The sequence below is a fragment of the Sceloporus undulatus genome, chromosome 1 (genome assembly GCF_019175285.1).
Source record: "Sceloporus undulatus isolate JIND9_A2432 ecotype Alabama chromosome 1, SceUnd_v1.1, whole genome shotgun sequence".
NCBI lineage: Eukaryota > Metazoa > Chordata > Lepidosauria > Squamata > Phrynosomatidae > Sceloporus > Sceloporus undulatus.
In genome coordinates this window covers 283,879,584-284,020,065 of record NC_056522.1, presented here as the reverse complement: position 1 = coordinate 284,020,065, position 140,482 = coordinate 283,879,584, and the positions used below count along the sequence as shown (strand labels likewise).

Genomic DNA, 140,482 nt, shown 5'->3' with positions numbered 1-140,482 from the left:
TTCACAGTATTGTTTATATGTGTAAAGGTTTCTTTAGTATAAATTATAACTAATGTAACTTAAGTTAAGATGAGGCATGGGAGGTAAGCCAGTAGGATTTCTTAAGGAGTGTCACAAGAAAAGGATAGGATGTGATAAGAGAAAAAGATCGTATAGATAGTTCCGGTTATTTAGGGATAGGAAGTTTGTTAAAACTAACAAAACTGAATGTAAATATTAATCTGAAAGAAATAGAAGGAACTATGGGGTATTGGAAAATATGTTGATGTAACAGTATCAAAAGACGTATGATGTACCAGGTAATGAAAATAAAATTTAGAAGAAAAAAGAAAGTGCCAATCTCCTCCACACATTTCCAGCATATATTTCTGGTATTTTTAGACATCTTGGCCAACTTATAAGGTGTGAGATATGACTGAAATTGCGTTTTATAAAAGTTTTCTTTCAGATTTTAATTTAAAGTATATTTTAGTCGCTTTGACATGTTTTCCCCCATTGTTCTAATTCTATGTTTTGGCCACCATCTGAGGCAGAGAAAGTGTGACTTGCCCAAGGTCACCCAGTGCAGGGTGACCACAGGTCCACCTTTTTGAGGATATGTCCTACATTTCAACCTTCTGTCCAGGAGGAGTTCCAAAATAACCTCCATTTTGAGCTTCACTAAGAAGCATGAATTTATATTAGCATTCTTAGCTTTTATGTGATAAATGACATACCGTACTTTTCCCCCCTTCAATTCCTCCATTTTATGTTGCCTTGTTCTCCTTTGTGGTTAGGACGCATTTGGTTTTTATGCTGGAGCTTGTCCTATTATTGTTGTGCGTCTCCAAATCATTTTTTACTTATGGTGACCCTATCACAGGGTTTTCTTGGCAAGGTTTCTTCAGAGGGGGTTTGCCATTGGCATCCTCTGAGGCTGAGAGAGTGTGACTTGCACAAGTCCACCCAGTGGGATTTTCATGGTGAAGAGAGGGAATCAAACCCTGTTATCCAGAGTGTTAGTCCAACGTTCAAACCACTATGCCAACCTGACTCTTTTTCCTTGTACAGTTTTCAAAGAAGCAGCCCTGTTAGTCTCTTGTCTTGCAGCATAAAGACAAGGAAGGAAGAAGGATGAGAGACTAGAAATGTGGCAGCACTTCTGAGACTAATGGGTTTCATTTTTGTATTAGCTTTCGTGGATATGAACCCACTTCTTTGGATGCAGTATCGATTGGTAATAAATGCATATGGAGCCAGCATGGTGCAGTGGTTTGAGTTTTCAAACTGTAGTAGAAACCTTTGAATTGTTCCCCTCAAAGCATTATTTATCAAATAATATGAAACAAATAAAGAGACCCAGAGGTTTTTTTTCCAGGATATAGAAGACCTGAGCATGGCATAGTGATCTGAGTCTTGGACTATGACTCTGGAGATCAGGGGTCAGTTCCCTACTTGGCCATGAAACCTGCAGGGTGACTGTGGGCAAGTCACATCCTCTCAACTCAGGGGATGGCAATGGCAAATCTCCTCTGAACAAACCTTGACAAGAAAACCCCATGATAGGTTTACCTTAGGGTTGCCGTAAGTCAGAAATGACTTGAAGTCACACAACAACAAACAATAAAGCATATTTACATAGTTGTGGGAGTCGGATGGAATGGACTAGGATTCAGAAGAATGCAAATCATGTCCCTTACCTTATAGTTTCAAAGGTGACACAGGTCTTTCAGATCCTTACAATGGTCAGTTAGTGTTGATACGTGAAAGCGATAAACCTGCTTACCAAAAGTCAGTTTCCCAATGTTCAAATCCTCTGAGAAGATTCCTTTGTTAGATGTGCAACAGCAAAAAAATTTGTGTTAATAAGGAGTGTGGTATAAAGGCAATGTCTTTATTCATACCTCTATTAATGGGCTGAATCCACTGAGGTATCAATAAAGACAATGGCTTCCTGGCACATCATATATTAATTAATACAAGAGTCCTTGCTACTGCATATATAACAAAAGGAATTTGGTCAGACTTTTGAATTCTAGGAAACTGACTTTTGGTAAGTAGTTCATCTAAAGGTGCTGATAAATTTAGCTGTCTCCCCCCCCTTCCTTTTTTCCTTTAACTTTATGTGGTTTGGTTGTTAACCGTTATGTAAGCAATATGATTGATTCAATGCTCGGAGCCATCCTGTTTGCCTCCCTCTCCCACCTAGTCTGGGAGGTTTTCTGCTAGTATTATGGTATCATCTGCACATCTTAGATTGTTGATATTCCTTCCTCCTATTTTCACTCCTCCTTCATCTGTGTCCAGGCCTGCTTTTCTTATAATACATTTTGCATACAAATTGAACAGATAGGGTGAATGGATGCAGTCTTGTCTGACCCAATTTGCCAACTGGGAACCATTCTGTTTCTCCATGTTCTGTTCTGACAGTAGCCTCTTGTCTTGAGTACAGATTCCAGCAGTGTAAGCAGGACTCAGAAAAGGAAGGGGAATTAGGGACCACATTGCAAACATGTGATGGGTAATGAAGCACACCAAAGAATTAAAAAAAAGAAAAAAGAATCAGCATGTGTTTTATAGACTTTAGCAAAGCATTCGATTGTATAGATCACCAAAAGCTATGGAATGCACTCAAAGACACGGGGGTGCCACTACATCTGATAGTCCTGATGAGGAATCTGTACCAAGGACAAGTGGCCACCGTTAGAACAGAATTTGGGAAAATAAGAGTGGTTCCCAATAGGCAAAGGGGTCAAGCAAGGCTGCATCCTATCACCTTAGTTGTTTAACTTATATGCTGAAAACATCATAAGAAAAGCAGAATTAGAATCAGGAAAAGGAGGAGTGAAGATAGGAGGAAGCAACATTAACAACCTAAGATATGCGGACAACACCATAATATTAGCAAGAAATATTCAGGAACTGGAACAGTTAATAAGGAAGGTCAAAGATGAAAGTGCAAAGGCAGGTCTGATAATGACCACAGAAGGAATACACAAATTCAATCTAGACAATGAAGAAATTGAAATAGTTAAAGAAATCTCATATCTAGGATCAAACATTAACCAGAATGGAGACTGCAGTCAAGAAATAATAATAAGAAGAAGACTAGGAATGGGAAGGGCAGCTATGAAAGAACTGGAAAAGATACTGAAGAGCAAAGACATACAACTGAGCACTAAAGTCAGAATCATTTAGGCCACTGAATTCCCAATTACCATGTTTGGAAATGAGAGCTGGACAGTGAAGGAAGCAGACAAAAAGAAAATCAACTTATTTGAAAAGTGGTACTGAAGAAAAGTACTTAGGATACCATGGATAGCCAAGAAACAAACAAATGGGTTCTTGAACAGGTCAGACCAGGGCTCTCCTTGGAAGCAAAGATGATCAAGTTGAGACTATTGTACTTTGGCCACATAACGGGAAGGCACGTATCACTAGAAAAAACAATAATGCTAGGAAAGGTAGAGGAAGACCACAAACCAGATGGATAGACTCAGTCAGGGAGGTTGTGGGCATGGCTTTGCAGAATCTGGGCAGGGTAGTGGAGGATAGGGAGTCTTGGAGATGTTTCATCCATGGAGTTGCCATGAGTCGGAACTGACTCAAGGGCAGTTAACAACAACAATCATATCAGCTCTTAACCTACTCTTCTCCAGGTTAAATATACCCAGCTCCCTAAATCACTCCTCATAAGGCATGGTTTCCAGACCCTTCACCATTCTGGTTGCCCTCTTCTGGACATTTACTGTATACAGTATTCCTTTCAGTAATGAGATTCAAGGTGTCTAACAACATCTTAAAAATAACACAGATTTGTTGAGAAAACCACTTTATTCAAGAAAATGAACCAGCAAAGAGAATGTGAAGAACTACAGAAGTATCTCTTTAAACTAGATGAACAGACAACTGTATATACAGAAGATGATTCATGTAAGGGCAAAAAAATTAGTAACATCACAGTACAGTATACTGACAAAGTCTGAGCTAATGTGCGCACTCAGGAAAGAGCTGTTGAGTTTGTATTAGAAAATTCAGTATCGACTTGGTATATAGCAGCACTGAAACAATCAAAGTTTGTGCTAGGGATTCTGAAATGGATAAACAATGGTGTCCTGAAGACAACTTATGATGGGACTACATTTAGAACACTGTATGCAAGTTCTGGTTATTTGGGTAAGTAAGTTTATACAGCTGGAAAAGCTATAGAAAAGGACAATCAAAATAATTGACAGAATGGAGTACTTCTATGTGGAACAAGTACAATGTTTAGGAATCTTTAATGAAGGGAGAAATAAGTGGGGGCTTGGAGGTCTGTATGTTGTGTGTAGCATACATATGTGTCAACTGAGACTAGCACTTCATGCGATGAAGAAGACTGTACATTAATGTGTTAATCTTTATGATACTACAGGGCTCAACACTTTTTTATGTTCCCATGTCATGCCAAAGAGGGAAAAATAGAGCCTCTCATTAGTGGTGGGTTTTGTTGTGGTTAAGATTTCTCCTTGTTTCTTTATGATTGCGTAAATACCTCCCCATCCCACTACCATTTTTTTTCTTATGGCTTTTGCTCCTGGCTGCACATTCTGGTACTGATGAAATAGTATACAGTCAGCTCTCTGTATCCATGGAGCCAATCATCCATGATTTGAAAATACAGTCATCCCTCCATATTTGCGGCTTTGATATTTGCTGATTTGAATATTCACGGATTTCTTTAATATGTTCTCTCTAGGACTGTCTAGGTCCTCCAGTGCAACTCTGTGGTCAACTTTAATTAAAAGTTGCACTGAAAGACCATTTGTAGCTACACATTCTGTGGTCAGTGTATGTTGGACATTGACCACAGAGTTGCACTGGAGGACCTAGAGATTCCTAGAGAGGTGTCCTCTCAGGTAAAAACAGTGTTTTTGTTATCTGCGGTTTTTCCATATTCACAGGGGTCTTGTTCCCCTAACCCTAGTGAATATGGAGGGACAAATGTATTAAAAAATAATAGAAATTCCGAAAGCAAACCTTGTATTGACCATTTAATATAAGGGACACCATTTACTAGGCCATTGTATATAACTGAGACTTCAGCATCCACAGATTTTATTATCCACAGGAGGACGTGGAATCAAATCCCAGCGGATGCCAAGGGTTCACTGTATTTAAAAAAAGCCAATGTGAGGTTTTATGCAATACTGCTTATACAGAAGGCATGTCTCAGTGTTAGCTTATGAAATGTCCCAGCCAGTGATAGTGGCACACTTGAAAATGGAAGCTCATAGTGATGGCTTTTCTTTCTTTCTTTCTTTCTTTCTTTCTTTCTTTCTTTCTTTTTTTACTATTGGGATCAGCTTTGGGCCCTATAAGTTAATGACAAATAAAATATTCTTCTTTGGCGGATTACAAACCACCATTTTGTACGTATTCACTACGTATTAGGGTTAGGAAGGGGCGGTGCTTCCGCACCCCCTAACCCTAGTACGTAGTGAATACGTACAATATGGCGACGGCCGTTCCACACGGCTGCCGCCATATTGATGTAGCGGACGCTGTGCATCCGCACGTCGCGCGGTGCTTATGATGTCGCGAGTGTGCCATTGGCGCCTCGCGGCGTCATAACTGCGCCACAGGAAGAAGCTCCAGTTTGGAGCTTCTTTTTTGCTCCACGCGGGAGTTGCGCGGTTTGGCTGCTGCGGCTCCCTCGCGGAACAAACAGCAGCGCCGGCAGACCGCCGCAAAGCGGTGGTCTGTAACACACCCACGATAACTTTGATAACAACCCTGTCATGAGTCCTTCCAGTTTGAAAACATGTATCCACTGTGCTCTCTCCTCCCTTGCTAGGGTTATGGCAGAGAAATACAGACTGCATACCACAAGATGTATTCTCACTGTAAACTGGAGTTCTGCCAAATAACATTTCAGAGGTACTAGAAAAAGTTTTCTGTGTAAGAAATTGGGAACTGTTTTGGAATTTTTTAGGACAGAAAAGCAATATATTAGTCTGTAATGCATTTTATAAATACTTGTTTATGTTGTATAAACATAAACATTTGATTTTAGTTGACAAAAGTCTAATTCTCAAATTCTTCTGTCAACCTTATATAAGGTTTGTGTCTATGCCATCTTTCCATTGAAAAATCTTGCACTGAGAGATTTCTGGGAGTTTTCTGACTCTGTGGGAATTGAAGAAACAAAACCTCAGTTGCACAACTGTGTAGCTATGTTTAGTGTTTCTGGTCATGGATCACCCAAGCCTTAATATTTCAGGGCAAAAACATGAAATCTAGGGTCTACTCCTTGTGATGCCACAGAGGGCGGTTAACATCACAACTGTTGTACAGAGCACAACATTCAAACAATAATAATCAAATTTAACAAATGGGGCACTTTTGAAGGCAATGCTCTTGCCCTGAGATTCCTCCCTTTCACTGTGAGCATTAGACGTGGGGATCCAGACCCTGAGATGTGACAACTAGATATGTGGCATTAAAAGACATAGATAGAGAGTTTAGATAGAGAGGCCCTAAGGGATCCAGCAGGGCTGTAGGTGAGGCACAACATAAATTCATATTGCTTTTTTAAAAAAATTATTAATGTTTTTGGGTTATAGTTGGTCATGCCTGAATATCCTACATTTTGTCCTACATTTTCCCCAGTTTTGTGCAAGAGACTTATGGCAACTATATGCTTACTGGTGTACTAAGCAGTTTACAAAATGTCAGCTGGGTATTCATTATAGCAACCTTGGAAGGATGCTAGACTGAGCAGAACTGGAGCCCCTGGCTAGTATTGAACTCACAACCTAATAGTTCATGAGTGGCTGCAATACAGGCATTTAACCACTGTGCCACCAAGGCTCCTGATAACATGGGCAGTGTAGTCCACAGACATCTGCCAAGTAAAACTTGTTAATCTAGGTGCTACATGCCTCTTTGTTGTTTTTCTGACATGCTGGTAGTAAAAAAGTCAAATTTCAATATAAAGTCACAAAGTCTGGAGATCCTCTAAACAAGACTCCAAATAAAATGGATCCTTGATTCCATTTATCAAAAGCTTATCCTTTCATAGACTTTTAATTACAGTTGCTCCACTAGATGGCAGCCTGGCCCAAATCCAGGAAATGTCCTTCATAATTAAGGAGGAGGATTGTGTCAAGGGATTAATAATAAGCAACCTTATTGGTCCTGTTAAGTTTTGGCTCTTAGTTTTTTCGTAGTATGATAAGATGCACTCTTATCTAAGCGAATGAGAAAATTTATCTGCAATAGTTTTCTGTTTGTATTGTTGTACAACTGAGGAAACTCCCTGCAGTTCTGAGAAAAATATATCTGGGCTGGCACTAGGCTCTGATAATCTCTTATGCTCAATGGTGCTAGGTGCAGTCTAGGATGCTAGATTATTCCCTCCACACACACACACACTCGAAAAAGTACTATGACCCTGCTGCACAGGTACGTGATTGAGATAGCCATGGCTTGGCGGAAGAAAACTTTGTGTACATCAAGCAAGCGAGCAAGTATATTTCTATACCAATTATCAGTGCACTTAAGCACTCCCTAAGAGTTTTACAATGTGTACACAATGCTTGATGGTATGGCTGTCCTTCAAATGACATGAACAATTGGCCCATCTCACACAAACAGTATTGTACATTTGGAAATGGAAAAACCAAAATGTTCAGGGATAAGGAGAATATCTTCCTTATGAAAAAAGACCACAGTGTGTGGAGCCTTTTTAGTCAGATGAATAACTAGAGGACAACAGAGTACAAACTGCTAAAATTCTGCACATTAAGCAACTTTTTCCTCCCACTTTTGTTGTTAACTGGCATCAAGTCAACTTTGATGTATGAATCAAACCCTATGAATGAGAGACTTCCAAGTCCCCCTGTCATCTGCAGCCCTGCTCTGGTCTTGCAGACTCAAGACTGTCTCTTCCTTGATTGAGTCTATCCAACTGGAATGCAGTCTTCCCTTTTTCCTACAGCCAGCTTTCTTTATTTACCAAGCTTTGTTGTCTTTTCCAGTGAATCATGCCTTCTCATGATATGGCCAAATTATGACAGTCTCAGTTTAGTCATCTTGATTTCTAGAGAGAATTCAGACTAGATTTGCTCTAGGATCCATTTATTTGTCTTTTTAGCAGTCCATCATAGTTATCTGTCCACATATTTTAAAGCCTACATGTTTAAAATACATAGAACCATAGAGTTGGAAGAGACCTCAAGGGCCAACCAGTCCAACCCCCTACAATGCTGGAAGACACAAGCACGTCCCACAAATGGCCATCTAGCTTCTGTTTAAAAAAGTTCAGAGGAGGAGACTCCACCACATTCTGTGGAACTCTTCTGCAGCACCACATTTCAAGTGAGTTGATTTTCTTCCTTTCAACTTTATTCACTGTTAAGCTTTCACTGTCATACACAGAAATTGGAAATATGATGGCATAGACAATCCTAACTTTAATATTCAATTATATATCTTTACACTTCAGGATCTTGTCTAGTTCCTTCATAGCTGCCCTTCTAAGTCCTAGCCACCTTCTGATTTCTTGAATGCAGTCTGCATTCTGATTAATGTCTGAATTAAGGTATGGAAAATCTTGAACTATTTTAATGTCTTCATCATCTAACTTCAAGTAAATAATCTGTGGCTATTATTTTTGTTTTCTTAATGTTCAGCTGTAAATCTGCCTTTGCACTTTCATCCTTGACTTTCTTACATAAGTCAACAGTGTGATGTGGCAGCCAAAAGGGCCAATGTGATTCTAGGCTGCATCAATAGAAGCATAGTGTCTAGATCGAGGGAAATAATAGTGCTACACTATTCTGATTTGGTCAGGCTTCACCTGGAATACTGTACCTAGTTCTGGGCACTACAGTTCAAAAAGGATCTTAACAAGCTATAATATGTCCGGAAGAGGATGACCAAAATGGTGAACCGTCTGGAAACCATGCTCTATGAGGAGAGACTTAGGGAGCTGGGTATGTTTAGAGTGGAGAACAGATGGTTAAGAGATGATATGATAGCCATGCTTAGGTATTTGTTATTTTGAGGATGGAGCAAGCTTGTTTTCTACTGCTCCAGAGAATTGGACACAGAACAATGAATACAAGCTACAGGAAAAGAGATTCCACCCAAACATCAGGAGGACCTTCCTGACAGTAAGAACTGTTCAACAGTGGAATATACTTCCTCAGAGAATGCTGGAGTCTCCTCCTTTGGAGGACTTTAAACAGAGGCTGGATGGCCATCTGTCAGGGGTGCTTTGAATGTGAATTCCTGCATGGCAGGGGATTGGACTGGATGACATACTTTTTCATCTGACTTTTTCATCTGGAATTTGCTGCCACAATATATGGTAATGGTGGCCCACATTTATATACAAAAAAGATTAGACAACTTTCATGGAACATAGGTCTCTGAGTGGTATGAACTTTCATGGATTAACAGTGACTGCTTCTTGCCACTGTTTGACCAATAAGACTGCTACCTATTTGGGGTAGCTACCCTGCATATCCTGGCAGTATCCTTGATGCAGTTTAGATTGTGGTATTTTGTGTCATGAGTATAGACTAGAATGGAATACAATTCTGTACAACTATACAAACTGGTGCCAACGTAATTCAGACGGTAGCAGTGGGTTTAGGCATGCCATGCATGCCCAAAACCTTTCTATTCCCTACTACCACCCAGTTTACACAAGTTACTCTGGTGATGGGCCTCTGTTGATGCTCTTGAACATGGCATCTGTTCAAGTACTGACTCACGTTCAAAGTTGTTGCTGATATACTGGGCTTTGCGACCAGGATATCTAGCAGAATGACTTCCCTAAATATGCAGGGCCCAGTTGGTGACTGAGCTTCTTCCAAGAGGCCTCACTGGTTCTTGCACAACCCATGGTCAATGCCATCTGGCAGCATGATAAAAGACTGACTTGTCAGTGACAGCACCCACCCTTGGGAACTGTCTTCATTTTTAGCACCTGCTAAACATATATGTGTTTCGTTTTTTGTGGGTTTTCCAGGCTATGTGGCCATGTTCTGGAAGATTTTATTCCTACATTTTCCAGCATCTGTGGCTGGCATCTTCAGAGAATGTTGGCATGGAAGTGAGTGGGGTATGTGTACATATATATATGTGTGTGTACTCTGTAGCCCTGGGTTTGGAAGAATGATTTCCATGCTAATCTGTGTGGGTCTGTTGAATGGCAAGGCCTCAGGGTGTCTATTTAATTAGTGATCCATTGTCTGCTGACCCTGTAATGTAAATCACTTCTGAAGATGCCAGCCACAGATGCTGGTGAAATGTCAGGAATAAACTTTTCCAGAACACAGCCCACATAGCCTGAAAAGCCTACAAAAAACTATGGATGCCGTCTGTGAAAACCTTCAACTTCACATGTATGTGTTTGTGCAGGCATTTCCTTGCTGGTAATAATTCTCACCAATCTTTTTGTTATACTGATTGTTGGAGTGTTTTATGCTCTTTTAATTATGTTCTTTCCAGATATTTTTGGACACTGTGTACTTTGGAGATGGCTCAAAGGGGGAAAAAGTTAATTCTTGGCAAAGTGGACAGGAGTAGTGTAGTTCAGAGGCCCCATATGTGACGAGAGATGGGGGTTACACTTCATATGCTAATGCTAAGGTATGATACAGATTTGTGTGGTCTGTGTAGTATCTTCACATGTGTTCTTTTGCTTCTTTCCACATATATGAATGGTGATGATTCTTAAGGTTGGGGGATGAGGAATAAAGCACTGTATTTGAGAACAACTTTGCAATGAGAAAGCAAAGCTTGCCCTAATGCTTGTGGCATTCACTGACAGTGACACTGAGAAGAGGCTGGCAATGTGAATGTGACACACAGCATCAGGAATGAGGAGTCTCTCTAATAAATATGAAGCTATTGTTGTTTACCTTGGAATATATCAGCATGTTAAGTCAGTAAATCATAAAGTGAGACAATAATGGGAATACAGCAGTTATTAAAATGAAAACAGCAAAATATTCCTATACAGATCTACCTCCATTTAAGCAATACATACAAACCTTCACAACTATCATTCTTAGATAGCCCTGACAGAGGAGGTCCCAGGAAAATTCTTTCCCATTATGGAAGTAGCTTTTTGCTTGTTCTATCCCAGCTGTCAGAGCTGCTCTTGGCTGTGCTGTCATAACATTTTCAAAGGAAGTACTATTTAATCTTAGTTATTTTCTATCTCCTTCACTAACTAGCAGTCGCCAGAGAGCCACCAGATTCCAGTCTGGCCTTGGACACTTGCAAAGTAAGTTTGAGCACATGTCAGTCCTATTAAAACTGAAACATCTATACATAATGCAATCATCAAGATGGATTAAATGTCTTTTCCCTCAAGGCCTGCCACTAATTTATAAAGGTGCCTGCTTACATTTGCTTCAAAAGCAAGTGGCTATTTACATTTAAGTCTTTCTAACTGAATTTCTTTCATTCTCTTTTTATATTTAGGACATTTGCAGAAAGACTGCATACCACAATGTCAGTCTTGCAAAGAAGGGTGTGTCTAAATTTCTGTAAAAGGCTTGCATGGTATGCTTGTGAAAATATTAAAGCCTGTTTCTAAATCTACAGCTTTAATTATATTTTTAAAAATCTGTTAAAAGCTAAGTCTTAAAATATTACAGCTTGGCTGGCTGTTCAGAATAGACAACCTTGGTTTCTTAGATGCCTCAAGCAATTCCTGAGGTTTCTTCTCATTCCTTTTTAATACATACGTGGTTTCAGGAACAACTTTAAAATAATAATATAAACTGAGATAATGTCATGTGGAAGTGAATGCTTGAATTATCTAGCCAGTTCTAGAAAGAATTTTCTGAGTAATAGGACTTTGCTTCACCCATATAACACTACTCCAAGTTGACGACGACAACGACGATTCTATTTATCTATATCCTGCCTTTCTCCCAACATAGGGACTCAAGGCATCTTGGAGAATAGTAGCATAGTTGAATTGGAATGCTGTTCTTTACCCTCTGCTGCTGTTTCAAATCTCATTGTGGGGATATTTCTTCCAGACACAGCAGCCCCAAATTGGTGCCACCAGGAATTGGATTATATCCACCTCTTTTTCACGCGGTCCTTTGGACCAGAGCGCAGAATGAGAGTGTCTTCCGACTGGTTGGAGGTGTGCATCATTTGAATGCCACGCCCCCAAAGTGGCCAGAAGTTGCTTTATTTGTGTTTTGCACTAAAGTCAGTAAAATTGCTGAAATTGATGAACTGACAATTTTGATCAGGGAAAAATCCTTGATCAATTTTAAGCAAGACTCTGAAGTGTTTAATGTATTTCCTTTTAACAATCACACTGGGGATATACATCAATTTTAGGTTTTGTAAAGTGAATTAAGATAATTTATATAGTAGAAGCAAAAGGTATATAAATTGTTTAGAGGCAGTACAGAACAGGGGGTTATGACCACCATTTGGGGAAGGGGGGAGCCATTAGGGTACATGTTTAGTTGTTAGATTTTTGTTATGTTTTGTAATATTATGGTTTGTTTTGTTTGTAGTAAATATGCAGTTTTAGATTTATATATAAAACTTGTTTATATGTTGTTTTTAAAATACATATACTGTATGGAACAAAATGTGGAGGTTATTCTTCTGTCAAATTGTTCTGCAAAAAAATAAAGAGTTTGCCCCTGCCTTTTGGGTGAAAGAGAGAGGTGAGAAGTATGAGCGGTGGACTTCAAGAGGCAAGTTAAGGTTGCCTTGCCAGGGTGTGAGAGGTGAAGGATGGAATAGGCGAGATGGCAGAGTGAATGGTGCAAGCAGCAGTGTGCAACAAATGAGGGTTGTGAGGGCACAAGTTGAGGCAAGAGAGGAGTAGAGAAGATGGAAGAGTGACATTGCCAAGGTGACCAGAGGTCCTGCTTTTCTCAGACATGTTCTACATTTCAGCCTTATCTCTGGGGATCTGGGAGGAATTGCAAAACTGTAAAATCTGCCCTTATGTCATGCCAGCAGACAAGCAAGAAGTAGCTCAACAGATTTATTACTGTTCCAAATGCTGCAAAGGGCTTGTTAGATGCAGGCTACAGAGAAGGTTGTAACTGAGCATGAGGTGGTTTTATTTTTGTTTTTTTAATTTCCCCCTGACAATGTTAAGAAGGCATGGTGATGTAACGATTAATACAACTGGATCTCAGCATCCCATAAAAACATATAGTGATACTTCTGAAATTTCCCATACTGAGGTGAGTCCATAGAAGAAACTTGGGTAAATTTCCCATAAAGCTTAGTGACAACATGCTATCCATTACTTGATTCCTGAGATATAATATAGGCTGTAACTGGACTCTCTGAGTGACTACATGGTACTTATAGAAATTATAACATTGTTCTCTTTTTATTTTTAGACAAATGAATGGATTTGTGTGCTGCTAGAGGAAGATGTAACTTTCTATTTACGCATAAGTGAGATGCCTTTGGTCCTCCATGTTTCTTTTCCGATGAATCATGGCAGCTCAATTCCATTTTCAAAGGCTGTTTTAAAAGATATCTTTAAGTATTGTATTCTATGTCTGGTTAATTTTATAGGTAAGAGTATTCTAGAAAGAGACCAATGAAATTATGGTTTATAGAGTCATGGTTTGGCAAGTAACTTAATGTGTAATGAAGACCAAGCTTCCAGCTATGATGTGGTCATAAGCAATCTGTCACCGTCCTAGGCCTGGAAGTGCTTTTAAAACTGCAGAGCGTGCTCATTTTCTTTACACTTGACACAAAATGACTGAGGCACTATTAAACATACATATCACACAATCACTGTGAAGTTGCTCCTCCCCACAACCAGCTCCTCTTTTTCATGAACTTGCATTGGCATGGTTTACTTGCCAGAAGAGATTGAAGATGATGAACTATTTTTTTACTGAAAGAGCTTCCCACATGGAATGTCATCTATACAGTTTCCTATACAGTAGAAACCATTTCACAAAGTAATTATAACTTAGGCCAAGCAGTTACTGCAGGCATTGAGAATCCCTATGCATTCAGCAACATATCCACACATCCACCACTCATGATTGTTGTGGCAAATATAAATGTGCATTTGCTATTGATTCTGTAGCCAACTGAACTGCACATTCCCATGTCTATGTTCTGTGGCACTCCCCCCCCCCCAATCAAAAGAAGTCTCAGAATGGGCTCTAGCCATTATCCAATTCAAAATCCTCTTTTCTTTCTGTATTGACTATACTGACTGTACTGGCTGGCTTGTTTTTGTCTTGTAGAAGGGCTGAATAAATAAGATATTTTAATGGTGACACCTGTGGCACAAAAAAAGCATATAGAATAGGGAATTTTAACATTCTTAAAAGAGAGCCTTACCGAACCATGTGATGCCAAATGTGCCTATTGTCTACGCTGCCTAGGAATGATGGAGGTTGTACTCCACCACATTTGAAGAAAAACAGTTGGGGAAGTCTTAACAATGCAGATTAAAGAGAGCATGAGAATAGAGTTTTAGGGCTGTACAAACTGGCACTTTGTGCTGGCCTGTATGCGCAGTAAGGGCTGAACGTCTGCATACTCCAAGCCCTTACACCCAAACAGTGCTGGATGGAAGGGTGTTATGACACCGTAGTGTGGCACTTATGATGCACCTTCCAGGAAGCTGTTTACAGCAGTTTCTTTTTGCTCCCTAGATGGAGCAGATCAGTACTGTTGCGTGCGGCTGCTGCGACACCAATCCAGGGGGGAAAGGGCCGGCATCCAGCTGCCCATCTGTACAGCCCCTTTGTTACAGGCAGTATTATGTGGCTTTTATGCTGATTCCAAGTTTGCAGATCTTCTACTTTACCATTTCCATACATGCATATGATATTCTACATTGCATTTGTTTATTAAATATAAAATAAACAGGAATGAAGAGTTGTAGTCTGTGTATTGTGAATATATTTATTTTGAAATTATAATATTGTTAAAGAGGGAGTTGTTCCACTGGAATAACATAACATTTTGGTGTAACCACTGAGACAGTCCAGCTCTTCCAACATGGCCCTATTGTTTCTTGATCTGGGGAGTGAGAATGAAAAGTATGTAGTAATGCTGGGAGCTCTCATGGAAGACTTTGGAATGAGGAAAACATCATAGGAAAACATAATATTCTGGATTTACAGAATAAAATTGGTTTGCTCAGGAATAAAATCTGAGGCTTCCAGAGACTCCCCCTCCCACATTTGGAGGTGCTTTATCTCACAAGCAGAGTATAGGTTCAGTCTCCCTTATCTGGAGTTCCAAAATCAAAAACTTTTTTCAGGAGTGGCTGAGATAGTGGCAACTTTGCTTTCTGGTACTTCTATGAACACAAACTTATTTTTTAAAATATTGTATAAAATTACTTTCAGGCTACGTATATAAAGTATATATGAAGGATAAATTAATTTTATGTTTAGACTTGGGTCCCATCTCCAAAGTATCTCATTATGTAGCTATATGCAAATACAGGTGTTCCAAAATAAAAAAAATTCAAAATCCAAACTGCCTTTGGACCCATGCATTTCAGATAAGGGAAACTTAACCAGTAATAAGTATTTGCAAGCTGAAGGTGAGCAATATCCAGTCCTGCACCACCACCACCCGCATACACAAGGCACAACAGGAAAATGAAACAGGCTTAGTCTTTGTGGAAAAATATAAATTAGTTTGACTTTCGGATACTGAAGGATTTATAACATCTTGTGGTGAGAGGCTCAGTAATGTGTGGCCTTCAGACATGGTGAGAGAGAAAGAATTGTAGACCAAAAATGGAGGATGAACAAACTCCGACTAACAGAGATGAACTGATGCAGGAAGTGAGAATGTATAGCATGTAAAACCAGCAAACAGGAAATTACATGAATGCATGCTATGCCAAAACTCTTTAGACAGATATATGAACTAGCAACTACTGAGTGCTAAGGTTGCTACCTGTAAGAAAAGCGGCCCCATTTTCATTGTAAACAGACACTGGAATACACATTATGATCTGAAGTTAAACAATACTTCCTAGAGGCTTCCAGTACAGTGTTTCTCTGTATATGTTTTTTTTCTTTAAGATAGGGTAGATGGACTTAGGGGGCTGCACAATTTAGTTGAGTGCCACAGGCAACATGTCGCCCACCCCTGTTGTAACAGGAAAAGTGGAGTGGTTTGGCAATGGCAACTCCAGGTGGAAAGTGTGGTGGCAAAATAGAGATTTAAGTTTAAGTGAAGTCCACTGGTCCTATTTTCTGATGCTGCTGATAAGAGAACACACATGCTATTTTTAAATGGTAATACTCAAAGCAGCTGAAAAAAATAAGACTAGAACATAATTAATATATACAATTTAAGTCTTCTGGTATGGAAAGCAAGGAATTTTTATGTGGAAGATTAAAATAAACAGGATTTGGGGTTGTGGGGATGGGGTTGAGGGTTTATTTGAAAGGAAAGTACTCTGCTGACACATCTTGTTGTTGTTTTGTGCCTTCAGGCCGTTTCTGATTTATGGGGTCTCTAAGACAAACCTATCATTAGGGTTTCCTGGCAAGAGTTGTTCACAGGGGGTTTGCCATTGTCTTCCTCTGAGGCTGAGTGTGGTTTACCTAAAATCATCCAGTGGATTTACATGGCAGGGCAGGCATTTGAACCTTGGTCTCCAACCACTTCACCATACTGGCTCTCCAAGCACAATCTTAATTGGACAAGTAATCTAAATGATCACTCCTGAAGGTGGCATGATAAGGAATCTTAACATGCCTAAAATTGATGCAAGTGTGTTTAATCTGAAACATATCTTCTAGACAATCAGAAACCAAGTGATGCTCACAATATAGCAGAATTTTGTTACATTGTATGTAAAATACACTCCCAGTTGGTTGGTGAAAACTGATACATGTATAACATGACCTTGAATTTGCATCTGAAATTGTTTTAAACAATTATTAATAATTGTATTTTGCAATTATTATTTTATCAAGTTATTTTGTATACTGGTCAATGACCAAATAAATCTTACTACTACTGCTATTACTTTCAGTCATAGGAAGAGTACAAATTCTGGCAAAGTGGAGCATAAATAAGAAAAAATATAGGAATATTTAATGTGAAAGAGAACATGGAAACTTTCTCATTACAATCTGTAGTTTGACAATGAATTACTTTTTTTAGCTTCTTTTTTAAACAAGTAGAGCTTGGACTGTGCAATAAATAAATAAATAAATAAATAAATAAAGTTTACTTCTTTTCTCTTTGCAAGGACCTTGTAACATCTTTGAGATTGTGGGCCTGTACATACCGCCACTAAGAGGCGGCTAGACACCGCCCCTTTCCTAGCCAGATCGTGGCCATAGCAACCTCACACTGCAGCCCCAATCCGGCCTTTCAAGAGCGCAAAAAGGAGTCACAAAATGTGTTGCTATGACTAAATGGCACTCTTTTGGCACTGCATCTTATGGATGCAGCCCTGGAGGGCGCCATGACACTGCGTGCAGTATGGAGCAATGCGCAGTATCAGAGCACCCGGGGGGGCAGAGTCGGCTGTGCAGCATGAGGATGCTATGCCCTGACTCTGTCCCCAAGCCAGCCTTAATGGCCACTGTGTACAGGACCTAACTGAGAAAAAGACATTTGTAGCATCAGCCTTTGAAGATTCAGTCTACTCTGTTATATGCAGTGTGATGATGATGTAGACTTGTCTAAAGCCAATGCTACAAGCTTTTTTCTCTCAATAGTCTCAAAGGTGCTACAAGATCCTTTTGCATACTGATCCAAACTAGTACAGCTATGTCTTTGAATATTATTTTCACTTTGTTCCTTTTTTCTAGACCCCACTTGGGTATCTCTAACTGAGGTTTTTGGATTACAGCTTGCATTATCATTATTATTAATCTTACCTGCCTCTCCCCATGGATCAAGGCAGGGAACAGCAACAGATTAACAAATGCACAACAATCTCCTAGTCACCATGGGGAAACACATGGAGAAATAGCCTTGGGAGCTACATTTGCCTTTAGGGCCACACTTGGCTCATCCCTGGTCTAAAGGATGATTGCGATTGTATGAGTGATTAAATATCATCTGCAAAGACAGCACACAACATCTTTTAATCATCTTTAGCTGGTACACCAGCTATCCCTTTTCATGGAATAAGGCGATCTAGACAGAGCTTGGAGAATATCTCTCTCCCCCTCAGATTAATCTTGATTGCTTTGTAAGAAATTGGAATGAGAGCAGTCTTCAGAAAGTCTCCCTCTTATTTGCCCAGCTATGAGGATGATTTTATGCTAAGTGAGTCCTGTAACAGAAAGACAGTTATGGTTGGGTAGAATGGTAGACAACTGTGTAGGTAGAATATGGTCATAGATTTCCTATCTATCAACTACTTGGTTGCTATTTTTAACATGCAGTTTACCTTGTTGTTGATGGATATATTCTGTCAGGGCTGGAATGGACCCCTGTTGAGCTGACCATAGCTGGTGCAGCTTTTTCCTCAGCAGGAAGATAGTAAAACAAATATAGAATGCTGTTGGTTTGTACATTTAGACTATGAAGCCTGTGCAGGGCTGCCACAACACATGAACAGATTTTAGTTTAAAGAAGCAAGGCCATCTGTGCAAATCTGCCAATTCTTCCTGTTCGCCTGGGAGACCTCAGATCTTAAGGCTAATCTTCTTCCCTGCCACTTTGAGCAATGACCACCTGGCTTGCACAGTTTTGTGTTTCTTGCATCTGCCTATCTAATGAAGAGCCTTAACTATAACTGACTTGTCTCTTTCTAGCTATGCCATTCAGGTCTAATGGCATTTTTTGTCTTCCAGCTGTATACAAGGGAAATATTAATTAAAACAGCAGTGGTTCTGTGGAAATGCAAATATCAGGTTTGGACAGACACCAGACAAACAGTATCAAGTGGAAAGGAAACTGGTTCTGCAAGCGGGAGGATGAAAGCTGTGTTCATTGTGGCTTGGTTAGCACCTGTCATCTGATGAATCCTCTTTCCTTCACTGTCTTTTTCATGAAATTTTGTAGGTAGAAAAGCAAGTAAGCATTGTATAAACAAGGTGAAAATTTATTTTAGTGCTACTTAAAAACAACCGCATTTTAAACAGTAGGTGTTCTGTCTGTATGATACAGGCAAAGAATAACAATGATGGTATGATTGCTCGGATCACTAAAGTGTCCCAGCATATTAACTCTTTCTCAATTTTGACAAGATGTCCTGATGATGTGTCTTCATTTCAGCTAATTTTCACAGTCTCCCCTAAGTCTTCTGAATAATTAGAGAATACTTGAAGGGGGACATACCTGCCTCCATCTATCTAGGGATCATCTGTGGTGAGTCAGAAACAGAGGTGTGACATGGAATAAGATAAAGAGAGCTGAGTTTGAATGCTGCTAACAGCTTTTTGTGTTACTGGTTGCCTCTCTTTGGATCTCTGGGGTGAGCATGTGGATTGAGTTATTGTCTGAACTGTTTCCACCTATGCTTCAAGGCTCCATATTTGTGAATAAATGTACTGGTACTTATAGCACTTGTAGTACTACAGTACACCAAACATCTCCAGGAAACATGTTTGGAAGGCAGCAAGATGATAAAAGATTTGGAAACCAAGCCTTTTAAGATTGGTTGAGGGAACTGGGCATGTTTCTCTTAGAGAAGAGACAGCTGAGTGGTGACTTGATAACCTTTTTAAAGTTTCTGAAAGACTGTCATGTAGAAGATAGTTGGTGTATCCATACTGGAAAATTAAAAGTAATTTGACACCCTTTTAACTACCATGACTTTATCCTACAGAATCCTGGGATTTGGGATTTGCATTTTGGTGAAATATTCAGCTTGGTCTGTCAGAGGGCTCTAATACCTCACCAAATTCCAAGATTATGTAGAATAGTCATGGCAGTTAAAGTGGTCTAAAACTGCTTTAATTGTCCAGTGCGGCCATATATGGAGCGAGCTTGTTTTCTGATGCTCCTGAAGATAGGACCTAGACCCGTGTATTCACATTACAAGAAAGAGAGCTTTTATTGGCTAAAATGTATATACTTTTGTGACATTTTGGTCAAAGACCATAAATAAAAATCTATCTATCTATCTACAAGAAAGATGTCAACTAAACATTAGGAGGAACAAATGCATCTGAGGAAGTAAACTGAATTCTACGAAAGTTCATGCTGCTAATTTCTTTCTTTACATTAGTCTCAAAGATGCTACAAGATCTCTCTACATTAGGAGGAGCAGTTCAACAATGGAAAAGACTACCATGGGAAACATTGGGATTTCATTTAATTTCATTTCATTTAAACAAAGGCTGGATGGTTCTATAATCTTCTTGCAAAGGAAACAAAACCTGTCTAAGTCCTACACCCCTGGAATATCAAACAGCCCAGATGACTTCTCACAGCACAAGTGAGTGTAAATTCTCTCAGCACAGGTTAATGTAATGGCACCTTTCCCCACTCTCCACCTCTTGTTCTGAATTAACGTGCCAGTGGAACACCAGTGAAAACAATTATTATAATAAACAAATCCATTTCTTATTTTATGTATCTGCCAAAGGCATTGCTTCATGCCTAGTTGTTCCCTAATGATAAAACTGGCCCACACTTTGGGTTTTCTTGACAGCTCTCTTCTGAACACAGGCTTGCAAAACTGAATTACCACCCTTGGATTCTTTCCAGGTCACACTTTGTACTCTCATAATTCATTCCTATAACACCTAGGTCTGCATTATTTGCATGAACTCAGAAGATACTTTACAAAAGATAAAACCATTGTTAGATGGGCATCAGCAAAGACTGTGGCATGCCAATGCAAATATCCTATCTGACACACCTAACATGGAAAGGAGACTTTCCACCTGGAACTTATGCCAGACAGACTGAGATAAAAATAGTTTAATGCCTATAAATGTGTATTTATACCAAAAAAAAAATTGCTACAGTTTTGTTCCACTTTATTTTTCAGAATTACTATTTCTGTTTTCATATCTCAAAGCCCACTTTATTCAATATCAGAAGGGACTGGGGCAAGACCAGCAATATCTGCATTGGATAAGGGCCACAGCACATGCATGCCTAAAGTGGCAAATCATGCCCTCCTGTGAGCAGCAAGAACCAGATTAACTGGAATACGTTATTTCTTCAGACAACAATTCCTAGAATCCTAAAGTCTAAGTGCAATAGGGTTATTAAAACCAAAGGTGTTTGAAGAACCAGCCTTGTATTCTTTATGTGTGTACACTTACCAGTAAGTAAGCATGGGAAGATATTGTTGAACTGAAATAAAGCAAACCAGAAGTGAGTTTCCCAACTTGCAAATCGTGGCTGGGGATGAAGGCATGTTTCAGTTGTCAAGGCTGTTTCTCTATGCTCATGCATCTGTTATAACCATTATTGGGGGGGAGGGTGTCCCTTAAAGAATCTTGAGGGTGTGGGCAATCAGGTTACATCCAGCTTGAGGACTGATGTCTCTGAATCATTTCCAGGTGGCAAAGGGTTCCACACAAGTGGATTCTCACAATTGCCTTTCCATGTAGTCACGTAGCAGACAGGCTGGTGAATGGGTTTCCACCAGTTTCCAGGATGGCTGAACAATTACTGGATCTGTTCGGTTGCAACCAATACAGCTGTGGTCTTGTCCATTCCAACAGAATGAAAGTGGAGTTCATTTTTGTGAAATGTGAAATCCCATACTTTCTGTTGGGACAATTGGTATAAAATGTAAGGCTTTAAGCCTAGGTCTGTTGTGCTACTTCATACCTATCCTGTCATTGAAATGAAATTGTGGCAGGAAATTGATGTGTATATGTGTGTATACGTGTGTGTAAAATCTTTCTATAAAATAATAATAAACTTTGTTCAGGGTTTTTTTTTGGCAAGATTTCTTCAGAGAAGGTTTGTCTTTGCTTTCCTTTGAAGCTGAGACAGTGTGATTTGCCCAAGGGGGGGAGTTCCATGAGTGTGCAGGAATTACCCTCCTCTTGTCATGGTCCAACACTCAAGCCACTACACCACACTGGCTCTCCCATAAAGAAGACCTGTGAAAAGCAGATTTAGATCCAAAACACACTGCAGAAACAATCCAGTTTGAAACTGATTTAACTGCCCTGGCTCAGTGCTATAGAATTCCAGGAATTGTAGTTTTGTGAGACATTTAGCCTTTTCTGACAAAGAGCTCAGGTGACACAATAAACTACAATTCCCAGGATTCCCTACCACTGAGCCAGGGCAGTTAAAGTGGTCTTAAACTAGATTGTTTCTGCAGTGTGTTTTGGACCTCAGATGGCTTATTTAGTACCTGCATGTGTTAAATGTAACTGAATTGAACTACAAAATTTAAATAACTAAGTGATAAAGTTGGGCTACAAAACTGTTTTCTAAAACAGATTACGAGGAAAGGAACAATGCAAATAAAAGTATTATGTTTGTGGGAAAGGATTTGGCCCATGCTTAGCGTCATCCTTGTTGTTTGTGGGGGTCTCACTTGTGGAGATCTGTGCCTTAAGTATTTATTCTAGGAATCTGTAACCTGCAGTTCCATCCACTCCCAATGAAACACAAAGTGATATACCTAAAAACTATGAAAACAACACTACAATTTCAATTTACAATACAGAACAATATTGCAGACTGAAATATTTAAAACTATAGAAAACTTTGAGCACAGAGTGCACTTTAAAAATATACACATTTTAAAGGTGGATTTGTAGCCATGTATCAAACATGAAGACTCTACAGTGCAAACTGAGGCCTGTGCTCTGGAATGGTAGATCAGATGGGCAGCAGAAATGAGCCAGAATGGATGCCTTGCACATCCCTAGCACAATGGACCCTTGGTATCCACTGGGGCTTTGTTCCAGGGCCCACCATGATACCAAAATCCATGGATGTTCATGTCCCATTACTAAAATGATGTCCTTGCTATAAAATGGCAAAATCAAGCTTTGCTTTTTGGAATTTATACTTTTTAGAATCTTTTCAAACTGGATGCTTGAATCCAGTGATAAAGAATCCATGGGCACAGAGGGCAGTCTGTATTTATTCAGAAGTTACTATCAACAGATTACTTGGCTATAGGAATAAAGTCTTACAGATCAAGGGTACCCATCTCTCCAATATTTTCAAACATAATGTTAAGTGAAGTGGGTTCTCCCCCGCAGTTGAAAGCAACCAAAGAAAGATAACTTAATTGTGTACATGTATGTATGAATGGAGCTTCCTAATAAATATTGCACCAAGTTAATAGTATAGTGTTTTTGATTGCACAAAGACTGATCAGTGGCTGGGATAAGGAAGCACTAGTAGACAACACCTGTTTGGATTCAGACTGAATTCAGGCCTTGTTTCAGTATACCAGTTGGGGCTGGCAGTTGCTCTAGGGATTAAATTATTTAAAGCCTTCAGCTGGTCAGTGTAGGCAAGCAGTATCTTATAAAACACTTAATCTATTTCTTTAATGCTCTTCGCAGGTTTGCTTTACTTAGACTGTAAAACTATATGCAACTGTCGCCTGCTACTGCTGATTTGCTTTGGCAGGTACTTTCTCCCTCCCCCCTTCCCCAGTATATGTTCTTTAAGCAATTACCATCCTCTTGTCTCTCCTCACTTTAAAACATAAGGGAAGAAAGAGCTTATTGGAACCATTTGTATTTGACAATGTCTCTAACGGGGAGGAAAAGATGCCCAGTAAATTTATACCTTCTAGTAAGATGGACTGTGGTTATGGGAGACTTACATTTATTTTAATATCTTGACTGCATTGCACCAGCAATGCAAACTTTCCTACACAAGCAATTGAAACATGTTTAATTAAAAAGTGACTTCCTGCAAGATATATTTGTGTCTGGAGAGCCAGCAGGTGGTAACTGGTAAGTAATAGATATGGAGGGGAGACAGGAGCAATCTGGATAACTGCTCACCACAGGATTAATTGGGTAAATCCTCTTAAGTTTGATTAGCTGTTACTTAGATCTAGTTTCTTCCTGATTTTTTTCTCATTGCTTGTTCCTATAAATGTCTTTTTCCTGTCACAATCTATTAGTCTGGTTTACATTCACTGATACAGCGCATGTGTACATCAAACAGAAATACAGCAGGTTATGGTTCACTTTGTGTGGTATGTTTTTCCTGATTGCAGAGCAACTCCTATAGGGAGGGAAGTGTGAAACTTATGTGTTATTCATTATCTGTGGTGATTGCACAGGGGCATATTTGACTAAATATATATCTGATGAAAAACTGTTCATGGCTTTTTGGGATATGTATACTGGACAGAAAATAAGGACCAGTGTATAAGGACTGGTATTTAAAATGATGTGATGCCCCAGGAACACCCGCCACCACTTCCTCCTCTTTCTTTCCACCCCTCCATACTTGCTGCGCTGCATCCTCCTTGTCCTCCTTTATCCTCTCTCCTTCCCTCCCCCGGCCATCACGTCCTATTTCCCTCCTCTTCCTCCCTCCTCCCCAGCCATGTATTCAGGTTAAAATTCAGGATTTCTGCCTAATAATGAGATTTCAGTAAATATCAACAGCAGAAAAGTAATAGATCAGCAAGCAAGTCACTGTTTATTTACACTAGTCAACATTTTAAATCCATGTATGAGATTTCAGCCTCTAGATGCAGACATGTAATATCTTCTACTGAAGGAAAACATTTTACTTAAAACCAAACATGATATCTTATGTCATATTAAACCAGATAGCTTGCTCAGAAAGATTGATAAAAACCATGTAATATAATTCTTATGTCAACCTCTATCATAATTTTGAGAGATCTTGTCTGAAAGTTCAAATTCATGGATAGTATCTTATGACATGCTTATTTTGTATCCTATTCTTCTACTTGTCCCTTTATTTAGAGCTGGCCTGCCCACAAAATTTCTCACAGAGAAGGAGATTCTTCCATGTAGGTTTTTCCTGCAACCTGGATAATGTGTGGTGCAACTAGGACCGGGGGGGGGGGGGGGGGGAGGACAAGGAGAGTGACAGAGGAAAAGTTTAAGGAGCTGAGGGTAATCTGGGTTCTTCAGTCTCCATTTCTATTGCTTTTGTTCCCATTTTGAAGAATCTGGATTAGAGTATGCTAAACTCCGGTTAACAATTCAACAGTGATATACTGTAACTGAGACTACAGGGGAGTAAACAAGAGAGACATGAAAAGAAAAAGGAAAAGACTGCTTAAATCTCCCACAACCTAAAAATATAATGTCAGGTGCAGTTACTGAATTTGAGGCAACAATTCTCAGACCATGAATCAATGGCAATACAAAAACACCTACCACCTATGCATAGAGCTGAAACCACTGCACTGCCAGCACTTATCCATCAGGGTGAGGCCATGGACAGCAATCTGGAATGTGTTGGGATATGGGAATCAGGGTCAAAGAATAATCAGCATCAAAGAACAGTCCATCCTGATGACCAACAAGTCAAGATGAAAGAGTAAAGTGAGAAACCCAAGCCATGCTAGAGCAAGCACAAGGGACAGAGTTCAGGAGGACCTATTGTTCAGACAAAGAAGAAAGCATTAAGACAAGAAATCTCAAACTCAGTTCCTCCTCCTGGAAGAAGGCAATGGCAAAGGTCAGAGCTGGAATGTGCTTACCACAGGAGGCAGAGGCTAGCTGGACACTCTTAGCCTTACTTAAATGTGCTGTATATTTTAAGAAAGCAAGTACTTGGATATTCCACCATTTATTTAATTTAATATATATGCAGTCACTTAAAAAGTATTGTCTCTCATCCTTCTATTGTCTCTTTCATCAAGTTCAAAGGTGTAGTTTTCCAACAAGGAAGTACAGTGATCCCACCATATTTGCTGGGGTTAGGGGACTAGAGCACAAATGGCGCTCAACTGGGCTCTTATCTGACAGAACTCGTCATAAGAAATTTCTTTATTCTTATAGAGAGGCAATAAAAGCAATGAGGAGATCCTTCTCGTCTGCTCGCATTGCATCTGCAAAGTCTCGTCTGGCAGAACTGTTTAGGGTGGTGAGGGAACTGACGGTGATGCCATCTACCCAGAACCCTCTACTTAACCCAACAACAGCCTGCTGTGACACATTTAATAACTACTTTGCAAGTAAAATCTTTCGGACTCACGGCGGCGCTGCCAGGACCGAGGGAGACCAGGAACACCTGAGGGGGAGCTGGGGAGGGGCGTGTCGGTGGCAGCGGCACGCCATAAAACCCAGCTTGCTGGGGAACCTCCCCGTCCTGCCCCCTCCAAGGCCCCGAGGGACTGTGTTTGTGCCGCTGTTTGCCGGAGCGGCCGACTGGGAGAGCATTCTACCTGCGCAGCTGCGCATCCACCCAGGACTTGCTGCCAACGGACTCACGGCCGCAGTTGCACAACTGCGCACGGCCGAGGGGACGGGTGGCAGGGATCCATTAGCTGCATCTGCTACAGAGGTTTGACTTGGGAAGTAGTCTTACTCTGTTGCAGCTTTCTTACATTGTCTGTATATGGGGTATATAGGCTCATGGATTGTGTTTTCTCCATGAGCACAAATGTCATCTTAGCCCCCTCGATGATGTATATTGTCATCCAGCTATAGTATGGTTTTTTAGACTTTTATTTTCTTGAACTATGTATTATTATGGATGTTTATTTTGGATTATTGTTGCATTGTTGTATAGTTTATTGCTGTATGGAGGGTGGGGTGGGTTTACACTGTTTTGTATTTTGTTGTAATTACTTTTATATAATATTGTACTTGTTGAAATTGTATTACTGTATACTGTATAACTTTGCATTATTGTTGTGATTGTATTGTTCTATATTGTTGTACACCGCCCTGATGTTCCGAAGGGCGGTATATAAATAAATCTTTTATTATTTATTATTAGATAAGAGCCCACCTGGTCGCCAATGTTGGGGCAAAATTAACTGATGAGTTGTCCAGTCAATCCGTTTATGAGACTAGACTGGATCAATTTGAGCTTGTGAGTACTGATGACGTGGACAAGATCCTTGGAAAGGTGAGGAAGATGACATGCCCTCTTGACCCCTGCCCATCATGGCTGGCCATCCAGGGGGGGGGGGGTGATGCCTTGATGGCATTTCTTAGACGTGTCATCAATGCATTCCTTAGGGAAGGTTATGTACCATCTGCCTTAAAGGAAATGGTTGTTAGACCGCTTCTGAAAAAACCTTCCCTGGACCCCCTGGACATGAAAAATTATAGGCTTGTTTCCCATCTGCCATTTTTTAGTAAGGTGGTCGAGAGGGCTGTCGCTCTTCAGCTCCAAGTGGTCTTGGATGAACCTGATTTTCTAGATCCATTTCAAACTGGCTTCAGGACAGGATATGGGGTTGAGACTGTCCTGGTTGCTTTAACTGATGACTTTCGTCTAAGCATCGACAGAGGAAGCGTGACCCTGCTGGTGTTATTAGACCTCTCAGCGGCATTTGACACAATAGACCATGACATCCTCTTGGAATGCCTGAGAGCGCTAGGAATTGGAGGCACTGCCTTGCAGTGGTTCCGTTCCTTCCTCTCAGGTAGATTCCAGAGGGTGATGCTTGGGGACAGTTGCTCTTCAAAAACAGAGCTGAATTGTGGCGTCCCTCAGGGTGTCATCCTGTCCCCGATGTTATTCAACATCTATATGAAGTCACTGGGAGAAATCATCCGTAGACATAGAGCGGGGTGTTATCAGTATGCTGATGACACCCAAATATATTTCTCCATGTCTCGGTCATCAGCAATGACGACAGATGGCATTTCTCCCCTCAATCAATGTCTTGCAGCAGTAATGGACTGGATGAGGGAAAACAAGCTCAAGCTGAATCCAGACAAAACGTAAGTACTTACGGTAGGGGGCTCCAAACCAGGTATCGGACCGCAACCTCCAGTCCTAGAGGGGTTCACACTCCCCTCAAAGGACTATGTTCACAGCTTAAGGGTGCTTCTCGACTCGTCGCTTCAGATGAGAAATCAGGTGAATGCAACGGTCAAGAGTGCCTGTTATCAGCTCTGGCTGATAACAGGGGGAGTGTGACCCTGTTGGTGCTCTTAGACCTCTCAGCGGCTTTTGATACTATAGATCACGGCATCCTCTTGGACCGCCTGAAGGGGTTAGGTATTGGGGGCACTGCTTTGCAGTGGTTCCGGTCCTTCCTCTCGGGCAGGTCTCAGAGGGTGCTACTCGGGGACTGTAGCTCCAGTAAGAGGTACCTCACTTGTGGGGTTCCTCAGGGGGCTATTTTGTCCCTGATGTTATTTAACATCTATATGAAGCCGCTGGGTGAGATAATACGGAGTTATGGTGCTGGGTGTTATCAGTACGCTGATGACACCCAAATCTATTTCTCCGTATCTCGTTCGTCGGCCTCGAATTCCGATGGCATCTCTTCTCTCAATGAATGTCTCCAGGCGGTAATGGGCTGGATGAGGAAAAACAGATTGAAACTGAATCCAGACAAGACGGAGGTGCTCATGGTAGCGGCCCCGAAACCAAGAATTGGGTTGCAACCTCCAGTCCTGGAAGGGGTCACACTCTCCTCCAGCGACTGTGTTCGCAGTCTGGGGGTGCTCCTTGACTCGTCGCTCCTGATGACAAATCAGGTAAATGCGACGGTCAGGAGTGCCTGTTATCAGCTTCGGCTGATACGCCAGCTGCGCCCTTTTCTGGAAGTAAGGGATCTCGAGACGGTTGTGCACGCACTGGTAACCTCACGCCTTGAATTTCTGTAATGCACTCTACATGGGGCTACCCCTGTACTTGACTCGGAAATTACAGCTGGTTCAAAACATGGCAGCCAGGCTTGTGTCAGGTACATCTAGGAGGGACCACATTACTCCGGTTTTGAGGTCCCTCCACTAGCTGCCTATCAGCTTCCGGGCCCAGTACAAGGTGTTGGTTATCACCTTTAAAGCCCTAAATGGCTTGGGTCCAAACTATCTTAGAGACCGCCTCCTCCCGTACAATCCTCCCCGTGCTCTCCGGTCCTCTGGGAGGAACTTACTGCAGCCTCTAAAATCTAGGCTTGCGGCAACCTCCCAGAGGGCGTTCTCTGCTGTCGCCCCCAAACTCTGGAACGACCTGCCGGATGAGATCCGTCAGATAACATCATTAGACAGCTTTAAAAAAGCGGTCAAGACGGATCTCTTCCGGCAGGCCTTTCCAGATTAACCATCCCGGCCCAGGTTCCCAGGTTCCCTGATTCCCTCATTCCTCCCGTGGCCCCATCTTAGAGATGGTTGAGGATCAACAGAGGGATATCAGGGTTTTTAGTTTTAATTGCTGTTTTTATCCTTGATATTGTAATTTTAATATGTTATACTATTTAATACTGTCTTAAGGGGGGGAGGGATAAAGTGTTTTTAATTGTCATATTTTATATTTTACTGTTGTTAACCGCCCGGATTGGTTTGCCAGAGGGCGGTATACAAATTATTATTATTATTATTATTATTATTATTATTATTATTATTATATGTCAGGTTCGCCCTTTCCTGGAGCCAGGTGACCTAGAAACTGTAGTACATGCACTGGTAACCTCAAGACTTGATTTTTGCAATGCGCTCTACATGGGGCTACCCTTGTGACTAGTCCGGAAACTTCAACTGGTAAAGAATATGGCAGCCAGATTGATTACAGGAACAACTAGGAGTGACCATATTACACTAATATTGAAATCACTCCACTGGCTGCCTATTCATTTCTGGGCACAGTACAAGGTGTTGGTCATTACCTATAAAGCCCTCCATGGCTCAGGCCCAACATACTTAAGGGATTGCCTCCTTCCGTACAATCCACCCCGTGCACTCAGATCCTCTGGGAGGAATTTGTTGCCGTCCACAAAGACCAGATTGACAGCAACCTCCCAGAGGACCTTTTCCATGACCGCTCTCACTTTATGGAATGGCCTGCCGGACGAGATCCATCAAATTGCCAACCTTGAGAGCTTCAAGAAAGCAGTCAAGACGGATCTCTTCTGGCAGGCCTTCCCAGAATAGAACCCGGTCATGTAATGCTCCCCGCACAGGCATATATAAGTGAAGGCTTGACCTACCATTATTTTATTATCGTACTGTTTTTAGATTTTATCATTTGTAATTTTAATGCATAGAATTGTTTAATCCTTTTTTAAGGGGGGGAAAAATTGTATATATTGTATTTTTTAAAAAAAGGTTGTACGCCGCTTTGATTGTGGTAACAAAAAGTGGGATATAAATTAAAGTTTTATTATAGTTTTATTATATTATAATGTGGAAAAACTACAAATAAAAAAACTCTTCTTTTTACCAAAGAGAACATCTCTTTAGGAGTCTTCAGGTCCTCCAGGGGAACTCTGGTCAACATTTGCTGATCATGCTAGAGCACCTACAAATGTCTAGAGAAATGTTTTCTCCAGGAACTTCTAGGTTCTCCAGCACAATTCTATGGTCAACCTCTGGCAGAGTTGTGCTGAGGGACCCAAAGATTCCTAGAGGGAACATATTAATCAAACCCGCAAATAATCAAAGCTGCAAAAGTCAAAGCAGCAAATGTAGAGAGCCAACTGTATGATCTGTGTTTACAAGAAATTCCATATTTAGTGTCTGAGTGATGGAAAATCCAGAACAAATGCACACCTCAAAATACTGTAGAAGATTTATGCATGCTTCATAGATACCGCTTCTGAACACAGATACATCTAATGGTTCAGATACTCTATGTACAATGTCCATGCCACTGTACATTTGTACTGTGACATCAAATGCAGTCTTTATTGCATTACATGCTGTGCATGATGCCATGTTTCCATCTATAGTCCAATGTAAATACTAAACCACTTCCCCAGGGCTGGCCGTGTGTCGTGAATGGCGCTAAATCATTCACTTTAACCCATCTACACATATTAAGAGAACATAGCACAGTTGTCCCTTGCTATCCACAGGGGATCCATTCCAAACCCCCCAAAGGATAGTAAAAAATACAGGACCTTAAGTTCTGTTCTTTTCAATGGGTGTATGCACCCATTTGCGCCACTGTGTGCACATGTGCCCACTGAAAAAGTTGGTGCTTGCCATCCATGGAAGCTCAAACCTGTGGTTGGTGTGGGCACACTGTAAATGTACACACTGCTATACATTTAGTGGTCATGAGAAAGGATCCTCTGCACGTACAGCTCTTCTGTAAGAGTATCGTAACTAATGCAAGATAATACCTCAAATAAATGAGCTTTGTTACACAAGTCTGCACTTTTTTCTAATTATTATTATTCTCATTTTCTTATTATTATTCTGCCTACTAACTGAAGCTCTCTGGGTAGAGTACAGTGTGTTTTAAAATATTGTGTGAAATACAATAGTCATAATTTAAAAAAAAAGATCCCTTCACATTAGGCTCCCTTCACATTGTTACTGATTATGTAGCCAGTGTGTACATCAGTGGTAAGGGGCAGGACTATGCAGTCCTTTGACATGTGACCAGGTTCAAATGAAACTTGCTTTTATCAAATACAGTAACATTTCTGGAGACCATGGTGTTTACATCTCTTGGAAGGTGCTGATCAATTAAATATCAGAGGAATTTAACATCTTAATTGATTCCCCAGTTAAGTTCTAGTCTTGTTTTCCCATTTGTCTTAGAAAATTGCTGTTAGGGGGTACTTTAATTTAAGAGGATGGAAGAGAAATACAGTATATGGCTCTGTTATGTTGACTTTTTCTAGGCAGTTAATTTTTGTTTCCTCTTTTAAACAATGTAGCTCAGTTGTGTAGTGAAAATAGTTTGGTCTGGAAGGGTTACATTCTTTCTGTAGTAGCTCATGTTGTTTCAGCGTGTTATGGAAAATTCTGCTGTGTAGGGAAAATTACAACCACTCTAGCATTTTAAGCATACAGTTTGGAATGCCGGAAGGTAATGAATCTGAAGGCTGTCACGCTGATGGGGCAAACCTCTGCTTTTCTGTTTCTCACATAATTCTTTATTGGATCAAGGCACCATCCCCACCCACACATCTTTGAAAAACTTCTAATTACCATTCTCTATCTGTGTCCTTCCTTCTGCCTCCATGTGCCAAAAGAGGTGGCAACAGCCGCAAGATTAATTTTAGATAAAGATCTCATTGGGAGCAAAGACAGTTTTTGTGTGTCTGGGATCATAATATCCTTGTCCATGATTAGAACTCCCTAGATGATAGAACGTTAAAGGCTACTACTATTATGACAGCTAATTATACTAACTTGCTGGTAGTTGGCACTTTTCTGCTATATCCCACTTCCGTCCAAACTGTTTTGCTTCGCACACCCTTCTTCTCTATCCCATCTCCCATTTACACAATGTTGCTGTTGAGCAAGTCTAAAACAAAGTGCAAACATTTCTTAATTTGCAATCAGAAGGAGGAGGGTTGGGAGGATGTGTGGTATTAACCACACTGTGTACACAGTTTTCAGTTTTTATATCAGCTCTGGAGTTGGACATTTATGTGCAGTGCAAGTCATTTGAGGGACTTGTATTGGAATTAAAAGTTTCAGTTGATGTGCTAGATGTGGCCATTCTTGGACTGAGTAATAAATGACATAACCAAAATGAATGGATGAAAGGTCAACATCTTCTGATCTTCACAACACACTCCAGTCTTCAAAGACTAGGTATACCATTGTAAAAAGATCTTGTAGCACCTTTGAGGCAAACTGAAAGAAAGAAGTTTTCATAGACTTCAGGCTACTTCCTCAGATGAAAAAGTATCTGAGGAAGTAGACTGAAGTCTACAAAAGCTCATGCTTCCAACTTCTTTCTTTCAGTTAGTCTCAAAGGTGCTACAAGATCTCTCTACATACTTATTCTACACACTAAGGGGCTAAACCAGTGCTTCTCAATTATTTTCTGTCATGCCCCCCCAGGAAGAAGAAAACATTTCCCGCCCCCCCCCGCGCGACTGTAAATAGTATCATTTGTCTATAAAATTGTTATAAGTACACCTCTGCATAACAGAGCCTTGCGCCCCCCTTTACGGAGCCTCGCGCCCCCCCTGAGGGGCCCGCCCCACTATTTGAGAAAGGCTGGGCTAAACAGACCAGTGATAAATGGCAGCATTGGGGTGGAGTGGGGGCGTGATGACTGCCTGCTGGATGCCCCCACTCCTCCCCGATGCCGGCTTCATGCCGCTCACCCACCCAGACAGTGGGAGGCATTATGCCATTTCTTCAGTGCAGTGTTTAGACACCCTGCACCAAAGAATCAGCGAAAAGCCACTGCCATTGCTGAAAGGGCACCTTTTTGCTGGTGTTAAAAGGAGCGGCATTTTGCCATTCTTTTTAGTTTTGGTAAAGCACCGGATTGGGGCACGCAGCATGCAATTGCTGCAGCCTCAATCCAGTGAGAAAAGGGGGAGTGGGATGCCACTCCAAAGGGGTGGTCTGTTTTGCCCCTAACACAGCTATATCTTTGAATTCTAGATATTCCATTGTTTACCTTCCACAAAGGCAAGATCAGCCTTGTCCTTCCTACTGATCAGAGGAGCTTGCTTTTCCAGGTCTTTGCCTGAAGATGCTATGCACAAAATCATTAGTTTTGTGACTATAGACTCTACAGGAAAAATTCTGGAGACTAGATAGGACTTTACATGTGCCTTTGCATCTAACTTGAAAATTTGTGTGCATTTTAAAAATTGCAAATTTGGTGGAGGGAGAGTGTTGGATTTTAAAAATCTGAAATTAGAGTTTGCAGGGAGATATGTAATCTTTTTCTCTCTCTTGAAATTTTCAGAAAAAGTCCTCCTCTGAAGCTACCATTTACTCTAGGAAGCAAACCATTAAATGGGTTAAATTGCCTCTCTTCCTTTGCTCTTCCTCTCCTATCTGCTATCTGCTCATAGCTTTGTTGGTACTTTGGAAATGTAATTTATTTGTATTTTGTTAAAGCTAAATTATAAATACTTTTCTAAATCACTTAGGAACTTTATGTTAAATATGGTAGCCCTCCCCCCATCAATTAAATCATGGAATGTATAGTAAAAAAAACACACATATGAATATGAATACCTATATATTAAAAACACCTATCAACCCAGAATCTAAAAAGGCACATGGGCACACATCTACACAAAATCTTGAGTTAGCTAGGGAAGATATGTAACCCTATCTCATCCCCTTTGTTTTACAGAAGATGGCACACAGATTATAAAGGATTTTATGTACCGTAATAGAAATCTTTTGCTATTGTTTTTGTGATATGATCCTTTCTGCTGAGCTCCTCATTACTAAGAGTGGGTTGATATAATTTATTTTGTCCATGCAGTTAATGAAACTACTGCTGAAAGTCATGTTTCCTTGGTGAAAAATTCAGGCATGATTGGAAAGAAATGCAATCCCATATTGTGACCTACATTATCTTATAATATTTACTTTCAAAATATTTCACACAGAGTAAACAACAAAAATAAATGGATGATGCACTTTGTTATAGATAGAATAGACTTTGAAGCATTGACTAAGTATTTAACTAAGTATATATAATTATATATATGATTAAAATCTCCGTCCTAAGTATACTTCCTGGAGAGTTGCCCTGAACACAGTGACACTTTTTTCACTGCCAGTATTCATACTCTGGACTGCACTGAGATCCAGAAACCCAGAAAGTAAAATACTGTACACTGAACCTGATGTATCATAGTTCAGCATTAGAGCATGTGGTTTATACTAGAATGAGGTGGGAACCTTTAGCTCAGAGGGCAAAAGTGGACTTCCCCTCAATGGCTGTTCAGTTTTCTGGACTCTCTGATTCAAATGTCTTTTGAACTGTTGGGTTTCAACCAAAGGTAGAGCTTTAAAAAGCCCGTGTTTTCAAAAATTCCAGAATCCTCCATCCAGTGGTCATGCTATTTGAGGGATTCTGGGAGTACTAACCCAAAAGACTAATGTGGCAGATGTTGCCAGGCAGCAATAACAGCCCCCCACCATGACTCCTGAGTCCCCAGTCATTGCCCTGATGTAAGATATAGCTGTGCTTGCGATGAAACTTGTCCCATTCTTCATAAACCACCTGGCTGCCCTCAGGTATGGTTGACGAAGTCATCTACTTGTCACCCCTGAACAAAGATCTATCTTCCAGTTCAGTTTATTTTAGAACATGGAAGGAGGCATATAGAGGACCTTATTGTTCTGTGCCTTGTCCAGGAAAAAATACTGGATTAGCTCCGCACAGATATTGCAAGTCACTTTGTTCCATTTTGGGAGAAAGGTGGGATATAAATCAAATAATTATAATAAAATAAAATATATTATCTATTTATTTTGAAGATTTATATCCTGCCTTTCTCTCACATTCAAGGCGGGTATATGAACTTGTCATGAAGCATTCAAAATTAACTTTTTTGTTTAAAAAAGGTTTTAGTAACTCATTGGATTTCCCATCACCCTTTTCAAAGATATAGGCTGCATTTTCAGAATGCCATTGACACCGCTTTAACTGCCATGGCTCAATGCTATGGAATCCTGGGATTTTTAGTTGTAGCACAAGAGTACTCTGACATAAAGTACTAAAATCTTAGAAAACTTCAAATCTCATAATTCCATGGGATAGAGCCATGGCAGTTAAAGCTATGTCAAACTATTATTTCTTCAGTGCAGGTGCAGCTATATCAGTTTTAGTCTGGATCACTATAAAAAGGGATATTGTAGCAATTTTAAGAGTGAGAGAAAAAAGGTTGTTAGCATAAGCTTTTGTAGACTAAGGCCCTGTACAGACTAGACGGAAAGGCCGGCCTGGAGGCAGAGTCAGGGTATCGCGTCCAGATTATGCATGCCCCGACTCCACTTCCAGGGCGCCATAATGCTGTGTGCCACTCCACATGGTACGCAGCATCATGGGCTCCTCTGGTGCTCCATCCGTACTACACATTGTTGAACAAGCACCATATAGCCACACCACTGTGACTATGGCGCCCTTGAAAGGCAAAATCGAGGCTGCAGCATGTGATTGCCGGTGCAAAAAGGGTATGTAGTGCCCCCAGGTCTACTTTATCAGATACATGGTGTCCCTTGGCATTTCACACAAAGCATCTGATGAAGTAGACTATGAAAGCTTTTGTTACCAATTTCTTTATTTCAATTTGTCTCAAAGGTGCTACAAGATCTCTTTGCATATAATTACCTTTTTGTTATTTTCATTCTTTTGTGGGGAAGAAAATATATCTTAAAATGAAAATGGTCTAAAATATTGAGGGGAATCCCTTCAAAATGCCTCCCAAAACATGTTTGTCCTGGAAGGTATCAAGAAAAATAAAAGTTACCAAGAGGAACTGGTGGCTTGCATTTCAAGGATACAGTGCATCTGCTCTGAGATTCATTCTACACATTGCAGGACCTGTCCCTGGTCCTGAATCTATTTGGGGGCTAAGATTCAGCACCATTAATACCACCCTTAAAACTGGAATAAAATCGAAAACAGATTAATCAAACACCTAACATAGGAACCTCTGGCTGCCATAGTTAAAAATTACATTGGAGGGTGGGGAATAAAACATATTTTCTAAAAAATGCCATTGTTGTATCCTCATCACTAAGAAAAGTACATTGCACCCTTGCTTACATGGGGGATACGATCCGGACCCATGGGAACTGCAGTCCAACAATATATGCAAGGCAGTACTTTGTCCACTCCTTATCTGTTAGTAAGCCCCATTAAATATGGTCAAATATGCTAAAATTTCCAAACAAACCATTCAAAAGATGGTGTTATAGCTCTGAACTAAACAGAAGTAACCCTAGAAGCAAGCAGCACCTTTCAGAATTTCCTCTTTCATTCAGCAAAGACCTTTCTGGTCTTCCATACTTGAAAAGTATGAGCAGGTGGGGCTTCAAAAAGCCAAAGAAAGACAGGGTGGCCAGGAGACAACAAATGTGGAATGCTCTTCACAAAGAGAATCCTCCACCTGTTCTTTTAGGATCCGGTTCCCATATCAAATTGCTAGATGCAAATGCTTAGATTCAGGGCTTTGACAGAAAAAAATAAAATAAAATGCAAAACAAAAAACAACAACCTGTTACACCAGGTGCCTTGTGGTCTTGTACAGAATGTTCTGCAAGAAGGGTCATGGAGAATGTGGGGGAGCTTATATCTTCATTTCCCCATATTAATTGCTGTTTCAACACGTTCCATCTTGGCTGTGATCCTTCCTACATGAGTGATTAGCACTTCAGAGGCATCTAAAAGTGGAAAATAATGGTCATTAGCCTACACTCTCATTTGACGTTGGCGGTTAATTTATTTACTTTTATAATTATGGCCTATTATGCCAGGCACAGGCATCTGACAATCTCGCACAAGAAACAACAATAACAACAACTTGCTTCACCTTTCTGTTCTTCAGTCTTCCTTGCCATGAGCAAACACACAGATGGTACTTTCTTTTTAGGCTCCTGTGCCATTCTTAAATGAGTGACACATCACTATTGGAGTTTTAAGAATTTCCTTTTTGCATTCTGCTGATGAACAAATTAGACTTTAAATGATTTAGCAGGCTTTTGATATCTGTTCCAGTGTTTACATGCAGGAATGGTCCCAGTTTAAGCTTTCATGTTAACTTGGCGTAAGTATATTTTGAAGTAATTCAATCCACTGTAAGAGCAAATAAAAAAGACAATCTGTATGTGCAAACATTCTAGGTGATCTAACTTTCCAAAATAGTATTTCAACTGTGCATCATTCCTTTCTGATGAAAGACCTAACTAGGATAATTCCTGAAGGTACACATCATCCAAAAACCTTAGAACAGATCATAGGTTGCCAGTGTGCCAGTGAAACTGCTAATTATTACTGCTATTATTTTTTGTTCCCATCCTGTTGAAGATAACAACTAATTATGACATTAATTGATAGAAAAACCTTGGCACAATGAAAATCCACTTCTCACTTTTTAAGAAGCTCTGACCACTTATGATATACTGTACAGCTTTTCCAGTCTAGTTTAATTATGTTCTAGTCTTTGAACAAGCCTGCAAATTTAATACATTAATCCTGATAGTAAGGAACCACCAAAACAGAAAAATAAATATTAAAAAATGACAGATACATTAGGTTAGATTCCATTTTAATCCTATAGAGAGCAGATCCAATGAAATGAATGGGACTTGTTAACCATCACTTACATAAATGTGATGGACCCCCTATCCTGAGCTCCTATGACTCACCTTGCAATTTACCCTTAAGATCTCACAAGTGAGCACTATGCAAGTGGATGTGCTGATCCACGAGTTCAATGTAGTAACAGCCTCCTTATCAATCCTATTTTGGGAGAAAGGCAAGAGATTAATTCAATAAATAAAAAATAAATACAGTTCACACTTATAAATGTAAGCCCCACTTGGGGCTTATATAAGCCTATTGTATACCACAATATTTTCAGGGGTAACATAGACAGATATTTTGTATTAAGTTCTGTATATGCAGGGTAGAGGGTGTCATCTTATCCTTTACCCCAGGCAGCAAAATGTCTTGTAAAGGCACCACAGGGGAAGAACATGCTTGCCTTATGTTCATGTTTCTTCTTTCATTGACTTCAAAAGGAACTGTTGTGCACACAGTGGATGTGGAAACTGTTCTGCCAGGAGAAATGGCAGTGAGAAATTGCTTTAGGCTCTGACATAATTTTACTCTGTAAGTCTGGCTTTGCTCTTAGTGGGCTTACAATGCAAGCCTTACAAAAACATATCCAGGGGTAGCCATGTTTGTGATATAACACAGTACAATAATATCTAAAAATCTGAAAAATGGTGATACCTTTATTGGACCAACCATTGATTGCAACATGTATTTTGTGCATTTTGGTTGGTCCAATAAAGGTATCACTGTTTTGTCGATTTGCATTGCTAACTTGGGATGACTAGTTCTTAATTTCAATACTGTTTTTGACATACTTCTCAAAATTAGGATGGCTGGCAATAGTACATGAAATCGTAAAGACTTTGAAGTCATGACCATTGCAACAGCTACCTAAGCACTGGGCAGGGAGTGGAGGAGATATCTCTCTATATTACTTGGGTTCTGTGCATACCTGAAAAGAAACTTGTTATACTAGTTTTTTAAAAAAGTTAATGTGGGCAGCTGGTATTTTCCTGCAGGGCAGGCTCTGCTAATGTTATAGTCTGAAGCTGTGCACTCTTTACATAATTCTTGTTTTGGAAACAAAGGCACACAAATGGCTTTTAGTGGGTAGTTATTTTCATTTCTAATGGCTGAAAATGCCCCAGGAACTATTTTCTAACATAGTGGACATTTACCAAGCTTCCTGTCAGCCTACAAATGTACGCACATGAACAAGGTTACTCATTAGCTTCTTTAGAAAGTAAGGTGTAATAATCATTTGGTAAACTAGTGATAATATGCTATGTTTTCACTGAATGAGAATAACAAAGGAGCTTTTAAAAGATTTTCTTAGAATTCTTAAGAGCTGCATTTCAGGAAGGTCTACTGCTGTATTATTATTTTTTTTAATGCTTAAATTGTTGACTGGATTGCAGACTTATATAAATCTCCTATTTGGCAACCTCTTGGCAGGATCAAGGCCCACTGAACTAAACTTGCGTATGTGCTTTGGAAAAAGGGGTGGTGGTGGTAGGAAGTGCTTTACGGGTAATAAAAGCAGGTTGATGCAATGTTCCAGTGGCTGGCTTTGTGCTGCACAAGGAGGGTGTACAATAACAGCTTTCAATACAACAGCTGGGATCCAGAGAACTGAAAGACTGCTTATGGTTGAGCAACAGGGCTTTTCATTTCCTGCTTTCAGCAGCGGTTTTGAGCTCCTAGACCCCTCAGAGATCTATGTTTTTTGGACTAGGATCTCACATGGTTTAAGGGTCTACTGCAATTACCCCTCTCCCATGTGCTTTTTCTTCACATTCTTCTTCTCTTTTTCATAAGCATACACTTATCTGAGTCTAAGATAGCTACTTGACTATTCATGTCAGAAAAGTATACTGTGACTAAGAAACAGACAGAAGGATCAATACGTTGTCTCTAGGTGCTGTCAAAATGGCTTTTCTCAATTCTTTTCACATACACGAGATTGTGCTCCTATACTTGATATGGCTAATGTGGATGAGAGTGCCTTTGTCACCAACAGTGAAAGAATGGTGGGCACAGAGGGGAAGATGACCATCAACTATTTTGTCAATTAACTACCTTTCAAGTCCTTTTCACAGTCCATATTTTTTTGCAGGAACTATTTATAGTCTTCCTGCAAACAGGTACATTATGTTTACATTTGGTTACACTTATATGAAGCATTGTCATTACAGTCAGCAGCTCAAGCATTATAAAGAGGCATTGACTGAGAAAAAAACCAGTTACCTATTTATATTATAATGGTGGTCAGAGGTGTCTGAATGTGCTATATATGATCTGGATTTATGTTATTTTGTTCAGTGTAAATAATCCTTGAATTGAAATTGAAAGAATATTTAAGGTAGGTCAGGAATAGAAAACATATTAGCTTTCCATATGTTGATGAACTGCATCCCTTACCATCCTTTGCCATTTGGTTGATGTTGAATACTGACACACATTATTGCTTTTTGGTGGTAAATGATGCAGCAGATGGTGTACAGTAGAGAAGCATTTCAGCCCTTTCGATGATGGGGTCCAACATCCTCTCACAGCCAACGGTAGAATTAGGTACTCAAACAACTCATTCTACCCAGGTTAACCCTAACCAGCAATTCAGTTCCCCATAACTGACTGTATGGGGCTGCTGTTTAACAAAAGCAATACTATAATTAACCTGTCCTGTACAGCAGGGCAGCTGTTAATGTTTGGCCATGGTGACAACAAGGACTCTCAAACCCATCCGCCTCATGGCAGAAGTCCAGCTCACTATCGATTTCAGAGAACATAGTAAAAGGAAAGACAATTGCAAGGATCTAATACAAGTGACTGGAGAGGTCGCAAAACTGGGATTTTTCTGAAAATTAAAGACATCTAGCAGTTTGTTTTCACCAGAAACTGTTGAAAACAAGGACTTAAGAGAGTCTATTTTAGGCACAATTTCTGCATGTTGGGCAACTTACGTACACTTTAGCTTCTCTGTCTTTCTGTTGTTCCTGTCTTTAGTACCAAACATGGGCTAAAAGACCTTGTTTTGTAGACAAAGGTCTGACCTGCCAGAGATGTGGAGCTTTTGTCTGGGACACATTGTAGTGGACAGCAAAGCAAGTCCTGTGTTTTATGCTGTGTTGAATTTCTCAACACTGTACTTCTTACTGGGAAAGACCACCCCAGCTGAATTTTAGTCTGTTAAGAAGACAGAGTTGCAGCAGAGTGAATAGGGTTGTCACATCTTAGGGCCTATCCCTGAGCATCTATTTTTTGTGGGTCATCTCCAAGTGAAGGTGCAAATTTTCTGACTTTGGTGGGCTCATCTCCAGGTAACAGGTAAGGACTTTGTGCAAATCTCCAGCTCAGCCATTAAAGCAGCAGCTTGCTACAATTTATGAGGCTTAATTTTTGTTGTAACTTGCAAAGATTCTCCAGAGTGCCCATTATTTACTTAGCTTCAACCTTCCCTCCTTGTTGTTGTAGCACCAGGCTCGCCCTCTACTCAGTTCTGTATTCACCTTTTGGCTAGAAGCAAGTAGTCTAGATGCAATGTTTCTTATTTTAGCTCCCTAAATAAGTGAGAAAGAATAATCTCTTCATTTCACCTCATTCTGGGAACAACTTCTTTAGCTGTCTTAATTTCAAAACATGACTATACATGAGTGTTCTGAGCCTTTATTATTGGGTCAGGTCCTCCATTCTTGAAGGCCCTCCATTTCTTGTTGCGTTGCCCTCGGACATAAGTCAAAAGTCACTTGGAGGCACACACAGGGTGGCCAGGCACGTCCTCCTTTTCCAGGACGTGCCCTCCTTTTCAGCCTTTTGTCCAGGAGGAATTGTTGGAAAATGTATGTATTGTGTTCCCTTTTCCCTCCTTAGATAGACAGAGACTTCCCTCTATCTCATACTATCTATACATATCACTCCTGTCACTCAGTCTTGGAGGCTGTTTAACAGACTCTCTCTCAAGATTCTAAACAGTCTCTTCTCAGTACAGTAACAGTCTCTTTTGAGTGAAGTTAATAGTCTCTTTCTGCTTTATTAACACCAGGTAGGATAGGATTTAGTTTGTTATGTATTTATTTAATTAAAGTTATTATTATTTGTTTTTAAACTACAAATGGTATGTTTGTTATTTTTGGAGTAAGTCTTTATTATTTAAGAAGACATATTTAAAATTAATAGTCTGACCCACACTTTTGCTGTTCTGTTGATGAAATCGGAACTCGAACAAGTTTAACTTTCATACCTGCATATTTTTCATAGAATCATAGGATCGTAGAGTTGGAAGAGACCACAAGGGCCATCCAGTCCAACCCCCTGCCATGCAGGAACTCACATTCAAAGCATCCCTGACAGATGGCTTTTGTTTCCCTTTAAAAGGGTTAACACCCTGGAAAACTCAAATTGCACTAAACAGGAGAGTCAAAACGTCCTCCATTCTAAGCATCATTGAGAAGCATGGACTTCCATTTATATGAGCGTATTTGGCTTCTGCTTGGTCATGTCTGTTTTGGACCGTTGTCGTTGTGCGGCCCAGGGTGACCTCTTTGGGCCATACAACAACAACAACAACAGTCCAGAACACACTGCAGAAACAACCCAGTTTGAGACTGCTTTAACTTTTTCTTGTTATCCAGCCTTGAGTGAATCTTTTAGGGTTGCCATAATTCTCTACTAAAAACCGGGACAAAATATAGGACAAAATGTAGACCAAAATATAGGACAATTGTAGGATAAAATTTAGCCAAAATATAGGACATTTAAGAAAAATGGAGGACCTTGAATGTCCTACATTTTGGCCTAAATTTTATTCTACAATTGTCCTATGTTTTGGTCTAAATTTTGTCTTACATTTTGTCCCGGTTTTTAGAAGAGAATTATGGCAACCCTAATCTTGATCCATGGTGACCCTGCAGGTGAGACATCTCCAATATTCTCTATGCGCCACTACTCTGCTTAGTTCCTGTATGTTCATACCCATGACCTCCTTAACAGAATCCATCCATCTAGCATGTGACCTTTCTCTCTTTCTGCTTCCCTCCACCTTTCCTAGCATTATTGTTTTTTCCAGTGAGTCGTGCCTCCTCATGATGTGGCTAAAGTACGACAGCCTCATTCTAGTCATCTTGGCTTCCAGAGAGATTTCTGGCTTCATCTGCTCTAGGACCCATTTGTTGGTCCTTTTGGCTGGCCATAGCATCCTCAATCAGTACTTTTCTCTAGCACCACATCTCAAATGAACTGATCTTCCTCCTAACCTCTTTCTTAACGGTCCAGCTCTCACATCCATACATGGTAATAGGGAATACAATGGATTGTATGATTCTAACTTTTATTCTCCATTGTATGTCTTTACATTTTGGGATACTTTCTAGTTCTCTCATAGCTGCCCTCCCTATTTTCAGGGGTTTATCACACAAAGGAGATCGGGAGTTTATCCTGTGAATACCCCAGAAAAATCGTGTAATTACATGAAACAACTTCACATAACGTCACACAAAACCCACCGTTGAAGCGGTCACAGTGAAGCATTAACACACATTTACTTTTGGGATTTCAGCGACAGTGCATTTCCGATGTCACTTTATTTGCGTGACTGTGTGTGATAATCGTTTGCGCAATTACCCTCCATTTTAATTGTTTACAATGTTTTATTATAGTATAGTGGGGGGAGGGAAGTCATACAATGTAAGCTGGAGGGCAGGGAACTGTCTAATTAAAAAGACTGTATGTACTGCGCTGTGTAAATTTACAGCACTATTTAAAGCTTAATAATAATAATAAATTTTAACATATGTTGTATTTTATATTGTATTTTATTGTAAGCTGCCTTGATCCTGCATGAGAGGCGGCATATAAATAAATTATGAAGCCAAGCCCTCCCTTCAGTCCATCTGCCTTGGTACAGGCCTCGGAGGTTGAGAGGAACGCTGGACTTCTTACCCTTTCCCGTCACCACACTCCTTCTCCTTCTGTGTCATGTCTTTTTAGATTGTAAGCCTGAGGGCAGGGAACCGTCTAACTAAAAAGATTGCATGTACGCGCTGGTAAATTTACAGCGCTTCATAAATAAAGGTTAATAATATAATAATTATTATTGTTGTTGCTTTATTTGTGGGTTGCTTTAAATGCGCAATCTCTCTTTGATGCCGAAATTAGCCGCAGTGTGATACATTTATTTGTGTTCCTGTCATTTCCTGCCCTGGCTCAAATGCCGGGGGAATCCTGGGAAGTGTAGTTCTGTGTGAGAGAGACATGATGGAGGAGCCCTCTCTGTCAGAGAGAGAAAGAGAAAGAGCTTTTCTGGTGCCACAACAAGAATCTATGGCCCAAAATACACTGCAAAGAATAATCCAGTTTGAGACCACTTTCGTTGCCCAGTGTTAGGGAATTCTGGGAACTGTAGTTCTGTGAGAGACTGAACCTCCTCTGTCAGAGAGAGAGAGCGAGCTCTGGCGCCACAACAAACTACAGTTCCCAGGATTCCCTAGCCCTGAGCCAGGGCAGTGAAAGCGGCCTGACAGAGCGGGTCCTTCGGTGTTTTGGAGGGCAGTGAGGCCGCGTATATTCCCAAGAGAGAGCGAGAGGCCTGGGCCTGGGTCGCCCGGGGCCGCTGCAGCAACCGCCTCTCCCTCCTCCTCCTCCTGAGGCTGGGATTGGAATCAATGGAGGAGCAGCAGGAGGAGGAGGAGGAGGAGGGAGCAAAGGAGGCGGCTTCCTCCTCTCGCAGCCCCGGGGTTGAGGTGGGCGGCGGCAGAGGAGGAAGAGGAGGAATAAGCAGCCCCAGCAGCAGCAGCCGCCCCAGCAGCCCTGAAGACGGAGGCTGCCTGCCGAGGCCCTCCGCCGGGAAGCGGGACGAGGAGCAGCCCCGCCAGGGCCCAGCAGCGCCCCTTCTCCCCGGGAAGATGAGGCGGAGGCCCGCCGCCACCGCCGCCGAGGAGCCGAGCCCGGGCGCTTCCCTCTCGGCCGCCGGGACAAGATGGCAGCGGCGGGGGCAGCCAGAGCCTGAGCCCGGCCTGCGAGGAAGAGGCGCCCCCGCCGCCGCCGGGGAAGGGCACTGCCCGCAGGAGCAGGAAGACTAGCAGCCCCAGGACACAGGCCCAGGGCTGCCTCCGCCGCCGCCGCCGCTCGATCTGTGAAGGTGCGAGAGGAGGAGGAGGGGCCTTCCTCGACCCCCGTCCTCCCTTCTCCCGGACCCGCCCCTCCCTTTCAGCCTCGCAAGCCCAAGCGTCCTCCATTTTGAGAAGGGGACCAGGCAGCTCCAGGGCAGGCCCTCCAGGAATCCCCAAATGCCCTCCCGTTTTTGAGCATGGCTAGCAACGGGGGGGGGGGCAGAGGTCCTCCTTCTCCCGGGCATGCCCTCCATTTCACCCTCCTCTCCAGGAGGGGTCCCAAAATGTCCTCCCATTTTGAGCATGGCTAACAGAGTGACCAAGGGTCCTCCATTTCCAGGACAGGTCCTCCCCTCCTCTCTAGGAGGGATTCCAAAGTGTCCTCCATTTTGAGCATGACTAACAACGAGGTGACCAGAAGCCCTCCTTTTCCAGAACAGGTCCTCCATTTCAGCCTCCTATCTAGGAGGGATTCCCTTTGGAGCATGGCTGACCAGACACGTCCTCCTTTTCCAGGGCAGGCCCTCCATTTCAGCCTCCTCCCCAAGAGGCATTCCAAAGTGTCCTCCATTTTGAGCCTGGCAGAGAAGCACGAGTTGATCTTTCCATGAGTGTTTCGAGCCTGGATTTGGTCATGCCCTGCCCTTCCTTTTCTCTTTGAGCGTCCTACATTTTGTCCTCCTCCGCCTGGTCACCCTGGGAAGGCTGGGTTGGGAAGTGGCCTCTGCTTCTCCCTCCTCCTTCCTTCCCTGTTTGCAAAAGAGCGGCTTTGCTTTTCCCAGAAAGGGCGGAATCATGGGTTTCTGGAGCTGTTTGTTGTTGTCTGGTGGCTCCGAATTGTTGACCCTGTCATGGGTTTTTCTTGGCAAGGTTTCTGCAGAGGGGTTTGCCATTGCCACCCCGAGGCTGAGAGAGTGTGACTTGCCCAGGGTCACCCCACTGGGGTATTTGTGCTTGGACAGGGATTTAAAACTTGGGCTCCAGAGTTGTAGTCCAACATTCAAACCACTACACCACCTGTTTTTGTTGTTGTTGTGTGCCTTCGAGTCTTTCCAAGTTATGGCGACACTAAGGCATATATCATAGGGTTGACTTGCCAAGGTTTCTTCAGGGAGGGTTTGCCATGGCTACCCTTGGAGGCTGAGAGAGTGTGGTCTGCCCAAGGTCACACACTGGGTGCTCAGGCAGGGATTTGAACCCTTGTCTCCAGAGTAATAGTCCCAACACTCAAAGCACTAAACTACCTGTTGTTGTTGTGTAGCTTATGGCAACCCTATCATTGAGTTTTCTTGGCAAGATTTGTTCAGAGGAGGTTTGCCATTCTCTTCCCTGGAGTCAGCTCCACACTGACTCCAGCAGAATGTTTGTGAACATGTGAAGAGTGCTGTTATCATATCTGCCAGCGATCTCAACGTAGAGCCACTGCCTTGCTCTCTGGGGCTTAGCATTGGCTGCATCCGCACTGCTGAAATAATCCAATTTGGCAACACTTTAACTGCCATGGCTCAATGCTATGGAACCCTGGGATTTGTAGTTTTGTGAGGCATTTAGCCTTCTCTGTCACAGATCTCTGATGCCACAATAAACTCCAATTCCCAGGATTCCCTAGTATTGAGCCAGCGTAGTTAAAGCGGTCTCAAAGTGGATTATTAACTGCCATGGCTCAATGCTATGGAATTCTGGAAAAATGTAGTTTGTTGAAAGTTGTAGTTTATTTGTTGGAACTGCTGGAAATTCTGGAAATCATAGTTTATTTCTTTGGAGCTCTAGTAATCCGCATAGGACATTGGCAAGCGGTATAGAAAGGTAATTCTGTTGCTATTAGCATGGAGCCATGCCAGTTAAGGTGGTGTCAAACTGGATCTGGTGCCACAACAAACTACAATCTCTAGAACTCCATAGCACAGAGCCATGGCAGTTAAAAGCGGTGTCAACCTGGATTACTTCTGCAGTGCTGATGCATCTGTTTAACTGCCGTGGCTCAGTGCTATGGATTTCTGCAAATTGTGGTTTGTTGGACATTCTGGAAATTGTAGTTTATTCCTGCGGACCTCTGGTGCCAAGCAAACCACCATTTCCAGAATTGCATAGCATGGAGCCGTTCCAGTTAGAATGGCGTCAAACCGGATCCAGTGCCACAACAAACCACCATTTCCAAAACTACACAGCATGGAGCCATGGCACTTAAAGCAGTATCAAACCGGATTATTCCTGCAGTGTGGATGCAGCTTGACTTTTCTTGGAGTGGGTGGTGGGTGGGGGACAGAGCTTCATTTCCCACCAGGATTGGCCATTCTTGTCTCTCCCCTGGTAAGTGTGCAAAGTATGGGGAGGACATACGAAAATTAAATGACAGTACTTACCTATAGGGAAACCATACTTGCCCATAGGGAAACATTGGGGAACACTTACCCATAGGGCAGTTCTCAACCTCTGGGTCGCAACCCCTTTGAGGGTCAAGCAACCCTTTCACAGGGGTCACCTAAGCCCATCGGAAAACACATATTTCCGATGGTCTTAGGAACCGAGATACCACTCCTTTATGGTTGGGGGTCAGCACAATTTGAGGAACTGTATTAAAGGGTCACGGCATTACAAAGGTTGAGAACCACCGCCATAGGGAAGCATTGGGGAATGCTTGGCCATAATGAAACATTGTACTTGTCTATAGGGAAACATTAGGGAATACTTGCCCATAGGGAAATATAGGAAACTTCTCCAATATTTCCCTATGGGCAAGTATGGTTTCCCTATGGGCAAGTACTGTCATTTGTTCTACTACCTCCCCAAAGCATGTAGAGAGATCTTGTAGCACCTTTGAGACTTAACTGAAAGAAAGAAGTTGGCAGCATGAGCTTTCCTAGACTTCAGTCTGCTTCCTCAGATGCATTTGGAGAAAGTAGACTGAAGCTTAGGAAAGCTCCTGCTGCCAACTTTTTCCTTTCAGTGAGTCCCAAAGGCGCTCCAAGATCTCTCTCTGCATACTGATTCTATAGACTCAGACTGTATGAATAAGTGTGCAAAGGGAGTGAGTTGCCTGGGGAAGTGTAGTAGGGAGGCTCCCTGGCACCCACAAACCAATGAAGCAACAAACAGATGAGTGTATACTCTGTGTGTGTGTGTGTGTGTGTGTGCGTGTGTGTGCGTGTGTGTATATAGTCCAGCTCGCTCTGCCCATTCTCCCTTTCTGGGGCTTTCTTTCCCTTTGGGCAACCAGAAGTTTCCGTTTTGTGTCTCTGTCGCCTCCCCAGCCTTTTAGTTGAGCCCCATACAGTCCCTGTGTGAAACTAACCTTTTAGGATCCCTTCTGCCTGCTCTGTGTGTGTGTATGAAAGGAGAAATGCGACCCGGGTGCTCGGCTTGCAACTTGCTGGGGCAGCAGGAAGGCGTGGTTGACTCTGGTTACAGGGGGATGGATGTTCGCTTCCCTTTGGGACTCTCTAAGAGGTAATAGGCAGCTCACTCTAGTTTGGGGAGAGGAATAGTAGCTCTTTCCACATCAAGGGGGGACCCCCAGAAACATAAATAAACGAGCCAACTTAAAATGGTACGTGGAGGCGTCGCTTGGGACTGGCAGCCATTCAGAGCCAAGGTGACTTAAAAGCTGGGAGTTTGGCCATGAGAGCTTGAGTCCTGAATTGGGACTCTCAGGAACGAAATGCTGGTGTTTAGGTTTGTCTCTAAACACCCCCCTCCCTTCCAACATCATTTTTCATATTGTAATTTTTGTGTTGGAAATAGGACTGTTTGCACTAACAGGCAGCTTGGTTGGTAGTTTCTTCCCTCCCTTGTTTGATGATAAGATTTCGCATATCCAATTTGGACATGAAGTTTGTGAAGTTAAGGTATATATCATTGCTGCTGAAGTGGTTAATCGGATAAGCATATTATGGTTTCTATCTGGGGGAAGGCCGTGCTTTTAATATACCAGCTTTATTGTGAAACAGTTTTCTGGGTAACTAATAGCCTGTGATGTTACTGTGAAGAAAATACTTTCACATTGCTTTAAAATACTTAGATATTTTAAATCCTTCCTTCCTTCTCCTAGACATGCTAAGCTGTATCTGAGTGTAACTTTGGGCAGGCTTTCTGTGCATGTTTTGTAGGTTAGATGTTGGGTTCTCTTGGCCACAAATGTTGGTGTCGTATTCTCATGTGCCTTGTGAAACCAGATACTTGGATATGCGTGTAGCTAATTTGGTAAATGTACTTATATTAAGCCATGACTGTGCACTGAGTGCTATATAAAGTGTACTCTAAATCATTGGCTTTGTTTGATTGGGTTAATACCTAGTTTTCGGTTGGTTTGTTTTTTAAATAACAAATGTAAGACAGCAATGTATTGCATATTCTTCTTGATAGGTTTTTGGTATCTTGCTTGATCGTAATATTTTTATGGAGATAAAATAACCCCTGAAACCTGTTCATAACATTACTTAGATGACTAATTAAAAAGCTATGCTGCTTAGCCTCCTTATAGTAGGGCAGTTAGCATGTTAGGTATAGCCAACATGTTAACTAAAACTGTAACTTTTTGAGGGGCTGAATTCTAAACTGGAAATGTTAAGGAGTAAGGTACTGATGAATTTAGATTTTTTTTAAAGCTTGTTGGAGACATTGTCTAAGTAGTGTTAGAAAATAAATTCTGTGACATTAATGCAACCATGTTATTAAGGTCCCTAATTTTAATAAAAGTGCTACCAAATAAGCAGATTAACAAACATGTAATTAGGTCAAGGCTTTGGTATGGAGATGAATGTGGGAATGAGCTATGTTTTAAAAGATTATGATTCAATGGAAAAAATATTGCATTGGTGTCGCACGTATATGATCTCTATATTTTATTAGTAAATACATTTAAAATTGCACAGTCACTGTATACAATAAATAATAAATTCAGCTTTATTTCTTTTTGTGTTAATAGTACAGTACAATCTGTATCTGGCTTTTCAGCAGTATGCCCCATTGAGTTCAGTAGGACTTACTCCTAATTAAGGATTGCAGTCTATAACACTGTATTTTTCAAATTTCAGATCTTGTTAAACTATAATTTGTTTCCAAAGCATCAAAACAGCAAAGGTTTTGTGGTGCCTTAAAAACAGACACATTTATTATGACATAATATTCTTCAGTACATAAATTTATAAGTCATAGCAAAATCCAAAATACACATTGTGGTGGTATGTTTATTAGGCTAACCAAAAGGAGCAAAATACATTTCTCAAATCTAAACCATAATAATTGTTTTAGTCTTTAAGATGTTTCAGGAGTTCTTGTTGTGTAATGTGGTGCTGATGATGTAAGCATGGGGAATCTGAGGCACTTGTGTACAATAGTAATCGCTTTTATGTGCTAATAACATCCACATGGGCAGTAGGTGCCAGTTCAAAAGCCAGAGAAGAACATAATATCCTCCATGGGCAGGATCCAGGCACAAACATATTTATGAGTATTTTAGTTCAACCTTGCTCTCTCTCTCTAAAGTAGGATACTGTCAGTAGGAAAACTTGTCCCATATGGATCCATATCCAAATTAGGACTCTTATCAGCTCAGAGACAGTCAGATGTATAGAGTCATCAAGCTGATTTAAACTGACAAAAAAAAAGGGACAGTTTAGACATTTAAATGTAAAAAGGGAGCAAAAAAGAAATGATCTTGCCTTATACACACAATAAATTTCTCAATTGTCTTGAGGCTGTTAAGTGGGAGGTGACTTGAAGGCACACAACAACAACAGACAATTCTTCATTTTGGTCTTTTTTAGTAGAAACTTCTGCATCTTGTTTTGTCTACAGTATTTTTTCTCTCTTTAATTTAAGAAACAATTATGTCATTCTCTAATCTTCTCAAGGCCAAGTTAAATCATGTTGTTACTTTCTAGGTAGTAATTCAACAAAATGATTCTGGTTAACAGCACTTTTAATAGCCTTGCCTGGTTGTACCTCAGCAACACACCCTTCACTTCTTTAGTTTTGATAAAACAGAGACTGAATTTCAGTTACTGGAGATTTATTTGGCTTTCTAGTTGTTGTTTTAATCTCCTTTAACCAGGAAGTTAAAACTTGTGCTAGAGTAAATTTAGAATCTGTAATGGTTAAAACGAAAGAGACATATAGCCACACATTCTTTGGAAAGAAGGTTGTAGTTCTTTCACTGAAAACTAGTTGCTCTCCTATCGGAATTGTTTATGAATGCAACAGTGATAAGGAGATTTGGTTACTAGAATGCACTTGAAGTATAAACATTCAGCAGTGCAGACAGAGCTTTGAAAATGTGAAGCATGGCTCAGGAGCCAGCTAACCAGGCAAGTTCCTTTTTGTTTAGTTTGAATACACAGCTTTTTAAAAACTGAAGGTTCATCATCCTGGACTGTTATCTGTGCCAAACTGAAATATGTTGGTTTGTTTTCCCATAATAATGAAACTTGGCAAGTAGGGTTTTTTCCTTTTGAGTTTCTTCACACAAACTGTGCTTATTAGCAAATATTGCTTGTTTGAAAATATGCAGTTCTGTTTAGTGGGGGAAACATCCTTTCCCACATTGATTATGGAGTAAAAAAGGATTGAAGGCTAATTGTCTGGGGGGGCGGGAGAGCCAGTCTCATATCCTCCCTGAGCCACTAAGCAGCCAGTAGGCTTTTTAATATTTCATTCATATTTGAGAGACAGCGTGATGTAGTGCTTTGAGTGTTGGACTGTGACACTGGAGATCAGGATTAAATTCTCTGTTCAACCATGGAAACCCACTGGGTGATCTGGGCAAGTCACATACTTTCAGCCCCAGAAAACCCCATGGTAAATTTGCCTTAGGGTTGCCATAAGTCAGACATGACTTGAAGACACACAACAATAACAGGGCTTGTTCAATCTTTATTGCAGTATGATGACAGTGTATTAGTGGGTTGTTGTTGAAAATGGCCAACTCTGTGGCTTTGGACATAGGATCACATGTTGTCAGCTATGAACACCAAGTGTGTTAAGCGGTACTTTTACATCATGCTGCAGTTTATGTGGGATTATAGCTTGGCTCTTGCGATGCTGCCTTAACTGATCCTCTTGATCAGCCTGCTCATGTTCTGGAGCACTTTAAAATGCCTTTAAAGGTTTTTTCTTACTGTTTAAATTTCTTAATCAGTCCCTTTGAATTGGATGAATTGAAAAATTAGGGAAATATACCTTTAGTTGCTGGAACATTACAGACGCAGATGCAAGAAAAAGTTGTGAAATTTTGTAAAGAAACAGAACTTTTTTTGAGAAGAGTGTGCTAAAATTCTTTTTAATAAACAGAACAGCTGGGTTAGCCCTACATTAGAGGAAAGGATAAACATCCACCATGACTTAATCCATGTGTACTTCAGTCTTTTTGCCATGTTGACATAATGTCATGCCAGTTCTAGACTGTTGTGTTATTGGTTAAGAAAATTTTAAATTGTCATAAATCTACTAAAAGCATCGTGATTTGCATGAATAACTTGTTCCTCATAGCTGGTTTGCCCAGTGTAGCAGATGTTTTGTGTGTGTGTGTGTATGTGTTTAATACTGTGTTCTCCTGCATCTGTGGCTTGGAATTTATCTGCTTTAACATGCCTTGAATGGCTTTCCCTGCAGCAAAAGTGAAGGCAGGTATAACAGGCCTAGACTGGAGTGTGTCTCACCCCCCCCCCCACTGCCTTAATTCCTCTGTAGAAAATTAATTTTTGTTAACAGTCTTGTCTATTTTGCTCTGTTCTAAGTATATTTACAAAAGTAAATAGATTAAATGAATACATTAGTGTTCTGTTCTGAATATTTTCACAGCTTTAAAAAGTTTCTCATATGTTATATTGATTATTAAGATTTGTAAGGAGGAACGAGAATGACTTTAAATGATTCGTTTTGTAGATGAGTGATTTGTTTTGTAGATGGGTGATCATTTGGTTAAAGATTTCCACAGCTATCTTTACCTTGGTTACAGGTTGTAAGCTGAAGATGAAATGGGAAGACTATACAAGTTTTGCATGTCTCACTTAACAGAGATAAGGTTTTACCCTATTTAAGTACACTTTATGCCAAATGTTGATCTCCTTTTTTGCTGTCTTTCTCAAAACTTTCCCCCTTGAGTACCTGGCATATTCTGTAAGACCCAAACTAAGTTTCACAATATAGGTAGGTGTAAATGTCCCAAGTGAGCCAGCGTGGCATAGTGGTTTGAGTGTTGGACTATGATTCTGGAATCCTGGGTTCAAATCCTGGCTCAGCCATGGAAACCCACTGGGTGATCTTGGGCAACTCACACTCTCTCACACTTGGGGAAGGCAATGGCAAACCTCCTCAGAACAAATCTTGCCCAACAAATCCCATGATGAGTTTGGCTTAGGGCAGTGAAGGGGAACCTTTTCAGGTCCATGTGCTGGGGGCGGGACTTTTGCCCCTGGGGGCAGGGCTTCCATCCTCTGGAGGTGGGGCTTCCAGGGTGGACTTCTCCCACCGCCCTTTCCTCGGCCTCCAGCTGTCTCTGAAAAGCCAGGGAAGGTTCAAGGGGAGGGAGGTGACGGAAGCGCCATTGCTCCCCCTCCTCTTGGCCTGCCTCCAGCTGTCTCTGAGAGACAGCTGGGAGTAAGTAAGGGCCTGTGGGGGGGAGCAATGGACCCACCCCCAGTCCTCCTTCCTCCGGATTTTTCCTGACCCTCAGCTGTCCCTGGAGGAGCAGCTGAGGGTCAGCAAATGCCCATGGACGGGAGAAGGAGCCTGCACGTGCCCCGTCCTCCTCTTCCCGGACCTTTGCTGACCCTCATCTCTCCCTGGAGGAGCAGCTAAGGGTCAGCAAAGTCCCGTGGAGGGGAGAAGGAGCCGTCACGCGCCCCGTCACCATAAGTTGGAAAGACTTCAATGCACACAGCACACACACGCACACACACGTGTCTCCAAGCTAGCATAAAGTAAATGAAAGGTTACAGTTAGGAGTAAAGTAAAGTAACTGTAGGATGGAGGAGCTGCGTGGTCTTTGCTTTCTTTTGTTTTCCACTTAGAAGACTGCCCCTGTGCTCTTGATCTTATATCATTTGACTCACAGACAGACGATAAATAAAACAGGTTGTATAAAAGCCAGCTGGCAGGGAAAGGGTTAAGACATTTTCTGTGTCATGTCAGTTCTGAGTAGCTAGTTTTTTAATTTTAAAAATACCACCTGGACATACAGTTAGAGGACACATCTCCCATGTAATATCTAGTTTGGTCTTGAGAGATAAGCAGGGGGGAGATAGCAGTATCTTGAAACTGCAACTTAGCAACTCTATTTGTAGTTCTGCCAGTCTAGGTGGGATCTTTTTTTTAATTGAAAGTTGCTATGACTACACTTCCACCAACATGGGTGGCTCTCTAACTACTACCGTATATACTCGTGTATCTCACACACACACGCACACATGTATATACACAAAAACCAGCCCCCCAAAACTGGGTTGACTTATATACAGGTCATTGCTGGAATAGGGACCTAGTGTGAAGGCAGTGACAAGAGACAGAGGTGAGAAGCATGAAAGCAGTACTTCCACCTCATTTGTCCAAACTGGAAGAATAAAGGCAGTCCTTTCACCTTCCCCACCTACTTTTTTGGCCCAGGTAGCATTCAGCAGTAATGGAGGAGCCTGAAGAGAGCCTGTGGCAGCCAGTTTTTAATAGGGGCATACTACTGTATATAAGCCTCATGAGGCTTGGTAGCCTCTGTAGAGATGCTTATACACCATGCCCCTATTAAAAATGGCTGAAGCATTCTCTACAGAGAGGCTTAAATACTATGCCCTTATTAAAAACCACGGCAGTCTCTCTTTGCTGCCGAACACCACATGGACCGAAAAAGTAGTCGGGGAAGGAGAAAGGGCTATCTTTCTTCAGTTTCGACAGGGGAGAAGTAATGGGGCAGGAGTGCTGCTTCCACACCAAGAGGTGCTTCTCTGCCTTTTGTCACTGCCTTTGCTCTGTGTCCCTGTTTGAGATAAATTGCTTTTTTTGTTTCTCCCACACTTTTTTTAAGGCTACATTCTTACTCTTTTTCCTAATTTATGTTCCTTTCCCTATCTGTATTTGTATAGAAATAGATATTGCAAGATCAGCAGTGCCATTTACACCCCCACTCCCATCTCTCAGATAACCAGATCCTCTCCTTGTCTTCCAGAGTATGTCCCCTCTGTGTATTTTTTCAAAGCAGAGGGAAATGGCCACATAGCCCGAAAAACCCGCAAAAAACTATGGATGCCGGCTGTGAAAGCCTTCGACTTTACAGAGGGAAATATTTGTTTGTTATGTATCTCTGAGTTTTACCCTAATAGTTTTATCCATACTTTTCGCCCCCAAACCTCCCCTTAATTTATACATGAAGTCAACTTATACACGAATATATGCGGAGTATTGTGTCCTTGGCTGTATTTGTCCAGAATATTTTGCTGCCCCTTCTACCTACTGTAGTTTTCATCTGCAAATGCACAACCTCTGCATTATACTTCCCTAATCATGCAGAGTGGTAGTTCTGAATACCCAGTAAAATGCTAGTGAACTATAACTGTAACTTTAAATTTATGAAATTGTTTTATATGACTTGTATATAGAATTCCTGTTTTGCTGTTCTAATTGTCTTTTCTCTTAGATTCCAGAACTTGTGGTAAAAGATCACTCACTTTGTTTCTTGACTGGACAAAATTCCTGGTTTAACCAATAAATAATATATGTAATCACTATATAATGTATTTCATTCTGTTAATTTCTGTACTAGACAAATAGTTTCTTACTTCTGAGCAAATATGTTTTACATCAGCATAGTGTTGTTGCTTTATAACTGATCATATCTGTTCGCTACTCAAGTATTTCCGTTCCAGGAACCCAGTAAAGGGAATGGAGTTGTGAAGCAAAGAAAATTTGGGGCACTTTGTAGAAGGAAATTGAAACTGCTTATCAATTTTGGCAGGGCATTCATATTCTGGTATCTCTCTCACACAAATACACTCCATCTGATTTTTCTCCTGTCTGAATCTCCATGCCCTCTTCCTTTTAGTGGACTGCAATGGGTCTGCCTCTGGGATCAGATTGCAAGTTGTGGGATTCTTGAGACAGGGTCTGCTGACCTATATCTATCTGTCAAGGCCTCTTCTGTCTCAAAATTTCTGTCTGGTGAGTCAGGGGTCTGTTCTCTTTATACAGCCCTTATTTGGTACTACTTGTTTGAGGAATTGCAGTTCCTGATTAGTTTTGGTCTGAGTTACTATGCTCATGGTTTGGAGTTTAGATTAGGGCAACTTGGGATGGACAACATAGTATATTAGTAGACTGACATAGTATATTAGTACTTCATCTGGTTCCGAATGCAACTTTTATGTTGATTTATATTCCAGTCTTTGTATCCATACAGTTTATATTGCGGTGATCTGGAGCTAAACTAGCTTCTTCTTATGTAAAACAGAATTTAGCTTTCTATTTAATTAACATCATAGTTTTGTAGTTGTCAAACTATATTGGAGCATAGAGGTTCACCATGAAAAGCTTCTACTTATGAGAAAATGGAACCTCAAACTACATAGGGAGCAGGTGCCTGTTTTGATAGAGTATACAGGTTAATTGAATGTGTGTATAGGGAGCTGAACCTTTTAGTGATTCTCGGTTACCTTATAACCACTTTCCACGTGTCAAGCATGCCCATTTATTGCGTAGCAACAAAAGGCAAAGAAGGTTCATCCTATTTAATTATGACTAAAGTCATGTTATTATCACATGGTTTAATAAGTGTTACTGTATGAATGCAATGATTGTACTTTTCCTAAACTACTTTTGGGAGAGATGACTCTCAGACATTGCAAGACCCATTTACACTCTATGGATTTCATTTTTAAATAATGTTAACATTTGTTAACATTTAATGTTAACATTAATATGGTTATTCAAGAAATTTATTTTGTTCAAATTTAAGGGAGCATAGTTCAGAGTAAGAGCACATGCTTTGAATGCTGAAGGTCCCAGTTTTAATCCCTGGTGTCTCGAGTTTCAAAGCTAGGAAAGTGCTCTCTTTGCTTAAATCATTGGAGGGCCAGTAGCAGTTGGAATACTGTAGTACTGTACTGAGTTTGATGTATCAATGGCTTGACCGAGTAAAAGGGAACACCATATGTTAATAGAGAAATATGGTCTGCCCAATATCATGCCTATTAGTTATTATTCTGTATTTACACATTGAAGTTATATTTAAATACATAAAATAATTGGTCTGTAACTGTTTAGCATTTTATACCCATTCATCTTTGCACATGTGCACATACATAAAGGAGGCAACCCTTGAAATAACTTACTGTGATCAGAAAAACAGCAAATTCTTCTAGGGATTGTTAGGAAAATCGAGTATGAGGGTTAATGCAGCCAATCTTTGGAATGCTTTGTACTGTCCTGGGAAAGGAAATGACAGGGGTAGGACAGATAAAGTGAAAGAAGAACTAAAAGTTAGGGAACACCTGCTTTACAACGAAATGTAAAAGAACATGGGCTCTTCAGTTTAGGAAGGAAAAATAATATCATGGGGTGCATGATAGAGAATTAGAAAACAATCCACCATGCAGTAAAATTAATTAGCTTCAGGACAGCACTTAATGAAACTGTGTGTAATTAACTTGTGGAATTTTCTACAGAGGCCACTGATTAGATGGCTTTACAACGGATTAGACAGATTCATTGAAGCTAGGCCTGTTAGCCATGTTAGCTAAATGAAACCTACATGTTCAGATGCAGTGTAAGTATCAGTTGCTAGGGAACAAATAGAGAATGGTGGTTGCTTTCATGATCTGCCAGTGTGGACTTGGGAATATTTGGCTGGAAGCAGGATATCGGACCAAAGGTGGATCCTTACTTTGATTCACCACCGCTTCTTACGTTCTATCCTCCTGTGTTCAAGGAAGGTCTGTGATTCCATTGTATTTAAATAATTTGCCTAATTCTGACAGCAAAGGGTGATGTGATATAGCAGATTTTCATCTTGCCTTTTCCCCAGGTTTGTTGTTTCAGAATACGTCACCCAAAGCAGTGTATGGCTCTCCTTGTTGTGTCTTCTAAACTGATGCAATAAATACAGTAAATACGACTGATGTTAACACACCTTTCTTTATGTGTTTGTGTGCTATATAGTATTGCAATGAGTGTACCAGCAAACATTATCTGCTCTTTTTCCATCGTTGTTGTGTACCTTCAAGTCATTTCTGACTTACAGAAACTCTAAGGCCATAATCATGGGGTTTTCTTGGCAAGGTTTGTTCAGAGGGGTGTTTGCCATTGCCATACTGTGAGGTTGAGTGTGACTAGTCCAGGGTGATCCAGTCGGTTTTCAGGGCCAAACGGATTCAAACCCTGGTCTCCAGAGCCCTAGTCCAACACTCAGAGCCTTGCACTGTGTTAGCTCTCTTTTTCTATAAGCTCTTGTATGTTTATTTATTTGTCAGTGTGTTATAAGCCTTTACTTTATGTGTTGTGGTAGCTGAGTTCTTTTTCTTTTTGACCTCGTTATTACTGGATTCTTTACAGTTGTCTAAATAATTAACAAACTGCAAAGATCCAAGATTTCACTTGTTTGGATAATAATATTTCCTTGGCTGCTTTTGTATTTTGTCCAGCCTACACGTTAACTTAGCCTTGAATTACAGGCAGATGGTTGCCTTATCTCTCTGTCTAGGAAAATACTCTTTTAACTATTTCCAGCTTTGTATTAACCATTTTCCATTTGGAAATGGGCTGTGGAAAGGAGGACAGAATAGTTCTTACCATTGCCAAGAGCAGCAAAAACCTATGGCTGTCTGTTGCTTTATGAAAGATTTGCATAATTTTCAAGGAAAGCTGTGTGCTGGAGTTGTAAAGGGATAGAGAAATACAAATATGAGGATAAGCAAACAGACTGCAACAAGCCTGTTGCCTTAGTGACAGTTTATGGTAACAGGTTGGTCTCTGTGAAGGAAACAAATTTAATTTCAAGTAACCTGTGATTCTTGGTTTTCAAGTAGTGTGTCTAAGAATATAAAATAGACTAGAAAATCTATAGAATTTGGATTTCAATAAATGCATTACTAAGCTGAAGGGAAGAAATGCAACGTTTACAAAACAAAAGTAGACTTTGCTTCCTTGTATTGTTTTTATTCACTTCTGGTAGAGAGAACACCCTGCTGATGTTGATCACCCAGCACATGCATCCCGACAGAGGCCAGCTTTATCTGAGATGTCTTCTCTCTTTTTTAAAATGTCTATCTCAGAAGGTGTCCTCAGAGCCAAGTCAGTATTGGGGGCAGGGAGACTTGAGAAATCACCTGAACCATTTCAAGAAATATTTTTCAAATACGTCCTTCCTATAGTGACTTGACTTCTAGGATCCATAATAGATAGGGATTAATACATTCGGCATCTAGTAAAAGGTGCATACCAGAGTGCCACCTCAGCCAGCAGCATGCAGGTTAGCAAATGGCCAGAACTGCCTGCTGCCATTTATGGTTGCTTTTGCCACTCGTCCATTAATCATTTTTGACATCAGAGTTGGGCAGAAGATATACCATAGATACTCAACTATAAGCCAACCTCATGTTTAAGTCTAGGTCAGCTTTTGGGGCCAAAATTATTAGTATTGGTATGATCCATGGATAAGTCAAGAGTTATCTTGCATCCTTCCGAGGTCGCTAAAATGAGTACCCAGACTGTTGGGGGCAAATTAGCTTACTTGCTAATTAGCTTGCTTGCTGTTCACCGCTGTGATCTTTGGAATAGCGGTATATAAATAAAACAAATTATTATTATTATTATTATTATTAGATTTCAGGAGGCAGCCCGGCTGGGGAGAAGCTGCGGGGCAATCCATCACCCTTCCCAGCTGGGCTTTCCCTGTGGAGGCAGCCCAGCCGGGGAGAGGCTGCAGGGCGATCCATCGCCCTTCCCAGCCTCTCCTCAGCTGGGCTTTCCCCATGGAGGCAGCTCAGTTGGGGAGAGGCTGCGGGGCAATCGATCGCCCTTCCCAGCCTCTCCCTAGCTGGACTTCCCTGTAGAGGCAGCCTGGCTGGGAGGAGGCTTGAGGGGACAAAGGCTCACCCTTCCTCCTACCGTATTGACCTGTGTATAAGTCTACCCTGTTTTTTTTTGGGGGGGGGTCATTTTTTTTGAATTAAAATTTTCAGCTTATATACGAGTATATATGGTTGCTGCATGTGATCGAGAGAGCGGTTGCTTTCCAGCTCCAGGCACTCTTGGATGAAACGGATTTTCTAAACCCATTTCAAACCGACTTCTGGGCGGGATATGGAGTTGAGACTGCCATGGTCGTCTTAGTCGATGATCTCCGTCTGGGCATGGACAGGGGAAGCATGTCCCTGTTAGTGCTTTTGGACATCTCTGCGGCTTTCGATACCACTGACCATGGTATCCTTCTGGAACGCCTGAGGGAGTTAGGTATCGGGGGCACTGCGCTCCAGTGGTTCCGTTCCTACCTCTTGGGCAGATTCCAGATGGTTCAGCTGGGAGACTGTTGCTCCGATAAGAGGGCGCTTACATCTGGTGTCCCTCAAGGAGCTATTCTGTCCCCCATGCTATTCAACATTTACATGAAACCTCTGGGAGAGATCATATGGAGTCACGGGGCGCGGTGTTATCAGTATGCTGATGACACCCAAATATACTTCTCTGTGTCTCCGACTGATGCAGTGACTAGGGATGGCATCTCTCCTCTAAATGCCTGCTTGGAGTTGGTAATGGGCTGGATGAGGGAAAACAAACTCAGCCTGAATCCAGAGAAAACGGAAGTACTGGTGATAGGTTCATCGGGCCCAGGTAGTGGAATTTGTCCACCTGTCCTGAATGGGGTCACACTCCCCCTGAAGGACTCAGTTCGCAGTCTGGGGGTGCTTCTGGACTCGTCGCTCCAATTGACATCTCAACTGGATGCGACGGTCAGAAGCGCTTGTTATCAGCTTCGGCTGATACGCCAGCTGCGACCCTACCTGGATCGAAGGGACCTTGAAACTGTAGTACACGCTCTGGTAACCTCTCGGTTGGATTTCTGTAATGTGCTCTACATGGGGCAACCCTTGTACCAAACCCGGAAGCTGCAGATAGTGCAAAACATGGCAGCGAGATTGGTCGCTGGTGGTTCCAGGTCAGACCATATAACACCTATTTTGAAAGATCTCCATTGGCTGCCTATTTGCTTCCGGGCACAAAACAAGGTGTTGGTTATTACCTATAAAGCCCTAAATGGCTTGGGCCCAGGGTACTTGGAGGACCACCTCTCCCCATATAATCCGCCCCGCACACTTAGGTCTGCAGGGAAAAACTTGCTGGAGGTCCCAACTGCGCGTTATGTGAGGACCTCGCAACGGGCCTTTTCAATCTCGGCCCCGAGAATATGGAATAATCTCCCTGATGAGCTCCGCTCCACCACATCTTTGGACTTGTTTAAGAAGAATCTCCAGACCTTCTTTTCCCAAGCTTTCCCCCCATGAGATGTGACTTTGGTTTTCCCCCTCTATTTGGTAACGACTCTGGCTATGTTTTTCTGGATTTCCCTACTCAGCTACTCGAGTATTAGTTTTATATGCTGTTTTATATCTTGTTTTATCTGTTTTATTGATTATTGTAATTTTATCTGGATTTGTACACCACTTTGATCTGAATTGGAAAAGCAAGATAGAAATAAACTTTTATTATTATTATTATTACTAGTAAATCCCTTGGTCATTTATGCTAGATTGTCAAGGATTTCTGACTCTTAGGTTACTAAATTAGTAATAAACCAATTTTCTTCTTCATGGTCTCTGTGACATACACACACTGAGGTATTCTGGGTGTACAGATCATCTTTGGAACCTTCTGGCTCAGTTTTTAGGCTTAATCGGACTGTTTTGATTACTACTTTGTCTATTCTTTGAAGTGTTTCTTACAGATCTCTCAGCTTCACTCAGATTGGTTACAGACTCTTCTAATGGCATCTTCATCCTTCATTTCAAGAGGTGTGCTGATTGTGGGGCAAAGTTACAGGGCAGGGATGTCCACTCTCATTGCCTGCTTTGTGTGAGGGACACAACATACATACTTACATGTGCCCGTTTTAAGGCATTTATGCTTGAGGCACACAAGAATCGCAAGTCTCGCCTTAAGGTGCTGTTGTATGAACAAGCCTTGAAACTGCCTCAGGTGCCGTTTCTGTTCAGTCCAGAGCAGCTTTTGACTCTGGAGCGCACCATGTATTGAAACACCCTCTTGAATGTGATTCATCTGCTAAGGATGCGAAACAGAGCAAATCCACATCGCTCATAACCATTGATCCTAGGCCTAAAGATGCCACTGGCAATTCTACAACCTCAGTTTTGGTACCATCTCAGCAGAACGTTCCTCCCACACTGGGTCATTTTTGGGAAATTGAGCCTTCTACTTCAAAACCTCTAGTAGAGAAGAGGGACCACAAAAAAAGAGGACAGATGAACATTCTTCCAGTGGGAAGGCATGTTCCTCCATCCAGCCTGTGGTAATCGAGTTTGTACCTCAGATGAGTGCTTCAGTACCAAAGAAACATAGATACAATGTGGGCCATAATCACAAGCGATGGCTGGATCTTAGAGATTGTCGAGAAGGGGTACACCATCAGATTTGAAGAATACCCTCCAGTGGGGGTAATTCACAATACTTCCCCTTCCATTGTTCTGCTTGAAAAGTGTCATATTTGCTGAACAAAGACACCATTGAACCTGTTCCTGCCATGTTGATAAATCATTTTTTTCACCCCTCATACTTCATTGGTGTTTATCACACGGAAGTTTTTGCAGCTCTGATCCGAAGCCACTGCGGGTCCAACGATGCGAATTCACGTGATAACGTGATGTATTACCACATGTGATTGCTTTCAATGGAGGGTCTTTCCGAGGCACATCTACAGTGAATCCAAAGTGACTCCTCATTTTTGTGAATTCAGTAACAAGCGAATTCACAAAAATTGTTACCAAGCTCATTTCAATTTCAATCTGAATTGGTCTAGTGTGGAATGCAATTTTACTTCTGTTCTGGTACACCCAAGTTCCCACATTTCCCATGATGCTGCGCTGCAATTTTGCCCCATTTGCTTCCGGTGCTCCTTCAAGAACGGACGTTTGGATGTAGCTGACAGATGAAGGGAATGAATCAAGAGACGGGGGGAGAGATGGGAGCAACAGAGGGGGCCATTGGAGGCTGGGGGGAGCAACAAACTCCAACTCCCAGAATTCCATAGCCTCGTGCCAAGGACCCCACAACAAACTCCAACTACCAGAATTCCATAGCACTGAGCCAGGACAGTTAAAGTGGAGTCAAACCAGATTATTTCCCCAGTGCGGATGCAACTAAGAGAAAGCAATTGTTACAAAGGGAAGGGGAGTGGATTGGATTCAGGGAGATGGTACTTTAGGGAGCATGGAGAATAGTTATAATAATTATAATCAAAAACAAAAAATATTTTTAAAATAATAACAATAATCTATAATAATAATAATAAGTTATTAGTTTGCTGAGGCACCAGAGCTCTCTGGCAGAGAAGGCTCAATGTGACGACACTACAGTTTCCAGAATTCCATAGCACTGAGCTAGGACAGTTTGTAGGAAGCAGGTGGGGGGATGTAGAGAAATCTGACAGGGAGAATCAGGATACATTCACAGGAAGCAGGTGGGGGGCATGGAGGGAAATCTGACATGGAGGACCCAGGACACATTCTTAGGAAGCAAGGGGGTATGTAGGGAAATCTGACAGAGAGAACCCAGGACACATTCTAGAGTAAATCGAGTAAAAAATAAAATACAAGGGAAGAAGAGATATGAAGCTGTCATTTCATGTAAGGCTAGCATTCACATGAAAGAGGAAAGAGGAGGAGGATGTACCAGGTACTTGCCTTCCATCCCTCCTGGGGCACTTTCTTAGGAAGCAAGGGGGCATGGAGGGAAATCTGACAGAGAGGACCCAGGAGCATGGAGGGAAATCTGAATCCAAAGTCCATAGAAATGCCTGCTGATTAGGATGAAAAAACTGACTCCGAAGTCCATAGAAAGAGTGTTGGATGTTTCAAGGAGGAAAGGAGGACTGTCAAGGAGGGTACTGCTGGCAGGGTTTGGGGAGCTGGCAAGGATGGCACATTCAGATCTTTCAGGGGGAATAAAATAGACGGGAAGAGGAAACGTGAAGCTGTCATTCACGTGAGGCTAGCATTCATGTGAAATTGGAACTAGGAAGTGGCCCCCTTCTTCACCCCGGAAGTGCAAAGGTTCTCAATGCATTCAGACCCCCACTGAGCATGCGCAAGGGTGCCGATTTGAATCGTTGAATCCACATGGTATGTACTGGTGTGGTAATACAATGTGCACTCACTCCGCTTTGACCATGTAATTACCACAATTTTGTTCCTCACGTGTGATAATTCATCACATGAATTGCCTTGTATTCGAAGTGACTCTGCTACGGAAGTGCTTCGGTTTAGAATTCCAGTCTCACGTGTGATAAACGCCATTGTCAACAAAAAGTATGGAGTCCTCTGCCTTGTATTGGATCTCAGGGCATTGAATGCCTATATAATTCACAAACGCTTCAGGATGATGACTTTATCATTTATCTTCTTGTTGCAAGAAGGGGACTAGTTTGCCATTCTCAGTCTCAAAGATACATACTTCTATATTGGTATTTGACTGTTATTACCTCTCTTTCTCAGTGGGAGAAAGACTCTTTCAGTTCCCTGTTCTTCCATTCAGACTCTCCATGGTACCCAGAGTCCGTGTCACCTAGCTTGGAGAATGTATGTTGATCTGTCTCTCCATCCCAGCCTTCTCACATTCCACAAAGGTCAGGTTCTACACCCAAATGTAGAAACCTTATGCCTAATGGTGTGGAGAATCTAACTCTGCTTTACCTGATCTGATACAGCATGTTCTAGGGGGCTGCTGAGAAGCCTTCCACCTAAAAAATCTTACTTGTTTGTACAAGTGCAAACAAGCTTGTAAAATGTGGGCTAGACAAAGGAACTGTTACATGGATCTGTAATTGGTTGACCGGCCGAACCCAAAGGGTGCTCAACAATGGCTCCTTTTCATCCTGGAGAGAAGTGACCAGTGGGGTCCCACAGGGCTCTGTCCTGGGCCCAGTGCTATTCAACATCTTTATCAATGACCTGGATGACAGAATTGGGAGCATACTTATCAAATTTGCAGATGACACCAAATTAGGGGGAATAGCTAATACCCCAGAGGACAGGATCAAGATTCAAAATGACCTGAATAGACTAGAAAGCTGGGCCAAAGCTAACAAAATGAAATTCAACACGGAGAAATGTAAGGTATTGCACTTAGGGCGGAAAAATAAAATGCACAGATATAGGATGGGTGACACCTGGCTGAATGAAACTACGTGTGAAAGGGATCTAGGAGTCCAAGTAGACCACAAGTTGAACATGAGTGAACAGTGTGATGCGGCAGCTAAAAAGGCCAATGCTATTTTAGGCTGCATCAATAGAAGTACAGTATAGTGTCTAGATCAAGAGAAGTAATAGTGCCACTGTATTCTGCTCTGGTCAGGCCCCACCTAGAATATTGTGTCCAGTTCTGGGCGCCACAATTCAGAAAGGACATTGAGAAACTGGAGCGTGTCCAAAGGAGGGCGACAAAAATGGTGAAAGGTCTGGAAACCATGCCCTATGAGGAACGACTTGGGGAGCTGGGGATGTTTAGCCTGGAGAAAAGAAGGTTAAGAGGCGATATGATAGCCCTGTTTAAATATTTGAAAGGATGTCATGTTGAAGAGGGAGCAAGTTTGTTTTCTGCTGCTCCAGAAAACAGGATCCGGAACAATGGATGCAAGCTACAGGAAAAGAGATTCCACCTGAACATTAGGAGAAACTTCCTGACAGTAAGGGCTGTTCGACAGTGGAATGCACTCCCTCGGAGGGTGATAGAGTCTCCTTCCTTGGAGGTCTTTAAACAGAGGCTGGATGGCCATCTGTCAGGGATGCTTTGATTTGGATTTCCTGCATGGCAGGGGGTTGGACTGGATGGCCCTAGTGGTCTCTTCCTTTATTATTATTATTATTTTTTATTTTTAAAGATACAATAGTAATCCATTGTTATGTACAGGGCTTAAAGTTAATTCTAATATTACATAAACTATATACTAAGATCCTAGTCATAATGCATTTTCGTATATAATTACTTCTCCGATTGTTAACAAGTTTTCTATGTACCTTACAATTTTAATCTTTTTTATTACATCCCAAATCACCTTACCCTTTCCCTTCCCTCCCTCCCACCCTTAAACAATTATTATTATTATTTTTTGCTTGACTTGTATCTCGAGCAATATTATAATTGTATTCTTACTACTGGTGGTCGTTACCGACTTTTGGTTAATATTTGGTCTCTTCCAACTCTATGATTCTATGAAATTTGTGACTTTTTTGTCATCCAAGGGACTTTCTTCTTCTCAGGCCAGGACTTGACATATTCTCAAATTCCTACAGGTTTCCCCTCTTACTTTCAAGCTCCTCTGGTGCACAAATTTTTGAAGGGGTACAAGAATTTGCACCCTCCAGTATTGAGACTGACCCCTGCTTGGAGCCTCAAACTCATCTTGTCTGAACTAATCAGGAAACTGTTTGAACTTCGTGTGATATTTGTCTGCTCACTTGGAAGACTGCCTTCATCATGGCAATAACTTTTGCTTGAAGGGCTAGTGAGTTGTGCACATTGTGCATTAATCCACCTTATATGTGGTTTCACAGAGACAAGGTCATTCTTTGTCCTGGTATCTCATTCCTTCCTAAGGAATGTTTCATTTGAACCAGGCCATCATTCTGTATGGAACTGATGCAAAACCCTATCTATGACTTGGAGCATGCTCTACATTTTCAAGATGTTCATAGAGCCCTTGCATTCTATACCAACCAAACATCTGACAAGGAATATGAGACTTTTTTTGTTATTCAACTCGGAAACTTGGTAAACCAGTTTTAATATAACACTTCTCGAAATGGGTGGTCTCCGTAATTCATTTCATATACAAACTGGCAGAGAAAGTTCCACCCACTCCAATTTGAGTACACTCTACCATCGTGCTAGCTGCATCATATGCATTTTTGAGTGGTCTTCCATCCATCCATTGATGTTTGTAGGGCTACTGTGTGGTTGCAGCCGCTAATCTTTATTTCTCACTACAAACTGGATGCCCACTCAAGGACTGATGTGGCCTTTGGAAGGGGAGTGTTCCTTTCCAATTTGAAGTGAATTCTTAAAATTTAATGCATTGTGCTCAAAGTTTCTGCTCAGTGTTGCACTTGGTTTGCCTGGCATGACATTCACACTACCTGTGTGAGTAGCTTGCTAATCTTCTCAGTGTGTGACTCACAGAGACCATGAGGAAAGAGGACAGGTTGCATACCTGTAACTATATAGTACTTCACGTTGTCATCTGTGAACTCACACAAATCTGCTCACCTTCACTTCCTTATGTGTCCTGTGTCTTGGTTCTGGGGATGCTGCTATGTGGCATCCTTGGGAATTGAGGGAGATGAGCGGGAGCAGGGAGAGATAGAGTAAAGAGTGGGTGGAACTACTGGCAAAAAGCTTGTATATCTGTTCTAGAAGATGCTCTGTGCAGGTGCAAAATATCCCAATGTGTGAATTGACAGATGACCAATTGTAGAACTACAGTTACAGGTATGCAACCTGTTCTTCTCTCTCTAAATTATACTGCTGAAATGAAGGAAATGTGAGGTAACTGGGAGTGAATGTGGGGTGCAAAGACTCTGAGCTCCTTCATTTCCAGTACTCTGAACAAAGTATTGAGCATAGAATTCTTTCATTATAAGCATGTATCTTTTGTACTGAGCTCCCAATATTGGGGTTCTGTAAAAAAAAATAAAAAGTAGATCTTGTAAAGCCTAAAATCTGGTTATGTATAATCATACATAACAGTAAAGTATGATGATGTATTATGGGTCCATTGACCTTGGCTTGCCCTGGTTAACTCAGTCATGATATACACAAACTTTCTTTTTGCGCGGGAACCCCTTTCTTCCTGTTTCTTGCCTCTCTTTTTACAAGTAAGTTTGGCAGCTGTAGGGAACCTAACTTCCATGTTCCAAACATAATAGAAATCAAAGTTAACAGAAGCTTCCTGGCTTACATGCAAGGGAAGAGTGAAATCAGAGGCTATTTGGTGGTGCATATCCTGGATTTTAAAGCCAGAGTTTAATCATCCAGGTGTGGACACCAAACCAGTATTTGAACTATGTGTGAAATCTTGTTGTTAAATCTTGTAAATTTATCTTTCCATTCCTCTGTTTCATTCTGCTACTTCATTCTATTTTTTCCTTTCCTGTTAAACATGCCAGAATTACCAGTTTATTATTTTGTTCATGTATTGAGCATATTTACACTGACAGTGTTGTAGAAAAAGAATAATTATAGGCCTTACTGCCTTTTACTTTTATCATAACAATATTACAAAAATGTTTGAATAAATAAAAGCATATACAATAAAATACATGCCTCTATTTTCTGTACTGTTTGAAATAGCTTGAAGGTCATATGAAAGCTCATTCCTTTTGTGGCAGAGCAGCTTTGGCTGCTAGCCTCAGATCTGTCAGCGACCCAGAGATTAGCAGTCCAGCCATATGGTCCAGTTTATTCACATTTACAAGAATTATTGCTTAGGTATCATTCAGAGAAGACTCTGACTTGACTTCCACAGGGGATAGTGTCCGGATTCATAATCTCCAACCAATCACCTGTGATTTTTCACTGTTAAACTACAGTAGTAGGCACTTTTGCAGTTACTCTATTTGAAGTCTTAAAAGTACATATTTAGTGTTGAAGTACATCTTTGTTGGGAACACAAGAACCTATAAATGTGAATGAGGAGAAGTTCCTTAATGGGACTGTGCTCAATCTGCTATGATGAATTCGCTTTTGCAATTAATACTTTCGCTGTACTGATTAAAGACACATTAAAACAAATTTATATTCCCCATGATCTATTTACTGGCAAGGAGGTTAACTGCACAATCCTGTGCATGTCAGAAGAAACCCCCATTTATTTTAGTGGGACTTACTCCTGGTTAGTTGTATATTGGATTAAAGTCTGAGTGATGAACCATCAGCCAGAAAGATCTGCTCTTTAAATCTCTTCTTAGCCTCTAGCTTGGGCAAACCATTGCCTTGTAACCTCATTTCTTGGTCTGTAATATTGGCCTACTTGACACTATTATAAACACACCTCCACACTTTTGCTCATAATGGTGAATGTGCTGCTGCCTAAAATATGATGAGTGGCCAGCCTTGGGATTGCAGAGATGGATGAATTGTCACGGTAGCTGCATGTTGATCTGTGTATTTTTCCAAGTTTGGAAGGAAGACTTTGGCCAGTTAAATTCTGAGTCTTCCCTACATTAGAATTGCAGAAAGCCATCCTTTCTTAGCAGGGTGAGTGGATTTTACTTAGTTGGATTGAAGCATCTGGAGTTATGTAGAGATCAAGCTAACAAACGACCTGATACGCTTCCCAAATCATGAAGACCACAGTTCTAGCCTTCTGGAGTCCCAGTTCTAGGGGAAAGGGAGAGTATAAATAAAATATTTTTTTTCGTTGGCATCATCTTCTTGACATAGCAGGCAAGAGCACCCAAAGGTTCTGAAGTTCTGTAGGGAATTGGTGTATTGGTCTATAAATAAATATATAAATACACCAATAGGGAATTGGTGTATAAATACAGTGCACCTGCACTATACGCAGGTGCACTATACACGGATTTCAGCTTATGCTGAAGCCACATAACAAAAGAATCAATGGTGCGTGCGCCCATGGCATACGTGCTTACCGTGCCGTGAGCACAAGCCCCATTATATTGAATGGGGCTTGAGCATATGCATTTTTTGCCTTACGTGGGGGTGTTGGTAGTCTGGAACGGATCCCCCGCATACGGTAAGGGATCACTGTACAATATTTCTGACAGATTGATTTCCTTTATCTCCCCAGTGTCCTTGAGTTAACCATTGTGTTTTTGTCAGATAATTTGGTAGTGTAACTAGTTCAGAGATCCAAAACAGTGATACTTTTATTGGGCCAACCAAAAATGCACAAGATACATGTTTCAGGCTTTCAAAGCTGCACTGGCTTCTTCATATGGCAAAGCTGTTAAGCATGGAAAACTTCCAACATGTGTTTTGTGCATTTTGATTGCTCTAGTAAAATGTATCAGTGGACTGTGGATGTTATTGTATTTTGTTATATGGCCAACACATCTGCCTCTGGATATTTTTGCTAGTTCAGAGATTTGATCAAAAAAGAGTACATAAGGAACTTTCAAGGCTGTTAGGAAGAGAAGCTTTTCCCACATTCTTAAAAGTTCAGAGCTGTATACATGAGGTTTTCTTGTAGAGTTTGTAGAGAATGTTGTAACAGCATCACATGCTGTTATTACTAGGCCCCATCCTCTTTCTCCTAGCACTCTGACCAGCTGAAGCTGGGCTGGCTGCTATACTCCATATTAACCCCTCTGGGGTGGCCACATGGGACTGCTTCTAAAAAAGTAAAGTACCAAAACAGAGCCCTGTTTTCTTGTTTAGCCCTAGTTGTCTTTGCTAAAGCACCCCTACCTTGAAAGATGTATGATTGTGGGCTCAGAAGTAGAATGCTCTATGCCATCCCTTTCCTTTTGCATACACTATTTTTTAGTAGCATTAACTTAGTAGTATGCACTCATAGGAACCACAAGTGAGTGATATTCGATTAGTTTTGACTAAACTCAAATTTCTTTGTGTGACAACCTAAATTTATCCATTGTAGTTTATAGTACAAATTTACCAAAATAAATAGTTATTTACTGAAATAAATAAATTCATTCAGTATGCCCACATGGATATTGGTAGGCACTTGAGAATCAGGAGTATGTTTCTACTTTCTATTAGTTGTTGTTGTTAATTATTTTGATGTTGTTGTTCCCTGATCTTTAAAAACTAATTTTATCTTTTAGGAATACTTGCAGGGACATGCAGTCCTGTTCTTGTGCCTTTGACTCAGTACTGTTTTGCACAGGACATACCTATTACCATACAGTTAGAAAAGGCAAATACAGATACAGAGAAGAGGATTGTTTGAGATGTCTACTGTGTTAGGATGTAAATTTTAAGTAAACTCAGGAGACCTGTTTAATCTTCAGTTAGAAATTGCTTTTTGGGTAACTTTAATGTTGTACTTCTGAGCTTCTGAGCTGGATTTAAAGTGTGTTCTGTCAGGTTTTTAGCTAGAGAGTAGCAGATCAAATGAGATAACTTCTAAGAGCAAAGATTTATGTTCTGTTTCAAATAGCCAGTCTAACAAGCCTTGTGGAGTTGGATTTATAACATATGGTAGGATGTAAACAGAGTATCACAGAACTGGAAAGGACCTCAAATATCTCCTCCAATCCTTGCCAGTTCAGGTACAACATAGTATTGTTGTTAAATATCTTAATGTCAGCTCGAACTTCGGTGGTGCTATCAGAGGTTTTCTTGGCAAGAGGAAGAGGAAGTTTGCCATTACCTTCTTCCAAGGTTGAGAAAGTATAATTTGCCCAACATCACCCAGTGGGCTTCTACGGCTGTGATTGATTTGAGCCTTGGGCCTGTTACAGACAGCCAAAATAAAGCTGCTTCGAGTCACAGTGGAGGTTTGGTGTTTCAATGATGCATGCGTCCTAAGAGTCCAAAAGTCACACCAAAGCCACGCTCCAGCCCTATGGACTGGAGTGTGGCTTTGGTGTGGCTTCTGGACTCTTAGGACACATGCATCATTGAAACACCAAACCTCCACTGTGACTCGAAGCAGCTTTATTTTGGCTGTCTGTAACAGGCCTAAGTTATACTAAGTCCTACTCCTACACTTGACCACAACAACACACTGATTCTCTTGCATCATATGTACGTGCTACAGTGGAAGATGTCTAAACTGAAAGTTTTAATCTTTACTTGCATTTGTGATATTAATTTGCTCCCAGAACAGCTTTAATGAAGTCCTTAATCATATATTTTGGTAATATTACTGTAGTGTAATTTTCAGTGTTATTATTTTAGTATCTTGAAGAAGTAGCTCAACAATGGTAAACATTTAGAATGAGATGAACAGTTTTAGTATTTAAGATGTCGTAATCCTGCACTAATCCTACACTTACCCTGTAAGGATTAGTGCAGAGGGATAGTATTGAAGCAAATGTATTGACACTGTAAATTATACAGCAACACTATTGTTTAAGTCCTGATGTACAAATCATTTGCATGTTTATGTGCACAGAATAGGCAGAGGCTCCAAACACATACCTGAAAATTAAAACTTAAATGTTATCATAGATTTAGAAGCGGACATTTTTATTGGGGTGGTGGGAATACAACGTGTACTGATTCTTTCCCTTTTCTTCCCTGCTTCAGGTATGGCCTCACAAGTCTTGGTCTATCCACCATATGTTTATCAAACTCAGTCAAGTGCCTTTTGTAGTGTGAAAAAACTCAAAGTGGAACCAAGTAGTTGTGTGTACCACGAAAGAACCTACCCTCAGATCTATGTGAATGGTAAACATTTTGGAATTGTTCCGCCTCCCAGCAGGCTTGGTACTTTTTTACAGGCTACAAATCTTTTTGACAGACCTCAAAGAGATAATTTTTTGTTGCAAACCAGTGCTGTTGCTTTAAAAAATATTGCAGGTGCTACAAAGATACTAGCAGTGCAGGCACAGCAACCTCAAGTGGAAGCACCTTGGCCTGGCACTCAGGAAAGTCTAAACTTCTTGGACCGCCCTCAGCGATGTGGACTGAAGCGTAAGAGTGAAGACTTGGAGAATCAGAGTGACACAATGCAGATTGTTGATGAACTGCCTATATTGCCTGCAATGTTGCAAACAAACCTGGGAAACCCAGTGACGGTTGTAACAACGACTGCAAATTCAAAACCAAGTGGTACAAGTGGTGATGGAGATTATCAGTTAGTGCATCATGAGGTCTTATGCTCTGTGAAAAGTACTTATGAGGTTCTTGATTTCCTCGGGCGAGGGACTTTCGGACAAGTGGTGAAGTGCTGGAAAAGAGAGACGAATGAAATAGTAGCAATCAAAATTCTAAAGAACCATCCATCTTATGCACGTCAAGGACAAATAGAAGTGAGCATATTAGCAAGACTAAGTACAGAGAATGCTGATGAGTTTAATTTTGTCAGAGCTTATGAATGTTTTCAGCATCGGAATCATACTTGCTTAGTTTTTGAGATGTTGGAACAGAATTTATATGACTTTCTGAAGCAAAACAAATTTAGCCCTCTTCAGCTAAAAGTAATACGGCCTATTCTGCAACAGGTGGCCACTGCACTGAAAAAACTAAAAAGTCTTGGTTTAATACACGCTGACCTCAAACCAGAAAATATTATGTTAGTGGATCCAGTCCGACAGCCTTACAGAGTCAAGGTGATTGATTTTGGGTCTGCTAGCCATGTATCAAAGACTGTCTGTTCAACATATTTGCAGTCTCGGTACTACAGGTATGTATCTTCCTGTTCTTATTCTAGCTTACAGTTGTTACTTTTGCAACCTTTACTTTCCTGCAATGTTTATATATAATTAAATTATTTGTTAAGGATCTCAGTTCAGGAAATTTTTAATAGGAATGGTACATAAAATGTATCCTAAGGATTTGTTCTGTGAGGCAGAGCATTACAATTTTCTGATTCTGCATACAAGACTAGGTAAGCATATCAGTTTGATTAACAGTCAGATGTGATACTGGAAAGGTACTAATTGGTGCTTTACAGACCGCCCAAAAGGGTGGTCTGCCGGCACCAGTGTTTGCTGTGCCAGGGAACCGCAGCGGATAAACCGTGCGATTCCCCGGCGCAGCAAAAAGAACCCTCAAAAAGCGGTTTCTTTTTGCGGCACAGTTATGACGTTGCAAGGTGCCAGTGGTGCACTTGTGGTGTCATTTCTGTGCTGCGTTGTGTGGATGCTAAGCGTCCACTACATCAAAATGGCAGCACCCATGTAGAATGGGCACTGCCATTTTGTACGTGCTCGGCACATACTAGGGTTAGGGGGCGTCCGGAAAGGACACCCCTTCCTAACCCTAGTACGTGCCGAGCACGTACTTTTGGGTGGTGTGGAACCCGTCAAAGTTCTGAAAGGTACTATGTTCATATATTCTGATATATCATGTAGATAAGATGGTGCGCATAGGCACAACTGTACCTGTAAATAACTCTCCTTGTGTCCCTAATATGCCTTGCTGATTGCACAGATTCGTTCCATTTTATGCTATTTTAAAGCACAATAAAATATTAAGAGGGGTGGCCATAAGTGCTTCAAAGGGAAGCACTTTCTTATACTGGTCTCTTTACTTCCAAATATTCTTATGAAGCAAAGATAATGGTCAACAGGAGCCCTAGACTTCTGTTTGAAATGTTCATAGCTGTCAGAAAAGCAAAGCAAAAAGGAAAGGAAAAAAAAAAAAAGAGGAGACAGGATGGATGATCTTGCTACTAGGAGATGGAATTTGGACAAGAACTGGGGAGACCTAATCCAAAGGAGAAAGTGAGGAGGCCTGTGGGTAGCAATGGAAAGAGTTAGTGGGATAACTCAGTGGGCAGGAAAAAATGAGAATTGGATTTGTGTTTGTGCCTGGTTTTGAGTATGGGTTTGTATTGTGTGTGTGTGAGGGGGTGAGAGAGAGACTGAGAAATAAGTGCTCTGTAAAGAGGGAAATATGTAATGGGCATGCAGGTTATGTGCTGTGGGTAAGGGTAAAGACTCCCAGGTTAAAAGAAATAAGTTTGGGGTTCAGTCACCACGTCTGTTATGTATTCAGGAATTTGAGAAAGTTTAATTGTTGCTTTCCAGTGAAATGTGGAGAATAACACTGTGGGTTAGGTTAAGAGGAGTAGATTTGAGTTCTCAATCTCAACCTCTGTGTTGTATTTAGGCTCAAGGTTCTTGTCTTTTTGCATCACTAGTTTGCTTTTCTGTGAAATAAGTATTTTGTGATTGGTTGCACCTACCATTGCATGTATTGCGTGAATGGGAACCCTATTTTGGCACATCATACTCTGCCAGAATTCCAAATATGCCCACCAGCAGGTTGGGGACCCCTAACTAAGAAATGTTCATAACCAAAGATACATTATACAGTAGTAATTTGCCAATTCTAGATAGTCAAAAAAATAATATGTACAGTACAACAAATCATGAGGCATTTAGTGGCAGTTTCTGATGCATCCTGTCTGGACTCTTGCTGAGTTAAATGACTGACTGCTGTGATGGGACTTTGTGAGCACAAGTCTGCAGAGGATTTGGTTCATGTGAAAAGTTAGTATCCTGTAGTTCTGGCTGAGCAGGAAAAAATGTGGCAGCCCATATTAAAATAACTTCCAGAAAGGGCAAATCATGATAAATTGATGATGATATCAAATAAAGATAAATTTGTCACACTGAACAGCAAGGTTTGGTTTTGCTGTTCTAAAATACGAGTTAAAATGAAAGCCTAAAATTTCTGTGACAAACAAGATTGACAGCTAGATCAGTTATCTCATTCTTGAGTTTTCTGTTGTTAGATAATGAGTTAATCATTAGCTAAGTTTATAATGTGGATATATTTTATTGCTTTAATAAATCTATCATAACACTCTTTGTAGATTTGATCTTACCATGAATGTTGTAATGTGTTTTATTGCATTGTAGTACTTTTTGCAGTTTGTGACTTTGTGCTAAAGCAATAAAGTTATTGTTGATGTGAGAAAATGACACTGTTTTGGTTGGGGGGGGGATGCCTAACTACCTTGAAGGCACCAAATCCTGTCTGATCTTGGAAGCTAAGCAGGGCCAGCCCTGGTTAGTACTTGGATGGAAGACTATCCATTAATATTTCAGAGGAAGGAACCTGCAAAACCACCTCTGAATATTCTTTGCCTAATAAAATCCTATGAAATGCATGGGATACCATAAGTTGACAGGAAATTTGAAGGCACATACACACACATGAGAGGAAATGGATCAAAACCAGGTTTGAATCATACACCTTGCCTGCAGATATGAATTTATGGATTTATTTGATGGAGCAAATGGATGCTGTTTGGCCCTAGGCATGCTGAAGAAGAACATTAAACTTAGCCAGTAAGGGCATTTTGTTCTGGCCTTTCTTCAGGTGTGATATGAAGAACAATCTGGGAGCACCTCTCTTGTATTGCTTTTCCTGTCTGTCTGTATTTTGGATACAGTGCTTTAATGCTGTAATTGAAAGATAGGCATGCCAGTTGTAATAAATAACTTGGGAACAATTAGCTGCTTTAGTAAGAATGCTTTATTATTGAATATTAAAACTGTTAGTCTAGATAACAATGTGGAGGTGCCTGTTCTAGTTCCATTTTCCATTTTCCAAACAAAACTGACTTCTTAAAGCTCTAGGATACTTGTGGATGCTACTTTGAGTTTCTTAGAGGAAAACAGGATATGGTCAAAGAAAGAAAGAAAGGGCAAAACAGAAGGAAAAGAAGTATAGCAAGGTTATGGGCTAGAGCAAGCAAAGTATAAATAGCTAAAGTGTTAGCACACTGCTGTTTCCCTCCTAAAAATATACTGTGAGACACACACACACATATCCTCATAGTTTGTGGTATAGTAGTAACAGGGACTAAATAACTAAAGGCACTAGACCTTGATATTTGGGAGTTAAGCAGGGTCATTTGGCTGGAAGACCACCAGTGAATACAAAGTGTTCAAGGCTATATTTCAGAGGAAGGAGTGGCAAAACTACATCTGAATATTCTTTGCCTAAGAAAATGCTATGAAATTCAGTTGACAAGAAACTTAAAGGCACAGACAGATAGAGGCAGGAACACAGACAGGGAAGCAAAACACTTTTCTGAATAAGAGCACTGTCAGACCATAAAGGTTACTGGTGAACTCTCCTTGCTTTGGGAAATGAAAGAGGATATAATGAGGCTTCAAGTTTTACTGTTGTTCATGATAGATTAGCATAGAGGAAGTCAGAGAATGAAAAAAGTAATTGTGTAGGAACTGATGCTTTCCTTTTCTTTGGTTGCTTACTGCAGTAGCTTAAATGGTAACACATCTCTGTGTTTTCATTTCTAATTAAAACCTATTCAATTAGAAGTACCGTGAGTGTCACTGAACTCATTCCTGGGATTGGAGGCATACCCTTTGGACTTAATTTAATCAGCAGTTTGTTTTTACATGTCACTGTTTTATGATGGATTTTTCAACCCAAATATTAGTTAAACATATTGCATATACTCATGTATAAGTCTAGAAATTTTAGTAAAAAAATTAACCCCCAAACCCTGAGTCAATTTATCCACAGGTCAATGTAAGTGCTATATTTTAACTCTCACATATACAAAAAAGTAACTGTCCCCTGGTGAAAGGCAAGAGCTTAATCTGTCCTGGAAGCACTGATTCCTCCTCCCACTTTACTCTATCACCCACCCAGCCTTTACTATGAACACAAACAGTCATGCCTGCAGGAATATTGTAAGTTCTTTGATATTGTTTTCCTTAGCTTTATCCTTTAGATACTTTGTGACATGCTCCTAAGTTTTACCCTTGACTTATCTACAGGTCATATCAAAAGCCATAATTTTGGCCTCAAAATCTGCCTTTGATTTATACACGAGGTTCATTTATAGTTGAGTATATACAGTAAATACTAGAAAAATAAGATATATAATTAACATAATATATTATCTGTGCTGTCTGAGGGCATGGCTATGATGATGTCCTGATGCGCTCTAGGAGTTCCAAATGTGATAATTAATTAAGTAAAATATTTCCATCACTTCCCATATTTGAAGATTTTAGCAGTAAGGACAAGAGATTTAAAACAATTTAAAACTGATATACAAAAATAAATTAAAATAATTGAACAGACTTAAAACTCAGAATTCAGTAGTCCAAAACTCCAACTTGATTACTGAGGTTCAAAAGGTCTGATGAAATGAAATTTTAACTGGGCATAAATATGAGGCCAATGTTGGTACCATCCAAGCCTTCAGGGGCAGGGCATTTACTACCAGAGTGTTGTTGACGAAAAATCCCCCCCCCCCCCGGGCATTCTCTCTCTCTCTCTCTCTTTCTGGTGTTCCCCTCAAGTATCAAGGTCTGAAGTGGATATCAGTGTACAGTATTTAACTACTACACATCTGTTTGTATTGTTAAAATGTTTGGATATTTCAGAGGAAGGAACTGGCAAAACCACCTCTTGAGTATTCCTTGCCTACGAAAACCCCATAACATGGGGTTAACATAAATCAACTGCTGACTTGAAGAGTTGTGTGCACACGTACACACTATCGTCATGTTTCTCAACTATTTTTCTGATTCAATGCTTCTGGAAATAGGGGGCATACTGTTCTGACTGGTTAATTTTCACTTACGCTTTTTCATTTGCTGTCCTCTACCTTATACCTTGTTGCTAAGAGTGCACCTGCAGTTTGGAAATAACACAATATGATCCCACTTTAATTTCCGTGGCTCCATAGTTTCGTGAGATATTTAGCCCTCCATCCGAGCGCTCTGGTGCCACAACAAACTATAAATCACTGGATTCTACAATATGCAGTCATGGTAATTAAAGCTGTGTCAAACTATATTATTTTTGCAGGGCAGATGCAGCCTTAGCCATCAAGTAGAGAGCAAAAATAAACTCTCCTTTGCCATTGTTACTCTAAGAATGAGGAGTTTAGACATTTCTGTATCTCTGAGCACTATATATAATATTAATGAATTTTATCATATGTAAAGGAGGATACTTGAATTCAGATAGGTATTGAATACTGAACAGGAGATTTTTTCATTATCTCCCTCCAGCCTTGTTATCAGAGGACTGCTTCCAGAAGCTAGTATGCATAAAATGTATAGCTACCAAAGAGGTATAATGGAACTTTTACTATACTTCAGCTATTTAATTTGTAGCCCTTCTCTGTTTGGTGATAATGCTTACAAAATATCTGTGGTATATAAGTAGTATAGATTTCAGACAATATAGTCTCAATTTTTTAAAATTTGAAACTAAGGCGCGTTATAGACGGGCCTAAGCGGTGCTGTCGTCGCACCGTGAATACGCGCGAGGGGCGGCGCTTTCGGATGCACCTTGCCCCTCGCGCGTATTCCGTACGCCAAGATGGCGGCGCCCTATACAGATGGGCGCGGCCATCTTGACGTAACGGACGCTGTGCGTCCGGATGTCCAAACCCGGAAGAGACGTCGCGAGTGCGCGCTTTGGCACTTGCGACGTCTCTTCCGGGTTGCCGGAAGGAGCGCGATTTTCGCGCTCCTTTTTTACAGCGCGGGAGAGTCGCGCAGTTTGGCTGCAGCGGCTTCCCTGTGCTGCAACCGGCAGTGGCCCAAGACCGGCCTGTAACGGGCCTAAAGAAGTGAAGAGGACTTTTTTCCTGTTCTCCAGAGCAGAGAAAATTATACAAATACACAGGCTTCTATAATATTAATAAAAAAATAAGAATTATACTTTTGAATAGTCTTGTATATAGAAAACAACACTGTTCAGTACAACTGTTAATTGCTCATTTACAGAACCTGCTGAATGACTAGGATTTTCCAGTCCTGGGTTAGACCAAAGATGACATGCCACAAAGCTGGTTGATTCCTTACTTTGAAGAATTAAATATCTTACTGTTTTATAGTAAAAACATGGAAGAAGAACTTTTCCTGCCTGTTGCATTAAAGTTAGGTCTTAAATATGACTCAAGAATTTGGGGAAAACTTGAGGTTAGGTTGAGCTGAGGATGTTTCCAAGCTAAAGTCCAGTAAAGATGTTAAGGCATAATCAGATGAAGCAGGTATTTTCATTTATCTATGTTGCAAACTTCATTTATAATTTAGAACCAAAATATATTTAGAGATGTGGCATAATACTAGAAATTATAAGCTGCTGCTTTACATGTTTTTCCTTTCTTGTAATACACCTGTATAATTTAGCTCTTTTATGTTGGTAAGTATTTCTCACATTTCTTGACGTAGTTGTTATTTTGGAAGTATTGTGAAATAATGTGATGGTAATTTTATTTTATTCTGTTAAAACATTTATATCGTGCTGTGTTTTAAAAGATCTCAAGGCAGTATACAATAAAATCAAACAAATTGATTTTGCAACTTAAAACAGGTTAAAATAATTTAAAATATTAAAACACTAAAAGATAATTTAAACAGACTAAAATGCATTAAACAATACAACAATTTAAAACAAGCTAAACAGTGTAAAACCATGTTTGAGAGGTAAAAAGTATTGTGTAGTTCCAGCGAGGATAATCTACTCATTGATGAAAGAAGCAGAGCATGGGAACAAGAACAAGATTCCTCTGTAAACAACTTGAGCTGGAATGTGGCCTCAGATGTTATTCTATCACTTTGAACTGTGCATCACTGAAATGTTGTGGGGTATATCTTAAAATAGGCAGGGGGTGGTGGCCAGAAACGGTTGACTACTATAGATGGTGAGGCTGTTTTACTGCTGCAGTGAAATAAGCCAGAAGTACATGCTGCTAAGCGCGTTCATTTGCTCAAGGTCAGCATGCCCAAAGTCAGCTGCTGTGCTTGTAAGCACAGTTACTGTCAGGAAAGAGGCTGGAGCTACTGCAGAAATAAAGGCAGCTTGTTTAAGATTCAGCCCACAAGATGTTGTGGTGTTTCTTTTTTCCCTCCCCCTGGTGAGGAGTTGGTTTTGCTTTTACTTCTTCTTTTTAATCCAAAACTGAAAACATGAACTAGCTCAGCTGGCTAGCGTAGATGTAAACAAACTGAATTGTAATGGCTAAGCATGCTGCTGCTTGGCAGTTCTTTTACTCTTCTAGCATTTGTGCTTTCTCAAGCAGGCAATTTGAACTGACAACTTCATACCTTTCTACTATAAAACAAAAAACTTTTTAGAGAGTTCCCATCCATTTTCACTATAATTGTGATGTTGCACATTATACTTCTTGCCTTGGGATAGGTACTGAACTTTTCTGGCCACTGGAAAGAATGTACTAAAAGTACTGAAGTCTGGGTTGATGGGTTGAGAAACCATTCTCTCCTTCTCCTCATCAGTCTACTACCAATTTTTTTGTATCAAGCCTTGTTCTGTCTGGAATAGCCTTCTGCTGACTGAAGCAGTTTTCATAGCAAAAAACATACAGAGTTACCTCAAGCAGTATTAACATCTGTTTTCTCTCTGTATAATTGTTAACTTGCTTTCACTTGGGAGCTAACCCTGTTTGTTGGTGCTTTACCAAAACCTATAAAATCTATTATTACAATGGATTAAGTTGACAACATAAGATTGCCGAGATGTCAGATGTAATTATTATATTTAAGCAGGCATTTGATATATAATCCCAGGGGTGGTTTTTATGGAGTAGGTGTGTTTTAGTCATGCGCTTAACTTTTGTATATTTTTATGGGATTTTATACTGTACTTAGATTATTTTGTTTTAAGTTTTATTGTACAGTAATTTTTTATCTAGGGCCCGGAACAGATGGGCCAAATGAAGTGGCTTCCAGTTGCTTTAGAGCCATGGCATTGAAATGGCGCACACCTTCAAAGTGACTTGGAGCCACACTCTAGTCCTTTGGACCGGAGGAAAAAGGAGCTGGGATAATCCTGCTCTTGGTGGTACGGACTGAGCTCACACCATCAAAGTGGCTTGAAGCCACACTCTCATCCTTTGGACCCGAGAAAAAAGGACCTGGGATAACCCTGCTCCTGGCGGCATGGCCCCCTTTGGGAGTAGGCTGTGCGGTTGGCGTCATCCCAACCCACTTGCAGTTGGAGCAGGCTCAAGACATTCTTTTGCATTATGTTTGCTGTGAGCCACCTTGGGCCCTTTCTGTTAGAAAGGCACCATACAAATGAAACAAATAAAGAATGTTGTTAACTGCCATCAAGTTGACTTTGACTTGTGGCAATGGAAAACCTTGAAGTATTTCAGTACTTTAAAGTTATGTAAATAACCTGTGGTAATTAGTTTTGTTTTCTTAATGCCTTTTCACTTTCTTTCTTGACTTTCTTCAGAAGGTGTTCCAAGTTTTGTTATTTTTCTGCTATTAGTATGGTGTCATTTGCCTGTCTTAGATGTTGATGTTCCTTTCTCCAATTTTCATGCTTCCTTTCTTCAAGTCTAATCCTGCTTTATGTATATGTTCAACGTACAATTTAAATAGGAAACAACATGAAGGCACAAAGCAAGAAGATATGGAGGAGGGAAAAGGAAAATCATCTGCTATAGTACTAATATATCAGTTTTGGCAGAGATTTCCAGTCTTACCTTTAGATGCAGAAAGCGAGAGACCATTCCAAGTTATGCTCTAGAATAGTGATACAAGATCTTTTTTTTTTTTAAAGACTGGTTTCATGATTCACAAGCTTTGGCTAGCTTTGGCGGGGTACAGACAGCCAAAAAGAGATGCCTCCTCGGTGCCTCTCTCTGCTGCACAGGAGTGCCACAGCATACAAATTACTGTGCAGCAAAGAAGGAGCTCCCAAAGGTGGCTCCTGTTTGTGGCGCCGCAAAGCGCCAAAGACGGCACAGTTATGTCGCAGTTGCGCGCTGCAGCAGCGATGTAATTGTTGCACACGCCGTATGTATGGTGCTGCGCAACTGCGGTGTGTGCATGGTGTGCTAGAGTTGCAAGGCATGTGCACGTGCCGCCCAAGGCAACCCTAGCATGTCGTGGACATGCCGCAAAGGGCCCATCTGGACAGGGCCTTAGTGAAGAATATGTAAGTGCTGAAACCAGGGACCCCGTCTACTTCTGAAAGATTTGTGAATTTCTTCTGACAAAAACAACAAATCATTATGACTGAACTGCTAATGGACAACTTTGAAAGGATTAACATTTTGACTAAAATATGTTACATTATTGAAATCCTTATCTGAAGATTGGGTAGTAGCCAGCATAGTATCAGTTTAAAAATAGGATGTTCTAGGATTCACAGAATTAAAGACTTGTCAGCCCAGCTTTTGTCTAAGGTAAAAATGTTTTTTAGATCTAGAATACCAAAGCATTTTATAAGGTGTGTTGAGGAAGAAGCAGCACAATTATTTACTTGTGGAATTAATCTTTTAATTATTTTGGGAATGTCACTGTAGGAGCTGAGTTGTATTGTTGATACACACACACACACACACACACACACACACACACACACACACACACACCCCTTCTAAAAGCCTGTGTCAGATACTTCTATATAACATCACTAATGATGAGGTAAGAGGATAGGTCTTATTATTTTATAACTTAGTAGTTTCTGTAAACAGCCACTGTTAACACATAGTAGTCTGATACTATTACTTCAACTATAAAGTAGCTGTAGAGTACAATACCATAATGGCAATATCTGATGGCTACAGAGCAATTATAGGCATGTTTAGTTGATGTAGAGCAAACTTCTGGATAAATATGTTTAGGACTGTAGTAGGTTAATTCCATGTATGAATCCAGCATTAGATACAGCAAATGTGGGCTTACAAATTCAGTCAGCATCTATTGTTACTCAAGATTAAAAAAAATCTGAAGTAACATTAAATTTAAACATTTAAGTCTGAATCCAGTTGCTGCCTCAGTTACAGTAGACCCATTGAATCCATGGAAATTTCATAAATCAGTACTTGTATAAATTCCATTGATTCAGTGGGTCTACTCTTGTTGGAACTTGCTACTAGTTTTAGGCTTGAGGTGATTGAATATATTTTCCATGTGCACTCTACTGTTGTTTTTTAAATGAGATGTTCAAGCCAGATAGTTTTGAATTCATAATAAATACCTTCTAAGTTCTATGATGAGAAACTCCTGTCTGATAGAAAACACAATCAGTGCTAGAATCAGAGTGAATAGTTGATGTCAAAAAATTTAGGCTGGTGAAACTGGAAACAGACTTTATAAAGCTACAAAAGGAATAGTAAGAAAGGTACAACAAAGGACAACAACAGTGATCAAGACTGATTTACAAGGAGAAGGAAACTCACACTGTGAATTTTAATTTGGAGGGAAAAAATGACTGAAGGGGAGAATAATACAGGTGTCACAGAATTGTGAATGTGTGTGGAGCATGTATGTGAGATCTCTGATTTGACTTTTTCAAAATGTTAAAGGTACAGTTCTTTCTGAAGTTGAATTGGTATATAGTTTGAAGGCAGTTAGAAGTAATTTCATGGATCTTGAAATTAAATTTTTAAATCTCATTTGAGCAAAGTTGTTGTTGTGTTCCTACTTAAGAATCTATCGCAGATTTTTCTGAGGCTGAGAGTGTGGGACTTGCCCAACATTACTCAGTAGGTTTCCATAGCTGAGTGGGGATTTGAACCATGGCCTCCAGGGTACCACTAGTTTATTGGAGGGCTTAGGCAGATCTAACAGAGGGCAGATGTATCAGGATCTGTTAGTATCAGTTGACCACTATAAACTAATGGATGTTCCATATATACCATTTTGGTGTATAGAACGTTTTGCATATCTCTCTTATCTTCAAATCAAGCCTTCCTGATAAACAAGAGTTCCCTTGAGAGAAAGCTATTTATGGACTGAAAAAAGGTTGGCCTATCTGTTTCTATTTATAATTCTGTCTCTGTATACTTCCACAGAGTGTCTGTTTGCAGTTCTACTTTTGGGCGTTTTGTCTGTCCAAATGAAAAACAGTATTGAGGTTGCTTAAGGAAATCCAACATAGTTGATTCTGACCTGATCTCCCCCCCCCCCCCCCCCCCTCCCCCCTGCCACCAATATGGTGCAGAGTGAAAAATGAACCCCCCCCCCGCCACCATGATCAGTGACCATGTTCATGGGAGGGGGGGAGTCTAGGAACTGTACTTCAGAAAAATAACTATTGCAAGTTCTTGTAAGTCACAAAGGCTTCCTGTTTCCAGGAAATAGACAGACACCTTAAAAATTACTTGCAGAATATTATTTATATTATTTTGACAATCAGTAACCTGCCCATAGAAATCTGAAGAAGGAAATTTTAGTGCATTTTGTTTTATTATTATGCATCAGTTCTCCCTCAAGACCTTCTTAAATAGCACCTAAGGAAACAACTCACACAAGATGCAGAACTCAGATACTGACACCATCATTCTACCTCCCAAATGATTTTTTTACATGTGTAGTGTAGTGGTTCGAGTGTTGGACTACGACTCTAGAGACCAAGGTTCGAACCCCAACTCAGCCATGGAACCCCAATGAGTGACCTTGGGCAAGTCATACTTTCATCCTCAGAGGATGGCGCTGGCAAATCGCTTCTGAAGAAACTTGCCAAGAAAACCTCATGAGGTAGCCATAAGTCAGAAATGACTTGTAGGCACATAACACCAAATCTGATGAAGAAACCAGTGTGTTTCAAAAGCTACGGTGGTATATTTTGTGCATTTTGGGGGTATATCACACGGAGCTTTTGGGTGGTTTTGTGGCTCAATTCCAGCTCACTTCCGAAGTGATTGCACTTCCAATGATGCGTTTTCACCTCATAAAGGGACTGTTTTATCAGATGCCATTGATTTCTATGGGCGCTGCTTGCGAATTGCTTCAGCAGTGTTTCTGAAGTCACCCCTCATTTTGGTAAAAACGGGAAAAAAGAGACTCCAGAGAATTCGCTTCCAGGCTGCCTTCGATTGCACTGCAATTTGTTCTGGTGTGGAAAAGCACTCCGATGCCACCCCCTTGGCCCCTGCATCCTGCTCCGTCATTCCCCTCCTCCTCCTTCATGCCATCTCCTCCTCTCTGCCAACCAGCTGATCCCATCATCCCCTGCGTCCCCTGCATCCTCCTAGACCCCGATCTGCTCCCCTCCTTCAGCCTCCCACCAATCCTATCATCCCTGCCTTCTTCTAGACCCCCATCTGCTCCCCTCCTTCCCCCTGACACCTAACCCATCATCCCCTGACTGCTTCTGCATCCCCATCTTGCCCTTTCTCCACCTAACCCCTCATTCCCTGATTGCTCCTGCATCCCCATCTCGCCCCCTCTGCCACCTAACCCATCATCCCTGCTGCTCCTGCATCCTAATCCTGGCCCCAGGGACCCCCAGCGACCTATCCCATCATCCCCTAACTGCTCCTGCATCCTGATCCTGGACCCAGGGACCCCCAGCCACCTATCCCATCATCCTCTGATTGCTCCTGCATCCTGATCCTGGCCCTAGCAACCCCCAGGGAGCTATTCCATCATCCCCTGCCTTCTCCTGCATCCCGATCCTGGACCCAGGGATCCCCAGTGAGCTATTCCATCATCCCCTGCCTTCTCCTAGACCCCGATGAAGGATGACAGCTAAGGAGGGGGCAGGGAAGGAGGACAGAGTCCAGACCCCACTGAGCATGTGCAAGGGGGCCGATTCGAATCATTGACCCCTCAAAGTATGGTCTGGTGTGGTAATACAATGTGCACTCACTCCCCTTTGCTTGAGTCCGCATCACATGACTTGCATGGAATCGAACTGACTTCTCTTCTCCCTCACTTTGGAAGTACAACAGCAAGACAACCAGGTGTGGTAAAACAACACGTTTTAACCTCAGTCCGCATCGCTAGAGAGGAGTGACTCTGGATCTGGTGTGGAAAAACATCACGCTTTGCATTGCTAGAAAAGGAGTGACTGTGGATCTGAGCTGCAACCCCCTCCCCCATGTGTGATAAGGTCCTTGGTTAGACTAATGAAGATATCATTGTCGTGTGTTTTGGGGTTTTGTTGCATCTTATTGTAAGATCAGCATAGCTACCCCTAATTTTTTTTTTTAAAATGTAGGTCTTAACAATTCTGGACATGAATGGAATGAACTCAGAATTTTTATTACTGTATAATTTATCATTCTGTGAGCAAAATGCAGTGGGGCCTTAGTATCCGCTAGGATTTGGTTCCAGGATGCCCCGTGGATAACAAAATTGATGTCAAGTCCCATTAAATACAAAGGATGGTAAAATGGTGTCCATATATATATATATATATATATATGTAAAAATGGCAAAATCAAGATTTGCTTTATGGATTTTATATACAGTACAGTCTCGATTATCCAACCTTCGATTACCCAACATTCCGGATTATCCAGCGTCGCTGCTCAGTGATTTCTTTACATTTTCAGAGGACTGAACAGTTTATACAGTACATATTGTACATCACAATGTTGATCAGTGATTTCTTTACATTTTTAGAGGACTGCTTATACATTACAATGTTATTCCTATAACGTTACTGCAATGTTACTTTTACTGTTACTGCAATAAAACTTCAATACGTTTGCAATTCATAGTGATTTCAAGGCCTTTCTTGGACCCTCTAGATTATCCAACATTTTTGGCTATCCAACTATCAGCCCGCCCGTTTATGTCAGATAATTGAGACTCTACTGTACTTTTAAAATATTTTCAAGCTGTGGATTCTTGAATCTGTGGATAAAGAATCCATTAATACTAAGGGTATATTGTATAACCTAAGGAGGTATCAAAGGCGTCTTATAGCCAAAAGAGTAAACAGTATGACACTTTATGTAGTCAATTTGTTACAGCTTTGTTTCACTGAAAAGGCAAGAGAAAAAGAAAGGAGCTCTGCTGCTACAGTGGTTAAATACCAGTAGTGCAGCCACAACATTGTGAATTTGATCCCAGAGGGCTCCAAGTTGACTCAAACTTGCGTCCTTTCGTATGTTGGTAAAACGAGTACTGTACCCAGCTTGATGGAGAAAATTGGCTTACAGATTGTAAACCACTTAGATAGTGTTTAATTCAATATGAAGTGATATAGAAATGTAAATGTTTTTGCTGTAAATCCCAAGCATTTAGAAAAAAATAAAGCCAGGCTAGAAAAGATTCAGGTGTCTAGTGCTATCTCCACTGTCTGACTACCACCATAAGATATTCCACTATGCTGTCCTGGGTTCATTAGATTACCCTGTAGTATTTCAGTTTTTAATGTGTTGTTTTGCTGCTTTATTTATTGATACATTAAAAGAGAAAATGATTAGAGACATTTTAGTTAGATAGTAACAGTGTTAATTGGCAGTTTACTGGTATTCTGAAAAGACAAATGTCTGACTCAAATCTTTTAAGAATGCTACACTCCTAGAGAAAATCAATTTAAAAAATTATACAGAGACTAGCTAACAACTGTGCAATACTCAAATACACTTAAATCAGGAAGACCTTCTACATAATAGCTACAGGGACATGCAGGAATTCATCTCACCCTCCAGTAATGTGCAGGGAGAGTATATAAATTCATAACATTCCTTTGATTTCTGGGACGTCTGGTGACTGAGAAGCTGGCGGGTCTGCACAGCAGGTTTATGGAGCTGAGAAATTTGTAAGAGACATCTTGCATAGGTCTTAATAGATGTACCATCTCTCTGGATAGCTTTCCATCTATGACTGAAACCCCTGGCTTTTGATCTTGAGGATTTCTTTGACCCAGCATTCCCATCCTTGTTGCTGTAGTCTACTTCTCAATCTCTCAACTCTCATTGCATTTTCATTTTTTTAAAAAAAATCCCTACACTATGAGATTTGACTGTTGTCATACACCCCTTTTTCTCGTCCCATCTGCCATGAAATGCATGAAACAGCACTGGGTTGATTTTCAGAGCTAGGGTAACTCTCACTTTTCTTGTCCTTGCCCCTGCAATATGGTTAGCAGGGAAAAGAAAGTTAGAACAAAAGAGGTCATTTGTTTTGTTAATCATTAACATGCTAAGAAATCTAATTTAATTATATTTTTTGTTAGAAAGGACAAAAATAACTATTAGATTTATGTTAAATTAGTGTGTAAGTTTGAGATAAAACCCCGTACAGACTAAACATGAAAAATGTCTTCAATGATTTTACTCCAAACCTTCTTTTGTCCGTCATGAGCTTAAAAGAGAAGAAAAAGTTGCTTGAATTTTTTAGAAAATTCAGCTTCCCATCTATGCTACCAAAATCCCTTTTCTTGTTTCCCAATTCCTTCCCATCTTTTTCCTTATCCCCCTCCTTTAGTTGAATTCCCACATGAATCCCAAGAATAGTCCCAAGGCTAAGTACTTCAAAATTCAGTTTCCTAGTACATATCAAGTACTCGATAGAGTGGTGTACAAAACTGGAGGGCTTGCTTGAGGCAGAGAAGACCACTCCCATTCTAACTACTTGTTGGTTTAACATCCATTAATCTTGAATTTAACTAGTAATCAGTCATCCTTTAACCATGAAAATAAACAAAGGATCCTCCCCCAAAGCAAAATATTTGTTTCTATTTCCCGAGCTTTTAATGTTGTGACCTAAACATTCTAATTCTCCATTGTACAGTACAAAATGCTCTAGTTGAGGATCAACAGAAACCAAGAAGCAGTTTTTAAAAATCCAAGGGAAGTACTGTATACTTTGAGTAAAGGATCAGATGGGAAATGTGGGATTTGCTGACTCATGGTCTCTCATTTAAATAAATGAACTAATTAGGAACTTATTTTTGGAAATTAAGATAATAGTGAGATTCTAATTTAAGACAATCAGTTAAAAATAAATGTAGTCTGATTGCTCCTTTATGTTAGAAAGTAGGTAATTTAATTTCTAATTTAATTTCTTTCAATTAGTTATTTTTTTATTCCTGATGTTATAATGGACTCTATCGTGAGATTTTTGAATTCTTATTGTCAGAGTAATTATAAAATTGTGAGAAATTCAGGGGGAAGAATTTTCTGTATTACAGATGGCTTGAATGAGGAAAGTCATGAGTTCCTGTATTTGCTTGTGCCTTTTGTTTTGGCATAGAAACACTGAAATGCAGTGGCTTTGTGGTTAAGATGTCAATTCTGACGATTGGAAGATTGGAGCGTTGGCATTCCAAAGCCTGGGGTGAGCTCCCATCACTAGTCTCAGCTTCTGCCAACCTAGCAATTTGAAAGCATGCAAATGCAAGTTGATAAATAGGTACCACTTCAGTGGGAAGTTAACAGCATTTGGTGCAGTCATGCTGGCCACATGACCAGCAGAGCATTCCCTGGACAATGCTGGCTCTTCGGTTTAGTAACAGAAATGAGCACTGCCCTCTACAGTCGGTTACTACTAGATATTCATGTCAAGGGGTTTCCTTCACCTTTGCCTAGAAACACTGAGCTATATTTCAGCCATGGGTTGCTGAGCTGTTTTTCTTGAGGCAGCAGTCCATTGTGTATCAGGGAATTACAAAAGAAAGCTTAAACATGACCCAAGAAGTTCACTGTTCAGACAGTGGATGTCCACTTTTTCTCTCTGTCTAATAGGATTACATTGCTTTGGTAAATGTTGATAAATGTGACCTCTCATAAACTTTTGATAACATCACGTTTGGGCTTTCTGGACCAGTACCAAGAGTTGGGTGTTGAAGACATATTTCACTGTTTCAGTTCCTGTCTGCGTTGGTTCTTTTCCTACCTGAGGTTGGTTTCAGATTGTCACACTGAATAACTACAGTATTCTTCATTCCCTTGGCTTTTGAGCTGTGAGCTGCCACAGGGTACCATCTTGTCCCATTGTTATTTAATGTTTGTATGAAGCCTTTGGGATACCCATCAATGGAAAATGTATGTTTTGTGGAAACTTTTTAAGGAGCTAAGTGCCATGTTTTTCTTGTGTGCATTCAGATCCTTTCCAACCTAATGGCGACCCTAAGGTGAACCTATCACAGACTTTTCTTGGCAAGATTTGTTCAGAGGGGGTTTGCCTTTGCCTTCTAAATATGACTGAATGTGTGTGGAATGTGAAGATTTGGGGTAAGAATAGTTTGAGTGTAAGCATGGGAAATAAGAAAAATTAGAAGAGGAAATGTGCAAGAGACTGATTAGCAGTGTAGGGCAAAACCACACATTTCCCTGGAGAATACTGGAGTCTTTTACAGAAATGGCAGCAATGCTTTCAAAGTTAACAAAGACCTGAGAAAGCTTAGGGTGAGTGAGTCTGTTTCTTTGTTCTAAGGTGGAAAGTCTACATGTCAAAGCTTGTCTTGGCTGAGACTGTAAACCATGTTATTCCAAATATGCCTTGTGTAAACTGCTTTTGAGAATTTTTATTGAAAGTAGATTGGAAATAGTCTAAATAAAAAGTACACAGTCTATTTTGTATTTTCTTCAGCAATTGGATGAGCCCTGTATTTGCTTGCTTGCTTGCCCTGAAGTTATTTCAGTTTATGCCTTTCTAAATGCTCTGTCTGTCTCTGTCTTTCTGTCTTTCTTTCTTTTTTTCTGGCTTACAGTAAAACATAACTAAAAGATAACCAAAAATGTAAGTGAATATTTTAATTAAAAGTTTAGCTTGCAACACAAATTTATTTTAACAAGAATAAATAAGCCAGGATCCAGGGCAAGTTGTCACTCTTTCAACAAACAATCTACTGTTGCTCCACTCAATGTCTGAGTTATAGTAAAGAACCTTGCTTATTTTGGGAGCAATTACTATTTCTAGTAGACCATAACAGTTGCTGTCAGACTAACAAATCCTTAGTGCATGCTATGGGATTCCCAGACTTTTGGACTTCAACTCCCAGAAGCCCCAGTCACCATGGCCAACATCCAGGAATCCTGGAAATTGAAGTCCCAAACATCTAGAGAATCAAAGTTTGGGAACCATATATACTGTACTTATGAGGAAAGGAATGACCCCATCATATTTGTATTAGATTAACTGGAGGTGAAGGTTCTTCCTGTTTATGTAGTATAGAAACATAGCAGGTTGGTGGTGAAAGTATTCTGCAGTACTTGCTATTCACCCATTTAGTTTGTATGCAAGACTGGGCTTTGCTTTTAACATAATTAGAATTGAAATGTGACAGAATAGAGACTGATTTCTTATCACTAGCCTGCTGTGTATCAGTGCTGGTCATTCAATATAGAGACCAAAAATCTTAACTTGCAAATTGGGAGCTAACCTCAGGAATATACTCTCTTCCATCCCTTGCTTTGCTGACTGTATATCACACTTGTAGTAATTAATTTGTACTGAAACTAGCTATGACTGCTATTAACCAGGTCTTATAAATCTACTCCAAACTCTGATTTAAGATCCAGGCTAGATGAAACTTGTTTAGTATATTAATTGGATTTAGTTCTTTTTCTTTATTTATTTAATCCTTCCTAATTTATTAACCCTTCCTGGTCAAACATAATGCTTCCCAACAGTAGTGCTTAGAATCCTTCAGTTGCAAAGAGTGGAGAATTTAGAAAGAGCCTTCAGTTACTTGTCTTTCCATTCCTTTCATGACTTGGTGAGGTTTACATTTCAATGAAAATGGCATTTGAAGTAGCAAGGCCAGGTAATGTTCAGTAGTGGAGCTACCGCAGGTTGGCTCTTTCCAACCTTTGGGGGCTCTCTTAGAAAATGTCTGAGCTTTCCCAAATTGCTCTCCCAAAAGATTCCCCATAGGCATTGTTTTCTTTGAATTGAAATGAGCGAATTTCATTACTGAAATTTCATCCCAGTATGTAAACCATGGTATGTAAGATATTACTGATTTTGTTGAGACTTAATTAACATGCTTATGTTTTTCCTGGTTTGCGTTTATAGACTTTGTAGTTCTATGGTCCATCCTTTAAAAGTTGTTGATGAACAGTTGGATTTTGTTTAATTAGCTAGACCTGAGTCATGCGTCTCTTGAATATTCGTTGGAACAAGTTTTAAACTGCATTTGCAGTGCAATTTCATGATAAGCTGTTCTAATAGGCATGCATACTGAATAGAGAAAACAGCTTGATAGGGTTGTTCTGGAAATGATGACTTGACAGTATCTCATAGCAGTGGAATCCAGCTTTCAATAGTGTGCTAATCCAGCTAAGTGAAGAGCCTTTCCTAGGAAAATACAGTAGTCATGTGGTCAAAATCATTGCTTGTAAAAATGACATTCAAACATGTAAACATCATTTAGTGTATTGAATACATAAACAGACATGTACACAGGCAGCAATACATTATAAATAAGTTTTGCCAGTGTAAATCCAGTGTTTTTGGAAGAATTTGGGGTACACTTGAGTCTGTGAACTTTGCATAACTACAATAACATAACTTGAGGATTATACTATATTGTTGTAGTTCTGTGGCAGTGCATGTGCTTTGTAAGCAGATGTCCCCACCACCTCCAGTTGAAAGGATTTCTGTCGTAGGCTGGGAAATATATGTTTCCATGTGAAATATGAGAAGTAGATTGATTCAATCTAATGCAGCTCTGTATGTTGAGATAATATGTCTTTGTAGACGTCAACAGGAATGTTATCCTGTTTCACTTAGTGCTCAAAACAGAAGATTATATTATGTGTGTATAGATCTTATTTGCAAGGCAGAACAGCCTGTTAAATCAAGTGGGTAATTTCCTTTTGGGTCAAATTAACTGCAGCACAGCCACCTGGTCTTATGTGTCTGCTGTCACCTGCTTTGTCTTTTATGGCTTGGAAGCAGGAAGGTAGTGGAGAAGAGCGTGCAGAGGTAGCAGATACAATTCAGCTTACATTTATGTGGATTCATCTTAACATATGTGTTATCGTGCATGCTTGCTGTCCTCTCAACAGCTGCAGCCAGCCAGCCCTTTTGTTTACCAAATTCCTTGTCAACTCATCTTTTCAAAATAAAAATGAGGAAAAAGCTGTGCAAGTGGAAGAGAGTAAGATGCAAAATGAAATCAAAAGAACTGTAGTACAGAGCAGGGGCATAGATAGTCTTATTGGAAAGTAATTATACAGTATTAAAATACAGAAGCTCTTTTTTTTTGTTGATACAGGTATATTAGACATTCCTTCAAATGTGGATGTTATCAACATAATGAACCAAAAAATAATACCCCAAATCTATTGAAAATTCAGTTGTTCTCACTGTGAAAGTGTCGCAGTAGAATCCTATATATGTTTTTATGCAGAAGTAAGATCCCCATAATTAACAGGGAGTTTCTCTCTTTGAGGTTTTCTTGGGTTACATTTGTTTAGAGAAGATTTGCCTGTGTCTTCCTCTGAGGCTGTGAGAATGCAGTTTCTCAAGGGTCACCCAGTGGGTTTCCATGGCTTATTGGGGATTCCAACCCTGGTCTCCAGAATCGTAGTCCGACTACGATTCCAATTTCTCTTTTAACAAAGGTAAAAATGCAGTCTCAGGCATGGTTGCTCCATTTACCCACTGAAATAATGGGGCTTTAACAGATGACCCTCAAGTGGATTGTCCTTTTGTTTAATAGTGATGGTATATTACCTATGGCAAAATTAGCTAGTTTCAAACAAAAGTTAATCACAGTTTGTTGGTTAAGATTTGTGAAATATTAATTAACTCAGAATAAGTGTATGTTCAAATGATCCAAAAGCCTCCTCATGGCTGCACCAGATGATGAACCAATAGGAAGAGTTTCTGCAACTTATTTTCATTACATTAAATTATTGTTTCCTGTGCTGTTAAAATTGGACCATTTTATTCCTGAATTAAGTTGGCACAAGAATATATTGTCTTTGTTCAGTGTCTTTTCAGTAAACAGTTGGAATATTTTGACAATTCGTCTACTTTGGAAGAAAATAAATGATATGTGATAGAAGCATAACGTGTAGATAATTTATAATCTCTTGGGATATATATCCCTGTTGGGAAGATGATGACGTCTACCTCTTTTGTTAGAAACAGTGGACACGTCAAGTTTCTATAGCAAAAGAAATCAAATGTGGAATGGACATTTTGAACAGCAATGTTTAATTTTAGCTAAGTGTTTTTTCTGAGTTCCCCAAGTCCCTTGTGCTTGTGATATGCAACTAAATGGAAAACAGAGTAGCGCCTTGGAATAGTGTATGTGTGTGTGTGCTTCCAAATCGCTTGTCAGCTTATGATGACCCCATGTATTCATTGTTTGAAAATCATTTTCCTTTGATTCTGTGGCAAGTGACAAACTAACAACAACAAGTTTATTGATTAGTTAGCTGACCATATCAATGGAATACAAAATACAGTTACAAAATACAATGTATAAAATACAAGATAAAAAACAAGATGAAAAATATCAAAATATTCGCATACATACAGAGATAGAACTGGATCACACTTAAAACTCATGTAGGGGATTAAAAGCAAATTTAATAAACTGGGATACAAAACAAAATAGTCTAAAATAGAACTGGCTAAAACAGAGTGGGAGATAACAATAAAAATGTTTAAATGAACTCATCACCATGACACGAAACCCCGTTTTGTATAATAAATTGATTTCTCAAGCGAGCAGCATTAACTACGAATTTAGCTACACATCACACTGTATATATGTTCTCTCCAGAGAAAAGATGAGACAATTTTGTGGTAAGTTCCCAGTAGGTCATTCTATCCAAAAATGATTGTAAAAAGTGTGATCTCTCCTTATCATAAAGACAACAGTCAAACAGGATACATGGAGTATCCTCAATAGCTGGGGCTCCACAAATACATATTCTTTCATGATAAGGTATTTTTTGAAACCATCCTGTTCTTACCATTGAATTCAGTTGTTCAAATCTAGCTCTGGTGAAGGCTGTTCTCTGGCTCTGTGTTAAATGCAACTCAAGATAATTTTCTAGGCCAAATGCAATTTTATTTTTAGCTAACCAGTTGAGAGATTTACACCCAGCTAACAAGGCTGTAACTGATGGCGCACTGATGTCACAGATTCTTTGTTTTAGGGATTCCTGAACTGTATGCCCGGCTGAAAGAAAGTAAGAGGGAGAAAAGGCTAATTGGAACAATACCAGGGATAGCTGACAAACCCCAAAATTAGGGTGCCCAATAGCCAGCTGTTCCTCTAGCAGAATCTAGGGCTGTGATGGCGAACCTATGGCATGCATGCCAGAAGTGGCACTCCGGACCATTTCGCAAGGCACGGGCACCGGGGGAAGGAGAAACAGGCATGTGCGTGCCTGTTCCTCCTTCTCCCTGCCATTTTCAGACCTCCCACTGTCTCTCAGAGACAGCGGGAAGGCAGAAAATGGCGCTGGAAAGAAGGAGCCAGAGGCGCGCATGTCTGGCTCCTCCTCCCAGGCTTTTCTCGGCCTTCAGCTGCCTATTGGAGACAACTGGAGGCTGGGAAAAGGTCGGGGGGAGGCGGAGCAACCAGCACATGTCAGTTGTTCCTCCCCAGAGACCTTTCCCAGCCTCCAACTGTCTCCAGAAAGACAGCTGGGGGCAGGGAAAGGCCTCTGAGGAGGATCCATGGCGGCGTGCCGGTCCAGGGCTCGGTCATGGCCCTTCCTGCCTCAGACCTCCCTCCTGAAAGAGAGCTCTGGGGGACGAAAGGCCGTAGAGGAGCCCACGACGCTCCGTGCTGGCAAACTGCGGAGGATGGTGCGACATCCTCTGCAGTCCATTTGCCATCCTCTGACGGTCCCAAAAGGAACCCTCAGAGGCCAGCAAATGCCGGGGGGAGGAGCCAGAGGCTCCCTCCCTCTGAAAAGGGGGCAGAAGCCTCGCCCCCGGCACCCAGCCTCCATCCTGGGGGTAGAAGCCCCGCCCCGGCACGCGAACTGTAAAAGGTTCGCCATCACTGATCTAGGGAATCTTCTAGAATCCATTTTGGAGATCTTTAGCAGGTAGTTAAGTGCTTTTATCCAAACCTGGCCTTGTATTGAATAGATCCCAAGTTCTGCTCTCATTGCTTGGGCTGGAGTGTTTTTGTCAGTTCGAGGATCCTTCTTAAAAAGCAACTCTGGCCCCATACTTGTGCACTGTAAGATAAAATGGGCAAGATTTTGGCTTTATAAACTTTTAGGATAGGAGATACACTAGAAGTATGATTGTAATTGCAATAGCTCTCTGTTTATATTTCTTCTAAATTGGTTTGTCCATTTTCCTGTATTTGAGAAAAGTAGCCCTAGGCACAGGTATGAATTGACTTGTTCAATCTGTTTGCCTTCCAGGAACCCGTTGTATTTTTTGCACTTTCCCCCAAATACCACCACTTATCTTAGACTTTTCTTTATTAATAACTAAAGAGTTAAGAGAACAGTAAGTGGCTAGGTTCTGTAATAGCCATCTTAAACCCACTTCTGTACAGATGATTAGAACCTTATCATCGGTATAAAGCAGAATGTTAAGATACATATTACCTATCTTGGGAGTATGAGCCGATGTAGAAGAAAGAAAACCGGGAATGTCATTAACATATAAATTAAATAGAGTAGGCGCCAGGATACATCCCTGTCTTTCTCCTTTGTACACGTTAACTTTTTTGGACAAAGCACCGCTGGGACTAGTACGCACTCTTATACAGGTATCTGAATGGAGAGCTTTAAGCAGAAAAAGGAGTTTTGGCTTTATGTTCATTTCTGCCAATTTGGGCCAAAGAATATCTCTATTGATTGTGTTGAATGCTGCTCTGAGATCAATAAATGTACGGTAGTAAAAAGTTATTTTCCTTCAGGCATGTACTCTGGTTTCTCTTCAGATCGACAAATGTAATTACTATTTTGATTATTAAATACAATTAGAAACATATTTATTTATTCTTTTTCTAAGATTAATTTTTCCTGAATATCATTCATTTAATAATGTGCTGTATTGTGTATATTTGTTGTTTTTCTTTTTTTAAAGCATTGCTAGCTTTTAATTCTACAGATAGTTTAATTGTATTTACAGTTTTATGGTTGTTGGTTTTTTTGTTTTTTGTTTTTTACTTTTAACGCTATCATTTTTATCTTTTGTAAACCTTTCTGAGTCCCAGGGCCAGGGAAAAGGTGGCATATAAATAAATGATTTCTTTTTAAAGAAGTTCTTGCTGTTCCCTAAGTTATAGTGAGTGTTATCTCTAGTTAGCGTCTGACAGATAGTCAGTTCACATGATTTATTTACTATGGCCTGGAACAGGAAACGACTTGTGGGAAGGCTATTTTCCCTTACCTTCCTGCCTTCAGGCACCACCAGGGCATGAGGTATCTCATATGAATGGCACTCAGCTCTCCCAAGAAGCTCCTGTCTGATTTGTCCCCTTACTTCCCATGCTGTTCATGAGGGTACTTCAGCAAAAATGACGATTAAGAACATGCACAGGACTGGACTCAGGAAGAAGAGCAACTCAGAAAAAATCTCCCACTGTTTTTCCTCTTGAATCGCTTTTAGGGCCCACAAGTACTTATTATAAAAATGTATATTTCTACCCTTCTGTGTGTGAACAAGGCAGCAAACGAGGTTATCAAAACAAATAAAACAATAAATAATGATATTAATAAATAATGATATTAATAATTAATAACAATAACAATTAAGTATTATTAGTTGTTTATATAATACAACTAAAGTTGTTTGTAACGCCAGGTCCATAAAAAATAAGTCCCACATCATATACGATCTTATTCAGGATAACAACTGCGACCTGGCGTGCATTACTGAGACCTGGCTTGGGCCTGAGAGTGAGGCAGTGTGGGCACAGGCCCTCCCAGCCGGGTTCTCAGTTAAGGACCAGATCAGGTTAGGTGGGCGGGGGGGCGGTGTTGCCTTGGTCCATAAAAACACCCTTTCCTTAACCAGGATCCCAGTCCGGAAAACAGACCACATCGAATGTATTTACCTGTCCCTGAAGGCCAGAGACAGCCTGGGGATTTTGTTGGTCTACCGGCCGCCCCGTGCGCTAACAGACTCCCTGGCCGAGCTGACACAGCTGGTCTCGGAAGTGGTGTTGGAGTCCCCTAGGCTTCTTGTCCTGGGGGACCTCAACATCCCTTTCGGGGCCAGCGATATTCCAACTGGTGCAGCTCGGGAGTTCATGACTACCATGACAGCCATGGGCCTGTCTCAATTGGTCTCAGGGCCAACGCATTGCGCTGGTAATACCCTTGATGTGATCTTCAGTACGGACTTGGAGGCTCCGTGGGTAGAGATCTCTAACGTCTCTCCCCTGTCATGGACGGATCATTTCTTGGTTGAGGCTCGAATCAAGGCTTCTACCTTAAGTCCCCCCGGGGGTGGCGGACCTATTAGGATGGTCCACCCTCGAAGGCTGATGGAACCCAAAAGGTTCCAAGAAGCCCTAGAGGAGTATACGACTGGCACTGACGGCGATTCTGTTGATGCCCTGGCTAACATCTGGGATTCTAATCTTTCCAGGGCTATACACAGTGTCGCTCCCAAGCGTCCTTACCGGCCTGCTTCCAATAAACAACCTTGGTATACGGAAGATCTCAGGGTAAGGAAGCGGGCTGCGCAACGACTAGAGCGTAACTGGCGAAGACATCAGCGCTTATCCGACAGGACACTCCTTCGCTCTCACTTGAAGGCCTATGGAGTGGCAATAGGTGCAGCAAAGAATTCGTTCTATGCTGCACGTATTGCGTCCGCAGAGTCGCGTCCAGCAGAGCTGTTCAGGGTTGTGAGGGAGCTAACCCAGCTCCCTCCCTCCCTGAGCCCTATTTTGGAACCATCTAAAGCCTGCTGTGACGATTTTAACAACTTCTTTGCGGATAAAATCTCTCAGATTAGGGCTGATCTTGACGCCGGTATTGATGCAGATCCTGTAAGAGAGGCGTCCAAAGTGTCCGTGGCCCCGGTGTTATTGGATCACTTTGAGTTTGTTAGTACCGATGAAGTGGACAAGATCCTTCGAAGCGTTAGGAAGACGACGTGCTCTCTTGATCCCTGTCCCTCATGGTTGGCAGCTCAGGGGGGTGATGTGGTGTTGACTTTGTTGCACCGCATCGTTAATACATCTCTAAGAGAGGGTCAGTTTCCATCAAAATTGAAAGTAGCAGTGGTTAAACCCTTGCTTAAGAAACCCTCCTTAGACCCCCTGATACACAACAATTATCGGCCCATCTCGCTGCTACCTTTTTTGGGGAAGGTGATCGAGAGAGCAGTCGCCTTCCAGCTTCAATCGATCTTGGATGATACCGACTTTCTGGACCCATTTCAAACCGGCTTCCGGGCGGGCTATGGAGTTGAGACTGCCATGGTCGCCTTAGTCGATGATCTCCGTCTGGGCATGGACAGGGGAAGCGTGTCCCTGTTAGTGCTTTTGGACATCTCAGCGGCTTTCGATACCATCGATCATGGTATCCTTCTGGGACGCCTGGGGGAGCTGGGTATCGGGGGCACTGCTCTGCAGTGGTTCCGGTCCTACCTCTCAGGTAGATCCCAGATGGTGGAGCTGGGGGACTGTCGCTCCGATACGAGGGCCCTTACATCTGGTGTCCCTCAGGGAGCGATTTTGTCCCCTATGCTATTCAACATTTACATGAAACCGCTGGGAGAGATCATCCGGAGACACGGGGCGCGGTGTTATCAGTATGCTGATGACACCCAAATAGTCTTCTCTGTGTCTCCGACTGATGCAGTAACTAAGGATGGCATCTCTCCTCTAGATGCCTGCTTGGCGTCGGTAATGGGCTGGATGAGGGAGAACAAACTCAGTGTGAATCCAGGGAAAACGGAAGTACTGGTGATAGGTTCCCCGGCTCCGGGTGATGAGATTTGTCATCCGGTCCTGAACGGGGTCACGCTCCCCTTGAAGGACTCGGTGCGCAGCTTGGGGGTACTCCTTGACTCGTCGCTCCAGCTAACACCTCAGGTGGATGCGACGGTCAGGAGCGCTTGCCATCAGCTCCGGCTGATACGCCAGCTGCGTCCTTACCTGGACCGTAGGAACCTTGAAACTGTTGTACATGCTTTGGTAACCTCTCGATTGGATTTCTGCAATGCGCTCTACATGGGGCAACCCTTGTACCAAACCCGGAAGCTGCAAATTGTACAGAATATGGCAGCTAGACTGGTCGCTGGTACTTCCAGGTCGGACCATATAACACCTATTTTAAAAGATCTTCACTGGCTGCCTATTCGCTTCCGAGCTCAATACAAGGTGTTGGTTTTAACCTATAAAGCCCTAAATGGCTTGGGCCCAGGGTACTTGGAGGACCGCCTCTCCCCACATAATCCGCCCCGCACACTTAGATCATCCGGGACAAACCTGTTAGAGGTCCCTAGAACACATCTTGTAAGGACCTCACAGAGGGCTTTTACCATCGTTGCCCCGTCTTCCTGGAATAAGCTCCCCTTAGAGCTTCGCTCTGCCACCTCATTAGATTCTTTTAAGAAGAATTTAAAAACATACTTATTTAGATTGGCCTTCCCTCTTTAGTTTAATTGATTTTCCTCTGCCCTTGTTCTCTTCCTTTGACTCCGAATGATTGTTTGTACCCTGATATATATATTTTTTGACTCCTGTTCCTATTATTTTTTGTAGTAATGTTTTAACTTTTTATATTGTAATTTAACCTGTACTGTAAATGTTATTGTAACTGTTTTTAACATTTGTAAGCCGCCTTGATCATTTTTTTTTGGAAAGGCGGGGTATAAATAAAATTTATTATTATTATTATTATATACCATTTCTCCCAATAATAACAATAATTCAAAGAAGTTATACTGATTTGTCACCTGAATTGATTGGCATGTTTCTGGGTATGACACCTGTTCTTAATTGGGTGGATCTTTTTGAGTGCTAGATGCTTGCATATCAAGAAAGGTGCTAAGGTAGGTACAAAGAAGAATGGTCTGACCTAGCAGGAGCAATTAACTTTAGTTGCAACACACTCATGGTGCTTTGGACCTGCAACTCTGACAAGGAATCCCTGTAGGCTCCAGTAGGAATCTCATTGGCTGACTCATGAACATAAGATTATCCTGACATGTTAATCACAATTGACAAGTCTCTTCTATTAGCTGCAGTTCACCATAGATTCCCATTAATTTTTGGAAGTGGGATAGATAATCTAAGTAGCAGCTGGGGAAGAAGAGGTGTTGGACATGTCAATTCACTTGCCCATCCACCTTTTAAAGCTTTCAGTTTAATTTTCACAGCTGCTAATTGGTGACACCTGTGAGCAAAACATGACAAATGGCTGAAGTGAGAGATGTGTGTTGATTTACATTATGATTAACAAATTATCATGCTTTAGGACATTGTTTCCTTTAAAGATCTCATCTCATTGTGTAAATTGTATGAATATGTAGTACAAACTAGCAGGAGGCATTGAATTCTGGATTTGATCTGGATCTTCATTGAAAATTAATTATTAGTCTGCCAGGAAAGTGCAAAGGATATGACTTGCTTACTGGCATTAGATGCAGTAGGGTTTTCCACTGTTTTGGCTAGCTTTAGTAGAAAATCAGTATTTGTGATTTCCAAGCCCCAGTCCTACCCAAGGTCTAGCATCTTATGCCGGCACTCATACTGTGCTGGGGCACAGCTTATGTTTGAAGCACAATGCAAAGTCAGGGACAACTGACTTTTCTTCAGATCTTTCAAGTTCAAGCAGACATCTTGTAGCTTATCTCTGCCTGATCACAGGACCTCAAAGTACAATACTACACAAAAAGAGCCACAGACCTCTTTCCTAATTTGGACCTAGCTAGTAACTGCAGTGGCGAGGGTTCATACTCATAAGTGCAATGTAGTTTAAGAGTTTGCCAGAGCCTTAGATGAGTTCTGGCACTCCTCTGTGTTTAGGAGATGGTGTGCAAATAATTTTTGCAGTCTTACTGCATTTCCAGCAAGTTTCTGGTACTTTGGGGTTGAAGCTCATGGCCGGAGGGAACAGGCTATCATATCTGCAGTTAAGGATTAGCTTCTGAGCTGTTCTAAGTACTGCTTAGAAAGGAAACATAAGAAGTCTCCACTTTAGCTTAGGGGGAAGGAAATGAGTGTATGTGTCAGTGGAAGGGTCATCATTCCAATTGTATTATACTTCAGAAGCTCTCTTGAACATTTCCAGAGCAGAGCAGAACCACCAGGGCACTCCCTCAGCTCCAGTTATATATGAGAGGAGCAGGGAAAGTAGACCCACATTAAAGCTCTACATGGAGGCAGGCTTTGGCAGAGACTGTGGCCACCACGGCATAGGTATACCCTGTAATGTCATCAGATCTTTGCTGAAATGCTAGGCAATGTTCTTTAGGCAGTTTTTTGTCTACCAGCCAGGCTTCCCTACTTCTTCCTTTATGCACACAATTTAGGTATTGTGGGCCCTTGTTATCCGCTGGGGTTTGGTTCCAGGACTCCCCGTGGATAACAAAATCCATGGATGTTCAAGTCCCATTCAATTCAGTAGCATAACAAAATGGTGCTTCTTATATGAAATGGAAAATCAAGGTTTGCTATTTGGAATGTATGCTTTTTCTGAATATTTTCAAGCCATGGATGCTTGAATCCATGAATAAATCCATGGATAAAGAGGGATGACTGTATTTATTGCCTAATGTAATTGGATGCAGGGTTTCTCAAGCAGGGTTCCTGGAACCCTAGGATTCAGCAGGAGGTCACTAGGAGTTCTGCAAGAGATTGTGATGGGGGGGGGAATCTTTTTTTTAAAAGCTGTAGATAAAATAATTGTTATGCATGGTTCCCTGAGCCCTGAAAATTATTTCAAGGATTCCTCCAGAATAAATAGGTTGAGAGAGACTAGTCTAATCAATTGAAGAATATAAAAAATTGAACACACTGACCATTTTAGTTTATTGCAACCGTGCAAATCGGCTCCTGATAGCTACTAGCCTGCCATTTTTATTTTTTACTTGTGTGCTTTTTCTTACAAGAGGGGTTGGTGGAGCTGGAGCTGGAAGAGGAATGGCTTAAGTGTTTTGTCCAGCCTCCACCAGCCTCTTGATTATAAAAAAGTAAAAAGCAAATGAAACATTTTAAGGATAGAGTTTGCTTGGCTTTTCCTCTTTTGTATCCAGTGTAGAAACTGAAGAGGGTAATGGTGGAGAAAAGAAGCTTTCCTTACCTCTGCCTGCAGCCCTTTTTTGCCACTTCTTTATTGGAGTTGTAAGAGGTAGCTTCACCTTTGGTGCGTCCATGTGGGTTTCCTGAAGAGAGATGAAACACTCCATTCCTCTGCCCATACTTGTTTTCTGAGCTTATCAGATCAAGGCAAAATGCCTTTTTCCACACAGCACAGAAATCGCTGTAGCAAAGGCAGACATTTTGTCCTTCTGGCAGCCTGCTTCCCAATTTCAGTGAGCCTTCTGTTGGTAGGGACCAGTAAAGTAATTTTGGAAAACAGATTATTCTGTTAGGTATTTTTATTATCCACCAGGTTTGTGAATATATGTGTGCATGTACACATGCTTTAGTCACTCCCCTGTCATTTTTCACTATTGACCTGGCTCTGAAGATTTCCTCAGCCCTGGTCTAACATTTATGATGACGTTATGGGAACTATAAAGCAAACCTGATACATTCCACAAGCTCACCAGTAATGGTAGCTTTTTTATTGCCTTGAAAGGATTGGTATCTGTCTTGCAACTTAGTGTGGTATCTGCTATTCTTGATTCTGTAAAACAATGGGATTGGGTGGCAGCTATTCAGAGTTTGCTGTCAATGTGAAATATGTTGAGTTTGCTTACTTGATCTTAAGAGTCTCGGGGTATCAACCAGGATTTGGAATAGTGAACTGAGATATTCCTACTGTGGCCCTTAGAACTGAAAAAAAAATCATTGCTTTTTCTTTTCCTACTTTCCCAGAATGGTGCCTTAGTGAAGTGTATGCTAAAAATAGTATTTTCATCATTTCAGAAATATTTAAGTTATCTAAATTCAACATGTCAAAATACCACAATAAAGAGATTTTGCTACTACCATTTTTGGATTTCATGGGAATCTTCTCCAGTGTGATTGTCATGCCATTTTAGGAGATAGATATATAGAACTGAAAGACTCTATATGTATTATGTATTTCTAGAAGGCATGCAAATCTGAGCCTATCTGAAGTAATGTTGGCTTTGATATTCTTTCTAACTTGAAGAATTTTTTTTATTTTCCAAATGCCAGACAGATCATTTTATATCTTGTTAAAGTATTGGTATAGCCAGTGTGGTATAGTGGTTAAGCACTGGACTATGGTTTTGGGGATCTCTCGGCCATGGAAACCCACTGGATGACCTTTGACAAGCCACATTCTCTCAGCCTTAGATGAAAACTAAGGCAAAAACACCTTAGAACAAATATTGTCAGGAAAACCCTGTGATAGGTTTGGTTTAGGATTGCCATAAATTGGAAACGACTTGGGGACATACAGCCTCATGGCCTAGAATAACCCCAGGGATGAGGAGTGTCTAACAGAAGCCAGTCTCCTGGAATAATGCAATTCCTCAACATAGCTTCCCAGTTGGGAAGGAAAAGCAGACATGGATTAGTGATAGGAACTAACAGGAGGATTCTTGTCCTTGAGCACTGGCCCACTGGAATGGCTCATGGCAGGAAGCAAACAGCACTTGAAAGAGTTCCTACGAGTACCAGTTACTGTATGTCCTTTTAGTCACATGGGCATGGAGAGCCATTTTCTCTCTCTGCATGGAGAAACTTGACGTGTGTCAGATGAGAAGGAGTCTGACAGTGTGGTGGTGTTTCAGGGCACAGAATTCCATTCCCTCATGTCAGAGCAGCCTCTGGGCAGCCTGCTAATCAAAAATAAATATCTATGGCCTAGCCTTGTTGTTCCCATGATGAACTAGGATCTTGTGTTTCCTTAACATTTTATTTTTGCAGTGTATGTTTTCTGCTTAGTTAACTTCAACTTCCTCTGTCTGTTAATGATGTTTTGTGTCAAGTCAATAAGCATAATGCACCCTGAAATAGCAAGATCCCCCCCCCCAACTTCCCATGGCCCAAAATGTTCCTAGCTGTGGTGAGGCAGCTGCAGTCCTCCTAAGCTCCAGAGGAGCCAGAAGTCAGCTGGTAGATTCTTGGGGATCTGTAGTGTGCTTGCTCTTGGAGTAAGTGCAGAACCTTTGTGGGTTCATGAGTTAAGCCTAGGCCAGGATCCAGTGGGATGGCTCTGCTGATTGAATGGTTTCTATTAGTATAACTAGAAAGGGAGTCATCCCCTGTTCCTCCAGCCCCATGGCCATTTCTTTAAACAGTCTTGGAGAGTTGGGGAACAACCCAGAGCCTGGTATTTTGGGCAACATAAAAGTGTTAGTTCGGGAAAGGAATAACATTTTTGCTTTATTAGCAGGTATCTGCTCTTGTGGTGTTGGATGTAGACCACTGTGCCTTGCCTATTTAGGAAAGAGTTGGGCTTTAATGAAAAAGGCAGGGATTGTTCTTAGAGAAAGAGGACAAAAGTGGCTGGACTTTTAAAAACAATTCATATAGCATTTATAAAATCTCAGTTTTTAATCTGCTTATGTTGTAACCATACCTCTTCTATTCCAGAGCACCAGAAATCATACTGGGTTTGCCATTTTGTGAAGCCATAGACATGTGGTCACTGGGCTGTGTGATTGCTGAACTGTTCCTTGGATGGCCCCTGTATCCAGGAGCCCTTGAATATGACCAGGTAGTAGAAAGTATAATTGTGATTTGAAATTCTTTAATTTGCCTGATTAGCTGGAGACTTATATTTCTTCATTACCATATGGTTTTCAATCTAAGATCAGTATACTGTATATACCATCAGTTAAAGGTGCTGTGTAAATGATTTAAACATTGCCATCAAAGTTAGTACTGCTGTGTGCCTTGGGTTTAAAGGTAAGTTAATAGCAAGAACTTGCAGCATTAATCTTTTTGTAGATCTTTTGTTGTCTTAGAATAATGATTAAAAAAAATTGACTTCCCTCAACTTTTTGTAATTCAGTATGGTACACATAGCAGTATTTAATATTTTTTTTTACTTCAGCCTTTTGTTTGATCAGTGGTGGTTGTTTTTCTAGAATCCAGTCCCCAGGAAATTTACAGTGCAGAATAGCAGACTGTGAGTTAACTGTTCACAGAATCATAGAGTTGGAAGCAACCACAAGGGCTGTCCAGTCCCACCTGCTATCATGCAGGAATTTACAATCAAAACACCCCAGCAGATGACTATCCAGCCTCTGTTTAAAAAATTTCCAAAGAAGGAGATGCCACCACTCTCCAAGGAAGTGTATTCCGCTGTCGAACAGTTCTTACTGTCAGGAAGTTCCTCCTAATGTTTAGGTGGATTCTCTTTTCCTGTAGCTTGCATCCATTGTTAGGTTCACCTTGGCTGCTACAAGTGTTAATGGGCATTGCTTCTGCATTTCATAAGAAAGATAACATAATGAAATTGCAAAGGTAGATTGCCATTCACACAAAGGCATACTTGATTTAATAGAATATTTCACTATGGTCGAGTAATAGGTAAATGGTTGGTTGACAGCAACGAGCTCCAGTTGACCATATGTAAAGAATTTATATAGCTGTGATTTAGATTTTTAAAGTATTAGGCAAATTATAGACTATGACTTTCTGAATTAGTTTTTTTACCAGTTATAGTTTAGTACACACTTCAAACTATACGGATGTGAATGTTTGTTGTACACAGAACACTTTTGTTCATGATCTAAAACAACAGTCCACCTGTTGTAATATTGAACAAATCATGTTAAACACAATAGAGTGATAAATGCTAAATGTGTACCATATATACTTATGTGTAAGTTGAGGACAGGTTTTGGGGCCAAAATTAAGGATTTTGATATGACCTATGGATACATCAAGGGTAAAACTTGAAGCATGTAATAAACAATGCAAAAGATAAAGGGCCTGGACAGATGGATCAAATGAAGCAGCTTCCTACCACTTTGGAGGTGTGCTGATCAAACGACGTATGCCTCCAAAGTGGCTAGAAGCTGCACCAAAGCCACACTGTGGTCCTTATGACCACAGCAAAAAGGAGCTAGGATAGTCAAACTCCTGGCAGTGCCGGTGGGTCCTGTGTCCATGGCCCACCTTCAGAGCAGACCATGCAAACAGTTGGGTTCCAACGTACTTCCATGCAGGCTGCTCTTTTGTGCCTTTTTGTTCCACCCAAAGAAAAGTAAAATGATGCCAAAGAACTTTAAACATTCTAGCAAGCATAACTGTTCATGTACACCCTAAAGGTTTGATGGATGAGAAGAGAACTTTGGTAAATAGTGACTATATGATGTGTGGTGGAGACGACCAGGCATGGGTGGGGCTAAGAAAGCGTGTGCATGGCAAAAAGGATATAAAGGAAGAGTTAAGGTACAGTATTATCAAAAAGGAACCATCCCCTTCTCTGAGTAGAGTGGAGAAAGATGAGAGTTTAGTCCATCCTGGGAAAACCTAAAAGAAATACCAACTCCTTCTAATCTCTGTGCTGCTTTGTGCCACCACCACCATTTTCCTACCTAGGCTTTCAAAGATGCCAGAAGTGCTGGCACAGTGGAGAGAGTACAGGGGGTTGGTGCATCTTTTAGGTTCTCCTAGGACAGACATAAACTCTCACCTTTTGCCACTCGACTCAGAGAAGGGAATGGATGCTTTTATATATATATGAGTGAAGGTACAGTATTACATTGACCCAAGGTTTTTTGGGGTCAATTTTTGACTAAAATTTCTAGAATTATACATGTGTATATACAGTAAATATACAGTTGGCCCTCTGTATCCACAGATTCTGCATCCATGGATTCTGACATCCATGGCTTGAAAATATTTTTACAAATATTCAAAAAGCAAACCTTGATTTTTTGCCTTTGTATACAAAGGACACCATTTTACTATATGACTGTATATAATGGGACTTGATCTGCCATGGATTTTGGTATCCATGGGGAGTCCTACAACCACACCCTAGCAGCTACTAAGGGCCTACTGTATAATCAAAAAGTCAGTTATATTTTAAATTTTTTTTTTTTGCAGATTCGTTATATTTCACAAACGCAAGGCTTGCCTGCAGAGCAGTTGTTGAACATTGGAACAAAGACCACACGATTTTTCTGTAAAGAAACAGAGGCACCATATTCTAGTTGGAGATTAAAGGTAAGAAGTACCATCAGATTGAATGGGAAGGGATAACTCATGAATGCTCACTTTCCAAGGCAAATAGTATGGTATTAATTTATTTTTTAATGTAGATATTTGGACTTCAGTATTCAGATATATGGACAGAAATTGGACTACGGCTCTGGAGACCAGGGTTCAAATACCCACTTGGCCATGGAAATCCATTTGGTGATCCCACCTCCCAAAACAAATTTTGCCAAGAAATCTCATGATAGGTTTGCCTTGGAGTCAGCATAACTCAGCAACAGCTTGTGAAGGCATACAACAAATTCAGGCATCCATTGTATGCACTGTAATAATGTACACTGTAATAATGCATACGCTGAAGCCGTGGGAGGATGTAATGAATGGTGTGCACACTGCACAGCTCTGCATGCACCCATCCCATTATTTTCAATGGGGCATGAGCATATGTGATTTTCCCCTTACGCACGGGGGGGGGGGATCCAGAAGGGATCTCCCGCGTAAGGGAAGGGAGCACTGTATTGGTTCCTTGAGTAGTGTCATTTCACTTTCAAGAATTTTCTTACACTTCATTTTCCTGACTGTTCCTTGGGCAGCTATGAAAGATTCAGATGACTCTAACACTAGACTGCAATTTGTTTGATGGCTGGTGTAAGAAAACCTGATTTGTTTGCTCTGACTAGTTTCTGTGTACACTTTCCCTGAACTGATACTTTACCTGCTATTAACTCTTAGAGAGATAAAGATCTCTCTATGCTGTCTTTAATGTGCAAGAATGAGAATAGAGGACACTGTGGAGGTAGAGCACAGAGCTCTTCTGTGGTCAATCAGAGCTGAGTTGTGTCACAGGAAGAAAGCAAAATTCAGAAATGATGCCCTGTTTCCTGATGTTGTTATGGAATTACAAGTATCCTAAGTGCAACAAGTCTAAAATAATATGGTCATTGGCATCAATACATTACTAATGGACTACCTGCTGGAAGTCTTCTAATGATGGGAAATAACACTGATGATAAAACAACACTAATAATCTGTTTTTGGTGTATCTAGTATTCATTTTTAGTCAATCTTCTCAAAAATCTTGCAAGGTTACTTTTATTCCCATTTGTTCTGAATAGAGCTGAAACTGAGAATTTTGTTATTCATGTAAATACACGACAAATATAAAATGAATTTGACTTCTCTGAAACGCACCAAAACCATATTAGTTCTCAATTGTTGTAGGATTTGAAATTCCTCATTGTTAGCTCGACTGTGGGGCAAAACAGAAGGCCCTGTAGGATTGCTGAATTGGGGCCATGGCAACCGCATGCTGGAGTGCAAATCTGGCCAGTTTCCACCCCAAATAGGACTGGAAAAAGTCAGCTCCTATTTGGGGCACAAAAAAGCCACCCCTTCGCTTCTAAAGCTGGCTTTTTGCTGGCTCTGGGGAGAGTAGCGTCTGAACACCATGTGGGGGCATGTAATCACTGGCACGGCTTCCAGGTGACTCGGGTATGGCATGTCTAAACACCATGCCACCAAGCCGGCTAGAAGCCAGCTTTACTGGGCCATCTGTTTCAGCCCCGTGTTAGCATTTTATGGCAACTGACTTGTTAATTCACAGTAGTGAGACAATTTATTTTCTTATCTAGAACAAAATTAAAGCACATATCTTTTAAAATGTACTATCATGTTTGGAAAAGGCTGCTGTACATCTACAACAGCAAAGAGAAAACACAGTAGTGCCTACTGTATGTTCCCATTAGTTTTGTTAACAGGATTAATTTTTCAGTAGCTCACAATAATGTATAAATGTTTTCCTCCAATTAAATTCCTGAAGACTTTGGAAGAACATGAAGGAGAAACAGGAATGAAATCTAAAGAGGCCCGAAAGTACATTTTCAATAGTTTGGATGAAATAGTGCATGTGAGTATATACATATATATTTGATACAAACGTATTTATTTATTATTTTATGATTACACTTCAGTCTCATTTTATCTGTAGATAGAGAAGATTTTCTCCTCAGTTCAGGGACTACAGTTGTTATGAAGCGGCTTAATGCCACTGTAACATTTGATCTGTTGGGAGAGGGACACTTGACATTTGACAGTGTCCATCATTGTGACTGTTCTAATATTCTAAAAATTGTACATTAATTTTTTGCCTAACATCTGTGGTACAGTTTTTAAAAATGTTTACCTCTATAATAGTTACGTTTGAAATGGGTAAGTAATGTTCTTCTTCATAGTCACTGTGATTTACACAAATGGGGGTTATCTGCATCTGTGCAGTGCTTCATTCAGAATATTCTAGAACTATAGGTAGAGAACTTTGGCTGTACCCCTGCCCACCTCTAGGCAACCTCTGCCCACCTATTCCTTGGTTCCTGCCTGAAACTTTCAGTTCTTATTTGTCTGCCACTGCAGCAGCTCCAAAGGAACACATCTGAGCTTTCGCTTTCCTTTTCTCATTTTTTCTTGGACTCTTTTTGGCCATTCTGTGACTTTGGACTCCTATTACAGCTTTTGACTCTGGCTTTCTGACTTTTCTTCACCTACAGCAGTAAGCTTCATCTTCTGATGGGCTTCTCTTACAAACAGCCATGCCCTTTGCTATTTTTTTAAAAAATATACCACATATGGTGCCAAAATCCTGGATGACAACAGGTACTGTTGTTGACTTTTTTGCTTGGAAGAGTCTCACAGTATCACCTTTTGTATACATTGCAAGTATCCTGGACTGCAGCCAGCACACACAGACACACGCCAATAAGGAAGGCAATTACTATGGAGCTGGAAGTAGTCCACAAACCTTGCAGGGAGAGAGAGAGAAAGCAAACCGAAAGCCAAGCCGAAGCCAGGATAACAGAGGTCACAATACTCAGTCCAGTCCAGGGTCAGGTCATCCAGAAGGTAGCAATAGTCCAGTCCATTCCAAAGTCAAGGCAACAAGGAGTCAAGATACAGGGAGCCAGTGCAGGCAGCAGTCACACCAAAGGATCATGTAATAAACTCTGGCACTGAGTTGGTGTCTCTCTGCTCATTAAGTAAGGGAAACTCTCCCCCATGCCACCTGAGGCTGGTTTGCTAATTGCCTCTCTGCAGTCCTCCTGGATCTATGCCTGCAAGCACTCTCAGCCCTTCTTTGCTTAAAGGAAGGCACGTCCAGGCATGATTCCTCCCCAGAGTCACCACTAGGCTGTTGCACCACAAGAGGAATCCCACTAGCACTAGGACCTGGCTGAGCCTCCTCCTCTGGGGCTGGGAGATTACAGCTGGGACCTGGCAAAGCAGGATTAGTACCTGGTGCAGCCTCCATTTCCCCTTGCACTAGAGGAGCTGCATCCTCCTCCTCATCCTCCGATTCCTGCTCTTGGCTGGCCATGACAACAAGGTCTTTATTCCATAGGCCCATAAAAATACTCTTCCCAACTTAAGGTTTTCCTCTGTGAACAGGCCTTGCTTGCCTAGCTGGCTCCATCGCCCTACACAGCATATTTGGTTACCACAATGGGTCCTCGTTATCCACAGACTTGCCAGCTGTGGATTTAAACATCCGTGGATGGCAAGCCCCCATTGTCTACAATGGCAGTGGCAGTGCATGCACGTGGCCATGCTGTCATTAGAGATAGCCCCTGTTTTCCCCAATGGTGGCACGTGCATATGATCTGAAGTCCTGTTGTCACTAATGGTGTTGCGGCCATGTGCACTTGCCGCCATTGGAGATAATGGGACTTGAGGTCTCGCTAATTTTGGTATCCACCAGCAAGGTGGTTTGGAATGAATCTCCAGGGGATATCAAGGTCCCACTGTATCTTTGAACATGTTCCACCAGGCATGTTTGACCACTGAAGACCTGACAGGCAACAAGAGGATCTCCTCTTCGGTGAGACCAATGACTTCTTAGAGCACACTGAAAAGGTATACAATACAACCAGCAAATTGAGATTTCCCTCTCAGGGCCAACAGTTTTTTCAGCATTATTACGGCTGATTCCACCTGTACTAGTCTTCAGCCTCATCAATCCAGGTATCAACCAACATCTGTTCCCTCCTGTAAACCTTGCTCCTGTGGACAAACCTTGCTTCCAGCAAAATAAGATCAGGGCAAATGGTGCCTTTGACTCCACATTGGTCCCTCTTCTTACCCTGTCTCCATTCTTTGGCAGAGATTCTCCACTTACCACCAGGTGTGGTCGTCCATAACACTGGATACTTGTGTCTTTGATATAATTTAATGACGATATGCCATCGAATTTGAAAACTATCCCCCCATGGGAATCTTACACCTCACTCACTTACACCTCAAGGGCTTACTGATTCAGGGTCTTTCTGTCTGGATTTTCTGTCGCCCCCGATGTGTTTACCAAAAACATGGTGGTTGTGACTGTATACTTGAGGCAACAAGGGGTCATTGTCTACCGCTGTATCAGCAACTGGCTCCTGGTAGCTGGATCCAGGACCAACCTATTGGACAAATGGATCTTACCCTTCATCTCCTCCATGCACTTGGATTTATCATCAACCATGAAAAATTCCAGCTCTGCCCATCCTTGTCCATATGTTTAATTGGTGCCATGCTTGACTCTCAAATCACCTTGGCCTACTTTGCTGACAATCAGTACCAATCTCTTTTTGGTGTCCTTCTACACCTCCACTGTACGTGGCAGGTTCTAGTAAGGGAAAGACAGATTCTCCTGGGATTAATGGCCTCCACCACTGCTGTCACTGCAGTAGCCTGCCTTCACATGTGCCTGTTGCTGGTGTGGTTCCTATCTCAATTTGAACCTCACATGGATTCTTCCCATCACTGCCTCATAGTACTGAGGTCTGTTCATTCATTGCTAGCCTAGTGGCTCAAACTCAAAATCATGCAGGCCATCATCACAACAGATTCTTCTCTCAAGAGAATGGGAACACACATGTTGGGCTTCTTTGTTCAGGGCCACTGGATCCCTACAAAGAGACCCCTTCACATCAATGCCCTTGAAATGCTTGCAGTTGAAAAAATATTCAAGGCCTTCAGACTCCAGTAGTTCAGGTAGTAACACACAGCACAACTGTCATGTACTACCTAAATAAGCAAGGCAGGATGAGGTAAAACACCCTTCTCTCCTCACTCTCAGTCTCTTGGAAGTTGGTCCTTTCCCAACTTGCAGGGAAATCCTTTGAGCCTCTTGTGATGTGTGACCAGCACCTCCTCATTTGGAAGACTGTGTTCCTTCTGGCCACAATATCAGTGCAGCAGGTGGGTAAACTCTGTGCCTTCAGGATGGACCCTCCATAGTTACAGTTCCACTCCACCCTGACATTTCCTTTTTACCAAAGGTGATTTCAGTCTTCCGTCTGACGCAATAGCTCATACTCCCAGCCTTGATGCAAAATCCCTCCATTCTTTGAAAAGATTCTACCATTTCTTGATGTCATGTGTGCTCTGACAGTCTGTGTTGACAGGACAGCTCCATTCAGCTTCTCCTTCTACCTCTATCTGTTATTCTTACCATAGTAAAGGACTCCCAGTTTTGACACAACGTTTTTCAAAACGAGTGTCCTTCATAATTTTCTTCTCCTATGAACTGGTGAGGAAGGACCCCGCCCAGCTCAAATCTACAGCCATTCCTCCAGAGCTTCCTGAGAGGCATTCCACTGGAGAACATTTGCAGAGCAGGTAACCGGTCACAGCTCTTGATTTTCATTTCCCACCATAGGAATAATGCACAATCCAGGGCTGATGCCATCTTAGAGAAGGCTCTCTTGCTTTCCTCTTTGGTGTGATCCTCTTCAGCTGCCTATAACATGAAACTCCTCCCCACCTCTGGTGAGTAGCTTGCTAGTTTCCTACTTGTGTGAGTCACAGAGACCATGGTGAAAAAGGGCAGGTTGCTTACCTGTAAGCGTAGTTCTTGGAGTGGTCATCTGTGAACTCACACAATCCCACCTGTCTTCCCCTTGTCATGTCCTGTCTGTCTTTGGTTTCATGGTTGCTGCGACTGCCAAAGTTCTCTATTTATAGCTCTAGAAGGTTCCAAATGAAGCATTGCTCAGTTGCAGATAACCCTTAGATGACCATTCAGAGAACTACAGTTACAGGTAAGCAACCTGTCATTTCAGCTCCTGGTCTTCCTGACCATTTCTATTATCTGCTATCTTGTAGATGTTGAGAAGTACTTAGAAGGTGCTTTTGATGGGAATGTTGTTTCAAATTCCACTGTCTGTTACTTTTAATATGTTTTGTTCTGGTGCTTGGATTTGGGGATGTTTTATTGTTATTTTACTTAGTAGTTTGATATATATATATATATATATATATATATATATATATCAAAATATATTTTATCAAGTGTTACTTTGAATATGATTTATCATAGAGAAGTGGGTCATAAATGTCTAAATAACAATGAAAATCATTGTAGGAATGAGTGAAAGATGCCATATTGTTTTCACACATTTAATTATTTAACACCAGGTGAACATGGTGATGGATTTGGAAGGAAGTGACCTGTTGGCAGAGAAAGCAGACAGAAGAGAGTTTGTCAGCCTGTTGAAGAAAATGCTGTTGATTGATGCTGACTTAAGAATCAATCCGGTTGACACACTGAACCATCCCTTTGTTACCATGAAGCACCTCCTTGATTTTCCCCATAGCAACCAGTATGTTCTGTAAAGTATCTTTAAAAATAATCTTGGGTTAACCTTTTCTGAACAGGTTCCATGTTTCTTGTGCCACTAGGTTTTCTTTGACTTCTATGGTATATAATTCTGACCCATGTTGGTAAAAAAATTACAGAAGTGATGGCTTTTTCCAGTGCCCAAGTATGTTTGCACTTACTAATTTTATCCTGCTGCAGCTGGCACTGCATGCATACAACAGGTACGTAGCCGGGGGGGGGGGGGGGCCTGGGGGTCTGGACCCCCCCTTCCATTAGAAAAATGAATGGTGCGTGCTGCTGTGCCGCCGCACCCAAGCCCCATTATAATGGTGGCACTTAGTCTGAACCCCCCTTCCTAAACTCCTGGCTACGTCCCTGCATACTAGCTGCAGCTTTCATTGAAGGGAGACTCTGCTTAGATTGAAGAACAGTAGTAGTGGTCAGGCTGTAGAGTCAGTACGCCAAACCTTCAACTCTGACTCCCCTATTTTAATATTGTCCAACTTTGACTCCAAACTTCTTCATAAATGGTAAAAGTATAATAATTAGTAATGACAAATTTACTGTTGTAAAAAAGTAGCACAAGGCATTTCATCACCACCACATGAATCATCAGGTTGCTTAAAATGATAGAACATAAAATATATTTGAATATAAAATATATGTATAAAATCGTATATACCATATATTATTGTTGTGTACCTTCAAGTCATTTCCTGTGATCCTAAGGCAAACATATGACAGGGCTTTCTTGGCAGGCTTTGTTCAGTGGGGGTTTGCTTTTGCCTTCCTCTGAGGCTAAGAAAGTGTGACTTGCCCAAGGTCACAGAGTGGGTTTCCATGGCCAAGCAGGGATTTGAACCCCGGTCTCCAGACTCATTGTCTGACACTCAAATCACTACACTATACTGACACTTATTGTTACCATATACTGTATTGTTATAATAAGTTTTTTTTATTTTGAAGTTTGAGTTGGAGTTATTACATTTCTACATATTCTGACTCTACCCAAAGTTGCTTCTGATTCCACAATTCTGACTTCACAGCCCTGGTAGTAGTAGTAGTAGTAGTAGTAGCAGCTTCCGTAGTATTCTAGCTAATTTGTTGAGAAGACCAGTAAACACATCAGTTCCTTTTCTGTGCATGTGGAACAGATGTAGTTTTGGCATTTGCAAGTGAGTGGCATCAACTGTGGCTGCTCCTCTCCTTGTTGCCACCTCCTTACCTTGCCTGCTCTGTTGCTGTTGTTCAGTCTCCATAAGTTAGGGGCTGAAGCATGGCACCTCCTCTTTAGAGCATGGTAGGCTCAAGACTCACTATGTACTTTCTTTTCCCTTCTTATCTGTGGGCAGGCTTTCCCTACTGATCCATTTTATTTATACTTATTTATATGTTATTTATAAATAAGTATAAATAAAATGGATCAGTAGGGAAAGCCTTCTGGAAGACATTAAGACATGAAGATCTCAATCCAGCAAACCCTCAGTATAGTATAAAAATCTGCCTGAAGACTTAGCTTACACTGAGTCATATCCCTTCTTCCCCCAACTTACTGTAAAGCCCCTGAAGCCTCCTCACATGGCCATTCTGTGCTTCACATGGCCATTCTGTACATACTTTCATTATGTGAATACAGTATACGTCACCTTTTGCATTTACCCACTTTTTACAACTCTTTTTTTCTCCTCCATTTTGTCATAAGAGTGAAATCCTGTTTTCATATCATGGACATTTGCAAGTACCGATCCAATTCATATGATATGAATAACCGCAATAAAACAACACATATGCGACCAGTTGCCTCAAGCAATGCACCGGGTCTGACAGCTAGCTTTGCCAAGATGGGAGCAGTTCGAAGTCAGGTGAGTGCTTAAAAATTAAGGTCTTCTACTTCCCTTTCCATCCCAAAATTTAGATCAGTGCAGGGTCACTGCAGCAGCTGTATTAGCAAATTGCATACCTAATTTTAACTGCATGTTTGTCAGTATAATCCTACTTGAGTGTTATTCTGTGTAAGTCTTCATCGTCTTGGAGAGCCTTCTGAATAAAAAGGTAAGGTAGAAATGAACCATGTTGAAAAGTAAACAAGATCAAAATCCATTTTATACATCAGATGAAGTTGTTTCCAGCTCTCAGAATCTCATGCCACAATAGATTAGTTTTTGAAGCACCACTAGATTCTTATTTGGTTTAGCATACAGAGTGACTATGGATGTGGTGAAAATGCTGAGGGAAGAGCAATGGTGAACATTTCATCACTGCCATGGTCACCTGTATTGTCCTAAATGAGATGTGCATCAGGACCATACAGATCTTTCTATGGATGAAGGTGTAAAAGTTCTATCTGGAACATATCAAAGAAGTAGGCACCTGTGGACATTCTCATCACGATTAGTCATAGTTTTAACTTCTATGTGGAGCAAATCCATAAGTAGCTTGGGATTGTATTGTGGCATTCTTATTTATCATACTTTCCCTCTAACCTCTGCACTTTTGTTGTCGCTTCAGCCCAAGCCAACCAGGGTAGAGAGGGCTGCAAAGGAGGCTTCAGTTGTGATCCTTCATTTTCTCTCTTCCTGTTGATCCTTGTTGATCATTTTGTAGTATTTCTTATGAAAATATTTCACAAAAGTAAAGCTAACCATGTTTTATATTTCAAAAGTATTTTATTATAGTGCCCCCATGTGGTCAAATATTACGTTTGCTGACATGTGCACAATAAATTGAGCTTCATGTGCCAGGGTGAGCTTGCTGGTGTACAATAAGAACATAAAACGTTTGTGTAATGTTATGGCTTATGAACTTTTCAAATGTTCATGGTTTCACATTATCACAGCAGATGAAACATTCACAGTTTAATACAACTTAGCATGTATTTTAAATATTAATCTGAAAAGCACAAGAATCTTTTTGTTAATTTATGACATACTTATCATTTCAGACATTAGCTGCATCTGCCCATTCGGTTTTGCCCCATGGAATACCATTACAGGCAGGAACTGCACAGTTTGGTTGCAGTGATGCTTTTCATCAAACGCTGATTATATGCCCTCCTGCTATTCAAGGTTTGAGCTTATTTTATAATTTTAGTATTTTTTATTAAAAAAGAGAGGGGGGAACTTTTCATTTATTAAAGTACATTAGCTTGGATCTTGAGTTTATGACAGCCTGCAGCAATATCCCATTAATGAAATTGTGCTCTCCTGATAAAAGGGATGAAGTAATGTTTGCCTGCTTCCTGTAGATTCCTGTAAGATCCTTGTGCCCTCTGAAAATCTGTTCTGGAGTTGGTTAGTGGTGAGGGGTTTGCAGGAGAAGGGAGAGCTCACAAAAGTTGCCCTTCTGCCAGTGGGATTATCCACAGAATCTAAAACTTTTCCATGAATGCAGGGAGTCTTCTTTGCTAAAATCATACCTAAAATACACACACAGATATTTTTGTGTATCTTTTGATCTGTGGGACTCATACCACATGATCAAACTGGCTGGATGGAAAACAACACAAACTTTTTCAGCAGTAAAAGTGAAATCTTCAGAGTATTCCAAGAAACTGTTATATAATGGAAAGAGACTATATAGCTTGTATACTGGATAGGTGCTTGAATGGTATTCTTTTTTATAAAACGAGGGAAGAAGAACCAAGTATTTTGCTAAATACTTTCTATTTTATTTGGTGATGGACAAAGTATTTTTAAGAGAATTTTAAAAAATGTGAGAATATAATCATACTACATTTTGAGTTTTGTTTCCTCACCTGCATGTGTATCCCTTCCATATTCAGTGACATTGACGTTAACTCATTGTTGTGATTGTGCCTTCAAGTCATTTTCAATTTATAGCAGCCCTAAGACAAACCTATCATAGGGTTTTCTTGGCAGAATTTGTTCAGAGTGGAGTTTGTCTTTGCCTCCCTCTGAGGTTGCCAAAGGTCCCCCAGTGGGTTTCCATGTCTTAGTGGGGATTTGAATCCTATTTCCCCAGAGTCCTTTTCCAACACGCAAACCACTACACCACATTGGCGCTCTACTAATTATTACAATGTGTGAATTGAGTAGATATGTATAGAATCAGTTCCTAAACTAACTAGTACTTCAATGCAACTGGTCATTTCATTTAAACTTTTATTTGAGCCCAATTCATGCATGTATACATTAATTTAAAAAAATCACCACCACCCTTGTATTACAATGAGGAAGGATGTTAATGTGTAAGGATGTCATTTAAAATGTTTAAAAATGTGTTTTTTGACACACTAACCTGCTTGTTTAGGCATTTATACCTTTTTAAAGAATATCTACTAGAGTCTTGAGCCTGCACTTACTGCAATGCTCACCACGTGGAGAAATTCCCGAAGCATTGTGGGGTTGTCATTGTCTATCATTTATTTAGTCTCTCAGCCATTGACACATGTTGTCTGGGTCATATTCCCTAATAGAAATCTTTCCCAAGTCTATCTTTTTGCTAAGGTTTACTTTTACTTCTGGCAAAATTTCTGTCACGCATCTTTATTTTTATCAGTCACACTGAGGGCTGTGGGGCTAAAATGGTGCAGACTTTGTGGAATTTCTATTAATGTCAAGTTTAAGCAGTGTCACCTCTGTCTGGTACATCTTGCTTCAAAAAGGTTGTGGCATGTGCTGGTTGCTTAATCCCAAAACTCAAGAGGATCTATTTGATGAGTGAAGGGCTTACTTGTTGATACACTTGATACAGACTGTTCTAAAATTTTCTAGCAATCATCTCTTTTTAGTGTTGTGTGTTATACTGTATTTCAGTTCATTGTTTAAGCGCTGGTTAACTTGCATTGGGGATATATTGACACTCGTTCTACTGTCACCTTCCTCTGTGAGAAACAACATGGAAGCAGGTATCCTCAAGGCTGCTGCTACAACATTTTCATATACTCTTCTTTGCCCTTCAGTGGGTTTATTTCAAAGAAAACTGTGGCTAGAAGTAACCATGGTTTATCTCATTTTTTTGTCACAGCCAAGTATCATCTCAAGTTATGAAAGCAAAGGTTCATGAATAATGAAAGGAGTAGGATGAATGTATAGATATACTCCTGATTGCATGGATTAGTGATCAGTGCAGGACCAAGCTAGATGTACTGTGGGAGATAAGTAATAAGGATTTTGAGCATTTTTAAAACATAAGTTTTTAAAAAAAATAAATACAGAATTGGTGTTTAGTTGTGGAAACAAAAAAGAAATCACTAAATTAAGTCTGAACCTCCTCCCTCCCCCATCTTTTTGTGCCAATAGTAGCTTGTAGGGGAAATGGTTCTCATTGGGAAAAGGTTAAATGTAACAAGCACCATGTCTCCATTCTTGAAAGCAACTGCATAGAGTTGCTGATTAGTAACATTTAAAAGCCTAAGTATGGATATCTTATATCAGGTCTACTTTGGCTTTATGTGGTTTTTGAACTGAGTTACTGTGAAGCAATATTTCCATGTACAGAGTTGGCACCAGACTGCAAAAACTAAAGTAGAAAGTAGTGTAATCCATGTGATTAAAATTTTAAGTCCTTCAACATATACAAAATGAATTGTATCAGCTTACATTTACTAATTTGAATTTAGGCTTACTCTTTATTTCTGTTTCTGAATTAGGAATTCCTGCTAATCATGGGAAGCCCAATGGATATTCTCTAAGAGTAGATAATGCAGTGCCATTGGTAACACAGGCCCCAACCCTACAGCCACTCCAGATAAGAGGAGTTCTGTCTCAGGTATGCCCACTTGTTTGCTGCTGTAGCTCTCATACATTCAGAGCTGTAAATGCTATTCTGATTAATTTAATTTTTTTTAAATTGTATCAATTTGGAGGGCTACACTTAACTAAAAGAACACATGGTTTCCTTTCCATTCTCCACCTTAAAAGAATCTCAGGTAACAAAACTGGAGTGATCTCTTACATAAAACATTAGAGAGTTGTTGCCAGTTTACTCTGACAAGTGTGGTTCCTGACCTACTGGGAGCGCCAATTTGCTGTCCCCAGATGTGGGCAAAGCAAGGATGGATGTCATATTCCAGGTGCCAGGGCTGTTTTTCTTTCCCAGATGTTCATACATCCTGAGCTCTTTATGAAGTGGGAAGGGCAGCCAGTCAGAAGGAGTCTTGTTGGTTGGCAGGGCATGAAGTTTGGGACAAATGGAAGCTTCACTCAGATCCATTCCTGCCCCAAATAAACTGTTTTCATCATCATATCACTTTTATCATCATTCTTATCCACCCTTCCTCAGTATTTGGGTTTTGTATAGATGATTGTTTTGTTACATTGCTTTGTTACATTACACTGCTAATAGTGATTGTCATAACTCTGGGCAGTTTTGATACAGTGTCTGGATCAAGCTTGGGAATAGATCGATACGTGTGCCCACCACTCCCAGTATGGGGGGTCCCCTTAAGGAACCTTTGTAATGTTGTCCACCTGGTCATGTGCAGCTTGTGGAGAGATATGTCTCACTCCCAGGTGGCAGGAAAACAATAGTGGCTTCTGTCCAAGTGGATTCCTACATCTATCATTCCAGTACAACCTAGCAGCTGTGCTGGGACATTGGGTTGCCATTGGTTGACTGATAGATGGTTTGCCATTGCCAACAGATAGATTGATCAGTCCTGGATCTGGATTCATGATATGGATCCAGCTATTTCAGTTGTAACCAATAAAGCTGTGACTTTTTCCATTCCATCAAAATGTAGCCTGGCTTCTTCTTTCTAAACAGGAAGCCTCACACTCACCTTGGCATCTGCAATGCTAGACTGGATTGACCAATGATCTGATTCAATATGAGAGAGTGTTGGGTGTAGTTCTTCATAATACTTTTTGTGTTTACAACAGACCTGGTCTAACAGAGCTCAGCAACTATTGCTTCCTACATGGCAACAAATAACCCCCATGGCTCCTGCAGCAACACTGGCTTCTGATTCTGTGGCTGGCCCACAGGGACTTAGAGACTGGGGGTATGTTGAAATGGTTGTTTAAATTTTCATACAGCACATTTGTCATTTTAAAAACAAAACACGCAGCTTAACATTTTGGACTGACAATTTTCTGCCCTCCCAGGAAGATGCTTCCTCGTTGCAACCATTACAACTCAGTGATGACACAGTCTCTCTTAACCAATCAAATTACTTTATCTGCTCCTCAGCCAATCAGTGTGGGCATTGCACATGTGGTCTGGCCTCAGCCCACACCAACCAAGAGAAATAAAGTGTGCCAGAACAGGTTAGTATTGTGTAGTTTATGTGATAGATTTACATACAAATTCGTAGCGTAAGAATCCCTTTTTTGAAGGGACAGTATATTATAAACATGCATGCTCACCAAACTGTTGAAACACCCAAGTGTTTATAGAACATTTATTTCTTTAAACATTAAATATTGTGTTACAGTACAAATTGATCATAAATCTGTTAATTAAAGGCAAGGGATGGGAATAACAACAGAATGATAATGATAATGATGCAATTTAGCATTTGCTGCCCTATAATCTGGTCTGCTTTGTTATAGTGGCTTGTCTATGTATCTGCAGAAATAGACCTTACTTTGGTTATGTTAAATCAGGTAGTCCTAGTTAGCTGTTCCTAAATTTATGTGCATGAGGACTTGTCAGATTTGAAATATTGAAAATAGAGGCTTTGTATAATAGTAGTCATGATATGACCTAGAATAGTATTAAGAATAGTCTTTCTTTTGCTGGCAGCAAGAAACACTTTAAGTGCTCTGTGGAGAAAATGTGCCCCATCACTACAGAAGTTATTTTCAAAGGTATGGGACATTTCAGTAACGGAGAAAGACCGGGAAGGACAGTTACAGTGATGAATTGTGTTAAGTAATCCCCTGATTCATGTCCACTGAATTCAGTGAACACAGTTCCTGATACCTTTTCAGTGGATTTTGAATCTCATTCAAAAATGTCTATGGTGTCCAAGCCAGCATTTCTTCATTTCTTCTTTCCTTTTTATAAGAGAATGGTACCTTCAGTGTATTGTATTACATTTCATTGGTAAATCCAACGTTGAACCTTGCATTGCAGCATCTGAACCTTGCTTGTGATATGCAATATCTACCGGGAAAGTTTTCCACGATTGCTCTGGAAAACAACATTATCAGTGTTACCTGTATGTTCATTGTTTTATGTTTCATGTGTTGCTTTATATTCATTGATGTTTCCAAGTTTATGTTCTACTTTAATTTGGGGAGGGAGAACAGAATAAAGTTATGAGCTTTGCTTCATTACAAACATCTTTATGAAATATCTAAATAGATCTCTTCTTCACAGGAGTAATGTGTTACAAAATACCAATATCCAAAATTCAGCATTTGTGTCTCCAAAGATATTTAATGTGAAAGCTGGTGAGAAAGTAAGTTGTGTGGAAACACAGGACAATCATAACTCAGAGGGGCAGAAAAGCATCTGTTGCAAACCATCTGTCAGGCAGAACCCTGATTCATCTGTTTCAAACAAACAACGGCAGGCTATCATTATTGCAGATTCCCCAAGTCCAGCAGTCAGTGTGATCACTATTAGCAGTGACACAGATGACGATGATGTGGCACAAAAGCATTCAGCTGCAGAGTAAGTACTTCCTCTTGTCTTTTTTCCTAAGGGATAGGCTGGAATTGCAAAGTGTGTCCTTTGGTGCCAATAATGTAACTTCCTAAGCGATGCAGCATTAATAAAATGCCTTTAAAATAAAACAACCCCCCCTCAGTTATCAGTTGAATGTTTTTATTCTGTTTTTCATTGCACTGGCCAGTTACTCAGCTTTTGTGAACATTATCTATAGCAGTTGTGTGCGTAAGCAATAGGGCTTGGTGTATAATTGAAGGAAATGTAGAATAAGCAGAAACAAAATATGTGCATATTTGCTGTACTTTAACCAAGTACAAACTGAAAAACTGTGTCCAAATACAGTATGTATTGAGCCTGGTTTTTATAAGAGAAATACCACTTACACAGTTGGACTTTTACACCTCATGCAGTCCCCTGTGCTTCCCAAAGATCTGTTTATGAGGGTTGGGGTCTTTACTGCTTGGGATTTGAGATCAGAATGGGAAGGTCACAAAAATTTGGGATTCTCCTTTGCATGCCCTAAAGAGACTTTCTGCACACACAAGGGGCTCTTTTGGTCCAAATCACTGAAAATAATGTTACGGGCTTGGATCCTGTGGTGCCTTTGTGATGGAGCACTAATGGAAATGTGTTTCTACAGTTGAACACAGAAGCAATCCAACACAGTCTTTTCATTGCATAATCAGTTATTAAGGTATATGAACACCTTTGTGTTACAATCTAATGTACTCTGTGTTAATGCAATAGCTAATAGTTAGAATTTATATTTAGTCAGAAGTCTGTTGAATGAATATGGTGGACACAGCCTGAAATGTATCTCTGATTTTCTCTTTCAGATGTAAAGGTAGTATAGATTGTGAAGCTTGTCAGAGTACACTACATATTGACCGTGTGTGTTCATTAAGCAGTCCTGATAGCACCTTGAGCACTAGCTCTTCTGGACAGTCCAGTCCATCTCCTTGTAAAAGACCTAACAGGTAATAAACATTAAGCAGTTAGATTTTTAAAATCACACTAAGCTTGCAGTCCTAGCTTAATATGCCAGAATATACATGAGTGATATGCACCCACATAGCAAGCTCCTTTGTGGCAACTTCACTCCTACAGGGAGGAAAACTAGCCAGGATTTAACACTTTAACGGTAGCTTCTTGGCACCACTGTTTCGATATGCCAGTCATACATAATCTTTTTTTCTCTCTTTATTTTATTTATACATGCATACATAATCTATAGGTGGAATTAAAGTATGCTGTCAAAACCAACCTTTTTAGGGCTGCAGGTAGTCATGTCACTAGTTCCTCCAATGCTTGTTTACATTTGTATTCAAGTACTTTGTCCAGTTTTGGATGCTACTGCTTACAAAAAATATCACTAAACTGGAACCTCTCCTGAGGCAGTTGACCAAGATGGTAGAATGTCTGGCAACCAAACGGTTTGAGGAATGGCTAGATTAATATTCCCTCTCAGAGGGGTTATGATAGCCATCATTAAATATCTGAAGAGCTGTTATGTGGAAAATGGAATGAGCTTATTTTTTTCTGGGATAGGACTATGGATTTAAATTACAAGAAATAATTTAATAATTTACTTACTAAATATTAGGAAGAACTTTTTGGTGGTAAGTGCTATGTGCAAGTAAAATAAACAGAATCTGAAGGTGGTGGAATTTTCTTTGTTGGGGATTTTAAAACAGAGATTGGGTGGCTGCCTCTTAGGGATTGTTTGGTTGTGGATTTCTCCACTGGCCCTGGAGTTTGGGATAGGTGACCCTTGGAATTGCTTCTATCATTAAGTATTCAGTGGTCTGTCAGTGACAACTAAAATGAGCAGCTTTCTTCAGTTCTGAATCTTGTATTTGTGATCAGTTAAAGATAACACTGTAGAATTACCTTGATGCCCTGACAATGATTGCCATGGCAACCCAGCTATCCTGATTAAAAGATGAAACAGATTATGGGGGTTGAACCAAATGTTCTTCAGTGAACATTCTTTTACAGGAATAAGGTCTTGCCCACCACAACTTGTTGGATTAAAAATCTTCCTAAATTTTTGTTACTCCAGCTACCAGCCATGATTGACTTCAACGTTGGTGTCACTTTTGTTTGGAAAAATTGCCATTTCCTAGTAACAGTACTGTAGCCAGGCAACCAATGAACTTTGGTTACATGATGACATCATGTAGGATAGATTAAGTTAGTTGAGAGCAGTATTACAGTTGCTAGGAAGAAGGGCTATTTTAAACATTAAATGACACTGAAACTGCAGCTGATCAAACCTTTGAAGAGACTGCTACCAGCTGTCAGTGGGGAGAGGAAGCTTGCATGGGGGAAGGTGTCTGTGTGTCAGAGCCACAGGTTCCCCTTTTCCGCTTGAAGTCTATTGGAAGCATTAATGGCTTGTCTTCAGTCCATCTGAAATTAGCTAACAATTAATAGTGAGGCAGATTTAACACTCTGCTCATACCTCAGTCAGAGAAACCTGAAGCTGCTTAAAGTTATACAGGTTGTGTCTTCCTTACCCAAAATGCTTGGGACCAGAAATGTTTTGGATTTTGGATTATTATTATTTATTTATTTGGATTTTTGGGATACTCGTATTTACATATATGTACATAATATATCTTCTAGATCAGATACAAGGCTAAACACAACATTCATTTATGCTTTGTATATCTTATACATATACCCTGAAGGTGATTTTAACACTATTTTAAAATAATTTTGTGCATGAAACATAGTTTGTGTGCATGTGAACCATCAGAAAATAAAGGTGTCACTATCTCAGGCACCCATGAAAAAGGTTTTGGTTTTTGGGATATTTTGCATTTTGGAATTCTGGATAAGGGAGACTCAACCTGTGCAGAGTGGAACCCATGCTTAGCATTGTAAATAGTCTTGAAGAAAATAAAATCTCGAGAGAATGGAATCTCTTTGGGAAATGTATGTTGATGTAAAATTTTTAAATTTAGTTTGGAGATGTTCATATGTATGCTCAGCCATTTGTTCATACAGTGACCATTGTCTTGATTTTAAGAGGCTAGAATGTGATAAACATGTTTTTGAGCCAAATATCTGTGTTCGTAAGCTTAAGAACACAGATATCTGGCTTAAGAAATATTAGTAATATTTCTTGAGCTAGTAAATATTTCCTTCACCCCCTCTCAAATGAAATTAATTAGATGTGCTATAACTAACAGAATATAGAATTCATAACAGTGCTTTCCTTTATTACCATAGCATGTCAGATGATGAACAAGAAAGTGGCTGTGATACTGTGGGTGGCTCTCCGAGTTCAGACTCTTCAGGTCATGACAGCCCATTCTTAGAAAATGGTTTTGCAGAAGACACCAATGAAAATCCAGAAACCAGAACCTCAGCTAACTCGGAAGCCAAACCAGCAGTCTGCACTGTAGTTGTGCCACCAATGAGGATACAGAATAGGTTAAACGTAGATGAGCAAATAACAAATACAGGTAATTTGGAGGAGATGAGTTGTTTAACAATTTGTGTGAGTATCCTGTGCTCCATTTCCTTATGACCCCCCCCCCCCCCCCACACACATGAGCTATCATACTGTTAAGGAAGGTCCTTCAACTCTTTGTAATGCTTTGCGAGGGTATGACGAAAAGAAGTCTTTTATGTATATGGCCTATTCACCCTTTATCTAGAATCCTGTATCTGTACCATCTGTGCCAGCCAACCTTTGAGTAGTGCAGTCTTTTCAAACCAAATAAGGATGTATCGTTCTCCATGCCCTCCCCTAGTCCCCCAGAATTCTGCAGTGCAGCTTTTGAGTAAAGCAAAAACAGCAAATGTAGTGCTTTAGAAAGTGATGCTATGTTGACCTATTTGTTTGCTTAGTTACCACCTGCCAACCACTAGTAAAACGTCGATCTACCCGTGTAAAAATGAACCATCCTGGTTTGGGTAACCGTCAACGAAAATTGACATCAGCATTCCATCAGCATCACTCAAACCTCAGTCAGGTATGTGTATTGAAGTATTGTTGTTAAATACATATTTAATATTTCCGATGTGATTTGAGTTTTACTTTGAACCTGCCGTACACACAGAATTCAAGACAACCCAGCTTTCCATTTCCTGTCTCTTACTGAGCTATCTTGCAAGCAATTATTATAATGAAATTATCCAAAGAGAAACCTTCAGATTTGTTGAGGGATAGTCCATTAGAGTAAAGAAGGCAGCATTTCCTTTGGAAATTATCTGCAGGTTGAAGTTCATACAGAATTTGAAAACACAAATTCTGATGTGAGGTAAGCCATTAAATATACAGTACATGATATAAATCGTCCAGGATATGCATTGTTTCTTCTTTGTCTTCCCAACAATGCTTTTGATATAGAGCTCTAAATTGTTTTCAACCTGTATGTCTAATGCCCTGCCATTATAGCTTGTTATAAATATAAACAATAGCACAGTATAAGAATAGATGTCAAAAAGCAGCATGAAGGGAATATACAATAGTATGTGCAAGCAGAGCCATGAACCTTACACAAAAATGCCTTATATACAGTCAGGATCTGTTGTGCTAAAATCTGAGATCTTGTTCACTGAACAGTGTAGGAGCTGTGTGCAAGAATATTGTATCTGCATGAACTGAGCCAGTTGGGTGGTACTTCCATGATTTGCAATCTCCATGTTGTATTCACAAATATACCACAGTTTTGTGTGGAAGATTATCAAAGAAAAATGGCTTCTACATATTCAGTTTGCATGTGAGGAGCAGAGTCTGAGTTTTATCAAAAAGAAATGTAGATGTTTATTTTGTTTTAAAGTATACAGTCACTCCACTCACAGTTCCCGGTACTCATTTCCCTGCTCTTTTTCCTTTTATTTTGTTAGGAATTAATGAGATGTGTGGAGAGACTAGAAGAAAATACATTTTACTGCTTTTAACAGTATTAGAAGTTGGGGGTCAGCCAACTGATTGTTTGTAGACAGAAAAATGCTATAACACAAATTCTCTTTTCCATGACTAGAACAGTTCCTTCTGTTTGAGGAACTTAGACCCTTTTGGTGAGGGGAGCCATTTGTCCCGCTACCAACAGAATGCTGTCATCAAACAACATTACAGGGGTGACATCCACCTGTGGGAACACTCTCCCACATACTCACACTATGTTGCCTCCTAAATGTCTGCTAAAACTGTATTTATTAGTGAAGATCTTCCCTGGCTGGTTACAACTACTTCCTTTACTGCATTTGTATATTTGCTGTTGTTGTGTATCAAGCTCCTATAAATACCTTGAAGATCTGTTAGATCCATGGTGTTGGTAGTCACTCTGCTGTTCCTTGCTTATGTGGCTTTAAACAGGGTTAGGTAAACAATTCCTGCCAAGAAAACCCTGTGATAGGTTCTCCCTAGGGTCTCGATAAGTGAGAAACAACTTGAAGGTACAACAACAGCAACAACAAGGTAAAGGCAAGGTGTTTAGGTCTGCAAATGGCTATTGGCTATGCTAGCTAAAAAGAAGATGATATGCCTCAGACACTGGGGAACAAAAGAACAGGATGATTTGCCACATCCCTTGTTTACCATCTTCTCAGAAGCATTCATTTTATCATGTTTGAAGAAAGGACCCCTTGATTTGTTCCACTAAGGTAGTTTTTAAGTTTTGATGTTGAGGGGAGAATCTGTAAGTGGAAGGAAGAATCTCGTTCCTCAAGATATACTTCAAGCATCATTGGAGGGGAAGTCTGTTTGCATCTAGAAAGGTGAAATTGTAATTTCTCTTGGAACAGGTTCAGCACTTTGGAGCTGGGACTCAGGAGTGGAATGGAAACTGTGGTCATTGGAGACAGCAGACATACATCCCAACTAATGTTGCCAGTCATGCATTCTCTCTTCAACATGGAAGTCCCACTCATACCTCGGTCCATGCACATTTGGCTGGAAGTACCCATCTTGGAGGACAGCCTGCTATTTTATCTTATCCATCATCTGCACCCCTGAGTACTGCTGCTCCTGTTGCCCACATTCTGGCTTCATCATGTACCTCAAGACCGATATTACAGCATCCCACATACAGTATCTCCCATCACAGTGGCATAGTTCACCAGGTCCCAATGGGCATAAATCCCAGACTGCTGCCTTCCCCCACCATTCATCAGACTCAGTACAAACCAATTTTCCCATCACATTCTTACATTGCATCCCCTGCTTACGCGGGATTTCCACTGAGTCCAACAAAACTCAGCCAGTATCCATTTATGTGAGACTCAACAGTATGCTGATGAAACTCAGTGATACATACATCTGATACAAGAGGAGAACATGGTATTTAATAAATATTAGCCATGGCACAAGAATTTTTTTTCACAATCATGTTAGACTTGGGTGCAATTTAAACAACCTTGAGCTTTAACTCACTTTTAATGTGTTTTTGCACATTTGGTATAAATTTGTCTTTAGTCATGTTATCTTCTTATAGAGTAACTCCATACAGGTGACTTATGGGAGCAGAAATCCAATTTTGCTCCTACTATTTTTTATAAAATTGCCTTCTAACTAGTGCGAGACACGTCTACATTTGGGAAGCCATTGAGTATACAGATTTAGAGCAACCAATGCACATGTGTCATCAGTATCATGTATGAGTAACTTGTTTGTATTATGTATCTTGATGTTCAGTGTTGAGTCACTTATCTAAAAAGCTGTTTTTCACATTGCATGTGTCCTTTGCATGAGCAAAAATAAATTTGCCTAGAAATTTGCTCTTAAATGTTGGTGTCCTAATAATCTCAGCTGCATTGTAAACAGTTCCCACACATAGTGCCTTAAATATTTGAAGTTGTTAATGTTACTATATTATAAATGTTGAGGACTGCAGCACTTAACATTCAGATTTGCTGATTATTTGATAGAGTGCTCACTTTTCTTTTTTCTTTTTTAGTTTTGTGTGGAATGAGTTTAGTATTGAGTGTGATTTCTTTATCTAGAGGGCAGCATGTTTTGCTGTTTCTGAATTCTGCTGTCTGATATTTCCCCCCAGAATGATCAGCTTTGAGAAGAGCATTTTGTAGTACTTAGAAAAAGTTGATTCAGTAGCTGTTGAATAAAAATCAATATTTTATACTATTCAGTGGAACTGCAATACAATCTAGGTAGTTTATTTTCAAAGTGTTTATGTCCAGCTGGATTTAATAACCTGTTTAGAGGTGCAGTAGGCATGACTTGGCTAGATTGTGAAAGAAAAAAAAAGCAAAATGTTCATTGATTCATGCTGTGGTTTCATCTTAGCTTGAGCAAACCATGCAGTATTTAATAAATATTAGCAAAATATTTACTATTGAAGCTTGAAAAGATGTGAGTACTTTGTGTGCAATTTTTCATTTATGCATGGGAGAGAATTTAGCCTTTTTACATTTTAGTATTTGTTCTAGCCTTTTGGATATTTTTCTTTCTTTCTTATTTAATACATTCCGTCAGGGACTACAAATTACATGGATTTTTTTTCACGTAGAAGTGCATCTTTTCTGTGTTTTTGTTCTTGTTGAAATTAAATTGCTTTTGCAGCACCAAAGACTTAATCATCCATTTCTTATGAAAGGTAGCTACTTTTTTCATAGACCTCAAATATACTGTAGTGTTAGGGATGGATTTAAAGGAAGGTATTAAAGTGAGGCTGTGATCTAGCTTATGAGGCAAATAATAAATTGTATCATTTATCTTGAATGTATAATAGATAAGCTGCTATATAATGATTGCCACTTCAGATAGCTGTGAAATTAAGTGATTTAACTAGTTCTTAGCCTTCTAATTTCTGTACAAGTCTAATTACATGAAATGGAAGTAGAGGGGTTGATTTTTGTTTTGTTTGCTTTCATGTTTGGAGTGTTGTAACTACTATATTGTAAATGATGGAGGATATGTTAATTTGTGGTGTGTTATTTGCATCAGTATTTTATTTCTATTAACTATCATTGCATATAATGTGGGTGTATCCATGTAATTTAATTTTTATGTGTTCATAGTGACATTGTGCAGACACTTAAAACTACTTCTTCTTTTTTTAAAAAACAAATGTTTCTGGAATACAGTTTTTGCAACATAGACTGGAATAGGAGTTCAAAGGATTTCTTTCACGCACAATCCTAAACATGTTTCCCTCAATTAAATCCCACTGAGTTTAGTGGGACTTACTTCTGTGGAAAATGTACAAAGGATTGCAGCCTCATCAGGCTAGTAGCTGATTGATTTTTTTCTTTGTTCCATTAACACAAGCAGTGTTTTATTTAATGAATGTCTGAGTGAAATAAATGTGCCTGCATTTGATTTACTTATAAGGACTTAAATACAACAGTATTAGTTCATAAACCCAAAATCAGCAGTACGTTTTAAAGGCAGAACACGGAAATAAACCCTAACTTTTCCAACAATTCTTGGGCCACAGTCAGAGAGCCAGAGCTCTGCATGGCAAGTAGGACATTTTTGGGTCTTTCATTCTCTCTCTCTTTTCTTTTGAGCATTCTCTCCCCATCTTTTATAGCAAATCAGTTAATTTTGGAAAGCTTAAAAGCTTGTTATGATGTGGGAGAGCTGCTGTTCAAATGAGAAGAGTAGAAAGTAGAAAGATGCACACAACACTTTTGGGCCTACATGAATGCTCTGGATTGTAGCTTCAGTCATTTTTCATAAACTATTTTATGCATTTTGTATAGGTACAAATGTGTGCATGTATCTCTTAAAAACTAGATAACCTGGTTAATTTTTTTCAGCGTAGTCTGAAGCTTAGGCAGAGGAAATTGAACTAATCAAGTAGATTTGTCATGCTCCTTGACATTTGTGATTTCAGCAAATCCCTGTTTTCTGAGACCTTTTTGGTGTTGAAAATGGAATTTCTTGGTGCTGCTTCCATTGCTGGCATTGGACTCACCAGGAACTATGAACAACAGAGGTTAATTACTTTTCTAAGAATAACAAAAAAAAAATCTCTTTATTTACTTGGACCTTTCTTTCTCTAAAAGATTTACTGTGCTTTTAAACTGTGTTTAGGATATAAAGCTAATGTATTTGGCACATTGTGCCAGGATAAACATGAAACCTCTTCTATCTGTATACTCCAAATGATGCCTGTGGCACTTAAACATATTGTTAAAAAGTAGTTTTTACTTTTCAGAAGCTATACATAAATCTTCCACAACCAAAACTGAGCCTGAGGTTTGAAGTAAAAGTTCAGATCTTTTGCACTCTCTCAGGTTGTTGTCCACAATTTCACTTCGGAACCTGTTTGCTCTGTGAAATACCTTGGCTTCTTGGCTGTAGCTCAAGGGTCTGTCTACAGAGAGCAAGATCAGGCACGGGTGTAAACCTGTACTCAATATAATCCCAGACAAATATATCTGTATATCTCATTGTTCTAATGCCTTTTAAATAAAACACTGCACGATAACAAAATTGCATACTGTTTTTAATTTGGAGACTGATTTTTATATTTCTTGTATTCAGTTTTTAACTTTAATTCAGGGTGTGTTATTGATCAAATATACTACTGTATTAACTAATTATTTTGTTTTTAAATTTTAAATATATGTATTTACTGCTAATTTTAACTTGGTTTGTGTTAAGTAAAAATGAAAATCACACTGCAAGCTATAGAAAGATTTGTTTAGAACTAATGATAGAGATTTGGTTATTAAGTTTGAACTGTTACAATTTAACAATTATTTGTAGACTTGTGGCTTTTTTGTTCTTGATTTCTGTGCTACACTAGTTTGCCATGTAGCAATTGCACTGTGCAATATTACAATAAGAGGACTGGGAAAATTTTTATGGATGTAATGTTTCCTACAGTTTGCGATAGTATTTCTCTCTAGTTCTCAGTGATTTAAATGTGACCAAGCCTTCTGTACTTTGTCACAAAAAGCGGGTTTTCCAGGTGACTATTTTGGTGAGTGTCAAAATAAGAATTTATGGTGTATTACTGTCAAAATTCACTTTGAATTAAAATATATATTGCAGCAAATAGAATTTGTTGACTTTTATTTTTATTAAAATAGATGCAGACTAGACATCTAGACACTGTTCTCACTGAGTTCTGACATGTATGTGTTTTTGAAATTCTTTATTATGGTCAAAGACCAGCATCAATATAAGATATAACATAGCAAAATAAAATAATACACATCAAACGATTGCATGTATGTGTTGTATTTAGAGGTTATATAAATCAAGTGGGTTTAGTAAGGAGGATTCAGTCCACCAGCCTTCTTATTCATTACATAGAAAATGTGAGAAGCTTGACTGCATAATTTGTGGTAGTGTTTTTATAGCAATGAAATGCTTCATAGGCTCTGGAGCCTCTATTCTTCATATAGTCAATAGAAATGTAACCTTCTGGGCATAAGGATTTCATTGAAAATTGCAACCATTCTGATAAGTGTGACACACACAACTAAGTTTCATTGATGACAGCACCCTGGGCCTTTTTATCCCACCTCTGCCACCCATGTTTTGTAATGTGAGTAGTGTGGTATTAACTCAAGTCCAGGCGTGTCCTTCTTGAATCAAACAAATACAGTCGGCCCTTCTTATACACGGATTTTTTATACACGGATTCAAGCATACACGGTTTGAAAATGTTCCAAAGAAGTATACATTTCAAATATCAAACCTTGATTTTTCATTTTTTATAAGGGACACCATTTTGCTATCTCATTATATTTAATGGGACTTGAGCATACACGGATTTTGTTATACACGGGTGATCTTGGAACCAAACCCCAGCGTATAACAAGGGTCCACTGTAAAACTTTATTTACAAGAAGGTTTAACTGTGTTGGTTTTAATATTATTACTATTATTATTATTATTAACCTTTATTTATAAAGCGCTGTAAATTTACACAGCGCTGTATATACAATCTTTTTAATTGGACGGATCCCTGCCCTCAGGCTTACAATCTAAAAAGACACGACACAAAAGAAGAAGGGAGTGGTGGAGGGGAAGGGGCCTTTCTAGTAGGATAATACATATAAAATACATAGCAATACAGGAAATGATTCAATAAAACAGGGAAGAAAAGAACATCAAATAGCAAGTGACAATTATGCAATGCCTGGGAACGCTGCCCTGAACAGAATGGTCTTCAACTCCATTTTGAAGCTGGTTAAGGAAGTGATGGCTCTTGCTTGTGGGGGAAGAAGGTTCCAGGAGTGAGGGGCAGCAAGTGAAAAGGGGTGAATCCGGGATGGGGCAGAGGAAATCCTGGGCTGGGACAGCATATATAGATATGGATGTTAAAACGCTTTTGATGCTGCGCAACGCATGAGGCAACACGTCAACGTTTGGCACCAGATTTTCCACCTTCCTGACTGTAGTCAGCAGCTTGTGAGCTGCAGAAACACCTCTCCCTTTCTGAATGAGCAAAGAGACACTGAAAACTTCTCTCAGATTAGGCTTTTATTCTTAGAAGAAGTTCCACTGTGTACGACAATATATACATCAACACCATCCACACTAGTAACAACCCTGTCTGAGGCAAAATGCTTGTCACTACTCTAGCAAAGGCTCCGTGAGGCCTACTAGGCCTTGCCTCTCCCTCTGTGTCACAAAGGATCCAGCCACCCTCCTGAGGGACTCTTCAGACTGGCAGCATCCTACAGGACTTTACAGCACTTGTTGACTATCTTTTTGATGTCACTTCCTGTTTAAATGCCTAATCATTATGGCTCACAATCACCCTTTTATGCCTGGTTACTATTAAAACCCACATTGTACATTTTCCTTGTGACTCTATATCCCAACAATAGATATGTATTAGAATATCCCTTTCTTCAAAGTTGGAGGAGCAGAATGGCATCACTGTGGGGAAGCCAGGTCTAGCGGTTGGTAGTGGAATGCACATATCTATCTATCTATAGATACAGATATGTAGATATATGTATGTGTGCATGTGCCACCTCATCATCATTATCGCTATCCATCATGATTACATGATATATGATATACTGTATATATATATATATAGAGAGAGAAATAACATTGACACACTATAGATACAGTTTCGAAGAGCCCTTCTTTCAAAGTTGGAGGAGCACAATGGTATCACTATGGGGAAGCTGGGTCTAATGGAGCGCACAATTCTCTATATAGAGATATATGTGTGTGTGTCACCCTATCATCATCATCATCACTATTTCCCATGATTATAGGATATATATATATATATATATATATATATATATATATATATATAGACATAGACCCACCATATATATAGATAAGTTGGAGGAGCAGAATGGCATCACTGTGGAGAAGTTGGGTCTAGTGGTTGGTAGAAGAGCACATATATCTAGATATATAGATATGTGTGTGTGCTGCCCTCTCATCATCATCATCACTATCATTACACATACGTACTCCCACCACCAACCACTAGACCAGTCTTCCCCACAGTGATGCCATTGTGCTCCTCCAACTTCAAAGAAAGGGCTCTTCTAACTCCAGCTTTCAAGTGTTTAGAAAAGGAGTTCTCTCATAAAATGCCCATTTGAAATATTTAAGCACTCCTCTGCAGACTTGAGGACAATTGCACAAAAGAAAATTCAAAGACCTCTAGCCCTGTTAGTCTGGGGAAAAAACAGTATGCAAAGGGATCTTGCAGCACCTTTGTGTGTGTGCTGTGTGCTTTCAAGTCATCTTCAACTTATGCCCTAATGCCCTATCATGGGGTTTTCTTGAGAAGTTTCTTCAGACATGGGATGCGAATCCCATCCTCTGAGGCTGAGAGAGTGTCACTTGCCCAAAGTCACCCAGTGGGTTTCATGGCTGAGCTGGGAATCAAACCCTGGTCTTCGGGGCAGCAGTCCAACACTCAAACCACTACTTCATGCTGGCTTCCTTTGGACAACTTTGAGACAGAGAAACTGAGAGAAAGAAGCTGGGAGCATGAGTTTTTCAAGACTTGAACTCACTTCCTCAGTACCAAATACTGCTTAACTGCCAATTCATGGAAGAAGGGATCATGATTAATAAACAAAACATAGGTGACATTGTGGTCTCCTGGCAGCCCTAGCCTTTGCAAGAAACCCTAGAAATTAATTGATATTGTATACTCTAGTTTTCCACAGCTACTATACCTTCCCAACTTGTCGCCCTCCAGATGTTTTTCCACTACAACTCCTATGAGCCTCAGCAAGCATAAGCAGAGGTCAGAGATATCAGGAATTTTAAGTCAAGACATCTGGAGGGCACCAGGTGTCCTTCTGTCCCCAAACAACGGTCAGGAAGGATTTGAACTGGAAGAAAAAAAGTTAGAAGCACATGGGGTCAATGCTCTAAACGTGATGAAGAGGAATTACGTAAAGGTCTTGGGAAACTTTAATTTATTTAAACCATTTATCGGTTGCCTTTGAAGAAGTTCAAGGTGAGCAACTCATTATTTTAAATCGGACAAACATTTTATTACGTTAAGTGCAAAAGCTGTATTAAAAATCCCAAAAATATATAATCTAAAACAGAGTAAAACAAGCAGCAATTTAAAGACTGAGCTTAAAAAAAGAAGAAGAAGGGCCAGTTTCTATTGTAAAAATTCAGATCTTTAAAAACCCATTTAGATTGGGGGTGACAGGGAGCAAATTTCCCTGAAAGGGGTTCCCACGGGAACTAAGCCTGCACTAACAGTTTTCTGCCTTTTGTGCCTCAGTGGTTCATGTTAACAACCACACAGTTTCAAATGGGTACCAGTGACCTTTAACACTTTGAACTGGGTCTGGAATTGGCAACCAGTACAATTTATATGCTCCAATCATCAGGTCGTCAGAACATTCTGTGCCAGCTGAAGCTTTTAGCATGCCTTCAATGGTTGTGTCACATAGGATGCATTAGGATAGTCCAACTCTGAATGTAAATAATGAATGCATAACACTAGTAATACTTGCTTCCTATGGATAAAGGCTCAGCTGGAAAATCATTTGAAAGGCATTTCTATCCTACCTTGTTAATGTTCACCATCAAAAGCTTCAAATCTAGGAAAACCCTCTAAGCTGCACACCTAAGTTTTTGGGGAAACACAGTCCTGTCCAACATCAGATGCTTGTTTTTATCCAGTTCAGATTATTTCTCAGACCACCTTTTCAGAACTGCTTCCAGGCAACTGTTCAAGACCCTAAGGCTCCTGGATGGAAAGATGAGGTAGAATCATAGGGTTGGAAGAGACCACAAGGGCCATACAGACCAACCCCCTGCCATGCAGAAACTCTCAATCAAAGCATCCCCGACAGATGGCCATCCAGCCTTGGTTTAAAGGCCTCCAAAGAAAAAGATTCCACAACTCTCTGAGGGAGTGTGCTCCACTCTCGAACAGCCCTTACTGCCAGGAAGTTCCTCCTAATGTTGAGGTGGAATCTCTTTTCCTGGAGCTTGCATCCATTGCTCCGGGTCCTGTTCTCTGGAGCAGCAGAAAACAAGCTTGCTCCAGCCTCAGTGTGACACCACTTCAAATACTTAGAGGGCTATCATATCATCCCTTAACCGTCTCTTCTCCAGACTAAATACACTCAGCTCCCGAAGTCTTTCCTCATAAGGCATAGTTTCCAGACCCGTCACCATTTTGGTCGCCTTCCTAAATTAAACCTGAATTATGTGAATTATGTACCATCAACACCCTGATGATGCCTCTTTGGTTCATATTTCTGGGCAACCTCCCCAAGCAATTTCAGATAGGTGTTAAAATGTACAGGAGACAAAATTGAACCATGAGGCAGTCCATAAATTAATATAAAGGAGCAAATACTTATAGTCAAAACCCAGCAGGTTTTAGACCCTATAATGATAAGGAAATTAATGAAACTCCAACCTTCTTACACTTCCAGCCTCCAGTCTGCTTGTAGTAATCAGGTTTAGAGAGTGCCCTCAAAAGGCCTGTGACATGCTGAGATAACAGTATGGGAATCAAGATCAGTATGAACTGATCTTGTTAAAGAGGCATTGGCACTGATGTTGAGATTCTCCAGAACCAACAAGTGGAGGGTTATCATCAATCAAATATGAGCACAACATGCCAGGGACCCATTTGTACTACAGAATTATAGTGCTGATACTCCATTTTAACCACTATAGTCCTGTCCTAAAAGCATCCTAGGACTGGCAGTTTAGGAAAGGGCTTTTGGAATTCTCTGCCAGCTCTAGTGCATCAGCAATCTATAAACCCCAGGATGCCACAGGATGGACACAAGGCAGTTGAAGTGGAATAACAGTACTATAACTGTATAGTGAGAAGTGCCCCCAGGTCATTTCTCTCATATATAATTGGGTTGTGAATTATACTGAGCTTACCCTGAACTAACCTGCGATGAAATAATAGAAGCAGAAGGCTTAAGACCAAGCTGTGGAATTTCAAGAGCCAGCTTGGATGAGGATTGGGACTGATGGAGAGAAAGCATGAGATAGCTAACAAGCATCATCACCCCTTACCTGGCCCATCCTAACCCTAGTAATTTCCCTGCCCACAATCAGGATTATAAAACATATCAGGCATATAGGTATACCAGGATGAAGGCTATTTCTCTCATACACCTAAAGAACTGAGAGTCCTTGTGCATGGTGATGTTCAGAAGCTGTTAGCATACCCCACACTCCCAAGCTGTATATGGAGTTTCATTTTTTAATATATTTTGATATCCAGAGCCCCACGTGTTTTAAGAAATACAAATCACCTTGGGAACTTTAGAAAGTTTCCCATGGGAAAGGTACATTGACCTGAAGACATGTGGAGGATCTGGTACTAAATAAAGATTACATGGGTTTACTGATCACTCCATTCTCTCCCCAGCCTTTCCGCATATCCTCTTGCACTGGAAACAAAGGCGGTCCCATTGCACTAAAGCAAGTAAGACTATATCTCCTTCCTAACCCCTGCCATTTTCCCAGCCAATTTCCCTGTTCACCTATCTTGGGGTTATCCCATATCCAATCGCTATTTTGTTAATATGGAGTTAAGACCATCTGCCACAATTGCCCTTTTTTGTCAATTCCATGGGAAAGCAATCAATCCTTTGAGCTGTATGTGGGCATGTTAAATGCCCAGAGCTTCCTCTTTCTGTATCACCCTCAGATGCCATCTGAGCCACACTCTGCTTTTCCGTGGATTCCTCTTCAGGACTGGCAAATATCACCCTTTCTAACCCCACAGCTTCCGCTATCCAATTTTCTAAACTCCTACTTTAGTTAGCCTTGTATGTTTGCGTGCTGTCTTGCATACTTCTAAATAAAACCTTATCGTCACTAAATTTGGAGTCCTCCTAGAGTTAGTACTGGTATACATAGGTGAAATTATCTCCTCAGTTACCCACTTTTCACAGGCTTTCTTTGATCTAAGCAATTCCCCCGGCATTTAAGGAGACATTGACACAGTTGGTGGGGATGTCAAGACCTCCCCCACGT

General features: G+C 40.6%; 1 protein-coding gene across 6 annotated transcripts; it reads left to right on the top strand.

The window, feature by feature from the left end:
• The first annotated feature begins 45,029 nt into the window (after positions 1-45,029).
• Positions 45,030-134,063, top strand: HIPK3 (homeodomain interacting protein kinase 3). Of its 6 annotated transcripts, none has more exons than XM_042470631.1 (17): positions 45,030-45,154; positions 72,564-72,704; positions 72,837-73,662; positions 106,287-106,410; positions 108,756-108,875; positions 110,686-110,772; positions 115,314-115,498; positions 117,200-117,359; positions 118,439-118,562; positions 121,109-121,227; positions 122,340-122,461; positions 122,565-122,726; positions 123,784-124,080; positions 124,914-125,054; positions 127,315-127,550; positions 127,939-128,063; positions 129,841-134,063. In XM_042470631.1, exons 2-17 carry the CDS (start codon positions 72,566-72,568, stop codon positions 130,312-130,314), a joined length of 3,441 nt encoding a protein of 1,146 aa, XP_042326565.1. In that variant the 5' UTR covers positions 45,030-45,154; positions 72,564-72,565; the 3' UTR covers positions 130,315-134,063. The 6 variants fall into 6 exon arrangements, with proteins under 6 accessions (XP_042326565.1, XP_042326129.1, XP_042326217.1 ...); XM_042470283.1 differs by adding an exon at positions 56,152-56,267 and having other exon boundaries at positions 45,043-45,154; positions 72,564-73,662; XM_042470195.1 differs by having other exon boundaries at positions 72,564-73,662.
• Positions 134,064-140,482: the final 6,419 nt, after the last annotated feature.

What these genes read in the sequence shown, in the direction of transcription:
- HIPK3 (XM_042470195.1), top strand. Translation starts at nt 72,566, where the DNA reads ATGGCCTCACAAGTCTTGGTCTATCCACCATATGTTTATCAAACTCAG. An exon ending in TTGCAGTCTCGGTACTACAG is followed by an intron (nt 73,663 to 106,286) that starts GTATGTATCTTC and finishes CTTCTATTCCAG; the next exon opens with AGCACCAGAAATCATACTGG. An exon ending in GTTTGGATGAAATAGTGCAT is followed by an intron (nt 110,773 to 115,313) that starts GTGAGTATATAC and finishes ATTTAACACCAG; the next exon opens with GTGAACATGGTGATGGATTT.